The sequence below is a fragment of the Saccostrea echinata genome, unplaced genomic scaffold (assembly GCF_033153115.1).
Source record: "Saccostrea echinata isolate AGI-Se365-2 ecotype Australia unplaced genomic scaffold, CSIRO_AGI_Sech_v1 ptg000001l, whole genome shotgun sequence".
Taxonomy (NCBI): Eukaryota; Metazoa; Mollusca; class Bivalvia; order Ostreida; family Ostreidae; genus Saccostrea; species Saccostrea echinata.
Window position 1 is genome coordinate 30760934 of NW_026889750.1, and position 144179 is coordinate 30905112.

At 32.6% G+C, this 144179-nt stretch overlaps 5 protein-coding genes across 8 annotated transcripts; all 5 read right to left on the reverse strand.

Annotated features, from left to right (window-relative positions):
• Positions 1–281: 281 nt before the first annotated feature.
• On the reverse strand, positions 282–36258 carry LOC133189322 (condensin-2 complex subunit D3-L-like). Its single transcript, XM_061324717.1, has 48 exons — positions 36153–36258; positions 35359–35523; positions 34026–34111; positions 32575–32650; positions 32367–32444; positions 32151–32257; positions 31873–31959; positions 31395–31531; positions 30311–30359; positions 30093–30149; positions 29896–30011; positions 29608–29716; positions 29157–29243; positions 28828–28897; positions 26227–26314; positions 25703–25875; positions 24274–24414; positions 23905–24038; positions 23485–23600; positions 23265–23378; positions 23087–23161; positions 22894–22996; positions 21382–21481; positions 21205–21294; positions 20818–20894; positions 20591–20705; positions 20229–20396; positions 18399–18478; positions 18044–18158; positions 16672–16801; positions 16180–16288; positions 15956–16040; positions 15647–15751; positions 14967–15036; positions 14650–14734; positions 14466–14555; positions 14017–14127; positions 13810–13869; positions 13605–13689; positions 13317–13438; positions 12017–12156; positions 9237–9317; positions 3611–3782; positions 2708–2801; positions 1089–1199; positions 867–942; positions 718–754; positions 282–606 (listed from the first exon to the last, which is right to left on the reverse strand). Exons 1-48 carry the CDS (start codon positions 36214–36216, stop codon positions 415–417), a joined length of 4932 nt encoding a protein of 1643 aa, XP_061180701.1. The 5' UTR covers positions 36217–36258; the 3' UTR covers positions 282–414.
• A 5939-nt stretch (positions 36259–42197) lies between these two features.
• Positions 42198–78274, reverse strand: LOC133178092 (atrial natriuretic peptide receptor 2-like). The gene is made up of 18 exons (XM_061312856.1): positions 77678–78274; positions 70244–70408; positions 57579–57685; positions 50947–51082; positions 47618–47702; positions 47302–47404; positions 47018–47197; positions 46593–46769; positions 45903–46068; positions 44855–45004; positions 44533–44707; positions 44294–44434; positions 43986–44109; positions 43775–43843; positions 43505–43679; positions 42762–42860; positions 42494–42585; positions 42198–42373 (listed from the first exon to the last, which is right to left on the reverse strand). The coding sequence occupies exons 1-18, from the start codon at positions 77994–77996 to the stop codon at positions 42266–42268; spliced, it is 2571 nt and encodes an 856-aa protein (XP_061168840.1). The 5' UTR covers positions 77997–78274; the 3' UTR covers positions 42198–42265.
• A 13027-nt stretch (positions 78275–91301) lies between these two features.
• LOC133178102 (uncharacterized) lies at positions 91302–97453 on the reverse strand. Its single transcript, XM_061312865.1, has 8 exons — positions 97365–97453; positions 97208–97237; positions 96266–96367; positions 95547–95647; positions 95202–95307; positions 94880–95050; positions 91886–92046; positions 91302–91418 (listed from the first exon to the last, which is right to left on the reverse strand). Exons 1-8 carry the CDS (start codon positions 97429–97431, stop codon positions 91314–91316), a joined length of 843 nt encoding a protein of 280 aa, XP_061168849.1. The 5' UTR covers positions 97432–97453; the 3' UTR covers positions 91302–91313.
• Positions 97454–101123: 3670 nt separating this feature from the next.
• On the reverse strand, positions 101124–112467 carry LOC133178113 (uncharacterized). 2 transcript variants are annotated; one of them, XM_061312880.1, is made up of 9 exons: positions 112406–112467; positions 110445–110559; positions 110297–110326; positions 107871–107972; positions 107203–107303; positions 105769–105874; positions 105497–105646; positions 102936–103096; positions 101124–101323 (listed from the first exon to the last, which is right to left on the reverse strand). In XM_061312880.1, the coding sequence occupies exons 2-9, from the start codon at positions 110509–110511 to the stop codon at positions 101219–101221; spliced, it is 822 nt and encodes a 273-aa protein (XP_061168864.1). In that variant the 5' UTR covers positions 110512–110559; positions 112406–112467; the 3' UTR covers positions 101124–101218. The 2 variants fall into 2 exon arrangements, with proteins under 2 accessions (XP_061168864.1, XP_061168858.1); XM_061312874.1 differs by having other exon boundaries at positions 105476–105646.
• Positions 112468–116393: 3926 nt separating this feature from the next.
• On the reverse strand, positions 116394–129095 carry LOC133189332 (acyl-CoA-binding domain-containing protein 5-like). Of its 3 annotated transcripts, none has more exons than XM_061324739.1 (12): positions 128990–129095; positions 128736–128856; positions 128228–128300; positions 126416–126472; positions 125707–125869; positions 125474–125617; positions 124787–125088; positions 124465–124537; positions 123478–123701; positions 122306–122338; positions 118600–118703; positions 116394–116577 (listed from the first exon to the last, which is right to left on the reverse strand). In XM_061324739.1, exons 1-12 carry the CDS (start codon positions 129054–129056, stop codon positions 116559–116561), a joined length of 1380 nt encoding a protein of 459 aa, XP_061180723.1. In that variant the 5' UTR covers positions 129057–129095; the 3' UTR covers positions 116394–116558. The 3 variants fall into 3 exon arrangements, with proteins under 3 accessions (XP_061180723.1, XP_061180714.1, XP_061180708.1); XM_061324724.1 differs by having other exon boundaries at positions 116397–116577; positions 124132–124537; XM_061324730.1 differs by lacking the exon at positions 126416–126472 and having other exon boundaries at positions 116395–116577; positions 124132–124537.
• Between the last annotated feature and the right edge of the window lie 15084 nt (positions 129096–144179).

The window sequence follows — 144179 nt, forward strand, 5'->3', positions numbered from 1 at the left end:
AGCAAGCCAGAAAAATTAGGAGTAAAACAAATTTTGCATAAAAATGACTCGGAATCTTTTATAAACATGAAAAGATTCTTTCTTTCACCAAGTCAAAGGGGTATCTGCCAAAAAAACTGGAATTTTTTGGACCAAGTTTGCCCTATTGCCATAAATAAAATGAATGTTTTTCTTAATCTTTCATTTTTTACTTTGTGCACTAGAAAAGCAGAGGTCACGTCACTTTCTCAATAACCAGACTTTTCCAATGGAAACCAGGCAAAAAACATACAGACATGTACTACTGTTGAATTTATTTTATTTGAGCCTGTCAAATTAAAATATCATGATTTGTTTCAGAAACAGTGATACACATGATTAATACACTAACTTTAAGCAGTAATGAGTCTTGTTTACATTTCCTCAAGTCAATTCTCACTTTTTTCTCCCTCGTCTTGTTGATTTTCGTCTCCCTGCATCAGTTTTGCCGCTACTTTCTTTGTTAGCTTTCTGGTTTGATTTCTTGCTCAAAATAGATGATTCTTTCGAGGATTTAGTGCCCGACTCTGATAAAGAAACTAGATCATCCTCTTGCTGTGGTGAAGCATTTTTCTTTGGCACTGGAGCCTAGTTTCAGAAAAACAAGAGGCAAATGAGAAATACTGTATACCAAAAATTTAAAATAAAATCCATTGAAAACAGAAATTTATTCCTAAGAAAGTAAAATCAATTTCTTACAGGTGATGTCACATTCCACTTTTTTGGTTTTGGAAGCCTGAAAATACAATAACACTCTGAGATTTAAAATGACCTGTACAGCTATAGAAACACATAAAATATATTTTTTTTATTATGACTGTAAGTAGAAATACGGTATATAAACTTACGGCTTGTCAGGAGAAAACATATAGATGAAGTCCTTATTTGGGTTATCTCCCTTCCTTTTAATGCAAGTTGGAGGAGCTGCAATAAAATGTAGAATCTGATTAAAAAAGACAAGTATATACACCTTATACCATCACCTTCTTCAACATAGTACTTTTGTACATGAATGATATGCAAGGTTTTTTTGTTTTTTTTTTAATTTTTGACTACTACATAATGTGTACCTGAATTGGTATCAGCTGGATATACCCTGATGGGTATGGAGGAGGGGATTGGAGAGGGAGGAATCAGGGTCACATTTTGGTCAATGTGAAAAGTTATGTTGTCTAGCACACCTAAAATAGAAATAGTATATCAAAATAAATCCATTTCATGGAAGAAAATCACATTAACTGGGTATTCAAATTAAACAGCCAGGCTCCAGGATCATGAAACAGACTTGGACTTAAGTCAGATTTTCAATCACCTCTAAAATGTTTATTAATATTTGAATTTACCTCCAAATTTGCAGAAAACAACACTTTTGTAAAGTAATATTGAAAAATATTTTAATTTTGTCTACTTGACTTTTATAGAATTTTAGTTCAACATGAAGATTTTGACTTAAGCTTAAGATGTTTCCTGATCCCGGGGCCAGATTCTTTGCAACACATAGTGTGTTGATTTCAGAACAGGATTCCTGAAATTCAAATATCAGCAATATCATTTAGAGATCATACATTAATTCTAAATTTAAACTTTTTAAGCCAACTTTAAAATAATGTTTGTTTGCCCTCTCCCAACTCAGGATGGAAAATTTGGGTCGGTAGGTAGGTAAGAAATTTTTTTTTCTTAGAAATTTCAATTTCAATGCTAAATTTTTAAATTCTATTGTTCCGAATACTAATTAAAAAAATAATTGGTTTCTGGAAGTTAAAAAAAGTGTTGAGTCGGGCCCTTTTTAACCAGTCGGTTGGGAGAGGGCAACCAAACAATCTTTTAAGGATGGCCTTATATGTACACAAAGGACACAAAGAAATTTGACAGTGAACAGAAAAAAAATACAGAACTTTTCCACCAGAAGTGTTATTACATATATTGTAGGTTAAAGCAAATCTCATTTGCTAAGAGTAAGAACAGAAATCTACGGACAGAAAACTATATTGTGTGAATTATTCAAAGCAAAACGTTCTACATTCAAAGGTAGTAAAATTAGGAAAATAATCTGTTTTCGGTGGGTTTTTGGGAAGCTGAATGGTCAGTTTTTACTTGATGTACATGAAACTGAAATACAACTGCAATGAATATAGCCTTTCTAGACAGCAACATGTGCACACATGGGTTTCAAAAGTACAACTTAATTGATTTTTTTTTTCCTTCTGACACTAAACATAATTATCTCTCTACAGTAGATATTTTAATTCTGATAAATACCAAATTGAAAAACCACTAAAGTGTACATGTAGAATATATAAATGGAAAGCATTCTTTCTCATAATATAACACAAGTGCAGCTAATACAAGTACAGTTGAAATTTGTTATCTCTAACTTCTATATCGCAGATACCATGGATATGTTTAATTCAAATGATTTAAAAGTCTAAACAACTCTTTTTTTTTAGTACATGTATTTTAACATTGATATATTGATTCATGGGATTTCTAGATCCTAGGTTCCATTGAGTTTGAGATAACAAGGTTTGTCTGTATGTGTATAATCCGACTTACTCTCTGCTCCTGTAACAAATGAAATCAATGTGTCAAGATTTTCAAAAGAAACATATCTTTATATGTAAATGAAGATATTATTATATCAAGAAACACAAACCAAACTTATTTCAAGCTATCAGCTATGACATTTTACCTGTGGGAGTGCTGATGGCCCTGTTTGTGGATCTAGTAGCTCTGGGTGGAGTCGATACACTGTCTGAGGACCCTGATGGCAAATCTGCAGAGAACTGAAGAAAGAACAAAAAGATTTTAAATCAATGAAAACCAATATAATGAACCAAATTCTTTTTGCATGTCTTCTTGGTTATCATACACAGTATACCTTTTATTGGGGGGGGGGGATCTCTAAATATTCAAGAATTCTACTGACAAGAAAATGTGAAAGACTGATGGACAGATGGAGAAAACAATATGTATACATGTAACCCTTTTTTAAAATCATGGGATTAAAAATGTAAGTGAATAGTAAAAGTGAATAAGTGGAATTTTCACAGCCAAAACATCAAAAGTGACATTTTTCCTAATGAAAATATGAAACATTGGGGCAGAACTCAAGATTTTCCTTCCCTTCATGAACAGTGACTGTGTTATAAGAAAATACTTCCTCTGGATAGGTGAGTAGGTAAATATTCCATCCTGCCACTGATTAAAACTCAATATTTTTAAAATTGTTGTTAAAATCCATGTTAAAAATTTTCCATCCCACAATTCCTTAGCTATAATATAAAAATACAGGGGCACAAGGAAACCAAAGAAAATAAAATAAACAGAAAAATTCAATGTTCTGTAGCTGCAAAGCACATGTGAATTTAAAAAAAAAAAAAAAATCCTATTTCATGAATAAATTCCATTTTCAAGTACAAAACAATAAATATCCTCCATATACACTATGATATTTATCAACAGCATTATAATTCTACAGTGAAGTTTACATGTATTGAATACAGTATATCATACTTGTACAAGGTACAAAAAAATCCTATGTCAGAATTTACATAAGGTATTTACAGACAAGGTAGGGATATACATGTATTACCCTGACAGTCAAGGGTGGGGTTTCCTCCTCCCTCTCTGTTGATTTCTCCTCTGTAGCCAGACTGGATTTCCTCCTGTTTGACTGACCAGCTCCAGCTGGGCTGTTTTCTTTGGCTTTTAAGAAAGCCTTTCTGGCAGAGTTCAATATAGCCAGAGTAGACAATGACTGATCTCTGTAATGGTAGCAGTGATAAAAACAATCAAGAAATGCATGAAACTTATCCCATCTTTCACATGTACATATATGTCTGTAAATGATTTGAAATAATAAAGTTCAAAACATTCTTCAATAACAAATGATATCCTGCAAATAGGGCTGTCACGGTTACCCGAAATAACCGAAAACCACGGTCCAAGTTGTTCGGTTCAGTTTCCATTCCATTTTTCAATTCGGGTCTGGTTTATATATTAAAATCTGTTTTATACAAAAACTGGTGTCAAAATAAAAAGAATGATGGCAGTAATAGTATTTAATAAACATCAAAACTGAAATCTACTTCATTTCATCTGCCAAAACACGTTACAAAGGATTAAATAATTAGAATGGTCAGGCTGTAGCTAATAATTGGCCCAGTAGTCCTAAACACCGATCAAAGTGTTAACGTGGTTAAGCCTTGTTTTCAAGGTGAATTTAACGTTACAGTAATAAAATAAAGATTTTTCGAGTTAAATTCATGAAAGTAAGGTTTCAAATAGATGTAAATAACTGAACCCAAAAACCCGAAACCAAACCAAAAATTTACAGAACCGACCAAACCCGAAAAATTTTGGAACCATGAAAAACCTACCTGCAAAACAGCCCATAAATATTGTTTACATGTACCGGTATATATAAATCTGTCAATGAACTTCTACCAAGAATTATCAGTTTTTAGAATGAAGCCTCTTTGATGCTCCATTGCAGTCTGTCAATGAATTTTTTTAATTGACTATGGTTTAAAATGAAGCTTTTATGCTGCTAATTTTAACAAACCATCATGAATTCATGTTAATCTTGAATATCCCATCTAGGAAAGTACATGCATTATGCAAAATAATTAAAATTTAAACAAGGGGAAACCTGTCAATGTTACAGCAAACTGGGTTTTCTTTTGTGTGAACAGTAGTGGTATTTCTCACATAAACTAGAAAACTGACCAGTCAGCAAGGGCCCCGCCGAGGGGTAGAAATATAAGGGTGCAACTTACAGAATGAGAATTTTAATTGATTATAAAAAAAATTAAACAAGAGGCCCAAGGACCTTAACGGTCACCTGAGTATAATACAACAATTTAGAGAATCCATAGAGTATAAAATGAACTGAAAGGTGAACTTCTGTTGCCCAAAAGTAAGAAAAATAGGGTGATCAGGATCAACAAAATAATTAGTATAGTATTCATTAACAGTTCATACTCTTCCCCATTTATCATTCTCACCACACAGTATATTAACAAACTATCAGTGCTTCTATACTATTTTAATTCCTTGTTGAAATCTCTTACATTGGCCTCTCTTGGTCTTCGATGAACATTTAATAAGACAAGTTATTTTTGTCTCATTTTTATTTGTCTATTACTTACAAGTCTACCTGATCATTAAAACTATGAAATACTTTTTGTATTATACAATAAAATTCTTGCATAATTCTCCTATTCTATCAACCTTTCAAGTACATTATTTACAGTGATTAATTATCAAAAGTAAATGGCAAAGGGGAATAACTCCAAACTTTTACTCTTTTTGCCTCTGATATGCCCAGGTGCAGAGAAGATTCTTAAAGAAATAATGCATTTTTACTACAGATACACTATATTCACTATATTATCAATAGAGCACCCCCCTCCCCACCGAGAAACACCAGAGCCTCTCACCCTGGGACCAGAAGTTTGCTCATCATAAGTAATCACTTTGTTTATCTGCTTAACACTAAGGAGCAGACAGGATTATTTAATAGAATTAATGCATTTTCACTATATTATAAAGAGCCCAACCCTTACACCAGCACATCTGACCCAGGGGTCATGAAATTCACTACTCTGGAAGAAGCACTCTTGCTCATCATAACTATACACTTAGCTTCTTTGCTTTTTAACCAGAATATTTTCAAACATATTTTGCTTTTTCACTATATAATCAATAGAGCCCCCCTCCCTTTTCACCAAAACCCTTGACACTGGGGCCATGAAATTCACAATTTTGGAAATGGCATCCTTGCGTATCATAACAATGTACTTAGTTTGTTTAAATAATACCCAGGGGCAGAGAAGAAGATTTTCAAAGAAATAATTCACCTTCACTATAGGATCTATATAGCCCCACCCTAGCACCAGAACCCCTGTCCCTGGGGCCATGAATTTCACAATTTTGAAAGAGGCATCCTTGCTTATCATAACAATGTACTTAGTTTGTTTAAATAATACCCAGGAGCAGAGAAGAAGATTTTTAAAGCATTACCGGAAATGTATTTTCCATATATAATAAATAGAGCCCGGCCCTAATATATATATCAGAACCCCTGATCCAGGGGCCATGAAATTCACAATTTTGAAGAGGCATCCTTGCTTATCATAACTATGTATTTAATTTGTTTCAATAATACCCAGGAGTAGAGAAGAATATTTTCAAAGAAATTTTGCTTTTTCACTTTATAATCAATAGAGTCCCCCCCCCCCAACTTTTTCACCAGAACCCTTGACCCTGGGGTCATGAATTTCACAATTTTGGTAGAGTCACCCTTACTTATCATAACTATGTATTCAATTTGTTTCAACAATACCCAGGAGTAGAGAAGAAGATTTTCAAAGATAAATGCACTTTCACTATATGATCTATATAGCCCCGCCCTAGCACCAGAACCCCTGACCCTGGGGCCATGAATTTCACAATTTTGGTAGAGGGCTCAATGCTGATTACAATCATGCCAACAGTTTGACTGCTTCACGTCCAGGAGTAAAGAAGAAGATTTTTAAAGATTGCATTAATTTTGGTTGTTTTAGCCCCACCCCTCAGCCCTCGGGGGGGGGGGGGGGGGGGGGGGGGACCATGAAATTCACAAATTTTGTTCCCCTTCATTCAGAATTGACCTTAACTTCAAAACAAACTTTATTTGCAGACAGAGTTGTTAATTAATCTCAATTTGACAGAATCAGATAATGCTTTGGATTTTCTTCAAGAGGAACATTAATTAATCCCATGGGACTAGTTGCAGTTTTCATAGTTTCCAATAGGAACATTCTCAGCAGTTATCTCTCTTTGCCCTGGCATTCATTCTAATGTAAAGATAAGGAATCTACCCCACCATCCCAGCTCCAAACTGGATGACACAGAGAACCAAACTTAGCATCAAAATATGTCTTACTGCCTCTTCAACCAACATACCAAATTTGAACTTAATTGGTCAAGTACAAAAAAAGTTACTAGAAAACTAGAAAAAAAACAGAAAATTTGTGGACGGAAGAATGACAGACGGACAGACAGACAGACAGAGTGATTACTATAGGGCACCCACAAATCCTTGCGGGGCCCTAATCATAAATACTTTCTGTTCTGAAAACTGTAGGAGATGACATTCCATTTTGCATAAAATTGACGAAGTTCAACAACTTGTATTTTTCTCAAAAGTTATCAAAAACCAAGTATTATGCACATCTCTAATATACTGTATGTACAATTGATCTGTAAATAAAAATTTCCAATCTTGAAGACTGAAGCAGGAGATATGCGGACAAATGATGTACCCTTTTGGTAGCCGACCTCCCGAAGTTAACATTTCTAGTAATTGCTAAGACAAGAATACAGAGAGAAAAAGATAGAGAATATGGACACAGATGCAAGTCCTTCAAAAACAGTTACATGTAACACGTGACCTATACACCTTCGTTTAGCATCTTCATATATACTTGAATATCCCATGACAGTGTATGGAGTTGAGTGTTTATCTCCCTTTCACTGGAGCCCAGTGACAGTCATTCTTCCATTATATATGTACATGTATTTACCTGACAATTTATAAAGTTGTCACCTTCGCTAACATGTTGACCAGGGACCACCACTTTTTCATCCTTTATGTACAGTACATGTATAATTTACATGTACCTCATTAGATGTAATTCACCATGGGTCATTTATCTAGTACACTTACCTAAAATTAATGTCAACCAATATTGATTCTATAAAACAGAGCTCCAGATAATTTTTCACATCAAAGTGTATTTACTCCCTGATTTTCAAATCAATGCAGATTTTGTTTTTCAGCAATATAATCAAAAAGTATTTTGTTAATCTATTGCTCTTTTGACATCTAATGTGATTTTTAGCTTGTTATCAAAATAAGTGCGTTTAAAAGAGGAATGTAAGAAAAAAAAAAGACAGTTTCTGCATTTATCAATTAGGTTAATGAAATTTTAAAAATTTTGTCAGCTTTTAGCTGACAAAAATCAACTGAGAAACATTTCGCTTTTTTTCACCAGAAAGACCATACGGTAGGCAAAGTTACCACGGGCACACAGAAATCCATTTAAGATTTAGGCCTATATCAACCGTAGCAAGAATTACCGAGAAAAATATCCTTCCTTTGGCCAGATAAAATTAATCTTTAGATTCTCATCCATACATGCCCCTCTCAAAATATCCAGCCCCGTTGTTTTCCATTTTGTTTGTTTGTTTCTTTGTTTTTTAAATCAAAAAATTATATACTATGTTTTGCTATATAAATTGTTGGCATCGATCGAAGTACATGTAAAAGTTTTAGAGTTACTCCCCGTTTGCATTAAAAATTGTGTGGCGCTACTTATAGCACAGGATCATGTGGAAAGCAAAGAAGCAATTATTTTTATATAATTAATAAAGGTTGTCATCGGACTTTAGATGATGTTACTGCTACAGAAAATGGTAAATATACAAGAAATGTTTAATACAGTGATACAGGATAAATTAGATACCATGCGTGTTAGGCGCAATTTTGACAATATCGACGTGTATGCGTCAAGAACGAAAATTTGGATGTTATATGAACTTTGGAAATCTGTGATATTTTCAGACAAAGAACAAGTATTTAATATTCAAATCTTTCTCTCGAACTGGAATTTGGCCTAGGTTATTCCGAATACGCTTATAAATTAAAAACTTCAAACACTGAGCTGACCTTAGTTAAATCGTACTTATATCATTGAATCCGTCATAGGCAGTATTTTCGTAGAGTAATGCTTATTTATGATTGCTAATGCATAATTGTACGCCCTATTTTAATTTTTAATGCGTATTTTGAAAAATTCAATGCATATTTCTGCAAATACGCACCTTATCTGGAGCTCTGATAAAATGTATTTCAAAGATTTGCCTTCATAATGTATCCACATTTACAAAAGCATGAAATCCATGTAAAAATAAACATATGGCACTAGTATTCTTTGTATGGCAAACCATACACTTTGTGATTTTTAGACTCATTATATACAGTCAAACTTCATTCTCTCATGCTCAATGGGACAGAGAAAACCTGCAAGATATCTGAAGATTTGAGATACTGAGGTTAAAACACATAAAGAAAAGGTGGTTGGTACTTCTAACTCCCCTCAACTTATCCATGGTATTTGAGTTATCAAAATTTGAGATAACGAAGTTCAACTGTGCAAGAAAATTTCAGTCACCTTGCAAGGTCCTTTGATCTAACACTCATTGGCAAAGGTGCAGTCTTGTTCAATTGTGCAACGGGTGCTGGGGTACTTGGCCTAAATATAAGAAACCATAGTTTAAAAAGTATAAATTCCTTGAAAAATACATATGAATTTAAAACTATCCTGAAAGACATCTCATATTTACACATGAAGTTCACTACAAGAAATCAACCAGAAGTCTCTGTCGAGACTGTAGCTCTACTGGTTTGTACTAATAATTAAGGAAGAGAAAAGCAGCACTTGGATGTGAAACTTTGCAACAGCAATAAATAGAATAATGATACTTGATTTTGTTTCTTTTTGTGGCAAGATTGCAATCAGACTAAAACTGTAGGAGGAGTAGCCTTTTAAAAGAATTCAACAGAAATTTCATTTTTGGTTACCATGGCAACATCATTAATCAAACAAGAGGTCCATGGGCCACATCGCTCACCTGAGTAACTTTGGCCATGCTGTTCTTTACCAGATTTCCCCCACTGTAATACCTATTGTGGCCCCGCCCTACCCCCCGGGGGTCATGATTTGAACAATTTAGATTCTACACTACCCCAGGATGCTTCCAAATAAGTTACAGCTTTTCTGGTCCAGTGGTTCTTGAAAAGAAATTTTTAAAGATTTTTCTTATATATTTCAGTGTAAAACTTGGATTCCCTATTGTGTTCTTCCCTACTCCCGGGGTCATGATTTGAACAATGGATGCTTCCACTTTAAGTTTCAGCTTTTCTGGCCCAGTGGTTCTTGAGAAGAAGATTTTAAAAGATTTTTCCTATATATTTCAATGTAAAACTTCCCTATTGTGGCCCCGCCCTACCCCCGGGGGTCATGATTTTTACAATTTAGAATCTACACTACCCCAAGATGCTTCCATATAAGTTTCAGCTTTTCTGGTCCAGTGGTTCTTATTTATTTCAATGTATAACTTGGATTCCCTATTGTGGCCCCGCCCTACCCCGAGGGTCATGATTTGAACAAATTAGATTCTACACTACCCCAGGATGCTTCCATATAAGTTTCAGTTTTTCTGGTCCAGTGGTTCTTCAGAAGAAGATTTTTTAAAAGATTTTTCCTATATTCTTCAATATAAAACTTGGATTCCCTATTGTGGCCCCACCCTACCCCTGGGGGTCATGATTTGAACAATTTAGAATCTATACTACCCCAGGATGCTTCCATATAAGTTTCAGTTTTTCTGGCCCAGTGGTTCTTCAGAAGATTTTTCAAGATTTTTCTTATACATTTCAATGAAAAACTTGGGATTCCCTATTGTGGCCCCGCCCTCCCCCGAGGGTCATGATTTGAATTATTTAGATTCTACACTACCCCAGGATGCTTCCATATAAGTTTCAGTTTTTCTGGCCCAGTGGTTCTTCAGAAGAAGATTTTTCAAGATTTTTCTTATATATTTCAATGTAAAACTTGGATTCCCTATTGTGGCCCCGCCCTACCCCCGGGGGTCATGATTTTTATAATTTAGAATCTACACTATCCCAGGATGCTTCCACATAAGTTTCAGCTTTTCTGGCCCAGTGGTTCTTGAGAAAAAGTTTTTTTAAATGACCCCACCATATTTTTGTCTTTTCTTGATTATCTCCCCTTGTAAGGGGACTTGGCCCTTTATTTTAACAATTTATACTCCCCTGCACCCAAGGATACTTTGTATCAAGTTTGGTTAAAATTGGCCCTGTGGTTCTTGAGAAGAAGTTGAAAATGTGAAAAGTTTACAGATGAACGGACAGACGGACGGACGGACAACGGGTGATCAGAAAAGCTCAGGTGAGCTAAAAACAATTAAGACATTTATGTATCTCAGTATAGTCTACTTGCATGCCAGTAGAAAGAAATGTAGGAAGAGTAGCATTTTGAAAGTATTTCACAGAAATTTCTATTTTTAGTAACAGTGGCAACACTGTTCATCAAAATCAAAAACCCATAAACAGAATTATGTATCTTAGTGTAGTCTACTTGTGTGCAAAATAATATTTTAATCGAACCAAAACTGTAGGAGGAGTAGCGTTTGGAAAGTATTTCACAAAAATTTCCATTTTTTGTAACCATGGCAACACCGTTCATCAAAATCAAAAACCGATATACAGAATTATGTATCTGAGTGTAGTCTACTTGTGTGCATAGTTATACTGAAATCAGAAAAAAACTGTAGGAGTAGCATTTTGAAAATATTTTACAGAAATTTATATTTTTAGTAACCATGGCAACACCGTTCATCAAAATCAAAAGCTGATAAACAGAATTATGTATCTTAGAGCAGTCTACTTGCGTGCCAAGTTATATTGAAATCAGACCAAAACTGTAGGAGGAGTAGCATTTTGAAAGTATTTCACAGAATGTTCTATTTTTAGTAACCATGGCAACACCGTTCATCGAGATCAAAAACTGATATACAGAATTATGTATCTTAGTGTAGTCTACTTGTGTGCCGAGTTATATTGAAATCAGACCAAAACTGTAGGAAGAGTAGCATTTTGAAAAATTGTTTACAGACAGCCTTACTATGGCATAAGCTCTTCTGGTCTCTGACCAGTAGAGCTAAAAAGCGTGAAATCACTTTATTGTTTTCATGGTATGAAGAGACACAAGAACTCAGGTCCTCTGCTAAATGTAAAATTTCAAATATAAAACAACTCAAGGTTTCTTCAACTATGAAATCAAATCCTCATGAACCAATATATTTCCCTCAAACCATGAAAATTTTACCCCAGGAAAATTTGTGACTTTACAGTACATGTGTCACATACCCTGTAGAACCTTGTCTCTGACCCAGGGGACTGTTGGCTGGTGATCCAGGATGCCCAGGAGGTCGAGATAAGGGGGTGATCTGGGGAGATCTAGCCAGTGGTCCTGCCACCACTGTTCTTGGGCTAGATCCTGGTGTTCCCTAATAATCAGAGAAAAAAATAAATTGATATTTGCATGTAGTAAATTAATAACTGATGAAATAAATGAAGCAAATTGTTCATATAAGGCATGACTGTATACATGTCAAATACTGTAGCACCTCAATAATTCAGACACCAATTATGTATGTAATGTACCTCTTTCAATTTGCTTTCCAAAGATTATTTTCTCTTAATCATCAATATATATATAAAGCTTTCAAAAAAAAAACCAAACAAACAAACAAAAAACCAAACATGATAACCAAAATAATCAGAAATCTGATTTTGTTTGTGATGAATCAATCCTGCTTAAGAAAACACATTGTAAACATGAAAACTAGAAATATGTCCATAGGACATGAATGCCCCGCTGGGGGTATATTAGTAATGCAACATTTTAACACAAATTGAGAAAAGTGAGGTCAAGGTCAAAGGAAAGATCAAGGTGAAAAAATATATTGATGCAGTTGAATAGCTTACATTAGTATGTATCAGCATATGAAGTTTGACACTTATTTAAGAAAAGTGGGGTCAAGGTCAAAGGAAAGGTCAAGGTAAAAAAAATATTGATGTAGTTGAATAGCTCTCATCAGTATGTATCAGCATGTGAAGTTTGACACTAATTTAAGAAAAGTGAGGTCAAGGTCAAAGGAAAGGTCAAGGTCAAAAAATGTTGATGCAGTTGAATAGCTCTCATCAGTATGTATCAGCATATGAAGTTTGATAACACTATCTTGAATGGTATCTTTAAAACTGAGCTAAACAGTAATTTAAGAAAAGTGAGGTCAAGGTCAAAGGAAAGGTCAAGGTAAAAAAATGTTGATGCAGTTGCATAGCCCTCATCAGTATGTATCAGCATATGAAGTTTGATAAAAATATCTTGGATAGTTTCTTTGAAACTGAGCTTTGAACAGAGCTAAACGCAAAGTGTGACGGAAAGACAGACGGAAGGACGGAAGACGGACATGACAAACACTATATGCCCCAGCCATATTCATGGCGGGGCATAAAAATACATGCATATGTTTATTCACATGTATTCCAATTATTTACATAGGATTTTAAGATACTACTACATTACTTAAATCAGCTAGCCTACAGACATGCTTGATATTGATGCATAATGCAATAAAGGCTCTGGACTACTTTGTATTATTACCTGAAGACTCTGTACTGTGTTCTGTTGATCTTGCTGTCTCTTTATCTCCTCTTGTTCTTCCTCAAACTTCCTCAGATCAAATTCTATCTCCTTTGCTAATTGTCTATCAGCTGACAAGATATCTATTTCCAAAAAAAAAAAAGAAAAAAAAAAGAAAAGAAATTCAAGAACAACTGTAAAAGCTATTCTTGCTTCTGTTGCACAAACTAAGATAAACATTAACAGAGGAATTTTTAAATCATTTAGAACAAGAGAAAGACATGCATATGGGTAGATGTAGTACCTAACCTTTAACCTCTGTCTTGTAGTCCTGCATGAGTTCTCTTAGATAACACATCAAGTCCTTCAGAACAGGTGACCTGTGCTTCTCCAGCTGAATATACAAGAATGTTAACCTTGTCAGATTTAAATTATACTCCTGTCATTATCCTAATCTTCATATCAATTACAGATAAAATCAAAAATGCACATTAGAAATGAATTTCGTTCTTACCATGTGCTTCAGTGATACAACAATAGGCACAATATTTTCTATAACATTCTTTTTCACAACCTGTAAAATAAAACATTTATGAAAAGACACCTCATCTTGGACAGAAGTACATATACATGACATGTAGTACCAATACTTTAAATTCTTGTAAACAATATTCCTTTAAAATAAACATATACATGTAATTACAGGCAAAAGTCTGCTTACCTGTGAAATGAGTGTTTTCTTGGCTGTTGCTATGACAATGGCTGCCATTTCCTGTTCATCTCCACCAGCATCTTCCTGTGGCTTTGTCTTCAAAGAGGACAGCTTTATTTCCTGTAGCAATAGTAGGCATATGTATGCATTATACATGTACACATATGTTAGTTCAGGGTTTTGATTGATTAATTGTTCTTATTGCAACATACATGTATGTAATAGGCAAATTATAAACAAAAAGTAATGATTCAAATGTTTTGGTATCTACATCTACTTGGAAATATGAAGTCCCTAGAATAATGCATTTAAAAATTATCTCCCAGAAATCATTGAGACACCCTCTTGTCCACCAGTCCATTATCAGTAAAACATAATACCCCATAATTTTGCAAGCAAGGTATAAATACTACAAGATATACAATAAATTACAAATCCAAGTTACAATGCCTACCTACCTTACAACTTAGAATAGCAAGAGCATCCTTGAGAAGAGCTGAACTTGCATTGTCCAGTGGTATTAAATTGTCAACCACTCCTCCCAAGATCTGAATATTAAAAAAGTTATCATTTGGGTCCATAAAAAAGAAATTTATTTTCATGAACCAGTCTGTTATTTTCTGTTGCCATTGTTATCTTTACCTCAGTACAAATCTTTGCAGTCATGTGAAATCTCTGTTCATCTGTCATGTGCTCCAGCATAAAGCAGTACAGCTTCAACCTGTCTCTAAATGAAAGGCAGGGCAAATGTACTGATAGGGAAATAAACTGAATGCTCACTCAAGCATTAACATGTATTTATGATTGATTTCAATTCAAAGTTGTTGATAAAGTCACAAGCATGTAATATTGCTTCACATTTCTTTTGTAATTTTAACAAGGTCACATCTTAGTTCAATATCTCAATATTATCCTTGCATACAGGTATATGTAAAAAAAAAAAAATAAATTGCTGGTACTTCTCTTTAGCCGTTCCATGTAATGAAAACATTTTCTTTTCTCTTTCATTCTGTGCAAATTTATTATAGGCTGGAAAAATACAGATAATCATCAGTGAACATACAAATTGATTATACATGTATGTAATTCATGTAAGAACATGTATAACATGCAAGAACAAATTGCAGAGAAACATTGAATCATACATCTACATTTACATGTACATGTATAAAATACAGGTGACTCAAGAAAACTCAAAGTTCAAGGAACCACTGAAAAAAAGAGAGAGATCGAAAGTTCGAGAGATCAGGAATCCAAAAGTTGCCCCTCCCCCTCCATGTTTATCTGTATCCAATGGTTTTCTATATCATAACTGCCTACATTTTTGATTGATTTGAAATATTTTTCTACAAATACACATAATGTAAAAGATTTTCATAACGGGACCTGGAAAATACTTTGAGAAAATTTGAAAATCAAGAGAGCAAGGTTCCAGAAACCAAGAACAAATTTGAAGAAATTTGCTAATTTTATTATGGTAAAAAAATCAGGGCCAGTGCCTGATTAAGAACATCAAGCCACTCTGAGTCAACTGTTGCAGTGACTCAGTGACTCTATGAAACATACAAATTTAAATATACATGTACATACCATATGTTCAAGTAGAACAAAATGATTACACAATAGACATGAAAATTACCTGAGTGGCCCTCATAGGCATTGAAGTGGAAGATACACTCCATGAAATGGTTAGAAAACATAGCTGGTTTTCTTTGTAACAGGACATGAATGAGGCAATACTCAGCTTAAGAAAAAGATATACATGTATATGTATGAATAAGTATGATTAGAATATATATTACCTATTTAAAGAACCCATTAAGTATGATAATCACCAATATTACCTTGCTCTTGTTTTTAAAAACTTGCAATCATTCAGAACTCAATTTGGCAAAAATGTTAATATTCTAAGCTAGATTTCATTTTCAACCTTTAAACAATTATTTACCAAATTCTGCTATTTCCTTCTTCTCATCCAGGAGAGTTGTTATAAATCGAAAGAACAGAGCTCCTTTCCATTTTAGGAAGTCCTCCTGTATGTATATGTAGAAACATCTTGTCATGTTACTTAATTTTTTTTTGTTTCTTTCACTTTTCCTTATTTCAATTGATTAATTAAATTAATTAATTAATTGATGATTGTTAAACATCAAATGATGCCTTTACACTTACCTGCAGAAGCCTTGTGATCAGGATTAGGGTTTGTTTACGGACAAGCGGCGCCTCATCCTTTAAACATGCAGCAATGGAAGGCATATACTGTTCTACTGTAGTAGTGTACCTAAAATATGAAACACATACAAAACTGAAGAAATTCTTTGTATAATAGCTACAGTTTAGCCTAAGTATCTGAAACTTGTATCTTGTATTGAAAAAAATCACTTGACTTTGAGATATTGCAGATAATTTTAGCAACTGTGCAACTTTCTGAATATCTGACATTTATACATGTAGTTTGACTTATCAGAGTTCTTTTGTCACTTACTATATATATATACACTGTAGGAAAAAAAAACAGTCATTACCACTGACTCACATGTACATGTTCTTTGACATAACCATAGTATCCAACATATTAATGTTCAAGTTAGCTATATCAAAGTTCAGCTGCTGTCTATTCAAAACACAAATCATTGCACAAGTGAAATAGAAATGATATCAAACCTAACACACAGGTCACAGAGAATGATGACTATGTTATTTCTGATGGTAGGATCTGGAGAAATCTCTAGCTCTCGAGCCAAGGCAGCCACACACTTCTTAGCTAGCTCTGCATTCTGTAGGCACAACTTGCCTTCAATGTAAATGTGGTATAATCTGAGAATGTATGATCAATTGTGAATAAACAAGATGTGTTTGTGAAACACTATGCCCCCGTATGGTAGCTTATGTCGAAGGTTAAAGTTTCTCAAATGCAAGGCAAAATCCAGGCCAAAAGATAAAAAATGTTGATACCCAAAGAAAGATCTTGTCTCGAGGAAAACACCTGTGAAATTTGAAAGACCTAGATACAACTGTTCAAAAGTTATGGTGAAGGTTAAAGTTTTTAAAATAAAAGTCAAGGTCAAGGTCAAAGTGGTTGGTATCCAAAGGAAGACCTAGTCACAAGGATTACATATGTGAAGTATGAAAGCCCTAGCACCAACCATTCAAAAGTTATGGCCAAGGTTAAAGTTTTTCAAAAGTAGGTCAAACTCCTAGGTCAAGGTCAAAGGGTCAAAGTGGTTGGTATCCAAAGGAAGGTCTTGTCACAAGGATTACATATGTGAAGTATGAAAGCCCTAGCATAAACCATTCAAAAGTTATGGCTAAGGTTAAAGTTTTTCAAAAGTAGGTCAAACTCCTAGGTCAAGGTCAAAAGGTCAAAGTCGTTGGTATTCAAAGGAAGGTCTTGTCACAAGGATTACATATGTAAAGTATGAAAGCCCGAGCTCCAACCATTCAAAAGTTATGGCCAAGGTTAAAGTTTTTCAAAAGTAGGTCAAACTCCTAGGTCAAGGTCAAAAGGGTCAAAGTGGTTGATATCCAGAGGAAGGTCTTGTCACAAGGAATACACATGTGAAGTTTGAAACCCTGGGCACCAACTGTTCAAAAGTTATGGCCAAGGTTAAAGTTTTTCAAAAGTAGGTCAAAGTCCAAGGTCAAGGTCAAAAGGTCAAAGTGGTTGGTATCCAAAAGAAGGCCTTGTCACAAAGAATACACATGTGAAGTTTGAAACCCCAAGCTCCAACTGTTCAGAAGTTATGGCCAAGGTTAAAGTCTCATAAAATTTTGCAAAAGTGGGTCAAACTCCAAGGTCAAGGTCAAAAGGTCAAATATGATGGTACCCAAAGAAAGGTCTTGTCACAAGGAATACACATGTGAAATATGAAAGTCATAGCTCCAACCAATCAAAAGTTATGGGCAAGGTTAAAGTTGACAACAGACAGACAGACAAACAAACAGACAAACAGACAGACAGGACAAAAACAATATACCCCCGGGATCTTTCGATCCGGGGGCATAAAAATTATCATTCATATCGATGAAGACTTACCTAATGCAATGAAGGCAAAGGCTCTGATCCTATTGGACATTTTTGATCCTCGGAACTGTGTTAATTGAGTGAACTGTGTAAACTGAGTTTGTTGGGAAGATCCAGAAATCTGAGCCTAATAAAACAAACACTGTTCACTTTATGTATTTGCCGCATTCAATATACAAGTAGTTACAGTGCACCATCACTAGCTTAAAATACAGCCATCACTAGAAATTTCACTGGTATTAACTTACAAGCTCTAGATATTTAAAATTTAAGAAATTTATTAAGTGTGAACAAAGATCAAAAATGGCAAAATTATCCCCCCCCCCCCAAAAGTAAACATTTTTCTATTATATGTATTTTGTTTTACCCCAGCACTCTGAGTGGATTCCCCACTATGGTTTCCATGAGAACTGTTGTGAGATGACCCACTGACATTTTCATGTGGCACTAAAAGTAAAGAAAAAAGGTGCAAAAATGTGTACTGTATTTTAAAGCATGATTTGTGTAATCAGAAACACACATATACATGTAGTTACTGTCACATGCATTATTAAAACCCCAATTTTACATTAACTCTCCTAAATATACTTACATCAAGACCTGTGCTTTACCACGTGTTCTACTAGAAATAATAGTTACTGATTTGATTGACAGGCAAGCTACCTGTGCTACCTGATGCTATGAGATTGGAAATTTTGATATCAATTATCTGACCAAGCTCTTTCATGTGCAGCTAGATTTGTTAGCTTGAAATAAACACTGATACAGAGAAAAATAAATTCATTGTAATTGGGAAAATTTACCCCCCCCCCCCCACCAAAAAGAATAAATTTACAAGAAGAGGCCCAGGGGCCACATCACTCACCTGAGTAATTTTGCTAGGAAAAGACAGAAAATTAATCATTTCAGTATTAAAAAGTATAAATATGACCAATCACAGTTTTGCTGTTCTCGAGAATAAGATTTTTAAAGATTTTTCCTATGTAAAACTTTAAACCCCAATTGTGGCCCCACCCTACCCCCGGGGGTCATGATTTGACCAAACTTGAATCTACACTACCTGAGGATGCTTTAATATAAATATGACCAATCACGGCTTTGCTGTTCTTGAGAAGATTTTTAAAGATTTTTCTTCTGTATTCCTAGGTAAAACTTTGATCCCCCATTGTGGCCCCACCCTACCCCCGGGGGTCATGATTTGAACAAATTTGAATCTACTCTACCTCACAATGATTCCACATAAGTTTCGTATTTTCAAGCACAGTGGTTCTTGAGAAGAAGATTTTTAAATGATGCCATTAATTTTTCATAGAATCTTAATTATCTCCCCCTGGAAGAAGGCATGGCCCTTCATTTAAACTTAAATCCCCTTTATCCAAGAATACTTTGTGGCAAGTTTGGTTGAAATTGGTGCAGTGGTTCTTGAGAAGAAGATGAAAATGTGAAAAGTTTATGACGACAACAACGACAACGAGGACGACGACAGACAACGGACAAATTTTGATCAGAAAAGCTCACTTGAGCCTTTGGCTCAGGTGAGCTAATAACAAAAAACAATAAAATAATTGAGAGAAAATAACTTAGCTTTGACAGTATGGACTTTTTCTTATTAAAGTTATAATCCTATTAACTTCTTTTTTAAAAACCCACTGTAGTACAGAAACGTAAATTCTTTGGAAAACAGTGGATTGAGATTTATTTTTGAACTTGTACATTTTTTTTCTGATATTTAAGTACTTACTATAGCAAAATAGAGAACAATTTTAAAGCAAAATCAGACCATTCATAGGGAAATTAAAAAAAAAGACAGGCAGACAGTTTAAGTCGGCCAGTCGACATTTAAGAATTGGGCTTTTGTAAATGTTGGCCGAAAGTGAAAATGAAACTATGGATTAGTGAAGGATATTGGTCTACTTAGAATTATTTACATGTAATTTTTAAAAATTATCAGTGTTCCTAGGAATTAATGTGACTGCTCCGCATCGCCCGATACCAGTGTCAGCCGATCATGTTTTACAGTCGACAATATGAGAAAAATATGGTTGCCCGACCATTGGTTTAAATGTGACCTAAGTATAAGACCACACCCTCTACTCAGGTAACTTTAATAAAAAAAAGCTGGGTCTTTAAATAATAATTAAAAAACAAAATTCAACAAGATTCATACATTTTAAAATAAAAAAATTATAAATGCTACCTTGAGAGGGTAGGACAGTCTGTGAGGGAGCCATTGTGATACAGGGGGCTGCCACCATACTCTGTACAATCAGGTATATCCGTTTTGGGGTCCTGGCAGGGCACAGCTGGGCAATTTCTCCCAATGTGAAAAGGTGACGTATTACCAGATCTTCATTTATCACACCACCTAGATGGAAAAAGAGAAAATGTCTTACAAAACAAAGGTAATTTATTGACAATAATAATACAAAATCATTGAAAGTTTTGACTATGATCTTTCCATGTACTTTGATGTGTTGATCAAGAACTGAAAAATCAAAAACAAAAAACAAAACCAAACAAAAACAATTGTTCCTTGTTGAAATATGACTTGTTAAATACCATCTTGTTGAAGGATGACTTTGGACAGGTACTTGTCAGATGAGGTCAACAGGTCAGTGCACCAAGCCTCCCTTTCACTGGCCAATCCCAGAGCTTCAGCCTTAGCTTCACATAACTTCAAAACAAAATAAGTCAAATCAGCTAAGCTTGAAGTAAGAAGCTAACTTAAATCAAAGTAATTGAAGTCCGTAGACTTCAACTGAAGAAACTCATGTGGACTCTGTTACCTTGGATAGAGTATTAATGGTTGTGGATATCAGTTCTGGCGGGGAATCAAACTTCTTAAGTTTGTCTTTCAGATTCTCTGCAAAACAGAAGTTTAGAAAACATTTTGTAATTTATTTTTTTAGATGGCCTGTACAGTAATTAAGAAACAAAATGAACAACTAACATTTCCTTATGGAAATAAAATTGTTTTTCTAATAAAAGTATAATTATTGAAGGCTCCACAGTAACATAGCTTTTTTATTTTAGTGCAGTAAAGAAAGTAAAAAAATTAGAATTAAAATGAACAAAAACAAAGGTATTTACGTGACAGAATATATTTTTTGTTTCATCTGAACAATAATTCCTACATTAAATCATGATGATAGTTGTATAAAACATGAAATTACCAATTAACAGGTCTCTTTGATCTGCAGGAATGTGTTTGGCACAGCATCCCATCACTGTCAACACCCTCTGTAGTGTGTAGTACTCTGTTTCTGAAATACAGAAAGAATTTCCTAAAAATTTTCATGTCCCAGGGTAGAATAGACATCTGAGAAAATCCTAATCTGAACTGTTTGTACCATTTGTACTGCCAGCATGCTTTTCCCAGTATTTCACAATGAATCCGTGGCTGAATTTTTGCACAGCTGGAGCCAGTTCAGCTAGCAACATCCAGGCAGCCTGAAACACAGAACAATCAGCAGTATATACCATACTCCTAAAGTCCAACATAAGATTTGAAGAACATAATGTTTTGATAACACCATGACTTGTTTATCTTGTATCTAATTTAATTGCATTTAGTACCAATACCAAATCTGGCATTTTGTTTGTAAAATCAAGTTGGAACAGTTTTACGCACATTTTATAGTGTAAATCCAGACCCTAAAAAAGGCATGGTAATCCAATAATCAAAAGGGCACTTTACGCCGCGACAAGTTTTCATGATGGCACTTTTTTAACGTCTTCGAAATTATAAATATTTCATGTTTATGTACTTAAATTATTATTTAACACTGAAATCTTTAGTTATACGAGTATCTAAAAGAAAAATTTATAAATCTGTCAGCTTAATTCATTTAATACACAATGACAGGGCAATTATTGCCAAAATTTAAATTCAAATTTTTTAATCAAGAAATTAGTATGGTTATCAAGGTTATGCTTAAAAAGTAATAGGTGTGAATCTTTTTGTCACTTGCTCAAGAATTATTTTAGTTTGGGGTATGAATTTTTTCCCTTGCTTTAATATTGTTATTTGTGTATGAGGTAAATAACAGAACAAAATTGCAAAGGGGGGGGGGGGTACTTGGATAATAAATGTAGAGGGCATTCTCTTTATTTTGAAAGTAATCTACCAACAAAATCAAGTGAAAACTGATCATACCAAAAAATTAAACTTGAAATAATATATAAATTGGATAAAAAAAAATTTTCTGGCTTAGAAACATTGAGCCTCGGGTTGTCACCTCAAAAAGTTAGAACACAGAATCATTGAACATGTTGAAAGAAATTAACTTCATATTTTGTTGTTTCCTAGCCCATTTCACACATAATATTCAGTTGTTTTTTTTTGGTACATTGTAAGTTGACTTAATTCATCAGCAGTTTTATTTTTCACATTTCTTCATCATCTCTGTTTTTTCTACTTTCAATTAAAAAAAAAAACGATCCAGATTTAAAATGTGTTACATTTTAATTTACAAATTAATCTATCTTTGACATTGGGCTAATTCTTGCATAATCAATGCAATCAAATGATATTTTCTCGTGTTATCTAGCTCTTATACCCAGACAGCCTGAGGCATGTTACCTGGCCAGGTGGCTGTGTGCGTTCAAACGAGAAGTGATTTCCTGTCCTGAATTCACAGCTTTGCGTGCATTAAATAAACAAAGGGGCTAATCATCATGCACTGAATAAACAAAGCCGCTAGTCGATCTTGCCTCTGCTAGGCATATCTATTTATTTTTGCTAAAAAAAAAGGGCATGGAGCTGGAAAAAAGGGCATGGCGCCGAGAGAAAAGGGCATGGCGCGGCGCCATGCTAGTTTGCTTTAGATTTAACACTATTTTACATGCAAATTTACACAAACCTGATTATTTTTAGACTCAACATGAGACTCTAAAGATGTGATGAGGTTTGATTTGATCTTCCCCACACGAGCCCAGTGTCTACACGCCTTTTGTAGGTATCGCCTGTAAAGTTACAAGTATTATTATGTCTTAAATCTACATACATGTATATAAACAATGACATACAATTACAATGATTTTTTTTTACCATACCTTAAATCACAGCTTTCAAACTGGGTCATGATTTCTAGAATGTTCCAAACAAGGTCATGGCCCTCATCTTTTGATCTGAAAACCAGTGTTCAAATTTACTTAAATTTAAAACTTCTGATATTTTTAATAAATGGAAGTTTACTCAAACATGTACAATTTCTCATACTGCATCACCAACCTGTTGAAAGGAACAATATTGTTAAGGAGGATTTCTTCCAATGTCTCCATACATTTCTCCTGGAGTGTTGTCTCTCGGTCAATGACGAGGGGAAGAACGCCATCCAACCAACACCTAAAAAAAATATCTATACATATACTGACGGCCAATCATGTACCAAATCCAGAAGAAAAGTTAGAAATTCAGCTAAATTTTATATCCTGATAAAGATGTGACTAACTTTTGTAGAGGTTTCTCTGTAGGCATGGAGAACAAAAGGTCAGTTAGACTCTGCATGGCCTGCTTACGGACAGACAGAGCAGGGTCACGGCATCTCTCTACCAATACATCTAGGTCCTACAATATACATGCAATACACATTACATATACTGTACATGTATATAAAACCTGCTTACAATGAATTGACGCTAACAACAAGTGATTTTTATTCCCCATGGCTTTAAAATATATTGTAAACTTAACAGATATAACGAATTATGTTTATAACGATGCCAAATTGTCCGTCCCTTGCACTTCATTATAAGCATGTTTTACTGTACATATTTATGTACAAATAAATTCAATAAAGGATTTTTTTCTTTTTTAAAATTTTTTCCCTTAAAATAAGTTAAACATCTACAAAGCAAGAAATTCCATTAACCTGTCTTCTGTAATCCGGAGCCTCAAACTTGATCACACATTCCAGAGCTTGTAAGGCAGCCTTTCTCACGTTAACCTTCTCATCTCGAGCTCGACGTCTCAACATAGAGAGTACTCCCTGCTCATCAGGCAGATCTGCAAAATATATTGTTCTCTGTCATTTTTTGGGACCACAAAGATCATGAAGATGCTAAAATATGTATCAGTGTCCATAATAGTTACAAGGACATTCTTTCATATAAATTAAGAATACATTTTACTTTAACAACTTTATACATGTATTTATACATTCCACTTTGATTACAGATATTTTAATTTTATGCTTACATTTTCCAAAAATATAATTGCAGTTTAATTACATAATACTCACTGGGGTTAAAGGGTGTTAAGACCACTTGATGGAAGGGAGTCTTTGGGGGAACCCTTGGGGCAGTATTGACTGGGGTTTCATCATTCTCCAGGGGCTGTGCATTTTCTGATGTTTTATCTGTGCTGGCTTCACTCACAGTCACTAAAACAGATAATTTATGCCTCTTAGACTGTACTTTACTTACAAATGTCTATGTGGATGGTTCATCAGGTGCATATGTACAGTGTACATAATGTACAATAATATCAGGGTTCGAAATTCACTATATACAACTCACAAAATGCGAGTTAGAATATCCAAATTGTGAGGTAAAAATTTGACTGCTTGCAAAAAATTGCAAGTTGATTTTTGACATTGTAACTTTACCCGGGAAAAAAATTTCTGTCCCTTCCCAATGCTAGCCTACAGTTTTGTTAGCTACTGTTTACATTTCCGCCATTTTTAAATACCAGCATGGTGAATCAGAATGCAAAAATTACCAAGTTTTGAAAATGACAGATAGAGGACGGTGCTGATGTTAAAATCAAAAAGCACCAGCATTGAAATTCATGTGCTTTGAAAAAAACAGTTGAGAACGATCAAACACCCTTTCCGAGTTGTCGTACGTTCTTTTCTCGAAATGTATGTGCCAATGGTAGAGGGTGGAGAATGACATGTTTGTTGAACTCTTTTGTAAAGTTGTTAGCAGTTGAACTTTGTTACTCCACAATATGAAGGCAGTTAAGTAGGCTAAATTCCACACTTTTGCAATTAAATTATTTACTTATATGTTTATGGCTGTCAATCAAGATCAACTGGAAAAAGAACAAGCATTGAAACTGGACCATTATATTATCAAATTACATAATAATTACAGAACACAGTGCATTTGATTCAAATCAATACTTTGAATAAAACACAGTGAGACTGCAGTTGAACATGTATTTTGTGCGTTTTACAGTAGTATAAAATTTCTCTTTAAGAACCTGCATTTAATGGCATTTTATTTTAAAATTGTGAGTAGTCTTGTGAAATTGCGAGTTCATTTTTTTGGTACTCGCACTTTGCGAGTTGTATATTTAGGAAGTTTCTATCCCAAATATTCGGTTCATAAATTTTATATGAGGTAAATGTATATAATTTTTTTCAAAAAATTACATTATGCAAGGTACATTGTGGAAAAAATATATGCCTAGTTCAGATTTGAAATGTAGAAATATAATGCATGTGTCCTTGTTCTCAAAATACATTTCAAAAAGATCTTTATACATGTGCATATATCTTATACGTATATTTAAATTGATGAAAAATGTTGTAAACATTTTAGTCTGTTTAAATTTTATCCATATAATATACTGTATGTACTACTGAAAACACTGGTGGCAAAATACTAGCGGTGGATATAACATCCAATCAGTTTTAACTCTTTCATTTTCTAGCCAATACCTACTTTCAACCATAGACTGTGCCCTGTTCCCCATCTCAGGGGTGGGAATCAGATGTGGAGCATGAGCTGGTCTGGGGCCCACGACAGGGGTAACTATCTCCTTCAGTGTGTTTTTTATGCCTATGTCTGCAGTGGTAAAACACTGAGAGAAGGCTGAAATGGCTCGTGCTCTTACACTACAAGGTGTTAAATTATCCATTCAGAATCTAATTTGTTTGTGAAATTACATATAGCTGTAAAGATGCCTGTAAAATCTATTTACATTGTACATGCAGTTTCAAACATATGGTAATTCAAGAAAACAATTTCTAAGTATTAAATGTGTAAAAAAAAAAAAAAAAAAAAAAAAAAAAAAAAAAATTGCAGAAATTTTCTAAATCATAGTGTCCAGTCCATATTTCATTGTCTTTAAAATGTCATATACATGTAAATGACAAGCATGCAATACACCTCTAATAAAATGGGTAAGCAAGTTTGTGAAAAAAAGTGTCTTATCAAAACACATATTTATTCATTATGTAACCTACGTTGGGGCAGCATCTGAGCACCTGTCCAATAAAATTCCAAGCAGGGAAGTGTGCTTCATATAGGAGGCAGTCTCTGGTGGCATGTTACCTAAAAGATCAGAGACATTAAGAAAAACAAATCTCTTTACTAAAATACTTAATGATACGACTATTTAATTTTAGAATACTGTAAACCAACTATTATTTACGTCATCTTTTATTCCATCTTCGCTAGCCAAGGGTTTCTGATACGCTACTCTCCTCATAAGCCCTTGGCATACTGTGTTAAAAAAAGTTGGGATATTTTTCTCAAGTTGTGATTGGAGTTGATCGACACCATTCGACCAATCAGCAATTGTTTTTTGTAAATGACGATATTTGCGTTCGGGATATATCTTGACTCTTTAATATCGGGAATAAAAAACGCAAGTAAACAATGATCCGTAAGATAACATGCCGTTATATGGTGTCATCCAATACCTTAAGCTACGTGCAAAATATGTGCTTAAGAATCTATACTGAAGATGTAGATTTGCATTTTAACATGTTTAAATAACAAATTAACGTAACTCAATACCTTCTTGTTAATTATTCTTTAAAATCATTATTTTTTTAAATACGGTTTTTATTTCTGTCGATGACGCAATCTGTGCGTACCTGGAAAGAATCGTGATCACGTGACGAAAACAATCCCGTCTTTTGTCAGCACCGTATGCCAAGGGTTTCTGAGGAGAGTAGCGTATCAGAAACCCTTGGCTAGCGAAGATGCTTTTATTCACGATTTGTCACTTTGAAATCAATAATTTTTACGACTGAGGAATTATTCTAAACAAATACAAAGCAAGATACTGTAAACCAACTTTTATTTGCATGCGAGAAATATTCACGAGTTTCGCGATCTACCCTAACTCGCGAATATTAATTGCCACGAACCAATTAATTTGCTTTGTATTTGTAGATAATGTTTCCTGAGTCGCGAAAGTTAATTGTCACAGATTGATTTCAAACTGACATTTTATGAATAAAAGATGACGAGAATAATAGTTGGTGTACAGTAAATGGTTCATGGCTATTAATATTCGCAAGTTAAAATAGATCGCGAAACTCACGAATATTTCTCGCATACGAATAAAAGTTGGTTTACAGTATGCATTTACATGTACTTTAATGCACCTATTTACCCAAATTGTTGTTTCTCATAATTTCAGAAAAACATTTGTCAGTCAGATTTCAGCTCAGGTGAGCTAAAAATGAAAGCCATAACAGCTATCTTTAAAGTGACAGTACGGCGCATCTCATCAAAAAACTGACTAGATAAAATTTTCCCACAAGATTTGGAATTTTTTTACTACTCATAAATGTATAAACTTTCAGAAAATTACAACTTTTACAATTAAATAATTTGGATTATTTCATTAAAATTAATAGTTATTTATGGGACGTAAATATATACATCGCAACGTGTTCGGGGTTCCACATTCCATGCTATGCACGTATGCTTAGTTTTCATAAACAAAACAGCATGGTTAGAGAGGGAATCCCGGTAGGCCTACTACATTGACAAAGTCGACCAAAAAGAAAAAGAAACTGAAAATAGAACTTGAAAAAGCAACTTTCCTGACTAAAATTTAGTTTGGGGATTAATAAAATCGCTGGAAAAGGAAGAAACGGGAACTCGGCGACACTCACGCAGGGCTCTCGAAGGTTCTATTCGACAGGTTTGTTGATACTTGTTATCATTTCTCATTTTTCCGTCGCTTTCAAAGAAAAAAAATAGTGTAAACTCAACATAAAAAATACATCTTTGACTTATAAACATTGTTGCCATTTGAAATGCTAATTTTTTTTTAACTGTGCAGAAAAATATTTAGTTTGACATTTGCCGCGATAACGTATGATTAGTTGGTTCTTCCTTTCTCGGACCCCAATACACAAAACGTAAACATTTGTACTTTTAATTCTGTTAAATTCGCCTGAATGCAGACTAAAATCTTTACGATTATTATTTTAGATTATTTTATCAGAAAGTTATGATAATTTGTGTTTTTGAAAATTGCTTTCACCTAATATTCATTATAACTGTAAACTGTTTTAGAATTCACGTGGTACAAATAAACAGATCTAAAATTGCTCCAGTTCGTATGACCCTTGATTTTCCGGCAGATTCGAAATATGTTAATTTTGTTTGAGTAGAGAATATTTCTGTTTCTCAAACTGCTTACATCAACTTTATACCTTATTTCTTAATGACATATTGCGTAAATTTGGATGAAAAAGCACACATTTTGCAGCCGTACTGTCTCTTTAAGCAATGACAGAACCATGAATAATCTGCCATTACCAAGCCTTTCAAATGTGAGCTGGACAAAAATTGTTTAAGTGCATAGACACTAAAAATGTTAGTGTTTGAATTTTATTGGAAAAACAGACAAGGAAAGTAATACATGTATGTTTTCTGATTGAAACAGAAATATTGCTATTGCCATATTTTTGTAAAATCAATTCATAAAGCATATTTCTAATTATGAACCCATACAGAAACTGTAAAAGTAAACAGGTTTAGTTAAACGAAGAATACTTTAAATAGAAATAGTAAACAATTACATGTATTCAAGCATTTACCATCTACTTCCCTTTCTGGTGAGTTCAGTAATAAAGAAACAACCTCCAGGGTGAATGCTCTATTATTCATCTGCAAAAAGTTGTACAGTTTTGTAGATTGATTCATTTATTATCCAAACTTTTCATCAATTTCAGTATAAATGCAAACACAAACAAATCTGAGGCAGTTTCAACTTTTAAGTAAGAATTTTCAAAGAAAATATGTTATTCAAGCTAGTTAAAATTGTTAAAGAGGCATATGGGGCAATTCTTAATTGCATAGCCCCACATGTCTCATTTAGAATTTCATGTGAAAATTTCATTAATGCTGCAGATACATTTATGCATACCTTTGCATGCTTAGAGAGCCGGTAAAACCATTCTACCATTTTACCATATGGGTCACTGGGCATCTCTTGAAGGATACTAACCACTGCCTGCAAACACATGTAGATAAATATGTAGGTATTGAACAGTAATGATGTCTTTCTGGCATATGACTATCAAAGACAGCTTTTGAAACTGTATCAAATTAAATTCATGTATATTCATGGTGATGCAATTGAATTCAACAGATAGTAGTCACTGTGACTTCCACTATTCATGTTGATATTGAATCAGTATAAGTATATATGTATATGTACTACATATAGCATCCTGCAGGTTCTTCTTTGAATGCAATGTTAAGTAAGAATAAGATTGCAGCTCTGTCACTTATAATTCACATGATCTTATTTTTATTTCATCTGTACACTTTTTTTTTTTTAACAAGTATGTGTATATATTAAAACAAGTACTTACTTGAGCCACTTTTGTGCGATACTCTGCTCGGTCTGTTACTTTGGTACACAGATGTTGTAGAAGTGTTCTTATGCTGGACAGGGAGCGAGCCTCACACTTCATTAGATATCTACAGGTAAATCATATCAAAATATTAACATTTTTATATGTTCTCCAAAGTCTCCTTTCTCCCTTCATATTTATGCCATACTTAACACACAAAAAAAGAATTTGACTAAAATCACACAAAAGATACAAGAACAAAAGGATCATATTTACAAAAACTAGACTAAAGATAAGGCCACTGACATGATAAAGTTTATAGCTTGATCTCTTGCCATCAGTACTGGTCTTGGGATAGTCTGAGCTGCCACTCGGTTGTCCCCCATCAACATCAACAAGTTAGGGAGAAGACACTTACAAATCTAAAAGCAACAATGAATGAAAATTCATTTTCAGAGAAATATCGTGTTTAACAGAAAATTATGAAAAGAATGCTTACTTACTGCATTGATAACTGTATTCACATGGCCATGTAGAGGCAGACTAAGAAGTTGTAATCCCTAAAATGTGAATTCAAAACCATCAGCTTTTAAAGCAAAAGACTTTATAATCTAGTTGACTGATTTAATCTGCTTTCAGAAATAAAGTTTCTATATTCTTACAGGTACAAAAGAATTAGCTTTGACACTTTAGTCCAAAATCACATGTACATTATAGTTACCTTATAAGCAAGCCCTGCAGTTGGCATATTTTTTAAATGTCTTTTCTCACTACAAAAATTGTTTTAATTAGTTAAAAAAAAAAAATATCAGTAAATACTAAAGGCCATCTTTAAAAAAAATGTTTGCTTGCCCTCTCCCGACTCAGGATAAAGAAATTGGGTAGGTGGGTAGGGATAATTTTTTTTAAACTCAAAAATACTTGCAAATATGAAGTTAAGATACAGTCAAACCTTGTTATCTCAAACTTGATGGGACCGAAAAAAACTTCAAGATATCCAAAGCTTCGAGATATAGAGGGTAAAATACTTAAAGAATAAGTGGTTGGTTCTTCCAATTCACTTTGACATATCCATGGTATTTGAGATAACGGTGTTCGAGATACTGGGACATCGGCTAATTTTTATAATCGATCATCGGTTGGAATCGGTTACTGCTTCCGATGCAATTTACCAATTATAATCGGATGACATAGTTTTGTATACAGAAAGCAAGTTTTTACAAATATTTCATATTATTTCTTTAACATGAATATATAAAATATACAATATATTGTTTTCTTTGTTGTTTTGCTTCTTTTACACTTTCTATATCTGCACTTTTTGGTTCTTAATCACCTCTGCTTTGTGCTAGTTGGCTAATATCAGGTGCAGATGCCATTTCCTTTCACTACGAAGAAATGAATTTTAAACCAGGAATGGATAATTCCAGAATGCATTTTATAAGAAGTATGTTTCCGATGATCGATTATGAAAAATAATAATCGATCATTGGAATCGGTAGTATTTTTTCGTCGACATTCAATGTTTTCTGATTATCAGTACAACACTACCTGGAGCTTGAAAAGTTTTGAGACGGGGCGTTTTCAGTCAGTCGGTCGGGAGAGGGCAAACAATTTTTTAAAGATGGCCTAATGCAGACATATTTACCTGTACTCTAGTAATAATATGCATTTGCTGAACAAATATGAAACAGTCATTACTCCTTACTGATCCATTTGATGTCATTTCTTTATCAACTCCAACTAGTCTGACATAATGTACAGAAGAATTATTTGATGAGCACACAATTAAAATATCCACTAACCTACTGGCAAAACTCTGAAAATTTCCATCAAAGACTTCTGCCCCTTGTCTAGTCAAGGCAGAGAGCACCTGTACCGTGTGGTAGGTAGAGGATTCTGACTGTCGAAGGGAGGTATCCATCAGCAGACTCACCAAATCCTGTCAAGGCATTAACAACTATCATATACTATACAATAACACGCACCTGTTTGTAAGATTTTAAATGTAGATAATAGAATTTTGAAAACCCTGTTGAATTAGTGTTTAAGAAACGAAAAAGAAGTGCAAATGAGTAAAGAACAAGAGACTTCCAAAGAAGGCAGAGAATTTTTCTTTAAGTTAACAGCAAGGAAAAGCATCAGTTAAGTTTTCAAATACAGAACATACATGTATATACCTACATATTTTAAAAATAAAATCTGTGACTAGTGTGGGTCTAAATACATGTATATATGCTTTACGTGTACATGTACCTGTATGACTGACAGATGAATACATACCTGTAGGACTGACAGATACAATTTGTTTAGTTTATTCATTTCTTGAGGAGACAGGTTTTCTTCATCATCACTGTCATCCTGGAATTCCTGTTTATTTAAAAGCAAAATAAATATAATTTTTGTTCTTACTGTAAAAGTGCATACAAGTTTACTTAGCATGTATAAACTGTCATAAAGGTTTTTGCGACATTTTTTTTTAAAAAAAAAATTGTTCTAAAATTGACGTTTTGTGTGTTACAATCCAAATACATGTAATTTGAACACTGTTTGGCATGTACCTCTATACTGCCAGCAGAGTCTCTAGACCTCCGTGTTTTGTTTGCTTTGTTTTTCTTCCTCTTCTGACTGCAAGCAGGTGATACACTTTTCTTTCTTTTCCCCGTCCCTAAGTGTGAAAGGTACTCTGCTCTTGCAATGACTTGTTAATAATTACAGTATCTAATTTTGATGAAAATGAATTGTTTAAGAGTAAAATTAAAATACGTGTGTAGTACCTTGTGTCTTCAATTGTTTTAAAATATCCACACATTTCTCAAACAAAACTGGGTGGAATATTTTGAATGCTGTACTTCCTACAAAGATAGGAAATCAGAAGGAAATTACAAGAGGAAAAAGAAACTGCAGAGGAAAAAGAAACTGGTAACTGTGTATCATGTAAGACAATTAAATGGTGAGAAAATCTTATTGTTTAAAATTTCAAACCTGGAATTGTCAGCAGCTTAAAATAATTGCATGACGACAGTAAAGCAGCCTCTCTTTGTTGAATACTTGATCCTTTCTACAAATTGAACAGGAATACAGATTAATACCAAGTTCACATTAAATGTAACAATATTTCATCTTTGGATGATATTTGTCATTTCAACCAATCTTCTTAGCATATGGCAAACTGCAATTTAATACACAATCCATATAAATTAAGATCATCAATATCTTAAGACCGCGGAACATTAACTGGCAAAATTGGAAATATGCAGCTTACGTCATTTCCATATGTCGCAGTCAAACACTTGAGGATATACAATGAAATGGGCGGGTACAATTTGACACAGACGTCTGCGAAAACATTGGATTGAAATTGCAATTCGAAATTCATTTTCAATCCACCTGAGCTATTTTTCGCAAAGTTATAATTGTATGATCGAAACGACAAATACGCAATTTCAGTTCCCAAATACGTATAGTTTGAAATTATTGTATAACAATTTTGAGGACACACAAAAGTTGGGACGGCCATTTGATTTTAGAAGGGGGGGGGGGGGGGAGCTTGCAATTTTTGTCCAATCAGATTATTTATGGCTATGCCTCACATAAAAGAATTTATTTATTATTTGTAGGATGACAAAAGACATTATTTATTTTCTTCTTCACTGAAAAAAATTGAAATTCAATTTCAATCCACCTGAACTGTTTCCAAGCCTTAAGCGTGAATTATGATCCAAAAGACAAATAAATTCAATTCCCAAATACATGTTTCTGAAATTCATATTTATATGAGTTTTTTAGCCTATAATTTTAAGGGCACGTCAAAGTCATAGAAGACAGAGAATATTTTTTTCAGGGGACGGCCATTTGATTCTAGAAGGGGGGGGGGGGGGCTGTCAAAAATTGTCGAGTCAGATCATGCCTTCACATGAAGAATATATTTATTTCTAGGATGACAAGAGATTTTATTTTTTAGTTTTTTGTTCTCTGAAAAATGTTTGACAAACAAAAACAGGGAGGGGATGTCCAAACTAGAAGAAAACTTTCTTATTCCTTTCCAAGATCGTTCAGCCTCCTTCACCCCCCACCCCCTCCCCGACCCCACATACACATACCAAACAGAAATCAAATATTTGTCTCTTTATATTTCTTTAAAAACATGGGATAGAAATTCTGATTTATATATATTTCAACTTATTTGTCTTCTAGGTCAATCAGTAACACCGTGCGTTCTAGCGTAGCTGAGATGGATTGAAAATAAATTTCAAACTAGAATTTCAATCCAATGTTTTCTCGGACATCCGTGTCGAATTGTACCCGCCCATTTCATTGTCTATCATTAAATGTTTTGACTGTAACAGATGGAAATGACGTAAGATGCATATTTCCAATTTTGCCAGTTAATGTTCCGCGGTCTTAAACATAATGCTGAAAGTAATATACTTTACCTTAGTTCCATTTTCCACTAAATATGCCAAGAGTGCTATCAAGTTTTTATGAGAAAAGTCATTCTCCACTAATACCATCCAGAAACCTTAAAGTAAATATCATTAACAGTGTAAGAGAAGTTCAATGTATCAAGATCAGGTTTCGACACTCGTTAAAATTTGGACTCGCCATTTGGGCAACCTTGGTACTGATTTCAGGTTGCCCGAATGAATTTCAGGTCGCCCAAACAAAATATCAAATAAAACAAAAATGTGCAATTGTTTAAAATTTGTTAAGATAACAGAAGTTGTGCTTTTGTATTACAAAATGTAAACCAGGCATTTTTGGAATGCCAAAAGCTGTCTTCCAGTATTTTATCAAACAAAGAAAACAGCCAATAAATATTAATAAGCAGAATCAGAATCCTAGTTTGGCTTTAAAAAATTATGTTTGTTTCATGTAATATTCCCAATAAATCAAGGGTTGGTAGGTTGGGGATTTTTTTTTGTGCTAATGTACAATCTCACCTCACATATTGACACAAAATAAATTTTCTAGTTTAAAACATTCCATTCATTTTCACATACCATAAAGGCCTAAATAAATGGGGTCAAACATCCCTGGACTGAATTATCCAGGTGTGAAGTTTACAGTGGACACCCAACATGGCTGTCTAGCAGCAGAAAACGATCATCAGAAAGTTGTGGAGGAAATGCTAGATGTTACAATAATGATCATTATTCTTTATGGTGATTGTTGATAGGTTGACATATTTTATATCTCAAATAAAACTTAATTTAACACTTTTGGTAAAAATTACATCAGCTGATTGATCAAACACAGATTTGGCAGAAAGAAAAATCCACGCAGCTGCTATTTAAATGGGTCGGTCGGGTTTCAGGAAACAATGTTTTCAAGGCCTTATAAAGATTAAACAACATTATTGAATATTCCCAACTCGTCCCAGGTCGTCATTTGGGCGAGCCAGACTGAAAATCAGGTCGTCCAAAATCATTCTGGGATGGAAATGACGAGGTGACGAGCATGAATGTCGAACCCTGCAAGATGGTTATTATTTGTTGCTTGTACATCTTTGTACTTTATGAATGTCACACATTTATTAAATACAGCAAAGTATCAGGGACAAAAAATTTTGAAATATTACAAAGGTTATTCCTTTTAGCTGATAAGTTCATTAAACAATTTAAAACTACAAGGAGTGAAAATCACTTCACTGTAAGCACATTTTTTTTAATAAAAGTATGATTACTATGACCATGTTATTCTGTTTACATATGCGTCTACAATATTTCAAAGAAAATCAGTGGATATGTTGTATAAACAAGCTTTTACCTTCCCCTTCTTGTCCTTCTTTATTGTCAATCCAATCATCCATGACAGACAAAAGGGGATACAGGTTTTGTACATGGTATTCATTCTCCAAGATATCAGACTCCACTAAAGGTTCCAATCCAGGAAATTCTGCAAAGTCATTGTCCCAGCATGATTTTACCCACTCTGTAAAACAAAGAAGAAGCACAAATGTCACTCAACTTCACCAAGTTCACTCCCTTTATTGATGGAAATAGCTTGTTAGATAGTACCTAATGTGCTGATTTATTAATACATGTACTTGATGTACTGATCCAATGGAAATGTCTAGGTAATATTCTTTATCTGTAATCCTTAGAAAGACCAATAAGTATATTTTATACTTCAAATTTCAAATCATATGTATACATAAACACAGGGCTAGAAATAATTTTTTTCGCTGGTCATGGTCTATCAACTTAACTTTATACTTGTGACCAGAGTATTGAGTTGGTGAGAGAGCCCAAATACTCAATCGACGCTGTGTGGAAAGGTTGCTATGTACAGCTAATGTATGGGATGCAGTTATATTGAGAAGGTAGCGGATCAAAAATTCTAGTTTTAATTTATTAGATTTTGCTTTCATAAACATAATGCATACCTACTACACCAAGACATAACTGCTTATTTCATACACCACTGACCATTTCACTACTAACATGATTAATGGAAAGTTGATGGATTCTCTATGAAACAAGAAAATAATTCTGGTGTCCGTGATATTAAGACTTTTAACCATTCCTCAACCACATCAGACAAAAACACAATTGTAATACCTTCTCCTAAACTTTGCAGGGAAAATGCCGACAGAGCTTCTATTGTTTTTGTAAGACTCGCCATCACCCAGATCTCCGATCAAAATTCAAAATATACAGCGACAACCTGAATCAGTTTTCAATTTCCCCGCGCCATTCCTTCACTTCCGGTTTTGGTCAATTTATTATGTCGTTCGCCAATAAAGTCGACGGAATCCAGTCAAACCATTCTCTATCCAGAGTTGCCGTTCCCGCTACGCTCCCACATGGTAGCGTAGCGGTAGACAAATCTAGATAGAGAATGCAGTCAAACTTTATTCTGATATCGATTTTTTTTGAGAGAACTCTTGATATAAACTTGCAAAACAAAGTGGTACGTATAGATATGATTCTACATCAAGAAACGAAAGATAAATACTTACAATATACTGGTGTGATTGATGATGAAATTCATTTCCTTTTCAATGTAAATTTTATTCTAAATATTCTAATTCTAAGCTAAGAAACACCAACCTCAGAAATATTTATATTTGTAATATAATCAAAAAAAAAAAAAAAAAAAAAAAAAAAAAAAATATATATATATATATATATATATATATATATATATATATATATATATATATATATATATATATATATATATATATATATATATATATATATATATATATATATATATATATATATATTAATCTGGACAATGAAAGATACATGTTACATGTACAAGTATATCTAAACCTGCAGTGATATTTTAAAATAAGTCTTAAAAATTGATGTGAAATTTATTAAAGACTGTTTTGACCTTGACTTTAAAGTTTACCTACTTCTCAAAAAAAAAAAAAAAATAATAATAATAATTATAATATTGCTTATATAACTTTTAAATGAGAGAAGATAGGGCGTTCATCTTTGACAAGTGCATTACCTGCGACAAAAGTTTCCGAATGTGCAATTATATTTGAACCTTTCACCTTGAAGTTTGTCCTGATGTTCAAAAGTTTTATCAATGTTGCCGACTTTTGAAGGAGAAAAGAAAGGGCATTCATATTTTTGACATGTGCATTCCTGTGAGAAGATTTCTAACTGTACTTTGATTTTTTTTAACTACATATGACCTTCACCTTGAAGTTCGACCTAATTTTCAAAAAAAAAGAAAAAGAAAATTAACAATGCTGATAACTTTTGAATGAGAGGATAGGGCATTTATATTTGACACATGCATGACCTGTTTCAAGACCTTTCCAAAGGATCTCTTGACCTTGACCTTAAAGTTTAACCTACAGGACCTTCTTTAAAAAAAATGTTTGGTGCCCTCTCCTGACCGACTGGCTGAAAAAGGCCCTACTCAAAACTTTTTTAACCTCCAGAAATCAATTTTTTAATGCATTCCGGAAAATATATTTTGAAAATTCAGGATTGACGTTGAAATTTTCCAGAAAAAAAATTCCCCACCTACCTACCTACCCAAATTTTTTTCATCCTGGGTCGGGAGAGGGCAAGCAAACATTATTTTAAAGTCAGCCCAGTCTTTTTCCATTTTTTTTTTTACATTGGTAATAACTTTTGAATGAGAGAAGATAGGGTTTTCATGTTTTACATGTACATTACTTACGACAACACCTTTCATTAAGGTATATCACATCACTTTATTACCTTGACCTAGAAGTTTAGCCTACTTATAAAAAAATAACTTTGACCATAACTTTTACTCCAGAAGAGACAGGGCTTTCATATTTTTTCACATGTTTTCATTGCTTGTGATAAGACCTTTCGGATTGTATTATGATATTTGACCTCTTGATCTTGAAGTTTGATGCAGTTTTGAGAATTTTTAATCTTTGCATTATTTTTATTAATTCAATAATTTATAGCTTTTTTATATGATAGACTGACAAGACAGGTCAGACAAACAAGAAAGTTACAAGATGCCATAAATAATTGCATCATAGCCACCAAGACACCAAAAGCGGAGGACCACAGATCTTTGAATTTACTTGATTCATCAATTTAATTCAGCAACTCTCGGATCGATAGACTAAAGCCAAAATGATCTAAACAATTTCCCCATGCTGTGACTTCCATTTGGATTTTTTTCACAGATAAAAATGATGGAGAAACACCATTCGACAGGAAGGAAATGATCAAAATACTGCTACTAAAATATTAAAACTTCAGGCATTAATTAAGAGATCTATTAAATCAGCGGCCTTACAATCATTGCGCGTACTGTAGTTTAGAAATGTTTCGTAGACATGAATTCATTTTCCATGAAATCTCTGTCATTACTCTACATCGTCGTTTTCTGACTTCATCATGAACGTTAATATAAAACATGTAGTGATTATTATCATATAGAAAGATTTTGTTGATAATCCAATGTTAATCTTTTATTTATTTATCTATTAAATTTATTTATTTGATTGATTGATTTATTGATTGATCATCAATTTATTTATTTATTTTTGGAAACAAAATCTATTAATAAAATAAATTTTACTCGTTGGGTATAAATATTATATATATATATATATATATATATATATATATATATATATATATATATATATATATATATATATATATATATATATATATATATATATATATATATATATATATATATATATAATATAACTTTTTATCCTTTTTCTCCTGATATAAACTTTTTTGAGCAAATGAGATCCTATCAAATTATGAACCAAGCAGTATATGAAACGTATGGAGATAACGAACAGAATTCAAGCTCAAAAGACCATTAAACAATACAAATTTTGGAGCAGAGCAAACACGGACCTCTAAAACATCAGAGGTGGGTCAGGTGCCATGGAGGAGTGAGCATCCCCTGCCGACCGGTCAAACCCGCCGTGTGCTCCTTGTCATGATCGGGAAATAACGGAAAAATCCGTCGACAATTCAGTGTGTAAATAATGGCCTAACAATTAGTATGAAAAACGTCAGTCAGCATTTGACTTAATGATAAATTGTATTTGCTGACAAGGTCATTGTATCGACCATAAAACTTACGAAATGACGACTTTAAACAAGACTGCTGATATTCTTGTTTCATCAACTTGTTTGTCAATAACTTACCTCGTTTTAGAAATTGTTCATACTTAGAGCATGCTCTTGCGTATCGCATCAACTGAGAGATATAAACCCCGTATGCAGGTGATGAAGGTATATTGCTGCATAAGTAAGGGAAGTTGACGATTGAAAAGTTAAAGTCAACACGTTTATCATAAAGCTTGGTTGTTAGATTACCATTACCATTTTCTGGTAAAATATCCAAATATGAAACAGATGTGTCAGACTCTTTGGTATCTTTTTTTTCAAGCTTACCTGGATATATCATATCGACATAAGAATGGAAATAAACATTGTTAATTGACAATCCGTCGTCGACATATCTAAATGTCGAGTTGAAGGCCACAACAAGTGTTTTCTTTTCATGTTTTGAACAAATTCTGCTTCATATGAATACAAATATAAGTCTGCTAATAACGGGGCGCGATTGGTACCCATGGGAATTCCAATAGAATATTGCAAGACCTGGTCTCCAAAAACCACATAAATATTGTCAATCAGAAACTCAGTCATCTTTTAAATATCAACTTCAGAGTACTTGTGTGTACAATCAGAATGTTTTTTAACAAAATAATTTTGTAAATAACCAATTACAAGGTAAGTAAAGAAAGAGTGCACTTTAGTACGTCATTTGGAACCTTTTCGGCTACCCATTTTAAGCTTTACATTTACAATATATCGCTTAATTAATCTATGATTATTGTGCAAGTATATTCTTTAGATATTTATTCCTTGAATTTTTTGTCATACATATTTCTATAATTACAGACAATGTCATTGAAAAGAACATGTAGAAGCCTTAAATTCCGGAAATTTGAACGGGACCACTTTCGTATTTAAGGTATCCGCAAATAGGCGGAGACATTTAAATCGCATGGATATGGAATGTAAACATTAGCACATATGATTTTTTTTTTCGCACTGCGAATTTAAATGGAGAAGAGAGAGATTGTGTAGTTTCATGGTGCACAAATAATAAGTGATTCTAGTGTTTAGGGATGGGGAAGATGTTTCGCCCTGCAGACCATTATACAGAGGCGACATGAGCCTGTACATGTACTTACTAATCACACTGTCAATACCAGAATTCTTTCAAAACACCCCTAATGAAAAAATACAAAGTAAAATAAGAGACATATAATCTTCAAACCCTATTAAAATTTGCTCAAAAATCTTCCATAGTACGATAGATACTGTCACAATAGAAACACAATGAAATGTTCAATGAAAGCCTTAGCGTATCGAACAGTGGAATGTCACGTGAGTAAAGTGATTATAATATCAATCATTGACACTCGGTGAACTGTTAATTTAGTGGTTAATTCGACCGTAGTTTGGAGACTTTTTCAAAAAATTAGATATGAGCCGCAATTTGTCCAACATTGTCCTTTGGATATGTTGAAGTTTAAATTAAAATACACATTCTGTGCAAATGAGAACAATGGACATTTGCGGCTCGATGTAAACAATGTCGTTGAAAACTGGTATGCATATGAATAACAATAGAAATGTGACAAAACTGTTAGACCCCCGTCTCAAAAGCTAGTGTCGCTCGGCATTATTTAATACTTTCATGTAATATAATATACCAAAACCTGCTCTTAAGACATTGTTTAATACCTATAAAACATAAAGTTTATAAACCTTGGAATTTTATTTTGCGCAAAACACCGGGACCCAACTCTCATAGCATCTGATTTACACTATTTCTCGAATAAGTTGTTGCACAGTACTCCTGAAGTTTCTCCTTCACTACTGTTAATATCTTAGTGAGGAGTAAAGAAAGAGGCTTGGTAGAACATTTAATTACTGGAACCCGATATGTATCTTTTTTAGGATTTTTATGAAATTTCGGAATCCAATATAGATATGGTAATTCAAATTCATGTTGGTTGTTGGGAATATTAAAAACATTCAAAACTGACATATGATTTTGAAGAATTTCCTCCTTAGAAAGGGAGCTCTGGCTATAAGTTGGATTACCACTTGTATATTCTGCGCTTATAATCTTCCAAACCTTGAATGTTGTCAGCTTGAAGCAAGTTTTATTTGTATACATTAACAGAATTAAACTTTATGCTTCCATTCCCTTTGATCTTGTTTGAATAACATTGAATAGGTTCAAAACTCAGCCTTAGATCAGCAGTACCCCTAGGAGCTCAAAAGCTTTTTCCATTCCAGTGTATGTGAATTTCCCTCTACCAGTAATCCACGTGACCGCGTTAAAATGTCCATAAATCAAAAAAAGACAACATTTCGTAAGCTACTATCTCTCCAAATGCCAAATCTCCATGTTATCGACTCCAAAAGTTGTAGACAAAGGAACTATACAGGTATTTGAAAACCTTGGTTCTTCGATTCAGTTACTTATTTGTATTCTCCGTTAATTCAAACGCTTGTAATACTACCGTATACTGTTTTCAAAACTTTTTTGATGTGAAACGTTAGTCACAGAATTGGTTTGAATCCGGAAATTCAATTTAGAGCAACAGAATTCACCATGTAAGGTGTATTGATAGAATCGTGCTACATGTGATTTCATTTGTTACCTTAGTCGGAAAGTGTTTTCTAAGTTATATTATAAATCAAAAATCAGTGTTATAAACTAAACTTTTACAAATATTGAAATTTCGAATCAAGAAACTAGATTTACTGATTTCAAAATGCATATAAAACTGTAATTAAAACAAAACATTGAGAATTTATTTCATAAATGTTGTTTTAAATAACATACAAATAAGCTTTTTAAGCAATATTAATTATCAAAATGTTTTTTCTTCAATTCACTCAACATAGATACCGGTCTATGGTAACTTAAGTAACATTGTGATATTTGGAGTTCCTGAAAATGTTGTGAAAAAGCACTTAGTTCCAATTGACTCGATCTCGTAAAAAAACACAAGCAAGTCAATATGGGTAAACAAAGCAAGGTTTCAGAATGTTGAACGTTTTTGCACTAAACTTATAATTTTTGTCTGTATTAAATTTTGGCATTGACATATTCGTTGTCTCCCAATTCCATTTTAAAATTGGCATAACTTTATTGGTTATTTGAATTCATGGTCTTCTAAGGAGGCCGCTAAATCTAGAGAAGGTAGTTGCTTTGTAAAACCGTCCTTTCCTGTCAGGAAATAAGTTGGCACTGTTCCTATGCCCTAAAATAAAATAAAAAAGAAATATAAATTTTACTTCGAAGTCGCTGATCAGAATGTTGGACTAAACTCTTCTGATCTAATTTTTTCCTTTACAGAAAAGTTTGCGGAAACATGAGAGACCTTCATTGTAATTTCACCACGATAAGCTAGATGAAATCCTCCAAGTTTCTCCAAGATATCCCGACAGGGTTGACTTACATGGATGCGAAGAGCTGAAAATCAAATAACTTCAAAGACTACATTTTTTTTATATACACTTTTATTATAAGTTAAGGATTGTCATAGCATACGGTTAAGTGTAGGTATATGCTATAAAATTATAATCTTGAATCCTTGAGAAATGGTATGTCTGAATTTATGAATGTATGTATAGTGTTAAATATCTCACCTAATCCAGAGGACTCCATCCTGGCCGCGTGGTTGACTGTGTCCCCAAACAAACAATATCTCGGCATCTTAAGACCCACAACTCCCGCACACACCGGACCTGAAAAAGATAGATCGATGTAATATATATTTAAGCTCACGTGTTGTAGTCAACGTATTTAATAAAGAGAAGTGCTTTACTATACATACTGACCACAGCACTTATTTCGGTAAATAATATAATACAATGGGTTAAAAATTTTTTTTACCGAATCAAGTGCCTGTGATACTGACGCTACTACACTTTTATTGGTACAATTGTGAAGATTGTACTGCACTTTTATATCTTATAAATGCATCATATCAATGTGTAATAATTTTTTTAACCCATAGTATAATATTATTATTATACTATGTGTTAAAAAAAATTAAGATACCGAAACAAGTTCCTGTGCCTATCTCCTATAAGTCGATCTTATCCTACCATTTCAATGTGTCTCAATATTCTTACCGTTGTGTATCCCTATATTAATTACTGCTATTCATCCCTATCCTTAGTCCGAAATATCTGACGTTTTCCAGGCGTTCTTAAGGATTTTGTCATTTGACGTGCCGTTTTTCTGGCATGTCAAATATAAAAATCGTTAAAACAGCCCCTTAAACGTCAGATATTTCGGACTTTCCTATCCTATCCCCTAGGTCTCTAATCCTTGCCATGTTAATGTGTTTCTATATCCTTACCACTGTGTATCCCTATATCCTTACCACTGTGTATCCCTATTCTAAGTTGAAGCTGTCTTCCTGGGCGATGGCGTATCTCGAACGTCGTCACACAACTCAGAAGGTCCAAGGCCATAGTGGCTATCTCACTGGCATGACGTAAGCCGTTCTTAACAGGAAGTCCGCTTACCACCATGTACGCGTCACCAATTGTTTCTACCTGAATTGAAAATAAATATATGTATTTCAATCAACAATATTTTTAATTTACCTCATTTCACAAAGGGTCGCTTGAATGGATTTGTAAAATCATACCTTGTATACATCAAAATTTTCAATAATGGTGTCAAAACAGGTGTACAAGTCGTTTAAGAAATTCACAATCTAAAAAGAAAGGTAAAGACTAACTGTTTAACATAAAAATAGAAATTACGAAACATATCGTCTTAGAATATTGCAACTATACCGATTTTTATGACAAAATTTCAAAACATATATCCTTTTAATGTAAATACTAGACTAGTACCTCTATCGCAGTGCTCTCTGAGGCCAGTTTTGTAAACTGCACTATATCACTAAAGAAGATGGTGACACACTCAACACTCTCTGGATGGATTGGTTTTCCGTATTTTAAATCTTGAGCTATACTTCTGTAACCAATTTGTACAATTTGTACAATTTCTTGGAAAATATAAATGATGATCTATACAGTGCACCTTTTACTCAGTAAAGAAATTATTGTTTCTATGTTTGAGGATTAGTTGACACTTAATCTGACAGAAAATTAATTTAATGTATTGAAAAATAAATGGAATAAAATAAACATATTCCTACGATGGAAGCATGCGATGTAGGAGTTCATCTGTCTTTTTTTGTTCTTCCTCTAACTGGCGCGTGCGCTCTCCCACCAACTCTTCTAAATGATCGGCATACTTCTCCATCATATGCATCATCTGGTCTACTAAATTGGTTTTTCTTAAAATAAAAAAGGGAAAAGATTCGTCTATTTTTTTTTTTAAATTCGAATAAAATTTAGCGTTAAGTTTATATAAAAGATTTGAAATAGAACTAACCTTCCGTTGTTTGTCTGTTTTAAGACAGATAAAATTGTTGTAAAATTTGGGCGAAACATTGGAATTTCCTCCCAACACATCCTCATTAATTCCACGATTTTACGATCAGCTGCATTGACTGGAACTTTAGGTCTAAAAGGGGGCGATTCTATCATCCGCACCCTCTGTACAATCTCTATTATAAAATAATTCTACTATTTATAATGTACTATTCATATATTTTCATATCTTTCAAACAATGATATTGGATAAGTAAAGGTTGCTTTGATTGTATCTTCTACAGAAGAGCTTTATTTTACTTGCCAGATTAGACAAAACCTACCGTATGGCTCTAGTGTCTCGTTTTCGTAAGGTATGCAACGCAAGATAATTTCTTGTAGAATAATAGCAAACGCAAAGACATCCCCTTTTTGCGTTCCTTTAGGTGGTATGGACACCTGACGGAGTAGCTCTGGGGCAACCCAAAGTAATTCTGAAGAACCAAATATTAATATAAAAATTAGAATGTGTTCATATTTATCTGACCATATTTATATATTAGCAGAATAAAGAAGATGGGTGAACAAGGCGGGCGAAGTGCTTATAGTGCGACAAACATGAAGTGAAAAATAAAATCTCAATTATATAAAAATTTTCTTTGATATTTCATCTAGCATTAAAGTATATTTTATGCTAAATCTCTACAATTTACAAAAATCTCACAAAGACTGAAATTATTTGCCTACGAAATACCATACACACAATGAAGAGGACAAAAAGGATCATTTTCTCACACTTTAACAAAATTTTTCGATATGAGTGGGTCTTCGCTCCATTTTTTTGAAAGTTGATCCTAAAAGTTTGCATAAAAATATACATTTTTTGGTTTACAAAAACATGGAGAAAAGACCCACTATACCTTAAAAGTACACTTTTATGACAAAGCATTCGCATCTTTCCGAGAAATACTTGAAGTCCATTAAGTCAAGGGTCATATCACAAACATGATTTAAATGCCACTATTCGTCAGGAGCTGCGTGGCGTAGTGGTTAGCGTGTTAGTCTCAGAACAATACGATACTCCGGATTTTTATTGATAGGGGTTCGAATCCCACGAATACCATTTTATTTTTTTTAATAAAAGAATAATTTTTTCCGAGATCTTTTTTCTCAGGAAAGTTTTGTTAATCATAATTTCATAAATTTCAATAATGAGAACTTTATTTTAAATACTTAATTCACAAATTGAATATGATTTTATCAATATCTGAAGCTATAGGCATTCTGCACGCCTTGTTCACCCATCTTCTTAAGACTTTCAAGTAAATAATATAATAATTAGGGAAATAATTGAAATAATTAGGGAAAAGTTGTATAAACTATAATCCTTACTAAAATTTTCTGAATTTTTTGCATTATCACAGGTTTTCGCGCCATCACAGAAATTTGGCATCGGTAAATCTCCCACTTTACACATCCATCGAGAGTCAACATAGACATTACTAGACCGAAGTTTACCATGGGACTCCAGTACTGAATCATGAATGTACGCCATACCCTGTAAATCACAAGTGTTGAAAGATACGATATTTTATGATCACAATCGTCAATATTTCATAACAATATATGCAGTGGCATAACAAACCATTTATTCTTATTTGACACTAAAATTAAATGATAAATTTTTCATTTCCAAAAAGAAATTTGTGTTCTTTATACCATGTACATTGTAACAAACAAATACATGTAAAAATCGACGTCGACAGTTTTGGACAAAATCCCCTCATACGAGTCCTTTTTGGCACATATGTACAATGGACATGCGCCTAAGTTATATGGGGTAATGAATAGGGTATATAAGCAAGTCTATGTATAAGTTAAGTTCCCTTAATCGTCACAAAATGACCCTTAGATTAGCTAAACTAAAACGCTTTTTATATTTTCTTCGCTTAGAAAGTGAACAAATTTCGATATATTTGCTTTAGACTGTTAGACTTGTATATTATAAACTTGACTGTATTTTTTAAAGCTTTTTCATCTCTATTTGGAATCAAAAAAAGAATTCGTAAAGTAAGGAAGTACCTTTGCAATGTCCGAAGCAAAGGAAAGTTTAAAAATCCAATCCAGCTTTATGTTGGTATTAGACAGAACATCTAGTAAGCTTCCCTTGTTATAGTAAGTACTAACAATATATATATTCATAGGATCCACGCAAGCTCCAATCAAAGTAAAAACATTGTTGTGTTTTAACCCTCGGATCTGAAATTGTCAAAAATAATGCAAAAAATAAATCTTTCAAATTCTAATAAATTAATACTTTCGCCAAATATGAACATCAAGCTCTAGAAAATCTCAAGGTTGTGTACTTTCGTCTTTGAGATTAATTCTTGATGTCAGATCTTTATCTTATCTAATGAGGACTTCTTTGTAACTGAAAACTCGCTAAGAATCTACGATTATGAAACAACCTAAAGAAATCAGATTTCAAATTAATTTTTTGAAGATACCTGATTAATTTCTTGGATTACAGACGTTGTAATGGCCACAAAAGCTTTGTTGACGAATTTAATGGCTACCATGGAGCCTTGGTAGTTCGCGGTTTTAGTAAATATCTGGAGGGTGGCAGACATTTCCGTTTTGCCGCTTATTGATCGGGATCTGCTTCTTGTATCGTTCAGAAAAGAAGACTGAAATAAAAGTCATGAGCATTTTACTTAACAATGAGCATTATCAGAATATGTGCAACACTATAAACCTGGATATGGTATGGTGGAAATAAAGTGTTGTTTACCTTGCTACACACACTATGGAATACTTTGCCAGAGCTTGTGTCTAAATCAGAAAATGATATCTTCCATTGCATGTTTTCCATTTCCTCTTTCAGTAATCTCTTTCTACAACATATTAAGACGGAGATTTTAACAAAAGGTACCTGAGGTATCGAAACTCCTTTGAGGAAACCTCAAAGTGTAATAAGAAATTCACGAAAATTTACAAATGTTATGGTAATGAAAGTGTATGTTGCAAAACGGACAATTAATGACTTAAACCTTTAGAATTTACTTAAAAATTCTTCATACATGTAATTGTGAAAAAATGATAATTACTTGCGCATATGGAAGAATATAACAACAAATGTTACAAAGAGCAGCACGACCAGGGCAGCCATGGCAGATACGGAGGCAATAAGATCTGTAACAGGAGGTGATAGAAACCGAGAATTAATTAAAAAAAATAAAAATTTCATTGGAGTTAAAGTTGGTATCAGAAAATACAAACTGAGAGAGAGAAAGGGAAAGACAGAGATCTTACATGTGTTAGACTGGACTTTTACACAGAATTCGCCGTTCCACCCACAATTAGGTCTCCCCAGAGGCTGAATTGTAGTACCCCCGGGCCAGTGAATGGTTCCATTCGTAAAAAATCTTGTTGTTGTGCTATTAAAATTCTGTTATTAATTTTCTGAAGGAATATCATAAGTCTATGCAATACGTTTATCGTGTTTGATAAAAGCATACATTTAAAATAAAAAAATAACCAATTAATGGCCATTGACAAACTTATCTATTGTTGCTGTGTAAACTATGTAACATTAAAAGCAAACACTTTGTTCTTTGAAAGAAGATGGGCGAACAAGACGAGCTCAATGCCTACAGTGCGACAAAAATGAATGTGAAAACTTAAATCTCAATTACAACAAAATTTTCTTTGTTATTTCATCTAACATTAAAGTATACTTTATGTAAAATCTCTACAATCTGCAAAAATCTCCCAAAGATTGAATTTATTTGCCTATAAATAGCATGCACACACAAAAGAGCTAGGGCAAAAAGGATCGATCATTTTCTCATACTATAACACAATTTTTTGATATGAGTTGGTCTTCGCTCCTTTTTTTTCTTTTATCATTAAAGTTTGCGTAAAGTTTTGGTTAACAAAAACGTGGAGCAAAGACCCACTATACCTTAAAAATACACTTTTATGACACAACATATGCATTTTTTCCGAGAAAAACTTGAAGTCCATTTAGTCAAAGGTCATATCACAAGAATGATTTAAATGCCAATATTTTTCAGGAATTGTTTAGCGTACTGGTTAGCATGCTAGTCTCAGAGGAAAATGATACTTAGAATTCTTACTGCTAGGATCCGAATCACACGAGTACCAGATTATTATTTTTTTTATTAACAGAATAATTTTGGCCGAGAAAATTTTCCTCAGAAAAGTTTTGTTTATCATAATTTCATAAATTTCAATAATGAGAAATACACTCTAAATAATAAATTCACAAATTGAACATCATTTTTATATATCTGAAGCTATAGGTATTCTACACGTTCACCAATCTCCTGTTGTCTTTTCAATATACATTTTAAATTAAAATGGCTTATCGTTTGTTTCCACAGTTTTGAATGTTGTGCATGGCTCCCTGAGTCTTCCTGAGAAAAAAAATTGTGAATAGTCTACCAACGTTAAGAAGGGTAAAAGCAATTTCAGTACAGGAGAGCTAGCAGTGTCAATGCTATCTAGATATACATAAAAAATTGGTCTAAATATCTATATATATATATTTTTTTTTTAAAGGGGGGGATTACCTCGGTATACACAAAAAAGATAGACATATTATTATTGATATAAAATCAACAGATCCACCCATTAAAACTTTACTTCATCTATTTGATCATATGATCAAACCTATACCTACCTATGGGTCAGAAATATGGGGTGTATTGTCAACATCAATGCAAAGAAAAGATAAATGCCTATATGAAACATTTAAAGATTGGGAGATTGAAAATCTTCATATGAAATTTTGTAAATTTATCATTGGATCAGGGAAAAAAAGTACCAATATTGCAGTTCTATCAGAGCTGGGTAGACAACCAATTTTTTATTCTATTATTATAGCAATTATCTCTTACTGGCATAGACTTGAGAACATGAAAGAGAATTCTTTGTTATACAATGCATACAAAGAAAGTATGATCTTGGACAGTTGTAATATAAATAGTTGGTTTTCAAATGTAACACATCTACGTAAGAAAATGGGCATACTTTGGTCTAAATGTAAATCAATGAAACTAATAACTTTAAAGAAACAACTGAAAAAAATTATTAGAAAGGATTTCCTTCAATACTGGTTTATAAAAAGAGAAGAGGGCTGTCTGTCGGATAAACTTACAACATATTTCTTTGTAAAAAGAAGTTTTGAAATTGAAAAGTATTTATTTTTAAAAAATTTTGAACAAAGAAAAATTATATGTAAATTTAGAATAAGTGCACATATCTCAGAATTGAAAGTGGAAGATATGAAAAAAATGTAAACACAGAAGGACAGCAAACCACCCTTGCAAGAAATGAAAGGATTTGTAGAATGTGCGACATGAATTGTGTGGAAGATGAGATTCACTCACTGATTGAATGTCCATTATATAAACATGATGGACATGAATTTTTTGAGAATATTGCTAAAAATAATAAAAAATTTTATTGTTTAACGAATAAAGAAAAAATTTTGTGGATTATGTCTAATGAGAATGATATATTGCTTATCAAGTTGGGTAATTTTCTAATCAATATTTTTAAAATAAGAAATAGTGAATTATATAATGTTAAAAAGAACCAAATAAATGCAAAAGAGTAATAATATTAAATTATTAATACTCTAGGACAAATATACATGTTACAAATCTTTGTACGTTTGCTAATTTTATATATATATATATATATATATATATATATATATATATATATATATATATATATATATATATATATATATATATATATATATATATATATATATATATATATATATATATATATATTAAAGCATTTATTATTGGTAATCCCCATCTGCTATAATCATCATCATCTTCTTTAGTTAGTTTCTTTTCTTATCTCTTAATATCGACATGTTGTTACTATCAATTTTGAATTTCTTCTTGTGTATATAATTCTTTACTTGTATGCCCTGAGGGGCCCCAAATTGGGATCAATAAATCTTATCTTATCTTAATAAATCTTATCTTATTATTACCTATCAAATGACGCAATTTCAGTGAAGTCTTCATGGAAGATGCTGAATAGTGAAAAAGTCGTTTTTCTCGTACCATTCTCATCGGTTGTAAAACTTCCATATGGTGCTAGAATTTAGAAAGGAAATTATTTTACCCCTGTCTTTCTTGAGCTTTAGATTGAGACAAAGATTAAAATATCAGTGAACGTTGATTTACATATCACATTATTTCATGCATTTTAATGAAAATATTTATTCTTATTAATTCCACAAAGAATAAGAAATCGAGATGAAAAATATATTTCAGTTGTATCAAATAAATAATTTTAAAGTAGTAAATGTTTTAGCAACTGCAACTAAATACTAAATAATATCCATTGAATCTTACAATTTTAATCTATTAAAAAACCAACATACTTGTTAAGGTCACGTTTTGCATATTTTGTACTATAATCGACACGTTTTTCGAAGAATATCCATCTGCCAAAGCCTTGTCCAAAGCCTTAGCATACAAATATAAAGCGTCCGATAGAAGATGTAGTCCGATTCCATTCTAAATAATTCAATGAGAAATAAAAATCAATGAAAAGAGGAAAAATACACCAAAACAGCATAATGCTAATGAACGTGCATTGTTGGCATATATCTAAAATCTTATTTTCTTTTTCTAACAATTACTAGTATACCGTATACCAAGCAAGCCAATGCATAATAAGGAATAAAATAATGCTTTTTTTTTTAATTACGTGAAATTGATTTGAACATAGAATGTTTTCTGCAAAGCATGAAGCAAACGAAAGAAAATATGTACACATGTATTTCTTGAAATGAAATATACTTCAAACCAGACCAAAAAAAGCCAGATATTGTCACAAAATCGCCTTGCCCTGAAAAAAGATGCATTCTTAGGGAAAAAAAAAGAATAATGCAAGCTTTTTCGTGGTACTTTAAAAACAAATTGAACTAGATGCTGCCACAAGACAGTAATACCCGCATTTAAGTGTTTGCCTCTAAATGTGCACTAGCTCCCTTGTACCTGAACTTGGCTAGCGAAGAAGCCACAAACTTTATTCTAAAATTTACATAAAATTTGAATATATTCAATCATGTATTAAATTGAGCATAAAATACACCTTAGTTGAGCATATGAACATGGGGCTCTTTTGTTTCAAATAATAAATTCATCTCCAGTTTGATTTTAATAAAGATTAAAATTAATAATCAAGTAAATTCTGATTGTAAAAGAAGTTACAGGAAAAATGTTTTAAAGTAAATAAAGCAAAGGGGAAAAAGACAAATTAACCCAACTTGGAACTTGAAAATGTCATTTTTCGACCCCTTGGTGAAAATGAAAATTCTGAAACATTGTACTTCTACAGGACACATCCAGTTATTTTGCAAAAGAAGAAATGGTTACTGCAGAATTATATGAGCAGTTCTAGGAACCAGGTTTTTGTAAAGTGAACAGTTGCTTTTGACCCCATTCGGCGCCAAAGATGAAAATAAAAATTCTTAAACCTTATTGCACATTTACAGGAAACGAGCAATTATCTTCCAAAAGATGATTTGTCTACTGCGTAAAATGTTCTGAGAACCAGGTTTTTTGTAAAACAAAAAATTATTGACCCCCATTTCGCTCCCAGGGTGAAAATGAAAATTCTTTAAAAAAAAAAAAAACTTTATTGGACATTTTCAGGACACCAGCAATCACCTTCCAAAACATAAGATGGCTACTGCGTGAAATGTATGAGGAGTTCTGGGAACCTAGGCGCATGAAACATTTTAAGGTTAAGTCAAAAATGTATATTGCGCTGAAATGATTTAGAAATGTAGGAGTCCAAAATGAAAATGCTTCTTCACTTTGCATCAATAAACTGCTGTTGCATGCAAATTAAGTTTTGATTCACAAGTAATAAATATTTTATGGCCTACTGAAATTTTGACTTAAGTCTAAGTCTGTTCCCAGGGCCAAGTTTTTATAAAATGAAAAATTATCGTTTTTTTACCCCCATATGGCCTCCAGAGTGAAAATCAAATTTCCGAAACCTTATTGCACATCTCAGAATACAAAATAATCACCATCCAAAAGATGGCTACTAAATAAAATGTAAGAGGAGTTCTGCGAACCAGGGTTTCTTCGTAGTAAAAAGCGTATATTTTCAACTCCAATTTGACCCCAAGGGTGAAAACGAGAATTCCGAAACCATTACGTACATCTACAGGACACCAGTGATCATCTTCCAAAAATTGATTTGGCTACTGCACAAATTGTTAGAGAGGTTCTCGAACCAGGTTTTGTTGAAGAAAAAACGTCGTTTGACTCCTAGGGTGAAAATGAAAATCCGGATGCCTTATTGCACATCTACAGGACATCAGTAATCATCCATAAAAAGATGATTTGACTACTGTCTAAAATGTAAGAAGAGTTTTGGGAACCGAAGTTTTGTAGAAATATCTTTTTCAAACCCTACGTGCCCCCCCCGATTGAAGACCAAATGATATCACCAATCACCTTCCAAAAGATTATTAGACTACTGCCTAAAATATTCTTAGAAATAGGATTTTGTAGAGAAAACATCATTTTGCTAAAAATAAAAGAGAATTTTGAAGAATAAGAAAGTGTGACAGACAGACGGACAAGGGTAGCAATTTACCCGAAATAAATTGCAGGTATAAATACTTAATCGCTCCTGTATATATATATATATATATAAATATATATATATATATATATATATATATATATATATATATATATATATATATATATATATATATATATATATATATATATATATATATATAATCTACAACTACAAACAAGGGGAAGACACACATTTAAATTTAGGAATTACACTTCAGCTCAAACATGCTTTTGTGAACTACATGTAATTTAATTTAGTTTTTGGAATTTTTGTCCAATCCCTTAGACATGTATATATTATTATCAATTAAATTTGTTCAAAACAAAAGATTTTGGAAGTACATCTAAATATATTGCTATTAAACAAATGTGCAACAAAATTTATAATGAATTTTCCAATAGCATAATAGATTTTATATTCATGATTGATAATTTACTTTCTAGTACTTAGTTGATCCCCTTTTTGGAAAATAACATCCTTAGTGCGATTAGGCATATTATGAACTAAATTTTCTCCGAATTTTGTTCTCGGAATTGAGCAGTGTTCTCGCGAGAGTGTTTTGCACTTATCTTTAATTGATAAATTGTCGGCATGCTTTAGTAAGGTCAGGTCTTCCATAACTGACACTAAATATATTTATTTGCTTTGAATCAGAACTGTTCTGATGGCAACGGAAGCATAGAAACTACATTCGTCTGAGAAATCTCTTGTGCTTTTTTAAATTAGAACATGCTGCTAAATACGAGGGGTTGTCAAAAAGTTCGTGAACTGTTGCAATAAATTTAATATTATGTAGTCTGTACTTACAAAATTTATAAGAAATATAAAACAACTAAAGTTTAAGAAATGTTGAAAATTTTAGCTTGATACGTTGATAATTTGCCAAATTATTCTGAAATAAAAAAAGACATTATATGATCACCCGGCACTGTCGCCATTTAGTTTCATGACGTGCGACAACGTCATTGTTTCTCAATGTTCACTCTCTCTAGCTCATACACGTAACTTGATGAGATTATCTGCAGTTAAGTAATGACTTAAGCCCGCACTGTTTATATGACTTTACAATGTCATGAACAGCTGCTTTCAATGCTTATAATATTGTAAATGGATATATACATAGGGAAACATCCTCACTTGGTTATGCCAGAATACGAAGCTTGTCGGAGTTCAATTTCTACCAAACATGATCAAAGTCACTTTTCGACATGACTGACTTTTGACACCCTGACTACAAATCAACATAAACTGTGCATCTTTCATCTCTTTGAATCTTTTTGGGCATTAAAAAAACAAGTACTCTGGATGCGTTTTATTTTTGTGTAGCCCTTTTAAACATTCCCTAGGTCTAGACAGGTTTTCCAGGTGCTAAACTTTATAGAATGCTGGAAAAAGACCCACCCACCCCTTTTTTGACGTCATTTCCAAGCCCTTATTTTTTTGTACACTCCATATGAAATTTACGATAAAATTTCAAAGAATTTACAGAATGGGGTAAAAAATTGCAAATTTTACGGAACAATTGTGACTTACCACATGCCTGAAACAACGGGATATTTTTTATGACAAATGCTCATATCAAAAGAGTTTTTCTCAGTTACACTCAGGTAGAAAAAACGTCATATTTGAGGTTGCGCCGCCTGGACATACCATTGCTTACAAAAACTTTAACAATTCATTAAAAAATAAATCTTTCGATTTATGGTTTATTCTTTGGATAGAAAAGATGATGCTTACTAAATGTGTTAAAATTCATTGATGTGCCTAAAGCGGTTTTAATTTTATGGCGCTAGTCCAGGAACTTTTTGATAACCCCTCGTAATACATACCAATCGTTTTCTGGGAAATACTAAACAAGCACATTTGGTACGAACATCTTTCAATATTTTCTGATGAGTATGTGAGTGTTTCTCAAAAACAATTCGTTATTTATTTCCAAAATGTGCATTTCATTAGTTCACAAAAAGCAGGTTTAAAACGTTTTTTGAGTAGTATACTATATAGTACATGGTACGAAACAATATATATTCAAAGGATAATACACTGTACATGAATATTTGTTTTATCACTGATAAATCACTGATTTACTCCTTTTATTCAACTTATATTCTCTCACTAATAACTCCGTACGGATGATAACATGCAACATGACATTGTTAAGTAAAACAATATAAACTTTACATTAAAGTGCAACCATACACGATAACATGCTTTACAGCTCTAACAGCAGGTGCGTGAATTTGTTGTTAGTACAATGGTCAGCCACACACTATCACTTACTGGGTCTGAGAAATTTGTCTACAGAAACAGGAAACCACCAAAATAGAATCTTACATCATAGAAATGGCTCATGGTATGTTTAAAACTTAAAAGCTGATTTTTTTTTTTTTGTTTGAAAATTTTAAATTCTTTTCAAAATGAAAAAAGTCTTATTCTTTGTAACAACGGTCATTGAAACCATGCATACGGCTTCGTTTATACATACATTTTTATCGTATCGAAATTTCAAATCAGAGATATTTTTTGTATCTTTGTATATTTCTTTTTATCCCATGTTTACCCCTTTATCCCGTGGATATGACTCATTGGATAAATTTTTCATAATCCACAGTTGTGACGTCACAATGGTTTTTGTGTTAGCGCGATGAAGTAAAATAAAGTGGAGTCCTATATAAAACAGTGTAAAACATTGGTTGTGAAGTATTAAACATGGGATAAAAGAATCTCCCATGATTTGTAGTTGGATATGACTTTTATCCAACTCGATGTGTGTTTTTATCCCCTCGCCAAGGTTCGGGGATAAAAAACACACAACTCGTTGGATAAAAATCATATCCAACTACAAATCATGGGAGATCCTATATTTATTATTAGTTATATACAAAAACAGTGTATATAAAATGCCTAAACATCGTCTACATTTCTTTAATCCTTTGTAGTAAATGCATAAAATGTTATATCTAAAGTAGAATATCTATAAGTATTTCATATTTATATATTTACTATGGCAAGTCAAACGTTGCAATATTCGGTCTTTTCCATTTGTATTGTATAATTTTTATTTGTATTCTATAATTTTCATTTGTTTTGTATATTTTTCAATTTGTATTATATAGCTTTTATTTGTATTCTATACATGTAGTTTTTCTTTTGTATTGTTTAATTTTTCATTTGTATTGTATAATTTTATTTGTATTCTATTATTTTCAATTTGTATTCTATAATATTCCATTTGAATTGTATAATTTTATATTTGTATTCTATATTTTCCCATTTGTATTGTCAAAAGGTCATTTGCATTGAATGGTTTTTTATTTTTACTGTATTATTTCTTATTATTTTGTATTGTTAAATTTCTTATTTATATTGTTAATTTCTTATTTGTATTGGATAATTTTTCATTTTTATTGTATCCGAGGATTGTTTATTTATGAAAATACAGAATACAAATAAAATATTATGCAAATACAAATGATTTTTTTTACAATACAGATGGAAAATATAGAATAAAAAATATTGTACAATCCAAATAGAAAATTATAGATGTAAATGGAAAATTATGCAATACAAATGAAAATATAATATAATACAAATGGAAAATTATACAATGCAAACGGAAAATTATACAATACAAATGGAAAAGATCGAATATTGCAATGTTTGACATGCCATACTTTACATGCACTGAGTATTCTTTCTGAAACAGTAAGAACCAGTTTTTCAGGACTATATGTATGAAAGATGTCTTTAGATAGGGCTCTTTTCATCAGGAAATATACACGACGTACAAATCAATAATACAATATTTTACGTTCTTAAACCTACTTTGTTCGATTATTTACCTAATGTTAAACAAGAAATATACATAATGAAATATAACTTTTCTGTATAGGTTACCGTGGCTGTTTAGGCCTGTACACACGGTAAGATTTGTATTATAATATCTATTATGATAAAAAATATTATCGAATGTAATACAAACGTATTATAATACCTGTACTATAATAAAATGTATTATTATAATACTTGTAACACAATACAAAAGTATTATAATACCTGTACTAGAATACAAAAGTATTATAATACCTGTACTAGAATACAAAAGTATTATAATACCTGTGATATAAAACAAAAGTATTATAATGCCTGTACTATAATACAAAAATATTATAATACCTGCATTATAATACAAATCCTCCCAAGTGTACCGGCCTTTACAGTCACCAGATTTTCTAGCGTAAGTTGCTTTCAAAATATTGAATCAATGAAATATAATCCTCTATTAGACAGAAAGCATCATAATCAATAAACGTAATGAGAGAGAGAGAGAGAGAGAGAGAGAGAGAGAGAGAGAGAGAGAGAGAAGAAATAATATTGTAATTTGTTTTCAGATTTTTGTCTTACTTTCGGATGTACTAAATCTGTTGAGTTCGATTCAGAAGAGTTCTCGTGGTCTGCATGTGCTAGGTAGTTCACTAACGACTCTATATCAAAAGCAAAGTCCAAGATTCCTGAGGTAAAAAAGGCATTTGTTCAATAAGTAGTTATCTCACGAAACAAAAAAATTGAACAGAAAAAAAAATCAGAATCAAGAATTAAAAAACAAAAAGAAATAGCAAAAAATAGTATACTAGCATATACAATCTCTAACAATCTTATCCACTAAATCTCACTTTCTATCATCATTACATTTGCCCGTTTTTATTATGCTCATAGTATAATTTGAAAAAAAAAGTATACAGCTGTTTGATTTTATTTACCAGGATTAGATATCATCTGTTAACATATTGAATAAATAAACTTTTATTGCATTTATGTCATAAATCATAAGACATAATCATAATTCTTACTTATACTAATCAACATTGCTATGGAATTAAAAAAAAGTGATTCATCTCATAAAGAAAGCAATTTTCGTTGGCTGATACTAAGACAAAATGTTTTCTGAGATCTTTTTGTTTAACATTTAATTTTTGCCAAGTTTTGTGTACTCTCAAAAGAGAATGGAGAGCAATAATACAGGTATCTTTTAGTACTTGAACCTAAACAAAACCGATATCTATGGAATAAATATCTCAAACACAATAAAAAAAATTAACAGGATGAAATATATTCAGAAACACATTTGAATGTCACTTAGTCTCTCGGCGTTCGAAAAAGATCCTTGAATCTTTCTTTACAATGAGTAAAATTTTGTTTTGACTGACCGAGACATAAACATAGAAAGAACCTCAGTACCAAAGCAGCATGACAAGATGTCAAAGTCCTTAACAAGACAAAATTAGCCACATATTCTTCCACTTGAATAGGTAAAAGTTTTAAGTTGTTTTATACAAGAACAGGTTGTTCCTTTTAATCATTCCGTTTCATTAGATAAGTGGTCAATATAAGGAACTACGCATGAAAGAAAAATAATGCCATAAGAAGTATTTTTATCCTCCTCTTACATTAATATAAAAATCTTTAAAAACACATTTAAGGTTAATCCAGGGTAGCTCTAAGTGGTACCAAAATGACGAAGGATTTTGTAAAAAAGCTTCAAAGGACCACATCTTCCCCTGTGTAATTGAATCTTTTAGAGATAATTATTAAATATAAAATACATGTAAGTCTTAAAGAACCTTCATTATATAGTTATTAAACATCAGACGGAAAATTTTTTATAAAAGACATATAGTGGCATATTGTTATCCACTAAATGATTAAAGAACATTTTTTAAGTATCATTTAAATTTTGAAATGGAATTCTGAAATTTCATTCAGAACGATTTAAAAATGTACTTGCATAAATAATTTTTTTTCGGCAATATTTTGAAAGAAAGAGATTTAACCATTAAATAAAATCGATCCACTTAAACTTTGAAATATCAATTTGTTAAGAATATTTCTTTCAAGTGACATACAGGGTTCGAATACTTTCAAAATTTTTTAAAAGAACACCATCTTAATTTTTAAACGCACAATCGTGAAATCGCCTTAAGGCTCTTAATACTTTAATACTTAGAGTTCTTTGCAAAAATTTCTTTGTTCATGACGTGTTGATGCTTTCCATGTCAGAAAGTTTCAAATATACAGTATAACGTCACAAAGGAAGTAACCGAGTTCGCTTCTCTTCCACGCTTAAGGTCAAGATCTAGTAAATGAAAAGAGCCTACAGATTTCTCAAACTTGAGAAAAAATTCCTTTTATGATGCTTTATAACTATAGCTCGGTCAAATAAGGCGTATCGGGGCATAATTAGTAGGAAAACAATACGAAAAATCATTTTGTAAACCGTCATTTTCAATGAAAAATTAAGAAAGCCAGTCATGAATACGGGAGTTTTTTTTTCATATCAGACAAAGGAAATGTATTCAGATTACCTAAAGTCTCTCAGAAAACGGTAATTTGTATGTTCTTAGCCTCTTCTTTAAAATAATGTATAATTGAATATAGGTATCGGGATTACTTTTCACATGATTTCAAATTGAATGCCATGAAAATACTTTATTTTCTTCATAATTCTATTTGAGCTGTAAAGTACGGGAAAAGGAAAGTTTAAATTGTTTATGACGTCATAATGGATCTAGCACCAAAAAAGACAGTCTAAAGTCATTTACTAGATCTTGACCATAAGTCGTTGAAAAGCAACATATACTCTGGCAAATCTACTGACTACAAAAACACGTTTTTTAAAAGATACCCAAATATATAATTATTACAGTTTACTGACTGAATATTGGGCATATGCCTACCAGAGGTCTTTGCACGGTGAAGCTGACCGAGTTTCCGAGACACAGAGTTTGATATGTTTTTATTACATATTCTTAGCAGGAATGCATTTTTTCCGATTATTTCTACATTCTGGTAATAAATATCGACACTAGCAACTGTCAGTTCAACGGATAATATTTAAATTTCCAATAAATTTACCTTATGTTTCTTTACAAAATAGAAAACAGTTCATTTTTCTCATGAACTACCATGAATGAGCATGAATATCTTAATTGTTGCGTCATAATACCGTACTTGACGTCAAAACTATAGTGCAAACTGTTTTGCTTTCAAAATGACAGTTGAATGGCATAATTTGTGGCAACACAGCAGAAAAATAATGTAAATATAAGAAATGAATTTAATTTTTGAAAACTCATGAGGTACATGAACTACTACGTTTCACGCCGGCATATTTATCATGAAGCGCGTTAGCGGCGTGAACATAGGGGCTTGTAAATAAAATATATTTTAAAAATGAATTTTTAAAATTTTGAATCTTCTTTAAATACACTTAAAAGTTGTTAAAATAGAGATTCTGACACTTTCAGTCAAGATAAACCACGTTTAAAAAAAACCGTACCACACCTATATATACATAAACCCTACAAGGGACGAAAGCCCTCGTCTTGGAAAAAAAAACCCCAACCCACTTCAGCGCCTATTTCTGGACTCTGAAGCATTAATTTATTTCGTTGCCATAGTTCTGTCCCCTACAGTGATGATTTTCCTAAATGTTGATGCGTTTGTCAGTCGTCAACACGCTTTAATCAACAGAAAACGGATACAATTTCTTCGATTTGGGGCTCATTTTTCTAAATCGACCTGGGGAGAACGGAAGTTACATGGTTGCATGGTAACGACGCAAGGGCGATAATCGTGGTGTAACATATAGCGCGCTTGTATAGCAAGTGTCCTGTAAATTATGTAACAAATTAGTTATACATTAAATGGAATGAGTCTTCCCGGTACCGCCTTAGCCTCTGGAAACCAAACTTTAGCCAGTATTTATCATTTTCACTGTCGAAGCTGGAGGTCCTTGGGTGTTACCATTCTCTTTCGATTACCCTCTGAGTTTTCCCTATACATTGATTGGGATTTTGTAAACTTCCGTTCTCCTTCTAAATTTTACATTTAACAATCCGGAAGACAAGCCCCTATGGGCGTGAAAAGTCGTAGTTCATGTCCTCATGAATCTTCAAAATTTAAATTTATTTCTTAATTGTACATGTATCTGATCAATGTTTGTTTTGTTTGTTTGTTTATTGTTTAACGTACCCCTCGAGAATTTTTCACTCATATGGAGACGCCACCACTTGCCGGTGGAGAGCTGCAAATTTTGACCTATGCTCGGCACTCATGGCCATTGAGCAGTGAGGGATCTTTTTCGTGCCAGCACCTACTGCGACACGGGACCTCGGTTTATAGGGTCTCATCCGAAAGACCGGTCTCCACGTCCCACAGTGGGATTCGAACTCGCAACGTAAGGATCAACTCCTTACTCCGCGACTCTAGAGCGAACGCTCTAACCACTGCGCCACCCGGGCGACTATCTGATCAACGTCATTCAGAACAACAAGACTGGAAAATATATTGTGACGTCAGAAACACTAAAGGAGTCTACCGGCATTCGGTATGGCTCTGTGAATGCCTGGGCATCTTTATACATGAACATTCTATTGTGAAGTATATCAAAATGTATGATAAAAGGCATTCAAAATATTATAACAAGTACCATTTAATCTGTGTGTAGGATAACATTTGTTTTTTTTTTTTGTTTGTTTGTATGTTGTTTAACGTCCCTCTCGAGAATTTTTCACTCATATGGAGACGCCACCACTTGCCGGTGGAGAGCTGCAAATTTTGTCCTATACTCGGCACTTACGGCCATTGAGCAATGAGGGATCTTTTTCGTGCCAGCACCTACTGCGACACGGGACCTCGGTTTATACGGTCTCATCCGAAGGACCGGTCTCCACGTCCCGCAGTTGGATTCGAACCCGCGACGTAAGGATCAACTCCTTACTTCGCGACTCTAGAGCAGACGCTCTACCCACTGCGCCACGCGGGCGACAATAACATTTGTCTTTTTTTTAAAATCGTACATTCTATTATCAATTAACAATAGTTATTTCCGTTCATGTATGTCGACACGATATATCCCAGTGAGCTTGAAATAAAAGGTACCATAGAGTCTAGTACATTTGTTTCATATTTGGATATTTTACTAGAACAAGAGGCCCAAGGGTCTTAACGGTCACCTGAGTATAATGTAACGATCCATAGATTAAAACAAAATAGGCTGATAAATAAAGCTATGTTGCACAAAAAAAAAATCAGGGATCAGCAAATATTAATTTAGTATTCAAAAATAAATCTTAAAGTTGATCTATTTAATTGCTTGTATAATTCCCCCATTTGTCACCATCTTCATGCGGACTACACAAAACAATAGTTCTAGAGCACAATGAGTCAAAACATTTAATCCCCCCTCGCATCGACCTTTCTTGATCTTTAAAGATTATGCATTGTACAAAGATATGGTATTTTTGTCCCATTTTAATTTATCTATTATTTAAAAATTCACCTGACCATTAAAAACTATATGAAAGTACTTTTGTAATAAATATTAGATTTCTTGTATAACTCTGTTATTCAAATTATTTTGCGAACCTTGATGCACAATACTACCCTAACAAAAAAATTAGTTAACTATAGTTTACTAATAGTTTACTATAGTTAACTATAGTAAATCAAAGTGTCAAAGTTATCACTATAGTAAATCAAAGTTTTCAAAGTGATCACTATAGTGTCAAAGTTATCACTATAGTAAATCAAAGTTTTTAAAGTTTTCACCATAGTAAATCAAAGTTTTCACAATAGTAAATCAAAGTTTTCATAGTGATCACTATAGTAAATCAAAGTTTTCATAGTTATCACTTTAGTAAATCAAAGTGTCAAAGTTATCACTATAGTAAATCAAAGTGGCAAAGTTATCACTATAGTAAATCAAAGTTTTCATAGTGTCAAAGTTATCACTATAGTTAACTATAGTTAACTATAGTAAACTATAGTTAACTATAGTATTTTTTTGTTAGGGTAATGCCGGTAAACATGGGAAAGACGATCTTTTAAAAGCTAGTAGTTGAATGAAGTTTTTAATTCAAAATGTTCAAGCTACTAAGCTATCTATATAAGTTCTTCCTACTTATTTAAAATTCTAGTACCATCGAATTTAGTTTCTATATATAAGGATATATGTATAAAAGAGAAATTCGGATCTTGGTTACGCCAAAGAATACATAAATACGATGTGCAGATTTTAGAGCGAGGTTTGCTAATGATTGGCATATTCTAATTCGAAAAGGACGAATTGTTTGAAGAGCAAGTTGTCTTTGAATCGAACACTAGCATTCTCGCGCATGAGTAGCCTGACGTAAGCCCTTGGCATCCGGTTTAACCCCACTTATATATTTTCTGCGTGGACCTCGGGGTCCACGCAAAAAATAACTCAACTTTAATTTGTTATGAATTCTAGAAAAGAATGCATATCGGTATGGACTGTTTCACTGCCAGTATGTATTTCCAGTTTGTATTGCTGTTCACATATTAAGCGTGGGAGAAAAGTGAACTCGGTTACTTCCTTTGATTTGTTAACAATGTGAAGACGTAATTAAACTTTTCGTCATGGAAAGCGTCTGCATGTCACGGAAAGTGAAGTCCTTGTGCTAATATACAAAGAACTCTATCGTTGTCCTCAATTGCAACTATCATACACATTTTCATTTAAAGCAAAAATCTTGATTTTATCTTTAGGTCTGTGGTTGTCCTCATTGCTACAATATGTACAATTAACGAAGCTTTCAAATCTATATCTAAATATCTTCCTTTTTAAAAATTATATAAATATATGGATGTGCTATAGTGGGTGTGGTAGTGATGGTACACTCAGGTGACTATTTGCTAATTTTCGTCAGTCGTCGTGCGTCGTATGTCTTGCGTTAGTATTTGAACATTTTAAGCTTCTTCTCTGGACCGCTGATTTAATTACAACCAATTTTGATATATAGCATCTATGGGAAGGGAAACATTAGTTGTTACTTTAATATTAAATGCTCTGGATCTGACGGGTGTGGCCAAAACTATCTAAATTAATGTAATCTTTAAAAATCTTCTTTACCCCTGGACATCAAGCACTTAAACTGTTAGTATGATTATAGTAAGCATTGAGCCCTTTATAAAAATGTGAAGTGCATGACCCCAGGGTCAGCGGTTCTAGTGTGAGGATGGAGCTTAATTAATCATATAGTAAAATGCATAAAATCTTTAACAATCTCTCCCCCCCCCTCCGTTTATTTAACAGACAAACATAGTGCATGGATATGATGAGCAAGAGTGCAAATTATTCCCATTTGTTATTCACTTACAATAATTAATTGTAATACTATGAATAATGTAATTGATAGGTAAATCAAGAAAAAAATATACAAGAATATATTGTACTTTGTCATTTTAAATTGTGGGGATCTATGTCTTGCTTGTTCGTGGGGACGAAATATAATAGGTTATTCGTTTATGCGGTATATTCAAGACTAAATATATTTACAAAATTAACGTTCTTGGGGATGTTAATTCGTGGGTAAACGTGACCCAGGAAATCGACGTACATTAGTCCACTACCAACAATGACGATTCCACAGTAATATAAAAGATGCTTTTGTTGTTTTTAATGAGTAGGTAGACTCGTAAATAGTGTATGAATGAAAATGACAAAAATACCTTTTACATGGATATTCAAAATTTAGTAGACCTTTGTCATAACCTTTTTTATATAACTTGATATCATAGCCATATTTGACAGACATATCATAACAACAAATCCAAATTATTTGAGTAAAACAAATTTAAACATTTCATGATATACATCAAAATTATCACAAATTCATGTTCGCAAAAATGCGGTCATGTAACACGGTCAAAATTGAGTAATAAATAAAGCTTTCACGAAAATTTAAGCGCTCAAATTCAGTATTGCATTATAACTTTCCATGCCAAATTGTTAATTAATACATTGATTCGTTAAAAAATACTTTTTGAAGGCAGGTAGTCCTATTTGAAAAAAGCAAAGAGGATGACGTCGAAGGACGTTTTGTTTTGCACTCAAGAAACCTCATAAAACAAACTTTGAAAATGCTGGAGGAACCACGAAATATATTAAAAATGACAAGTGCATTTGTATGTAAATGATAAAGAGGTTTTGAAGTGATAAAGACTATAAAAAAGTAGGATGGACGTCTGCAAGGGAACAGATTATAGTTAAACTTTGGTCAAAAGAGTTAGTAACTTCGTGGAAAGTGATTTGCACTTCACTGTTACGGAACTACGCTGTAAAGAATTTGAAAACTGACAAACTAAAATATGCTACTCGAACAATTGTTTGCAATCTAAGTGTCTAGTGTTATGGAGACATTTTAATGAGTAGATGAGGCACTACAGACCGTGTTAGAAATGACAAGGGAGAGTAATTTTGAGTAACATTTTCAATGTTGTTTTGCCGTTACAGTAATTCTAAGGATGACGTTTACTCAGATGACAAACAATTCCACTGAAAAGAATGAAAAATCACATATTGTACAAAGTAGAGCTATGATAGTAGAGTTATATATTATTCACTTTCAAATAACTAGGTCAATGACCTACTTTTCATGTTAGTGGCCCCTGGGTATTTCTTGGAAAATACATCATTTTTTTACACTATATATTTTCATTACTAACAAAATATAACAAGTAAAAAAAACTCATGGACAATAGAATATAGTATAAATGGAATAGATTCACTAAATATAAGTAAACAATTAGACTTTGAACAATAAACCTCTTCCTTACATCAGTTCGATTATCCTCTATCAGTTTTCTATTTTTTACAATTACAAAAATCTTATTGTTAAAAACTCTAAACTATTTATATCATCAGTTTTCTTTTGTTGCCTTTATTATGCCCGCTATTAAAATTATACGAATGCTTTTTGTTTATATTTTTGAAATTCTTCATTGCACGCCATTCTTTCATTTGAAATACTTCATGAGCTTAAACACAGATAAAATTTGTAAAATTGTGCTAAAACAAAGAGAATCTTTACTTTATAAATAATATTGCAAGAAAAAAAATATGATTTAAAAAAGAAATAAAAATTAAATTTAGTCAGAATTTTCTCTACATTGCCATGAACTTTTTTTGTACTTGCATATTTTCTTCAGATAATAAAGTTAAAATTTTAATTTTTTATATTGATGTTGAATTAAAACATGGTTATTTTGTTTATTTAGATCAATTTGAATTAACATATTCATTGTGCTTTATAGCATTCCATTTCTATCGACTAAACCCTGAGTAAACGTCACCCTAAGAAGTGCTCCGTGGTGACAAGATTAATGTTGTTTTTACATTTGAAAATATGCTGATCTTAAATCTTTTAAAAATCATATGATAAAGAGCAAGATTGTCTACGTATTTTTTGAATGACCCTCTATTTGTACATTAGATATCAATCTGATTGTACTCTGAAATTGACATTAAAAAGATGCTCAAGTTTCTGATTGACAATATCTATGTGGTTTTTGGAGACCAGGTCTTCCAACAATCTATTGGAATTTTCCAATTGCGCCCCGTTATTAGCAGACCTATTTTTTGTATTCCAATGAAGCAGAATTCGTTCATAATCTTTTACGTGAAAAGAAGAAAACACTGCTGTGGCCTTCAACTCGACATTTAGATATTTGGACGACGTATTGTCAATTAACGATGGTTATTTCCATTCTTATGTCGGCACGATATATCCCGGTGAGCTTGAAATAAAAGATACCACAAAGTTTGACACATCTGTTTCATATTTAGATATTTTATTAGAAAAAGACGTTAATGGTAATCTAACAACAAAGCTTTATGATAAACGTGATGACTTTAACTTTTCAACCGTCAACTTCCCTTACTTATGCAGCAATATACCCTTATCACCTGCATGCGGGGTCTATATCTCTCAGTTGATTCGATACATAAGAGCATGCTCTACGTATGAACAATTTCTAAAACGAGATAAATTATTGACAAACAAGTTGATGAAACAAGAATATCAGCAGTCTCATTTAAAGTCACCATTTCGTAAGTTCTATGGTCGATACAATTACCTTGTCAGCAAATACAATCTTTCATTAAGTCAAATGCTGATGACTTATTTTCATACTAATTGTTAGGTCATTTTTTACACACTGAATTGTCGACGGATTTTCCTGTTATTTCCCGATCATGACAAGGGGCACAAGGCGGGTGTTACCGGTCGGCAGGGGATGCTCACTCCTCCATGGCACCTGATCCCACCTCTGATGTCTTAGAGGTCCGTGTTTGCTCTGCTCCTATTTTGTAATTTTTAATGGACTTTTGAGCTCAAATACTATTCGTTATCTCCACATATTTCATTAAAAAACCAAGAGAAGCAAATGGAACAGGGATTGTACTGTGTTTACAATGTGTATAATGTGTTTTATTGAAACATACTATTGTGATCTTAGTTTGGTGATAGTTAGTTATAGTACATACAGACAAGTAAATAGATCTGCTCCTTGAGTTGTTGCTGATTATCAGTTATATTATTCTTCTTATTCCTGACAGTCCTAAGTCACTTGTTTTTGAGCAACATTGCATTTATATCTCTCAGATTAATTTGTTTTATTATAAGTATCAAATTGCCATTGTATGTATCCTCTACAGAGTTGTATTATACTCAGGTGAACTTAAAAGCCCTTGGGCCTCTTCTAATTATATATATATATATATATATATATATATATATATATATGTATATATATATATATATATATATATATATATATATATATATATATATATATATATATATATATATATATATAAAATTCATTTGGAATGTACAGGATTTTAACACTTGGTAAATCTGTTTCCAATTTTTTAAAAAAAAAAAAAAATCCATCTAAATTGATTTAAGCTGAAACTGATCTTTCATGTATTTTATGAGAGACGCAAATGGGGTCTGACAATTTCTTAGAGATATGAAGAATTGATTATAAATAACACTGAATAGGATTTGAATTGAAAGAGACTCATGGCCATGCAAATTCTAATCATGTTAGTAGTAAGACGATTGCAAAATCAGTGAAATACATTTAGCTTTGTCACGGAAGGAGACGATGTTTATCCTGATGATTTGAGTGAGGGGAGGTACTTAGCATTGTTGTTTTTATTTGACAAATTTGAACTATTTTGCTTTAAACTCATCTCTCTGAGCTGAAAGCCTTTTGTTGTCATTTTATTTAACATATCGGAGTTCGTCAACCACTGTAATTTGTAACTGTCTGGTATGTTTCCACTGAAAATTTGAACTGTCCTAATGGGACTATAATATTCCCCTGGGTAACAAAAGAAAAGGCATAGTTTTAAATAGCTATAAAAGGAAATATGCCATAAAAATTAAACTAAAATTCCTGAGGTCTGAGACTTGTTGATATATAATCGGTCGAAGGTTGTAGAATCTGTAACGTTCCTCTGCTTCAAAGTTATGGCAAGACTTTTTATGCACTTCTGAAGCCTATGACCCTAACCAACATTTATTTCTGAAATATAAGCTTCTAATTATTCTCCATTTAAAAACTGTGCCTAGAAAAAAAACGTAATTGACCTTATCCACATGGACTTTTATCAGGGTCAATACACTCTACTGATCACTTTCTACTTTTGTCAAGTATAATTAAGTTTCTAAAATTTTCCATGTTTAAAAGAAATGGCTAGAAGAGAATTATGCTGTTCTTATTTTTGAAACCAACAAAAGTAATCAATGTACCTTGATCTGAAATTGCAAATATTAACCTTAATATTTAAAAACCCTATAGAACGTAATCTAATTAATATATCTCAGATATCTAGTGTTAAAAACACAAATTATTATTTTGTTTCAGTCTAATAACCTTCTTCATGATAGGATACTGTAAATTGCACTTGTGCAAAGTTTTGTGTAACAAGTTTGAAATCATTCCGTATCCTTAGGAGAAAAAAAAAACTACATTAAATTTTATTTCTTTTTTTTAAGAAAATAGGCATTTTGTTGAAAAATGTAATTGTTCATGAATCTATATTAAAATGTTGATGTCAGATATCGATCGACGACGTTTTATCAATTAACAAATGAATTCATGAATTCATGTTTCGTCTCGATATATCACGAATAAGAAACATCTAAAAGACAAACGTTTAGTGTTCTAAGTTTCACATTAAAATGTATAAACCGAAATATTTTTCTACAATCAGAAGGTATTAGGGATAACATATTGATTATTTATAAATATATTCTAGTGAATAAGGTATTCTTTCAAGCTTTAAGTAACAATCGTCCAGCGCTTTGTTAAACAAAGACTTCTCTACAACCATTGAAAAAGTGATTACACTCGTGTAGATGGAATTTAAAATCACGAAATAAACATTATAACATCAAGCTTTTAACATTTGTCGTCTCCGGGAGGTTAATTGTAAACTGCATGGAACAACTTTTCCGGAATCTATATTGACATAAAAAAAACTTGATATCATAAAAAATGCAAACGCCTACTTGAGTTTCATCATAATCGATCAATACATTTGAAAATAAAACAAAGTGTACCTTTCATATTTTGAAAAGTCTATGTTTTGCACTATAATGATACATTACATTATATTTATATCTTAAAAGTGTATATATTGCTTTATAAAGATACATTAACTTATGAACCACTGAAATTAAAGACAGTAAAAAGGCTGTTCTATATTTAAAAAGATAGACTTTGAAGTTTAAAAAAACGTACTGAACACGACCTTTCAGAAAGAAGGAAGATTTTTTGTTTAGTGATTGATTGTTTGTTCCTTTAAAAAATTAAAAAAATAAACTCATGTCAATTTCTTTATTATTTGTTAAACTTCTAATACTTTTCCAAGAAAATAAAAATTGAAACAATTACGATGTCGCTTTTGAAGGGCTGTAATCTAATTTTGTTATTTTATCTATCCTACTGCTTTTTATCGTTAAAAACTTTTTAGGATACAACAGTAAAAGAATATTAATATTTTACCACATTGTTCAATTGTATCAGAGAATTTCAAATATTTGACGTATATTCAAGTGCTATTCAAATGCTGCGATAGGTTCTAAAGTTCTGGCAATATCTGATCATGAATAAAAAGAAGTAATAAACAATAAATTACTCATGATCCTAAAATCCATTCAAATGCTTTGATTGTAAAATAGCCCGCTACTTACCATCGGTAACATTATGGGGACATTTCTTCTCATCGAATTCAGACTCATCAAAGGCCAAACCAAAGTCGATGGTCAGAAATGCATACTCTCCGTTGAGTAGACCTATTTCAGCTGCAGCACACATGATACCCATGACGTCGCGGGGGTAAGCGTATATCAGGAACACTAAAGAAAATAAGGCATGGTAAAAAAATAAATAAATCCACTCTACGCATGTATGAACTGGACAGAAAATTATTTTTTTTAATTCTAGTACATTGTAACTTGTCTTTTTTGTGAGCCTTATAAGAACTCTCTCTTTAGATTTTCCTTTGTTTTAGCTTTAATAGAAGCAAAGTAAAGAATTTCAATGCTGAGAAGAAGATTGTCTCTGGAAGGATAATGCATTTAATTGTTTATTAGCGAAACACTTTTTTAAATACAATGAAGATAATAAATCTATATTAAAAATATTTTGAATGGAACTTTTTGAATGAGCATTACGAAAATCAGAGAGAGAGAGAGAAAAAAAAAGAAAGAGAGAGAGACTACCCCTTGTTGTTTTAGATTCCCTTTCGAGGTGATGAGTAAGGTACACCGGGTCGTTGTAAACTGTTAATATGTTCACATCAAAACCTTGTCCTTCAAGTTCTACCTGTGTATATATATGTAAGTTAATAGAGAAAAATATATTCTGTACACATAAATATTGGTTTATTCTTTTTGTATATAAACTTTTTGAAGATATAATGATCTGAGATTACAAGAAAGTGAGAGATCTGATTCGGATACAAATTTTGATTGATTTTTATGGTCCTCTGTCTTTATCAGATATGCAAATGAAAAAAAGGTGAAGATAACGAACAGTGATCGATCTCTAAAACATACAAACAATACAAATCTGTTCACAGGGCATAAAACCTGGAAATTCCAGTGTTGGATCAGGCACTAGTAGGTGTGCAACCCCTGTTTACGGGTCACACCCGCCTTGAGCCCCATGTATTGATCAGGTAGGCGGAGTCAAATTGAGTATAAAATAAAGGCCTTACAATTGGTATGAAAAGTATCAAAATACGACCCAATGGTAAGTTGTGTTTCCTAGCTAGGTCATTATAACAACCATAGAAGTTACGAAATGCTGTCTTCTAAATGAGGATGTTAAAATTCCTGTCACATCAACTTCTTTTTCAGTTCTTTATTTGTTAGTATTTGCCTCTGTTTAAAAATTGATCGTACTCATAGCGCGCTCTTGAGTGTCGAATAAATTGAATGACATAACACCATATGCAGGTGATAGTGAAATATTACATTATTCATAAATAAGAAGAGTTGACGATGGAAAAGCACGTTTGAAATACAGTTTAATTTTTTAGTTGGCCCTGAAATAGCGTCTGTAAAACATCCAAATATGAATCAGATGTGGCAGCCTTTGTGGTGTCCTATTTCGAGTTCACTGGAATATATAGAGTCGGATGCAAGTAACTTGTTAATTAATTATAGTTTATTTATCTGAATGTCGAATTGACGGCCACACCAAGTGTTTTTTTGTTTCTTCTTTTGTAGAAGTTTTTGAATAAATTCTGCTTCATAGGAATAAAAAAAACCCAGGTCGGTTAATAAAGGAGAACAATTAGGGCCATCGATATTTTAACAGATTGTTGGAAGACCTGGTCTCCAACAAAACAACATTCCTTTAGTTTCATCCTCATAGTACCTATGAGTACAATCAGAGTAATTTTTTACAAAGTAATTTTGAAAGATATGAAAATTTCCAAGTTCCATTTTTAATGCAGAAGCAGTTGTTTATGATACCCAAAAAGCCTTGTTTTTAAATATATCTGAAAGAATAGTTGTATAAAGTGTAGAAAAGTCATATTTTAATGTTACTGGCTTAAGAAAAATTTTCAAAAAATATTTTCTAAAAGCCCTTTTAGAGTTTTTTTGAATTTACACCCATTCTCGAATATACTACCGAACAGAACGACTGAATTTGAAGTTTTTCCTTTACAATAGTGTAAATTTTGGTGACAAGTAAAGAGAGGCTTGGTAGAGCAGTTGCTGGACAATGTTGGCAATGCATCTTTGTAAGGAATTTTATGAAGTTTAGGAATCAGGTATAGATAGAGTAGATCAAACTCAAATTTGTTGACTTGAATGTTAAATATTTGGAATATAATTGATTGGATAATTTTATTCGTGCAGCTATAGATTGTAATGTTGTCCTAGAGTGCTCATGAAAGTGAATGCCATTAGAAATTGGTTAAATATAATTTCCCAGAAAAATTTAAGAGCCATTCTCTGTAATGACTTGAACTTTTATGTAGGAGCTGTGGCAGAATTTCTTCAAACTCTCTATGAAAAAAGTCTTTGATACCGTAAACTCAAATCAGGCAAAAATTGGTTGCTACGTGTTATGGTTACCATAGCAACATGTCCTGAAGTTTGAAAAATGGCATTTTTCAACATGTTCAGAGTCCCACAGTTAGCGTTTGCAGCAAAACAAAGAAGTGGTAATGACTGTTTCTGAAAGTTGAAGGCCTGATGTCTTAAATGCATGATAAACATGTTTGGTAAATCAACTATTACATACGTTACTATGGAAACAAAGTATTCAAAAGTAATAATTTTGTTCCTTTAATTTTGTAAAATCATACACTTAAGAATGAAAACATCTATAGGTTGAAATGCAAGCAAATAATAGACAAAAGATCCTTGTAACATATACCAAGGACGAAATATGATATTTCTCATAGGTTGGCAATGATTGCCATGGTTTTAATACCACGATTACTATCTTAGTGTTTTAATCTTATCCTATCTTTTTAAAAAGCATATTTCTATACAACTGATAATCAATTTTTAAAGGCGTTGGTGTAACCCTAATTTTCACATTTCAAAAAACTCAAATTCAATTCTTTAAATAGAGCGTTGCTATGGAAATTAGCCGAAAAAATATGCATAAAAATCTGAAAAATATTCTATTTCCTTGTATACGTACCCTTGTATGTAGATTCCTGAAACTTTTATGATTGACATTTATGAACAACCAACCTGACTTTCAATTTTGACTACCAACCAATCTCTAACTGGATGCAAAAAGCTGACACATAGGGTCTAATATTGATATAAAATTAACAAAATCGAACATTTCCCTTCTTGGTAACCATAGCAAAAGTGTTGTATTTTATCAATATATAATATTCAACTTTAGTTCTACCAGATAAGTACTATTCAAGGTGAGTCAAATAATATGTTTCTTGATTAAAAGGTAAGTAAATTCCTGAGACAGCAAATAAATATCACTTTAAACAACTGGTACGTTGTTTCCATGGTTACACTTGCAAAGAGACAGTTAATCCAATATTTTCTTATGTTGTCGGTGTTGCAAGGTCCTAAGGATGTTTATGTGCCAGTCATGAATTTTATTGTTTTTCCTCAAGAAAGTAGCATTAACCCAATCTTAGCAACAGATTTTGCATGGTTACACTGTGTTACCATGGCAACCATGAAAGTTATTTTTAGAATAATATTGCCAATACCTAATTACTTAAGGTAAAATATTTTTATTGATTTTCTTAGGTTGTTGATTGAGTTTGATCATGTAACACCTATCATTAGTGAATATTGAGTGTATTCCAAATGTACTCATGATTACCACTTACTTAGAGATAAATTCTAAATAGTTTCTTTATAGCATAAGTGGCAACAAGGTGTCATGTTGTTGTGAGAATGGTTTGTTTGTTTTTCTAAGTTTTTATTAAGCCTTAATAAAGATTCAAAGTAGCTGAAAATCTCAATTTTTCCAACTTTTCTGGCTGTTACCATGGCAACCAAGACACATAGCAACGAAATTTTATTTGATATATGTTTCTGGTGTCAAGTTGTAATAATGGGCAAAGTTTCATCAAAATCGGTGACAATGCGTGGCAAAGATGTTTAAGTGATTACAGAGAATCGCTATTAAATGCTTGTTTGCTTGTAATATTTTACCTAGATAATTCAAACAAACAGTTACAAAGAATTAAAAGTCGTACAAGGGGCCATTTTTGTTTGTCATGTTAACAAATGTTAACAAATTGTTGTTCAATTCACTTTTGATGGAAATATATATCATAGAAGTGACTAATTGCTGAATCCTTTGGATATTTAGGCGTTGGCCTAATCACTTGTCAAAAAGTAGCTTTTATACCCCTGTAATGGGCAATTCGAGGGCATATAGCGTCTGGTTTGTGTTTGTTTTAAACTTTAACATTGGCCATAACATTTAAACGTTTATGCTGTGGCTTTCATATTTCACATGTGTATTTTTTGTGTCAAGACCTTTCTTTGGGTATCAACAATTTTACTCATGACTTTTTCTTTGAGTTTTTCACTTCCTAATTGTAGGTAAATGTCTGTTTTATTGTACTCATATTTTCTAAGTTTTTCTCAGTTATGACGAGAGGCAATTCACAAGAAATATATGAGATAAATAAAAGACACAATGTATTTGTAAAAATTGTTTCTCCTTCCCTACCTGCACATACAAGCAACGAACGTTCAACCCTTGTACATAGTTTACAGAGATGGTAACTGCAATATATAGTTCTTAGATTTAGGTTATTTATAAAGCCTAAAAGACTATTGGTTGTCCTTGTAACAAAATCAGTTCAAAATTGTTCGTTTCGAAACATGTTTGATATAGTGATGTTATATTTTTTGCTTTAAAGCAACATTTATCTAAAACAACAATTTTTATAGGAAGGTCCTTGTTTTCTGGCAGCAAGAGCAAGTCTAGTTTTCTGTTTTCTTTTTATTTCAACGTTTCGAGCCTAAATTTGGGGAACGAAAAGAAGATAAGATTTCAAATTGAATATCCCATCCTTTGAAATCTAAGAGAGTGTAACAGACTAAAGATATCGGGAGACTGCTTGTTTTCTTTGTTGAAGCCAACTGTACATACATGATCACTGAGTCTAACAATTGTGCAACAAGGAACTGTTTAAAGAACAAACATATTGGCAATTCTAATTTCATACATGTATATTATTTCCGATTCGTACTCGTAAATGCCAACCAATTATCAAAATAATGATTCTAGAGTCATAAAAGACATAGATCAATTTAAAAGCGGATAGACACGTGTTACTTTTCTTTGGAAAGCAATTAGGAAAATTTTGAAGAGAAGAAGACGGGTTCTGATTGGGAAAAGAAAAAATAAATCAGATACAAAGTTACGGCGTGTTCTAAGATCTGTGTATTATAGAAAAATTCTGAGCAAGCAAGTGTACTTTTCCTTCTAATATGAAGGTACAATGATTATGAAAATTACATTTACAACCTTAGATCTCATGGGAAAAGGAGAAATCAGGAGAAGAAAAATTAGGTTTGGCCATCTAGTAAGCACTAGCAATATATGGAGGCAAAGGAATGTGGGATTATAGGATATTGTTTACAGGAAGAAAAAGAGTAGTTTTTATAGAAAGTGTGGTCATTCAGTAAGTATCATTAATCGTGCAAAAGGTCAGACGTGGCGTCACATGTGACTATTTGAATTATTTTCGAAAATGCAAATATTCTTGAAATCTTTGTTTACTAATATACATGTACTCCCGTAGTGCACTCACCTAAACATACGCTTCGAAGTGATAATTTTTTGAAGAAAATATTTTTTACGATCTTGTAACCATACTTTTTAAACTAATTATTCCGACAAAACACGCAAATGGACAATATCACAATATTTATGCAATTTTCTAGGAAATTTTATGGAGATTAAAACCGTTTGTGACTTTTCATTTCTACATTGATGAGCCTAGTTATTTCATTCATATACTGTCAAGAACACGTAAGAAAACTGTTACATTTATATGTTCCGCTGTTTCCCTCCATATCTTCTCGGCTCCTTCAGCAATGATGACGCGGTTCCAACCAAAATGCCTGATTGTGTCTTCAATGAATTTCTCCATCTCCAAATACGGTGTAGAAACTCTAGCAAAGGTAGGGTACAGCGTTTTATCTGACAGTTTTCTTTCTGCACAACCAAAACTGATCATTGGAAGATTCCATTTTTTCGCCAAATGGCCAGCAGCTTCACACACGTCGTCACAAACAGGACCTGATTGAGGAAAATGGACAAGCCAATTGAAAGCTTGCGTGATTATTTTTATGAAAATTGGAGAAAAGTTTATATTATCATCTAGCACGAGTTATAACAAGGAGTAAGAATATTAGATTGAAAGGTTTTTTTTGTAAAATGTACATCACAAAGGAAAATGCATCAAATTTGATTTGAGATATATTTTCAAGACTTAAAAAATTATAGAATTAGCGATTTTTCCCTCAAATAGAACGATGTTTCAGTACTGAATTTAATTTGGCGTTGTACTTTTCACTCCAGCAAAATTGGTAGAATTTTGAAGAATTCATTATTCATGTTTAAATTTGAGGTGTTTATTTTGTTCATTAATTAGAAAACTTTCACGGGTTTAATCCCCTAAATCATCTTTTATTATTGATATCCCTTGTATCACTTAAATTTTCTTCATTCTGGTGATATTTCATAAGGTTATGAAATTAAAAATTATCCTGTATCCAAAATCTAAATACACCTGTGAATACTTATCTATCAAAAGCTATCAATTGTTCTAAAATGTTTTTCTGCAGTATTAAGAATAGTGCGTTAACCTTTCTCCAAGCCCATAGCATGATCATTACGCCACTTTTACAAGCATTTTTTCTCGTGCTATGTCCTCATTGTTTTTCCTGTTTCAGAAATTGCTTAGGTAGAAAGCTGACTAAAAATTGCCCATAACCATGGCTGTTAAACAAATTTCTAGCAATATCAAGATTCCCTCTTATTTGTATTGTCTTTTCCCGTGCTTTTTTCCTGTCAGCTTGTCAAATACCAGGTGATAATCTCAATTATTCTCCACTCACAAGTTTCCAAAAGAGCAAAGAGAACAGTGGAAAGGATGAATAAGAACATGTGTTTTAGGTATGATTGTTGACATTTCGAATATTAACAGATGCGTGTATTACAACAATGTTTGTGTTAGAAAAGAACAGACGGGTATTGATTATTCATATTCATTAAAAGTAAACACTTTTATCCACTCACTGCATGCTGTGAATATATAAAATATTATATGTATGATATAGAGTTTTCTTCATTTAAATATTACTATTTTGAATGAAAATCAAAAACTGTTTTCATCTGTTTTTATACTCATGAATTCCAACATTCGTATATAGGTAATGAAGATAAAATGTTTCAATTGCCATTCGAATTATTTCTTCTTAGAAGTAAAATATCATATATAAATCAAAGCCTTTGACTCTATACAGTGCTCTAGTCTATACAGTGAATATCATTACATTTTCGTTTAATTTTATATACTGAAATTTTTCTAACAATCAGTGTTTTTTAACATGAAAGCGGAAAATGAAAAAAAAAGCAACATGCATTGACATTACCTATAAAAGCATCGATATCTCGTCCACCACCCGACTCGAAGTCCATGATAGACACCAATTCGTAAAGACCTTGTCCAATGTCACAGTGGGTATCTTTGAATTTCCATATAAAATTCACACCAAGTCTCTGAATTTCAGGGAATTTGGAATCACTTTGGATCAGAAGAAATGTATCCTCAATTACATGGAATATTTCGTCTCCAAACACTTTAGGGCCTTTGAGTGGTGCTAGTATCCCAATTGTAATATTCAAGGTAGAGGAAACGGTCTTAATCATATGAGGTACGAAAAGCACTGCACATAGTTTAATGAAAATCATGTTAAGGTGGTTTTGTGTTAAAAATTACGTTGTGGTTTTCCATCGATGATCCGAAGAGCAAGGTCGAACAGACATCGAATGTTAAGTGCCGTATATATAAGGTCGGAAGTTAATACATCATTAACAATGCACCAATAAAAATTAAGTAACCATTCTTTCGATAGCCACAACGTTTATATGTAGCTTCAATATCAGCATCCAATAATGGCAGGCCTAGCGCAAAAGTGGCTTTTGATCAGCTTCCGTAAAGCATCATACAAGTTTGCTTGTCAGGAACTGAGAAATATGTAGCAAAGCAGCGCTGTCACGCTCGCGCATAAACAACCATCACCAATCGTCATGGTAATATCATTTCTACCTAAAGAATACAGCAATTCATCAAATTGCTTAAAATCATCTATACAATTTTTATTGATTAGAGTTATGTTTCTTGGAAAAATAATAATTGAGTCGCAGATATGAAAACTTATGCAACGCTTTCACATCCTTAATGAACATTTTCTGATATTTTTGTAGTCTCTTCGATAAATTCCATTATTTCTTAATACCTTATATTTAAGGGATTACCAATATCCGGTAGTGTGGCTTCATACAGCTAATAGAGCAAATTTCTAACTTAAAAACCAGGATGAGGGATAAAGAACAGTTTTATATACTTATAAATTTCCAGTTTATCTAATGAGGTGGAAATGTTAGCTTGTATCGACAGAATCTAACTGTTCGATTTGTTATTTTGTGTGAAATCGAAAACTCAGTGTCGTTCATCATCAGAATGAGATTTAAATTTCCTTGCTCAACCTAATTCCTTCCTCCAGAGATCTATAAAGAAATTGAACATATTTCAATTTATTTCATTGTTTACTAAAAAAAAAATTAATTTCTTTTTAAACCCTAAACTGATTTAGGTAACATTTTAAAAATGTTTAAAAAAAACATTAATACAATAATAATAAACTGAAAAGTCGTGCAAGGATGAACATATATTACTAAATAGAGACGGGATAACGTTATTTCTATATAATGACGGTCAAAATCAAATAAGAGGATATTTTCATCAACTGGAAATAAGCAACATGGCCTCCGGTTAATGTTCTGATTCCAGATTTACACCTGTATATAGATTAACAGGTATCCAATGCATGTAATTAAACATAATTTCCATTTTTCTGCCTTTCATCGATAATATTGACTTTTCACAACACCATTGCCTACTTGTATGTCATTTGCTCTTTGTATTACCTTATTACCTTGTAATACTTTAAGAGCAAAATAGTCAATGGGAAAGATGAACTGTTAGGAAATCGCATCGACATATTGGGTTATAGTGAAGGAAAACTGAAGTATTGTCATGCTCTAAATTTTGAATTTACCAGGTGGGAGTAAATACAAAATTTAGAACTAAATTTTGTAATTACTCCAACCCGGTAAATTCAAAATTTAGAACATGACAGTATTTATAATGTCTTTTGCATGCACTCTGCAAAAATAATGGCAGGGAAATATACAATTTTTGCAGAATTCTGCAGTTAGAGAATTTCTCTTTGAGTACCCTTGAAGGTATTATTGCGAATACAAGGTTACTTTTGCAAATACAACCCTATTGATTTAAAGTATGTTCTCTAGCAAAGGTTCCCTGTTGAAGAAACTCCCAACTCCTCGGGAGGAAGATTGGAAGATTTGGTATTTTCCCTGGATAATTTGCAATATGGCAAAATTTCCCCCAACTGAAGAAATGATAATATTTCAAATCTTCTCCCTAGAATTGATTGCTATGTAGCAAATTTTCTGCTCTTTATCAAAAAATAATTCCACCGAAAAGCTTGCGATACAGTGGACCATCTTTCAATTATGATTATATCCGGATTATAATTATTCCGTTTTTAAAATGTTTTAAAATGAAATTCAATATCTTTGACAACTATAATTATCTTTGATTCTACTGAACATGTTCTGATCATTTAATTTGTAAACAAAATAAGGCACTAAGCCTTTTAAATATGACACAGCACCGAATTGTAAGATATCTGAGACGCATTTTGATTGACAACTATAACATTAAGATTTCAGACTGCTAGAAATACCAAATAAAATGTTTTGTGAAAAATGAAGATGGAATTCAAGTATTAAAAAATTAATCAAATCGTGGGGTAAACCAATAATGGCTATGTTCTTAAATAATAAAATTAGAATCGATACGTAGAAAAAACTTTGACGGCATATTTCTGCCCCCTATATGCAAGATAAATTAAGTTAACATGCAACATAATTGGGTACATACCTCTAATTATTTTTAGAATGGGTAGGGGAAGAAAGTAGTGCAGAAAAAATTACAAGTTCCGTAATTTGCAGACCTGAATAACAAAAAACTGTGATAATGTATTAAACTGAGCCTCATAATTGTTGTTAAGGAGTATGTTCCCTTGCAAAAAAACTTGGCAGTTGTAATTTATATTGGATTCCGAAACTTCATAAAAATCCTTACAGACAAAGATACATAGCGGGTTCCAGTAAATGTTCTACCAAGCCTCTTTCTTTACTCCTCACTAAGATATTAACAGTAGTGAAGGAGAAACTTCAAGAGTACTGTGCAATAATATATTCAGGAAGTGGTGTAAATCAGATGTGGATACTAAAAGATTCCAAGGAAGTTTTGGAACATTTGAAATCACAAAATTTTACCAAAATCAACAACATAAAAACTTACGACTTATCAACTTAATATACAACTATTCCCCACGATAAATTAAAGTCCAGACTTTCTGACATCGTTGACAGCTGCTTTTTGAATAAAAATGGAACTCGTAAATTTACTTACCTTGTCATTGGTCATTTGCAAAGTTACTTTGTTAAAAACAATCTGATTGTACATACAAGTACTCTGAAGTTGACATTAAAAAGATGCTCGAGTTTCTGATTCACAATATCTATGTGGTTTTTGGAGACCGGGTCTTGCAATATTCTATTGGAATTCCCATGAGTACCAATTGCGCCCCGTTATTAGTAGACCTATTTTTCTATTCATTTGAAGCAGAATTTGCTCAAAATCTTTTACGTGAAAAGAAGATAACACTTGTTGTGGTCTTCATCTCGACATTTAGGTATATGGACGGCGTATTGTCAATTAACAATGGCTATTTCAATTATTATGTCGACACGACATATCCCGGTGAGCTACCACACATCTGTTTCATATTTGGATATTTTATTAGAAAAAGACGTTAATGGTAGTCTAACAACAAAGCTTTATGATAAACGTGATGACTTTAACTTTTCAATCGTCAACTTCCCTTACTTATGCAGCAATATGCCTTCATCACCTGCATACAGGGTCTACATCTCTGAGTTCATTCGATACGCAAGAGCATGCTGTACGTATGAACGATTTCTAAAACGAGGTAAGTTATTGACAAACAAGTTGATGAAACAGCAGTCTCCTTTAAAGTCATCATTTCGTAAGTTCTATGGTCGATAAAATGACCTTGTCAGGAAATACAATCTTTCATTTAGTCAAATGCTGACTGACTTTTTTCATACTAATTGTTATTTTATTTCCGTTATTTCCCGATCATGACAAGGAGCACATGGCAGGTGTGACTGGTTGGCAGGGGATGCTCACTCCTCCATGGCACCTGATCCCACCTCTGATGTTTTAGATGTCCTTGTTTGCTCTGCTCCTATTTTGTAATGTTTAGTGGACTTTTGAGCTCGAATACTGTCTCGAATATCTCCACATATTTCATCAAGAAGATCAGCAGAATTATTTTTTGTATTATAACACCAGCGAGAAGTCTTGAATTCCCCTACTTCCACTTTCATTTTCAGAGGTTAACGCAGACAGATGCATTTTGCTGGAAAGCGAATCTGACATGCCACCTCGAGATTTTAATCAAGGAAAGACAACTTGATGTGCTGTGATTTTAGGGGTCAATCACTTCTGAACGAAAATTAGGGACATTGCTATGTGAAGATACGTTAACATTGTCACCTATGGGAAAACAATTAGTGGACTGTACCCAATTATGTAGACATGCCACTTATCAATGTCACCATGCAAGATAATTACGTTGACATGCAAGTTACCAATCATTTTAGAGAATCTAATTTTAATATTGGTAAACTTACTTACTAACGCCATTATATGACATCATACAAGAAAGATACAACTGGATTATGTTGACATGCGAGATAATTATGTAGACATGCAACTTATTTATGTCAACATGCAAGATAATTATGTAGACATTGTTACGATACTCTAATATTAGTAATAGATATTGCGTCAGCTGATGTTGTTATTTTTGTTATGTGTGACGTCACTCGTTACCTTTTGTGTGATTTCCGGAAGCCGAGGAACACCAGCACGCGATCCTCTGCGAGACAGGAGATTCAAGAGACTTTAGACATCCGGCACAGGAATGGTGGATGTTTTCATACTTCATAATTCGACTTGGGCTTGGGCTAACCGGGGAAGTATTGCCGTGCCCATAGCGAGTGATGTTCGCGGAGATGGAGGACTTCCTTTTTGATTAACAGCTGAGTAAATTCTGTCCGCGAATTGTTTATTTTGTCAATTTGTGTGTAACTGTAATTGTGTGTGCTTATTTATTATTGATTATTTGTTTTTACTATTAAAAATTGTTAAAGTTTTAATTCGTTTTGACTGGTGTGTCATCGGGAGCCAAAAATAGGTTCGTGTATTCGGCACACGTTACAACATGCAATTTATTAATGTCAACATGCAAGATAATTATGTTTAACATGCGATTAATTAAGTCAACAGCAAGATATATATGTTTACATGCAACTTATTAGCTTGCATGTTGACATAAATATCTTGATTGTTAAAACATAACTCGCATGTTAACATAAATAAGTCGCATGTTAACATAAAGAAGTTGCATGTTAACATAAATAATTTGCATGTTGACACAAATAAGTTGCATGTTAACATAATTATCTTGCATGCTGACATAAATAAGTCGCATGTCTACATAATTTTGTTGGATGTAAACATAAACAAGTTATGTTAACATAAAGAAGTTGCATGTTAACATAAATAATTTGCATGTTGACATAAATATCTTGCATGTTTACATAATTATCTTGCATGTTAACTAGGGATGTCAACGAATATTCGAACATTCGATAATTCATTTCGATGAGTTGATATTCGAATATAAATTTAAGATTCGAATATTCGGTGTTTTACAGATTTCATAAAAAGAAGTACTGTGATTAATAAATTTTGATTAAATGAAAACCTTCTTGGAATGTCTAAAAGACGTTAAGAGTATACTTATCAAAATATATTCAATTGATCATTGAATGATTATCTGATAGAATTCATCAGTAATTACATTTAATATCGTAAAGGGCTTAATTTCAGAATAAATGTGTATATTACTTGAGTATCTCGGATTGTACATAATTCTGAGTTTTATATTCATTATCGGTAAATTAATTAATTGCCTAGGAAAAATGTCCATGGAAATATTTTTGTTTATATTTTAAAAATATTCTTTCAAATATTATAATCATATCTCTTATTACAGGCTGATAATTGTAATTAATTACACGTATTGAAATCGAAACAGTATATATACGACTATCCTGCTTTTGGTAAGAAGACTAGTTCCTCAGTTGGAACTACTATAATTTATTAAATTATTAAATTTGTTAAAATCATATTTTTCTACATTTAAATCAATTATTTATTTCAAACATTGACAAATATCAAATGGAATTCCTTATTGTACACCTGCACACAATTTTACTTCCAGTATAAGAATACCTACGCTAAACCTTTCATGAAAGTAGGATGATGCATATTTAAAATACATCAGATTTATTTATTTTATCGAATATTGAATATATTCGAATACTTTCATCGAATATTCGAATATGAATTATTGACATAATTGACATCCCTGATGTTAACATAAATAAGCCGCATGTTTGATGTATACTGGCGTTAGTAAGTAAGTTTACCAACATTAAAATTAGATTCTCAAAAAAGATTGGTAACTTGCATGTCAACTGATTATTTTGCATGTTGAAATAATTATCTTGCATGTTGACATACTTTTCTCGCATGTTAATTAAGCATTGAATTCTTATTTTTGGATGTCTTCGGTCCCATAACACAACTGGCTGTGCCGACAAATTGAATACCGTGCGTTAGCGCGGTATGATAATTTGTCAGCACGGCCAGGTGTGTTATAGGACCGACGACATCCAAAAATAAGAATTCAATACTTATATTTACATTCTCCAATTTTTTTCTCTTCATAATAGTTTATTTCATTAATCTTTATTATGAATTTAGCGCCTTTCAGAACTGGTGTGCTTAATAGACGTAAGAGCCGTTTGTGATGTTGGAAAGTTAAATAACGCAAATGAACATTACGAGAAAAAAAATGACAAATTAATTTTAAACGCACAATTGTTGTGTTTTACCTTAATTTAACAGGGTAGTTGTTTTTTATTTAATTGAGTCAAAACAATATATATTTTGGTGTTCCTAGATATTGAAAATGCATATAGTTCCTACAGTGTATTCTACCGCGCCGTGACAAGGTTTCGCGTGTGTTATATAGATTTGAACGTCGTAGATTTCCAATGGATTTCATAAAGAAAATTAAACTGAATGTAAATATCATAATTTATCTTCCATGTAGGGGGCAGAAATAAGCCACCATAAAAAAACAGCTATGGGGAATGGTAAGTTCTATTTACCGATAATATACGATTATTTTGCGTGATACAAAAAGGAGTAAGTCGTTAAAATATGCTGCATGGTCATATCCCTATACAGTAACAGAACTGGTTGTATATGCTGCTTAATTTTACGTGATCCTTTTTCTCCAAAAAGAAACAAGGCCGTAAATATACGATGAGCGATTTTTATAGGCATCAGTGTGTTAATGTCAGCTCCTGGGTACGTATTTATTTTCTGAAAAGGTATCAATGCACGTATGACGTAAATAGGAGAACCTTTTGTTATAAAAATATAAATTTGAGAATTAACAACAAAAAATATGAATTAAAATTTCTATTAAAGAAATGTGCAGTTGTAAAGCAATGTTAAGATTTGTAAAAAGAACGATTTATCTTCTTGAATCATCAATGCTCTACAAATTATAAATTATAAAATTATAATATCATCAAAGTGTATTGCAAATAATTGTACACGCAATTTATAAAGAAAGTCTATATTAATTGTATCCGCAATTCTAAAGAAAGTGTGAATATTTTGTAGTTATTCTGGTCTGTCAGTTCATCTGCCATACTATCTTCTTCCTCGGACTCCTCTTACATTTTAGCAGTAGTCAGTTCATCTTTTGCATTTGATTAAGGTGTCCTGTAGATGTGCAATATCGTTTTGGACTTTTCATTTTTACCTAGGGGCTTATAGGGGGTTAAAAATGACGTTTTTCTTAAAAAAAGAAAGAAAAGAAAAAAGAAAATACTTTACATTATAGCTAAATAAGCTTTTGGAATATGAATACATGAATCCTGTAAAAATGCAATAAGGTTACCGAGTTCTCATTTTCACCCTAGGACATAATCGGGGATTGACAAATATCTTTTTTCCTACAAAAAGCTTGTTTCCAGAAATCTTGTTACATTTTCACACAATAGCCAAATTATGTTTTGGGAAATAATTTGTGGTGTCCTGCATATGTACATAATGATTTTGGATTTACATTTTCACCATAAGTACCAAATGAAGGTCGAAAAACGATTTTTTTTCCTTTACAAACAATAACCATCCTCTTACACTTTATTTTATGCAGTAGCCAAATCAACTTCTGGCATGGCCGTAGGAATCGGGGGGAGGGGTGGGGGGCGTGCTCCCCCAATAATTTTGCCGATATATAGAATACTATAGAAAGCATAGATACAATATGCTCGTGCCCCCTCAATAAAAACGTCTGATGACCTTTTTTTGCTTGTCAAGGAATTTTTGGTAATTGATAGTGCCCCCTCAACTGAAAATGTATGGTTGTGCCCCCCCCCCCCCTGAAATTTCTTCCTATGGGCATGTCTGGGACATGGTGTCCTGTATGTATGCAATAAGGTAAGAGAGAGAGAATTAGTTCTTTAATGTTTGTTGTTTGTTCATGGGTGTTCTGTTTTAACTCTGCCTTGTATATTGTGTATTTCAATTAATATTTTGTGATAGAGAGGGTATTGTGTATTATACAGATACTCTGAAAAAAAATAATTTCAATAACATAAATACACTGTACTTCATAGATTGAATAAAAACTACTGCATAGTTTAATAAAGTTCCTCAGGACTGTAGGTTTCTAAAGCTCATTTTTAAGACCAAAAATTCAGAGGACAGTGGTCACTCAATATCAAAAACTGGACAATGTCTACTGTTAAATTGTTGATCATGTCAACATAGGCAGTACCAGAAGACAATTAAATCAGCTTTACGTACATGTGATAATACAGGAAGTACATGAAGCTTCACTCAACAATGAGATCTAAAATTACCACAAGTTAGTCAGCACATAGAAAATTTAACGGATTCCATCGCTAGAATGTGAAACATGGTTCTAATCATCGATCCAGGAGAAGTTAATGATCTCAACAGACCACTTAAAGACATGCATAGTGTAGTTAGACTCTCTTTGAGTTGAAAACCTTTTAACTGGATGTTAAGGAAATGTATTAACTAATTTGATACATTTATATCACATTTGATTTTCAAAACATGCTTGCTATGTTTTAATCGAATTTTCGAATTTTAAGCAAATGAATGTAAAAAAAAATTAAAAATAAACAAAAAAAATAAATAAATAAAATAATAATAATAATAATAATAATAATAAAAGAGGGAAATAAAGAAGTTTAGATTAATTTAATTCAATTATATTTAAATTTAAGGTATATAAAGTTAAAAAAAAATCAGGCAAATGTTTTACGTTTGCTTTGATATAGCTTTACAGCATTTTTAGTACATGACGGAAATCATTTTACTGTAATGTCAAATAACATTTATGATTACTTTGAGAAAAAATACAATTCTATTTTTAAAAAAATCAACTCTGTTTACGATAATTTATTCATGAAAAGCTAAAGTTTACAATCCAGAAGTATTTGCTAGCGGTAAACTATTGTAAAACTTATCAGCAGATAGAGTGAGAAGAGGGGGAGATTTATTAAAGATTTTTATTGGAAAACAAGCTAAATATATGTCTTAATGAAATATATGGAGAAAACGAACTGTATTCAAGCTCAAAAGTCCATTAAACATTACAAAATAGGAGCAGAACAAACACGGACCTCCAGAACTTCAGATGTGGGATCAGGTGCCATGGAGGAGTCAAGATTTTCACAGAAATCATCTTATAAATATATCCTGCTTGAAACAAATCATCGATTGATGAGTGGTTTCAACTTTCCGATATGCAAAAGCAATTTCGATTAATCACTATTGAATGCTTGGAGTGTTTTAAAAGCATAAAATATATATTTACTAGATATCTAAGAACGAATATAATGTCCTGTTTGCTGCCAAGTCAAAATATTGTCAATTGTATAAGATTCTCTTTCATATTAAGGTGCTTATGATTGCCTAATTATTTGACTCGGTCAATTCAGTTTAAAAACCTTTCATTATGACGAAAAATATCTGTACAAGCATACAGAAATGAAATATTCGCGTCAAAGGCCATAATTCCGAAAAGTAGGCTTAAAAGTGACCACACAACCATATTTATGTGTTATCAATTAACCTCATGCCCAAATTCAGCTCCTGCATAAGCAACCTAATTTTGCATCGGAGAGAATTCGCTGGTTTTTTGAAATGTTTAATTTGGATTATTGACCGATCAGAATACCTCTATTTGGCATTCTTCGAAGTTTAAATCTGCAAAAGATGCTGTTTGGAACTTGTTTAACTGATTTTTACCAGTTTTTATTTGGGTATAAATCATTACAGTAGATTCCCTCTTCGCTTTCTTTTATCTAAACATGTAATTGCTTACTTAATCTTAGAACTGTGTGAAGATTATTTGCACACATGCTTAGTTCCCTCTCAGTTTTTATCCTTAGTTTATGTTTGTTCTGAACACATTTTATTGTTTAATAATCAATTGACAAATCATTTCAAATTAACAAATAATAACATAAATAATATATAACACATAATAAGATGTTCTATAACTACATGTATTAAACCTAGAGGATTCAGGCATGTATTTTTATGAACCTTGACAAAGATGCCATTCCTTAAGGTTAAGTTTTCATAGCCCCAAATTAACAGGTGTAAAATAAATGTCTAACTTCATACAACCCCTATTTGTATAACGTACTTGCTGTTGTCACCTTTGTAAGCCTGTATTTAATTCAAAGCAAGGGCTCTGACATTACATATCTCCAATGACAATTGCATTTCTTTCATCATCAACTTATAACTCATATAATCATAAAACAAAGACCAGAAATGAAGTCATGTTTACAGAGGAAACAAAGTCCATGTACATTGAGTTAAATAGTACTCGAAATTACAGAATGAAAGAACATTGGATTGAAGGACATGGATAAGACTAAAATAACCAATATACATCAATGAATCATGTTATTCACTCCTTATCTAAATTGTGCTAAATGTTGCCCTGAAAGATAATGGTGCTATGTAATTTTTGAATCTTCTTGTAAACACGACCTGAATACCAGAAACTGTAAATAAAGATTTCTCTCTCTTAAAAAATAGCCTGTTTAAATCATATAAGAATAAGCTTTTATCTGATTAAATCACACATGTGTAGTCAGTGTAAAGTAGTAATGAAACAGTTGATATTTGTAAAAGCATTCTCTAAGAAGCTTACAAATGCAAGAGATGATATATTTTTTTTTACTTTTTTTTTTATTGAAGGTCCAGCAAGCTCCTTCCCCGATATTGTACGTTAAAAAATAACCCATTCCCTTCTTCCTATTTATATTGAATGATAGGAGAATGTGGCCTTTGATAACATGAAACATGAAAGGCATCTGCAATTATGTTTATAAGTCTCTCGAAAATGTCTGTAGATATGAGATATTTGATAACAATGGTATATATTATATTTATCTATATAAATTTTATATGCTGCATACATTGATTTTTTTCTTCATCTATGGTAAATGATTCTTGTCCAGATTGATCTGTTATGAATTTCACATTGCTGAAATTGGGGTGAAAACTTATCTGAAAGCATTTCTGGGGACTTTTCTATTTTGCTATATCCATCGAACTACCATTAGAATTCATTAGTAATTGTTCGTACAAGTCCATTTCTTTATTACTAAAAGAAAATATTAACAGCAGAGGAGAAACTTCAAAGCTACTATGTTACAACAGATTTGAGATGCGGGGTAAATCAAATATGATTGCTAAGGTATTTTTTATGGAAATTACCAAGGAATTTTTTCCGGAGAATTGGAAATCACAAAACCTTTTGTTTTTTAAACAAGCTTAATGAAAAAATACGACTTCATCACACTCTATACAATGATTCCGCATGACTATTTTGAAAAAAAGTATTATTTTAGATATCATAGATAACTGCTTCTTCGATAAAAAGAACACTCTTGTGAATACGTTCTATTTCCACTATGGAAGAGTTATACTTCTTAGTGCGCTCTTTTGCGAAAAAGTCGGAAAATGTACAAATCTCGCGGGATTTCTCGGACAAACGTAATATAAACATGTAAACAATATGTTGAATGTCGCTGAACAATTCCTAAGAAAATGCAAATGAAATATTTTATTGTTGTGGACTTTATATACATCAAGAGTAGGAATGACAACGATATCAATCTATATCTATTGTTGATCGTATATGTATCTATTTATCATATGGTACATCTAAATACAATATACATGCCTCGGAAATGTCGTATTTTTATTAATGGATGATAAATTTAGGGTTCTCGCTCTCTTACATATGTCTTTTAGTTCTTCTATTCTTTAATTGGAATGACAAATACATTTAACATTTAAAATTGGATTGAGATTGGCATGTTTTGTATTATTCGCAACGCCATGATGTCCCAGTAAGACGACCAAACGCGCCTCTAATTTTAAAGAGTTCACTAATGGAAATAAAACGTATTGCCACCCAAAAAATTATTTTGTTAACAATCATTCTGATTCTTCGCACAAGTACATGTATTCAGCAGCAGATATGAACAAGCATCAAGTCTTCCAATGACCTGTTACACTTCCAATGTAAATTGTGTCCCTTTATAGCCAACCTGATTTTGAATTCTTATATGAAGCAGAATGTTTTCAAAACCTTCTACATGAAAACAAGTCCCTTTGTGTTGAATTTTAGTTCAGAATAAAGCAAGAATTAAGACACAGATTTTTTTTCAAAACCATCTACTTGAGAAAATAATATCATGCTCTAAATTTTGATTTAACGTTTTATCAATTAACAATATTCATTTTCATTCAAACTTTGATACTTGTATATCCCACTGAACTCTAAATAAAAGAACATCACAGAGTCTGACACATCTGTTTATATTCGGATATTTTGCTTATATGATGGCAAAATTACTTTATGATAAACGGGATGACATCAACATTCCCTCCTCAGTTTCATTGATGTAGCAACACACCATTATGACCTATATAATTATGCTTTTTCACTTCGCAAGAACATGTTTTGCTTACGATCAATTCTTAAACCAAAGCAGAATTCTAAAAAGTAAACTGATGTTATTAGGGTAATAACGATCTATATTACATTCACTTCTGTGGTTGTTACTATGACATTTTTTGCAAATACAACCTGTTGTTAAGTCGAATGTTAAATGATGTTTTTCATACAAATTGTTGTTCCATTGTTTTCATCCTGATTTGTCTAAATACGGATTTCTCCGTTTAACCAATAAGGACAATGGGTTCACTGCTAATTTGACCAATGAAAGGGAATGCTTAATCCTTCATTGCACCTGATTCCACCTTCGGTGTTTCCAGGTCTATGATGCCCAGCTTATTGTACCGGTTTTTGTTGCTTGATCACAGTTTTGTTATCTTTACATTTTATTGTACATTACAGTATCCGATTTGTTTTCGTCACACTTCGTTATACATTATATACAGTATATTCGATTCAAGGCTAACAATAGCTTATGAAATTTCACTCGCATGAACTTTTTTTTTTGAAGACAAAGGTTCAGTGGACAGATAAATGCAAAATAGATAAATAAATTTGTATTTTATAACTTCATTTCAATTTGAAAGAGACATAAGGCAATGAGCTTTGAAATCAATTTGTTTATATGTTATATAATTCTCGAACTAAAACACATTTAGTTGCATAGCAAATCTGTCTGTGGACTTCCGTTCAGGTAAATGTGTAGTGTCGAAAGTGTTCCTATGCTACGTAGGCAGTTTGGCACAACTTTCATGAATGCCTGGAATTGATATAAACAGCAATTATGAATATCTAAATCATAATGAATATCTAAATCATACTCCTGGAAAGTATTTTTATACAGAAAATTAAATAAAAAATACATAGAAATTCGTCATTTGGTTCTTCGTCAACAATGAACATGAAATATTGATGGATTTAATGCTTTTCCCGTTATTCAGAAGTGTTGATGCTCTAAAATAAATAATGGACTTCTTTGTTATTTTTGTTACACACAGAAAGTTACTTTTTGAATTGTAAAGATCTGTTGAAACCAAAAAATACGCTTTAGCACATTAAATACAAACACATCTTCACTTGAAGTCAATCATAAAAAAATAGGACATGAATCATTCAAGTGCTACCCGGTAGTCCTACAGAAGAAGTTGAAAGGCTAAATGAAAAATTAATGTCTTTTATAAAATGTTCTTTGGAAATGAAAAAAAATAATATAACAATCATGCTCACCCCAAATGATGATTGTGTAGGATGTTCGTATCTAGGTGAGGACAGACCTGCACTAAAAGCCCATCCAAATGCATTTAGGACTCCTCCATTGTAGAGAAGGAAGACGGGGAAAAATCGATCACAGGACATATCAGCAGTAGTATCAAACCAATAATGGACACCTACAAAGTAAAGACTAATGTATTAGCAGTAATGTCAAACCAGTAATAAACACCTACGAATTAAAGAAATGTATCAGCAGTAATGTCAAACCAAAAATAAACACCTTCAAAGTAAAGAACAATTTATCAGCAGTAATGTCAAACCAATAATAAACACCTACAAAGTAAAGAACAATGTATCAGCAGTAATGTCAAACTAAAAAATGAACACCTTCAAAGTAAAGAACAATGTATCAGCAGTAATGTCAAACCAATAATAAACACCTACAAAGTAAAGAACAATGTATCAGCAGTAAGGTCAAACTAAGAAAAAAAGAACACCTTCAAAGTAAAGAACAATTTATCAGCAGTAATGTCAAACCAATAATAAACACCTACAAAGTAAAGAACAATGTATTAGCAGTAGGGTCAAACTAAAAAAAAAATGAACACCTTCAAAGTAAAGAACAATTTATCAGCAGTAATGTCAAACCAATAATAAACACCTACAAAGTAAAGAACAATGTATCAGCAGTAATGTCAAACTAAAAAAAAATGAAGACCTTCAAAGTAAAGAACAATTTATCAGCAGTAATGTCAAACCAATAATAAACACCTACAAAGTAAAGAACAATGTATCAGCAGTAATGTCAAACTAAAAAAAAATGAACACCTTCAAAGTAAAGAACAATTTATCAGCAGTAATGTCAAACCAATAATAAACACCTACAAAGTAAAGAACAATGTATTAGCAGTAGGGTCAAACTAAAAAAAAAATGAACACCTTCAAAGTAAAGAACAATTTATCAGCAGTAATGTCAAACCAATAATAAACACCTACAAAGTAAAGAACAATGTATCAGCAGTAATGTCAAACTAAAAAAAAATGAACACCTTCAAAGTAAAGAACAATTTATCAGCAGTAATGTCAAACCAATAATAAACACCTACAAAGTAAAGAACAATGTATCAGCAGTAATGTCAAACTAAAAAAAAATGAACACCTTCAAAGTAAAGAACAATTTATCAGCAGTAATGTCAAACCAATAATAAACACCTACAAAGTAAAGAACAATGTATCAGCAGTAATGTCAAACTAAAAAAAATGAACACCTTCAAAGTAAAGAACAATTTATCAGCAGTAATGTCAAACCAATAATAAACACCTTCAAAGTAAAGAACAATGTATTAGCAGTAATGTCAAACTAAAGAATGAACACCTTCAAAGTAAAGAACAATTTATCAGCAGTAATGTCAAACCAATAATAAACACCTACAAAGTAAAGAACAATGTATCAGCAGTAATGTCAAACTAAAATAAACACCTATAAAGTAAAGAACAATGTATTAGCAGTAATGTCAAACTAAAATAAACACCTTCAAAGAAAAGAACAATTTATCAGCAGTAAGGTCAAACCAATAATAAACACCTTCAAAGTAAAGAACAATGTATCAGCAGTAATGTCAAACTAAAATAAACACCTATAAAGTAAAGAACAATGTATTAGCAGTAAGGTCAAACTAAAAAAAATGAACACCTTCAAAGTAAAGAACAATTTATCAGCAGTAATGTCAAACCAATAATAAACACCTACAAAGTAAAGAACAATGTATTAGCAGTAGAGTCAAACTAAAAAAAAATGAACACCTTCAAAGTAAAGAACAATTTATCAGCAGTAGGGTCAAACCAATAATGAACGCCTAAAAAGTAAAGAACAATGTATTAGCAGTAGGGTCAAACCATTAATAAATACCTACGAAGTAAAAAATGTATTAGCAGTAATGTCAAACCAATGGTAAACACCTGCGAAGTACAGAATGAACACCTACAAAGTAAAGAACAATCTATCAGCAGTAATGTCAAACCAATAATAACACCTGCGAAGTAAAGAACAATGTATTAGCAGTAAGGTCAAACCAATAATGAACGCCTAAAAAGTAAAGAATGAACACCTACAAAGTAAAGAACAATGTATCCGCAGTGATGTCACGAAAAACGAAACCTACAAAGTCAATGACGCGTTTTCAAAGTGCAAAGAACAATGACACCGTTAAAGTGATGTATGGCGCCACATTATCTACCATCCAAGCTTACATTTTTACTGACTTAATATCTTTTCCTTTGGTAATACTTAAAGATTGACGATGGTGTAAAGAGACAGAAACTATAAATATTTGTTGACAAAAAATAATTTGTTCCGATGTATAATACAATTAGATACCGTTTATAATTAGTTATTTTAGCAGCGTATTTTTTTTTACTCTTCAAAGTGGAAATTTGAATACTTGCGCATTTTTGTGATTTAAGTTAATGGCTTCATTGAGGAGATTTTGCAATTCCATTTTCAAATTTGGCAAAGGAATTTCTTTGCCTCTTAATTATGAAGCTCTACGTCTTTTTAACCATACTTTTGTATATTTCACGTTGGAGACAAAACCTAGATATCAGTGGACCTTTTCACGAAATATCTTAAGACGACGAAAAATGTTTCCTATTCTCCACAAAGTATCTAAGCAATTGTGTGTCACAAAAAATCTATTTCTTTTTCATTTTCATATATTGTGAATAATCCTTTAGAAAATAATAATATATTATCAAACAAGAAAGTACAGAGTTGTCTAATTTTAATCTTAGTCGTAAGATTTTTTTGTGAAAATGGACTACTTGTAAACACAGTCTTTGGAATTTCATATCATCCGGAGTTTAGCTTTTAGTCTTCAGATATTTGTCATAATTGACGTTGTGTGTATATGTATCGTTTTTTGATGTAGATATTAAAATATTGCTATTTAATTGCTCACAAATTATTTAAAAAACATAATATCTAATAATAAGTTAAACAACAAAAAATACCCATGGCGGGGAAGCAGTGGCCTTTAACCCACAATGTAGATCCAATGTCGGATTCCTGATGGGGTATTTTGATAGAGGCCATAGGGTCAGTACTGTTCTGTATATAGAGATCTGTTCCAGTGCCCTGATGGCTAAACTGAGCAGCAGTGCGTCCATGTGTGCATATCGAATCTGAAAACAAATATAATACAATTCATTTTGCGGGAGATAGAAAGTTTCTATAAAAATGTCATAAAATGCCAAACATCATTCTGTATAATTCATGTTCAAAATAGTGCAATGCAACGGAAGATATTCAAAGTTTGAAATATTGGATATATACTTGGTGACACAAAGTAGGCTGTAATGTAGTGTTTGTCGCCGTCTTTGACCATTGGATGATTCTGAAGATTTGATGCCGGATATCCATTGCTTAGTCCTGTCGGTACCTATTAATGTAATTTTTTTTCAAAGAGTATCTATATACACAGCAAGGAAGTAAAAATAATATTGTAACAAAATATAATGGAAACAAATTAAGATATTGAAAATACTTGGTCACCTCAAAATAGCAATTGCTAATAATGTTTTCCTTTTAACAAATTGAATAGATTTTCAGAAAAAAAAATCTTTTCAGAGTCACGTATTTCAATGAAAGTGTTTTTAGAAAATAATGTATATACAGTACCCCAGCCTGAATGCCAGCGATGTAGCCGTTAACGTCATATATCAGGATGACAGCAGCGTCATTATTTTTCATGTATCTCTTTCCAAGGAAGTTAGGATGGCCTAAAGCAATATATATATATATATATATATATATATATATATATATATATATATATATATATATATATATATATATATATATATATATATATATATATATATATATATATATGGTTTTATGCTTTGCATTATGACATTATGATAATTTATCGGTGAATCAAATTAGTTTGAAAGATTTTTTTTCATGAAAAAGAATGGTAATTTCTAATTTATGATTATTCAATTATAATCAGCATGATATAAAAGTGTCATCATAGGAACATACATTCAGTAACTGATGTACACTCACAGGTGATGACAGGAAGATTTCAAAGTTATAACATAATGTGATCTCATCAACAGATATTCATCTACTCACCACATCCAGATATCATCAGATATAAAGCCTTAATTCATATCGATATTACAGATATCTCTACTCACCACATCCAGATATCATCAGATATAAAGCCTTAATTCATATCGATATTACAGATATCTCTACTCACCACATCCAGATATCATCAGATATAAAGCCTTAATTCATATCGATATTACAGATATCTCTACTCACCACATCAAGATATCATCAGATATAAAGCCTTAATTCATATCAATATTACAGATATCTCTACTCACCACATCCAGATATCATTGTGAAGCCTTGCTGTTTAGCGTCAACCTCCGTTCTCGGCATGTTGGCAAAGTTGTTACTATTTAGAGGGTTTAGGCCCCAAGTCACTGAAAGAGGCGAATAAAAACTATACATACATATGTTTTCTCTAACATTTTTACATTTATACGTACGTCTTCTTGTTTTATTATCTTTCGGGATACTATAGAATAAATCGAATAAATTGAATGATTTCTTGGTATGGATGTGAAAACATATTTTTCTTCCAAAATGTGATTTTCAATTAATATAGACAACCTGAGTCTATCCGTGATGTAAGAGAAAGGCAAAGTTCTGTAAAGAAAATCAAATCAAACAGACTATAATTCAACGTATATTCCTCTATTTGGATATACCTGATCCCTCATATTGCTATAAAAAATCCCAGTGGACCTTTTCACAAAATATCTTACGAATAAGACAAACAATCTAATTCTCAAACAAGCACATAAGATAAAATCCGTAACAAAAAAATCTTGTATTTCTGTTACAATAGCTTATATTGTGAATAATCGTTTTAGAGAAAAATGGATATCTTTATAAAGCTACAAACAGAGGGAAAAAGAGAAAGGGTTGTGCAATTTTTATCTTAGTCGTAAGATTCTTCTTAAAAAAAAGTATACTGAATTTCCTATGTATCTTGAGATTGTGTTTTTTCCCCAATGCTTTGTATTTTGAGACAGTTTTTGACACGAGGTGTAAGGGGTGTGTTTCAGTGGCTTGTAACCGTTTATCGTATCATTTACATATATGTAGAGGTCAAAGATTTCCACGATGCCAACCGTTACTGTAAATAGACTTCCAGCGTAGATAACCACTTTTACATTATGTACTTGTATTATTTAATAGTATTTTTAAATGCTACAAACTGAACTTCGATTTAAGCAGAAAACTAACCACTCACTTACCTTTCAATCCATCCCAGGGATGAGACTTTGCTGAAAAATTCAAAATCCAATTTTTAGTGCGTCTCTGATTTAGAGATAAATGTCAAGATTTGAAATATTGCAACAAACTATAAAATCTTCTGAAATCTTGAGAAAAAAATAAGTGTAAGACACTTACAGCCGAATAGGAATCCATTGCTTACACCAACAAGCACAACCAAATTGAGATACGTTGTCACAGCCATATTGATGGGTCAAGTAAGTCGAATGTAGATCTAGCTAATATATATAGCATTGAAGTATCATACATTGTTTTACTGCTTGGTGCTTCAAGATTCCCTATGATAAGAGGAAAAGTGCGGGCAAACATTGGAACATTCGATGATTCGGTAGAAGTGTCTAAAACTATGCTTTTCATCATCAGCACAGTGTCAGAGTCCTCGATAGTTTAAATAACGGCATTTGATAGTAAGCCCAATCACTGGATTCAGGTACTAGCCTTAAAATTAGACCCATTACCCCCTCAATTACATCATTTTAATTTCATTCTGTTGTAATGGGATAATACAACTCTATGTACAATGTCAATGTAACATATACAAAGATGTTTGATAAGGTTTTACGATTTGTATATTTAATTGCAAGTTGAAAGATTAAATGGGCTGGGGTTGGGGTTCAAGGATCAAGAGACACATTAATTCAAAAATTTATTTATGCCATCCCGTTAAAATAAGCAAAGTTTATAAAAACTCATGTCCTTTCCATAGTGAAGTAACTTAAATTTTCCTTGAAAAATTGTACAATTTATTTTTTTCCCTCCAATTTCTGTAAACTCCGGATAGAGTGGTAGAAGAAATTCTGGTTCAATAAGCTCTCTAACTGTAACTATTTTGCCCCCCTCATACTAAGAAATCCTTTGCATTCCTTTTTTGCCATGAAAATTTTAACGAAAATCATTACATTGTTGAAATAATGCGTTATTTTTAAATCAGCTTAAATAAATCAGTGGTTTATTAAACGGCGTTGACCTTACTAGGGAAAATATCGACAATCGAAAACCCAAGGAAATGTATTTACAAACATTCCATTTGAAATAACCATTGGGAATTAAAGAAATATTACCGTCTTTAAATTCTGGGTTTTCGTTGCTGTAATTCCGATATTTGGAATTAGCACTAATGATGTGCTAGCTTACTAAAAAGCAATAAATAGTCACTGAAGTATACCTAGAGGATTATTAAGAGATGGACTTCTTAGGAATAATTAACACATGTCGATCGTTACGATGAAAAGCTTTTAATTCAAATTAAAACGAATCGATAATAAAATCAAAAATATATATACATATTTATTACATTAAAATCAGTCTTATACAACTACACTGTTCAAAAATGAAACGCATGATAGGAATAAATACGTCGAATAATCAGTCATTCTACGATAAAAGGACCAATTCAGGGTATAAAACAGGAAAAAAATAATTGTTTCAGATAGCAAAATGAACATTATAATTCTCTATAGGACATATCAGTGAACTTGAAAAAAAAAAGAATTGTCCACAAATCTGGTATCGTTAGCTTTTTACAACAATTCCAATATACCATTGATTTTAAGGTAATGTTACGAAAGTTAATGCTTGATCAAGTCTTATTATTTTTTTAAAATTAAGCTGAATTAAACCAATTTTTTCGTTTCGGATGTTCAGTATAGAACGCTAAAGTATGATTCATGTATTTTCGCATAATTCAGATATTAAGTTAAAGTTTCGGGAAAAATATCGATACGGAAGTTAATCGTTACGGAAGTTAATTTCCAGCAATAAAAGTTAAAATTCTCGGCAATTGTTAAAATCAACGTTTGTTTTATGATGTTAAACAAAAGTATGAAGCATGTCGCTCCAAAATAATAATTTTTTGATACATTTAATGCAAAAATTTTCCTGAATAACCAATACGGAAGTTAAATTTTTAAGAGAGACTACTGTTTTTGTCTAATTCATTTTGTTATGTCGAAAATGTAATGGTCTAATATAGCTGACTCGCAACTAGATTCGATAATACTAGGTTCCGTGGTTACTTTCAGATAAGTTTCAGTTCTTTTTGAAATCTGCATTCTTTACGTAAAATTTAAAACAAAATCGTTACGGAAGTTTATTGATTTTCAGCGACATGCTATGATTTCGCATGAAAGAAGAAACATGTATTTCTTTGAAAGAAGTGGTTTGATTTCTTTTTATATAGGAAAAGAAACTTTTTAAAACATTCATTGCAATCTGTTCGGAACGTTTATACGGCTGAAATTTTCATCCTGAAATTTGTAAATGAATGAAGCGACAATAAGATTTGCACTGGAATACGTTTTTCAACACTTACATTGTGTTCATATCAAAACTGTAACTGCATATATATCGGTAAATATTTACAAAACCATGTGTGCATGTTAAGTCTAAGAGTTGAAAACGATCTTTAAATTTATAGCTAAAATATTACAACGGTAAATTTGTAAGCGACATAAAAAAAATCCTTAATGTTTTGTAGAATGACTGTAATATAATACAATAGTTTTGTCAGACCTTTTTTTGATAAACATAATTCATTCGTGTAAAAATTCATTTATTTTTAATAATAGTTCAATTAAGTCCTCAGGTGACCTTAAAATGTTTGACTGAAATATAAAATATGCAACGCATTATAAAAAAATACTCAAACCCCATAATTCACTCCGTTAATAGTACTTTATATTAAACGTGTTTCCAAGAATAGCACATCATACAGAACAAGATTGATTTCTTTTGTCAACTTATCAGAGCCCATCTTCCAGGAAGTCATGTAATATGAGGATTTTGAATAAAAATTGAGCACACAGGAGTCTATTTTTCTTCGTTACACATTTATTTAGAAACATCTTATATTGACATGTATTTACGCTAGAAACGAGTGATACACACTAAGATAGTTTAATCTGATACACTGTATATATATTTTTAGCTCACCTGAACTGTAATCTGAAGTGAGATGACCACTCGTTATCCGGCGTCCATCTGCCCCGCTATGTGTCTCACCAACCATCTGTATACGTAAAATTTACGCATGTTTACTTCTCTAGAACCACTGGACAAATTTCGATCTAACTTGGCCAAAACACCCCTGATAAGGGAGATTCAAAATTGTTTAAAAAGGGCCATGCTCTTTCCCAAGGAGAAACAACCAAAAAAGGCAAAAACAGAATGGGATCATTTAAAAATCTTCTACTCAAGAACCATTGGGTCAGAAAACTTAGTGAAAGGTTCCTGGCAAGGTGTAGATACTAAATCATTCAAATCATGGCCCTGTGTAAGATTGGGCCAAATTATGAAAATTCAAATTCCAAAATCTTTGGGACATCATCGATCTACCTCCTGAATGAAAATGAAAATTTTGAAACCTTATTATTGTACATCTGCAGGACACCACCATGCAATTATATTCCGAACCATGGTCTGATTGAGTGATTGTTGTTTTACGTCCCATTCGAGAATTTTTCACTCATTTAGAGACGTCACCATATACCGATAAAAAGCTTCAAATTTAGACATTTACTCGGTACTCATGGCCATTGAGCAGTGAGGGTTCTTTCTTGTGCCAAGTTGACTAATAATCATATTCCGAAAGAAAATTTGGCATAAGCTCTTGATCAACAGGACACAGCAGATTTTGTAGGGCAAAAGTAGGGCAAAAGTCGATTTTAATCCCTTATTTGGACCCAGGATTAAAAGGAAAAGTCTGAATTCTTCTTGCACATATGCAAGATGGTTTGTCTACTGAATTGACTGTAAGAGAATTTAAGTTTGAGGAAAAAGATGATGTGGCAGATGGACCGACAGGAATAACAACAATATACTCTAATTTTCCTTAGAAATTTGTGTATAAAACAGTTGGTAAATGAAAGAAAGAAATAGTCTGTAATTGTATTTCTTTTATTTGAAAGTTGAGGTAAAAATCTTTGGTTTTTTAACTGAAACAAAATATGATGTGGAAAACACGAGAGAAATACTTAATCGCAGAGTAAGTCAGTCTGTGGACGTCCATTAAGGTAAATATGAAGTGTTGAAAGTGTCCCTGCTTTGTCAAGACAACTAGGTATAATTTTCATAAATGCCTGAAATGAGAGAAATGAGAAGAAAAACAATCAATGCGTGACTTTAGATTCATTTATAGCTGTAGTTGCTTTCCTGTCTCCTTTCAATAAATAAAGAATAATACTGATGCATGATTATTAATTTCACAATTAATTATTAATTGTTTTATTTATCAAAAAAGTGAAAATTATAGTCCCTGAAACACTTCCGAAGAATTTTCAATTTCATAAATTTCAATGTTTATGCAAAAAGGCTAGACAATTCCTTTGTAAAGTTTGCATTTGGTTTACGTGCCTTTATGCAAGAAGACGTTAATGGATGTTTGAAAACGGTGTACGACTCAATTTCTTTTAATTTATGTGCGCTACAATTCGGAAGCATGCCAGTTTTGAATGTTCCTTTTTAATGAAGTATGAAGATAACGAACAGTTATCAAGCTCAAAAGTCAATTGTTGGAACAAACAAAAAAATTGGGAGTAGAGCAAACATGGACCTCTAAAAACATCAGAGGTGGGACCAGGTGTCATAGGGGAGTAAGCATCTCCTATCAACCGGTCACCCCGATGTGTGCTCTTTGTCATGATGGGGCAACCGGAAAAGTCCATAGACAATTCAGTGTGAAATAAATGGCATAACAATTTGAATGAAAGAAAAAAAAACCAACTCAACATTCGACTTAACTATATAGATTGTATTTGCTAATAAGTCCATTGTTTGCCAAATGTTGACTTTAAACGGGACTGTTGATATCATTGTATCATCAACTTATTTGTCAGTAGCTGTGAAGTCATCACGTTTATCATAAATTTTGTTGTTTGATTGCCATTAATGTTTTGCTAGTAAAATATCCAAATATGAAACAGATGTATCAGACTCTGTGGTGTCTTTTATTTCGAGTTCAAAGGGATATATCGAATCAACATAAGAAAGAAAATGAACATTGGTAATATATAGATAAAGTCTATATATCTAAATGTCAAATTAAAGGCTACAGCAAGAGACTTTTTTCATGTAGAAGTTTTTGAATAAATTCATATGAATACAAAAATAGTTCTGCTTATAACGGGGCGCAATAAGTACCCATAGAAATTCCAACATATTGTTGGAAGACTTGATCTCTAAAGCTACATAGAAATTGTCAATCAGAAACTTAAGCATTTTAACTGTGTGTACAATCAGTTTTTTTTTTTCTGCAGATGACCAGTGACAAGGTATTTAAATTTACTAGTTCCATTTTTATTGAAAAAGCAGCTGTCTATATGATGTCAAAAAATCTACACTTTAATTTACACATCACTCTGCTTTAAGAATTTGAAATTAAACATTTATGAAAAACCATTTTCAAAAACTGTAATTTGTTTAAATATGTCCAAATCAATGAGAAAGCCGTTCATGGCCAGTAATATCATCAATGATGTGAAACAATGCTTCTGGTGAAATGTTTATCATTACTTCACTCCATTCCTTACCCCTTTTTGAATGGAGCGGTTCGAAAATCTGTATGCCAACAGATTTTGACTTTTAAAGGAAATCCATTTTGTCACATTTTTTAAAAAGATTTTTTAAATTAAAAATACACGAATTTCGATTGCAAAACTGTAAATATTTTAAAATCAATGCTAGTATCCTTACTTTAAATGATGAGTGGGAAGGGTGTTCGTATCTTGGTGACGAAAGTTCTGCCTTAAAAACCCAACCAAATGCATTTAAGACTCCTCCATTATATAAAAGAAACATGGGGAAAAGTTGCTCACATGACATGTCAACGGTAGTATCATACCAATAATGAACACCTACGACATAAAAGCAAAATAATCCTAATGAAAATGGTATAATAATAAATTAAATTACTTTAATTTGTGATTTATTTTGCTAAAAAGTTAGAATAATAAGTAACAAGAATTCAATACAATAAATTGATTATCTTTAGTACAAGTACAATTAAGTTTATATAGGGTTTGTGTCGCATGGCAAAATATTTTAACACATGCAAATGTGAATGATCATGTTTCTAATGGCACGTCAACGTTGATATTCCATCTTTTCCATTTGTATAGTATAATTTTCCATTTATATTCTTTAATGTTCCATTTGTATTGTATAATGTTTATTTGTATTGTATAATTTTCCATTTGTATTGTATAATTTTTATTTGTATTGTATAATTTTCCTTTGTATTGTATAATTTTTATTTGTATTGTATAATTTTCCATTTGTATTGTATAATTTTACAATACAAATGGAAAAGTATACAATACAAATGGAAAATTATACAATACAAATCAGAAATTATTAGGGATGTCAACGAGTGCCCGGTTAACCGGGTACTCGATCGAACGTCCGAGTATCGAATACTAAAAATGGTACTCGGTTACTCGGATGTGTATTTTTTCTTATTTCAAAGTACATCTTTTTATCAAAAACTTAACAAAAAATAACTCAAATATGCATACGGGTAATTAGCGTTTCGTCATCTACACATGAAAACACCCGTTATCGCCTATGGCTGTGTATATACAGTAATTAGTAACCAATCACCTGGTACGCAGCTGTTCTTACCTATTGTGGTCCTTAATTTTTGATAGCTTCAATGATTGTTTTTTTTTTTCAGTGAACATCGTTTAATTTGGTCTATCATCTTCAAATCATTTTAAAATTATTTAGCTAATATACGGCAGCGAAATTGGACGTGCATAAAAATGCCGTTACCCACTTCAAAATAAGTAAAGATTCCGAAAAAAAAATTTTAAAGTCAGTTTCCATGGTATGTTTAGTGTATAAGGGGGAAACAACCAACATATGAAAAAATATTAGACTAGCGATCCAACGATATCCGTACCTTCTCTTTCGCTACTAGTCTAATAATCACAAACCTGCGTAACAGATTGTCCTCCTTTTGCGGTGATGAAATAGATCCTAAACAAGAACTGTAAACCATTTGTAAATTGTGTCTTTTGTATTTATTTAGAACCAAAAATCATTTCCGTTGGACTCCATGTTTATTATATACATTCATAAATTGTGATAAAAACAGCTTTGGTCAATCGAAACTTCTCGGGCCTTTCCGACAAGCGGAAAATAACCTTGAATGTGTTACGTAGGCGTCCATTACAACCCCCCCCCCCCTTTTCATAAACTTTGCAATAAATGTAAGGAGACCTATTATCTGTAGAGTTTGGAGCTTAACTTTATTGAATGTAGAAATATCACCTAAAATATACTACAGGAGTGACCTTTAACTCTGTCTTTCCAATGCTTTAATAAATAGGAAGCGACTCCATCTTTTATAAATTTTTAACATCCGGTGATGTTACATTCGAGGTTGTTTTTCCGACCTCTGACGGAAAGACCCGAGATGATGCGATTGCTTTGGGGTTTAACAAATTAACAATTAAAAAATTAACAAACTTGTATTAATTTACATTTTTATCGAGTACCCGGGCACTCGACTGGAAAAACGTCAGAGTAACCGATTATCAAAAATTGACCAATTTGACATCCCTAGAAATTATACAATACAAATGGAAAATTATAAAATACAAATTGAAAATTATACAATACAGATGGAATATTATGAAATACAAATAAAAATACAATACAAATGAAAAAATAAAGAATACAAATGGAAAATTTTACAATACAAATGGAAAATTATACAATGCAAATGGAAAAGATCGAATATTGTAACGTTTGACATGCCATAACTTCTGAAGCATCGATGAACTTATCATGAGAGCTATACTACACTCTAGGTGAAAATAAAGAATCTTTCAAACAAACAAATATCTAATAATGTATAAATGTTTCTGGTTGCCAGTAATTTTTCTGTTAATTTTCTATCAGTTTTTTGTTCTCACTTTATCAGATCTGATATTGATGGACTATTGCTGCACAACATAAATCTTATGAACTTAAGCATCTGATTACACATGTTATGTTTGGAAGTTTGCAATGTTGAAAATTAATTAAAATGCTGGTCAAAGAGATTTATTTAGCAAACAGAATAGTACAATACAAATTCTACTATTCTATAATGGAAAAAATATTTAAAAAAAAAATTAATGTAAACAATATTTATATAAGTCTTATTGATATTAATTAGAAGTTTTTAAAGTTTTTCTATAACATGTAATACAAACAAGCAATGCATTCTTCAGAAAATAACTGTTTACCCATAGATGGGAAGCAGCGACCTTTGACCCATTTTGTCGATCCAATGTCGGATTCCTGATGGGGAATTTTGATAGACTCCATAGGGTTAGTACTATTCTGTATATACAGATCGGTCCCTGTACCCTGAGTGCTAACCTCACCAGGGGTGCGCCCACGTGCACATATCAAATCTGTATGGAAAATATATATTTGAAAGCAATTTTTTCAAAATACTTTAAGATTATAATCTATAGATTATTTTACTCTAATACGTAACTATTTTTAGAAATAATTATCAGAATTAAATTTATACCTGGTGACACAAAGTAAGCTGTAATGTAATGGTTGTCAAAATCTCTCACAAATGGATGTTTCTGGAGCACTAATGAAGGATATCCATTGCTCAATGTTGTAGGTATCTGTTAATTCAAAAGTCAAGTTGTCTTCATTAAATTAGATTGTTCGAACTCTTTCAAAGATTTTGCCAATAACCATATGAATGCGAAGTAAATTTTTTGTATATTTCGTATAAAAATGAAAAATATATGATAGAGATTATAATCCTCATTGTCTTTCATGCAAGGTTTTGTGATTTCGGAACTCCACACAAACCCTTGACATAAGTCGTTATTTAAAAGTTTGGCAAGAAAGTTACTATTTCATTTGTTCCTGGTCTAGGACTGGAACCAATCAGAAAACAGCTTTTATTGTAGGTAAGTTTTGTACATTGTAAGCAAATATGACTCGTCTTTAAAACTGAAAGTGTCAATATTGTAGGATTTGTGACTAGTTACTTTAAATAAAACATCAGGGATTAATTTTTTGAAGATCGTCCTCCTTACAATCACAAAAGATATGCTCTGGAGTTGGGCAATTTGATAACAGCGGATTTGAAAAATATATTCTCATTGGTAAGTTTGTAATTACCCATTACGTCATGTGTAATCACAAGCCCAACTTTTAAATAACGACTTATGTCAAGTGTTTGTGTGGAGTTCCGAAATCACAAAACCTTGACATTGTGAGGATGAGAGATTATGGGCATATTAATTATGCTAAGATAGAGTATTTATATAAAATGCAAAACATCAGTCAAATTCAAGTTTTAAATAATAAGAATAATAGTAATATAATTAAAGATATAATTAGACTTGTTAAATGAAATATGATTTTATCTTCTTTAGTTATTCATTCTAAATTAATAAAATGTTTACAGATACCTTACTTACATGTTGCTAAATTTAATGACGCAAGTTTTCTATGACAATACTGTTTGTGTCACATATTTCAATGACAGCTTTCATTAAAAGCATTGAATTGTAATTTTTATTTTTTACATTCATTGCGTCATTACACGGCTCAGTGAGCTGCACAACTGTTCTGAGAAATTGAATAATATGCGGGTTAGGAAAATTAGTCTGCACAGACGATCTTGGAAGAACATGATTGACGTCATTTTTAAAAAAAAAATAAAACTTCGCTTCTTTTAATAATTTATGTCAGTTTTAATTAATGCAAGCCATACTTGTATTGTAAAATGAGGGAATTGCCGTCCAACCTTAAAGTCAATTTTGCTTTTCGCTTATGATGTACTACATTCAACGTTTCTTGGCGTCATGATAAAAAATCATCGCTTTAATTTTTTGTCCTCCTCGTCTGACCGTGTTATAATATACAGAAGTTTCAATATACTTTTTAAGAAAAATAAACATCGAATGTTGATAGATGGCCTTGAAAGCATACGTACCCCTGCTTGGATACCAGCAATGTAGCCGTTGACGTCATAAATTAGGATGACTGCAGGGTCATTGTCTTTCATGTATCTCTTTCCAAGAAAATTGTCATGTTCTAAAAGTGAATTACAAAATTAATGTATTTAAAAATATCATTACTTCTTCAATTCGGAAATACTAAAGTATGAAGTGGTTAGATAATTCAGATTATGATTAAGAAATTTTCATAATCTAGATTGTCTTTCTAGTACATGTGTCTATCTACTTTCATTTAGCTAAATGTTTTCTTTTATATAACACTATTAAAGGCAACGCGTATCTATATCCATATAAACACGGGTTCCTCGCGTCATAAACGTTCGACGTAATTTCTCAGTGACGTCATAAAGGGTCGAGGCGCAATCAGTGGATCAAACATGTGCCGTTGGGTTTGAAAAAAAAAACCGTTTCACGTGTTAAATATTATAATCAGGCAAATATAAAATATGAATAAATCACAAATGTAAATATAAGCAATAAGGTATCATTTTAAAACATCTATCGGGCTATAAATACGGGTTGGTACGAGATCAAATTTACCATAAAGCCCTTCGGGCTTTATGGAATTTGATCTCGTGACCAACCCGTATTTATAGCCCGATAGATGTTTAAAAATGACACCTTATTTCTTAAATATACTTACCACATCCTGATATTATTGTAAAGCCTTTCTGTTCAGCCTCGGCCTCTGTTCTGGGCATATCGGCAAAGTTGTTACTACTGAAAGGGTTTACACCCCAAGTCACTGAAAATTGCAAAGTTGTTGCTCGTCATTTAAAGGTTTATATATTTATATACCCCAAGTCTCTGAAAATTGCAGCAAAATTGTCACGATTAAAGAGTGTTGAAAATTGCGATTTTTTTTTTACTAATAATATTAAAGGGGTAGTATCCTAAGTCACTGAAAGTTGTATGCTTTTGGTTTTGAATAAAATGGTTTTTTTTCTACTTGTGGTATGTAAAACTAGCTTGGGCACTTAATACGAGATATATTTCAAAACCATTGAACAAAGCAGTAAATGGCGTACAGGCCCATATCAAAGGTTTTAAAAGTAGGGGCCAACTTCTCCAAAAAAAAAAAAATAATAATAATAAAAAAATAAAAAACGAACTAAACTGTCCAAAATTGAAAACCCTTAGGGGGGGTTACAAGCGGTTGAGGACAATCACCCCCCCCTCCCACCACCATCTCCGATATAGACTCCAGAGCCATTTTGACTTTTTTTTCTCATAAATTATCTTTCAATGTCATAATCATGATATTATCTATACTATCAATTTGAAAAATTACCTAAAACAAATACTTTATAAAAAATTCCACACATGTGCACTCTATGCATATATACAATATGACATTGAAAGATAATTACGGCCTGAAGCACCTGTGAAATATGCCAGCGTCTGTATATCAAATGCTCGAAAACGCCATCATACCGAATTGTACTGAAAATTATATTGAATTATACTTCCGGAAAAAAAGTATAATGTAACTGTGACATGAAGGGAATAACTTAAAGACCCAATTTTTTTACCGTACGGTTACCTGAGGAGGGGGAGTGGTCTAGGTAGTATTGGTGTTATTTACCTGGAGAGCCCCAATACCCAAGATGTCAAAAATTCCTATACACGCTGCATTACACAGGAAGTCCGGCTTTTGGTAATCAGGATCAACATTACGCGTTTTGTGCATAATTTTGAGTAAAATTATTTAAAATAAATTATGTACTAAAATATAAAATTTGTATACTTAGCGTTTTCGTCGATATCTTTTGAAGAAAAAAAATTAAAAAGAAATATCTTTTTAAAAATCGTAAAATAAAAAAAAAACGAGTGAAAACTACAAAGCAATCGTATCAATATTTTAATCGCCAATAAAAGAAATTATTATAAAATATTAAGTGTGAATATCGAAATAAAAAGATTCCACTTATTGTGTGGACATTTATCAGGATCGGAATATTATTTACTTTTCTGGCGAACAACGGTGTACAAATATTCGACATTACCGAGGGTCCGTGTTCTTATGCCCTGTTTACAGATTTGGATATAAAAAGAATCTTTCGTACGTAATTCATAGCGTTAGATACAAGATACTTTATCTATATTAGTATAAATATCTTTTCTTATTTAATCCATTATATTCTGTTGTTATAATTTTCAAATGGTGGGGGAGGGGTCGATTGTTTTCAATGACGGCGAATTGATCGAGTTTCTGTCGACAAGGGCATTACGTACATTCTTAAAATCAAGGCACAGGTTGAATAAAGGGCTCGGAAGAATTATCGGTCTGTGCTGCTACAGAAACTTCTCTCTTCGTATCTCAGTTATTGAAGGAAGAGAGGGCTTGAATATCCCTAATTTTTCTTCGAAAAGTTCTACAGTTATCTTGGACGTTTTATCTCTAACAAGTACAGAACAGCAGTGGAGATTGAATAAAAAAAATTACGATGTCATCATTTAATTATCTACTCTCAATTATTTTTTAAAAATAAAATTATCAACCAATATAACAGCGACATGAATTTTTTTAACCAGAGTGTATACCAAGCGACCTATCACGCGGTACATGAAAGCGTTTGACGCGTGACCAGGTAATTGTTTTCAAAACATGCAAACTCAGATTATCAGGTAGCCCACGTAGCTGGCCCGTCAATCAAATCAGAAGCTATTCAAAAAATCATCTGAATATGTGTTTATTCTAAACGTCCACATGATATGACATCACCTCGCCATTTCTTACCTGTCGATGTATTTCTTAGCTTGTTTTTTTTTAATGATTGACAGGCGGTATACTATTGATCTTGAATTAGGTAGATTTTGGGGGCCTTAACATAAAATTGGGTGTTTAAATACTAGTAAATCATCATATGATTACATAGTTTTTAAGAGGAGAATTTTGATCTTTTGGTCATAAAAGCATATCGATAGTATTATTTTGCATATGTGTATTTTTTCAAGTGCAAGAATTAGGGTCAAATTCGATTGATTGGGTACTTAAATATAAATATAACGAATTGACTTTCTAATACCATTACGTCGAAGAGTATGATTAGTTCCGATATCATTTACCTTTCAAACCGTCCCAAGGATGCAGCTTTGCTGAAATGTACAATTTACAAAAGTGTTATCCAAATATTCAAAAATAATTAATTTATTCAAATATTGAAACTGACTTTAAAAGTAACATGAAACTCAACACATTTATGAAAGAACTTACATCCAAAAAGAAATCCATTGCAGGCTCCAACAAGTACGACGAGACGGGAATACATGGACGAAGCCATGAAAAGGTGGTGGAAGTATAATGAGGACAAACGTCTTTATATGCAGCTCTGTTTCAATAGTGAACGTTATTTCAATAGTGGTTACAAGCTGTGTTTGGTTTTGAAATGCTTTCTCAACCACTATTGAAATAATTATTTCAATAGTGGTCGTTATTTCAATAGTGGTTGCAACACAGCTCTGTATAAATTGTGTGTAAAATTTCATTGCAGCTGCTTTTTGGACTTTGAAATGGCAATTTTGCATACAAACAGGATTAATTTATCATTTAGAGAACATACGATCTTGTGAAAACTAGATATGACTTTGTGATGCAGAGGTCCCGGTTACTTTTCCCGGTCCAGCAATACATTTTTTTATATCATTGTCATTATTATTAACAAAATGTACCACCACACAATCCCAAGTACATGTAGATTAGAATTTGATCAAATTAGGGCCCCGGGGGTAGGCGGAGGGAAATGGAAGATCAAAGTTTTCTATCTATGGGGGGTACACAAAATGAAATTATACAATCTTCTTTCGAAGAACAGCAGGCCCATGCATGATAAGTCATATCAATATTGATTGCGCCCATGACAAAAAGGTCATTATGACAGTTTTTCTAGATGAAAGAAATAACGTCATAAAGATGTGACGCCGGTAACGGAGAGACGGTGAGCGTCGACGAAGATTTTTTTTTAAATCCACGTGTTTAATGTTTTGACACGTCTAGTTTTTCATTTATATAAATTATTTAATTTGTTTCAGGATCTTTGTGTCCACTGGTTTTAAATAAAATTTTATTCGAGATCGGTTTCTTTACTAGCTATATGTTTTTGATCTTCATGTACATGTATATTCAATTTCCTAGAAGCTTATGACAAGGTGATTTTCTGACTAATGAATATGGAGGAACGAATGTGATTTTGATATGTATAGAGCAGTCTGAGGTTACATGCTGGACAGGAACATATTTCTAAAATATTGCAGGGGGAATTAATTATTTTCCTCTATAAGATCCGCTCCGCTTTTCTCAACTCTTGGTGTAAACTTCTGTTGTAAAATGTTTTATACGTCTAATTTGGTTTAAAAATGAAACTCAACACACGTTTTTCCTATGGAAAAGTATTTATTCCAATTTTTCACAAATCCAGCGAAGAATACACGTGTAAGAATGAAAGACGGAACATTGTATGGAAGCATCCTCGGATAATGTACATTCAGCTATGTTTAAATCAAGGTCCTCGGGGGTAGGGCTTCAATATAGGATCGATCGAGAAAGCAAGGCCAACTAAATCATATTAATATGAAAACATTCCTAAGATGTGTGGATTTATTTTTTTCTTCAAATCTTGAATTTTAGGTAAGAAAATATTTATCATCAGATTTTACATAACGCCAATGCTCAGGGGAAAAAATTGAAAATTCTTTTTACAGAACAGCAAAACCATGTATAATAGGTCATATTGAAGCATCTGCATTACCACATTGATTCAAAGTCTGTTAACGCATTGAGGCTATGTAGAGGTCAAAATATGGGGAGGACCAAACATTTTTATGGGAATAACAATCTTCCTTTATACAGGGCCAAGGTGACTCAGATGAACATTGTGACCCATGGACCTCTTGTTGTTTACCAGTAATTGAAAGGAAATATTCAAATACATGTATTCATGAAAATCGTTCGATACGTAAAATACTAGAAAACCACTGTTTTTTAAAAATCATATGTTCAATATCTTTGTTCGTATAAGAAACAGATTGTGCACAGTGTAATGAATCATCCAACAATTTTTTTTTAATATAAAATAATCATACCTGATTTTTTTTTACACAGAAATAAATTACCGTTTTTACTACAATGCCAAACAAACTAGAGAATTGATCTAAAGAAGTTTCCATACATGTACTTACCTCTGTCTTATTTCCTTGCCTTGACTATAAATTCATGTATTCCAACCTCAATATTAAAACGTAACGTAATTTGGTTATGACGTCATTAGTTTACATTTTTAAAAGGGGAGATAATCTAGATAAATTACATCCGTGTACATTACGTCCAGTGAACCCTAACTCCGTCACCATGGCTTTTTTTCAAGTTTAGTTTTCTCCCTTCATCTTAAACGTGTAAACATAGAAAATTAGTTTTGAAGATTTAAAATAGTATTAAAATGTATTTTAGGAAAAGTATCAACAACAGAAAAAATAACGTTAATATAACGTATTTTATATGTAATAACGTCACGCTACGTAATCTCGAACGTGTAGCGTATTAGGGCAAGTTGAGACGAAAAATAAAACATTTTTGCTGTATTCAATATGGTATGTCATATTAATCCTTTAGCAAAGACCTTCATAAATATGACTGACAAGTAAAAATGGGCATATTGACGCACATGTCGGAGGTATCGATGGAATAGCGCATAAAGGAAAAAGCACTTACTGATTTCACATAAAATATGATAGATACAATAGATCACGTGTAATTGTTATTTATTTTTGACGCATTCTTGAACTTGACTGTAATAATTTCTCGGCATTTGATTGTAGATTTTCAGCATGTAAAAAATGATGTCACAATCGCATTCGTTTACAAACAGCGCGTTTTCCAAAAGTGAAGGAGTAAGGGTAGTGACGGAGTTAGGGGGTTTGGCGATACACACTTTTGGTGCAAAATCGCCAACAATCGCTAAGCTATGACGTCTCAACCAACCGCTCAACCATGACTTCACGATTATATCCCGCTGTGTTACAAAAAGACAGAGGTAAGAGGGAAATCACTGGCGAGACAGGATTTTTTTTAACCCCCCTCCCCGTGAAAATATATAAAAAAAAAAATCCTGTCCCACTCGTGAAATCAATTCCATATCCAAGTACAAAACACTGAATATCCTCTATATTAAATAAGATAATACTACTGACCAGTTCATTTTAGAAAGAACAGTATCAACCTTAAGGTCATACACAACGTACCTCACAGCAAACATTACAACTTACCTTCCCTGGTGATAATTTTCAAGATATTCTGAATTTTAAATCAAAGTACCATCTGATGTTCTTAGATTTAAAAAAAATCAGCATACGTTACTAGAGATTTTGAATAGAAATCAAATGATGAAAAGCTTGGGTTTTTCAAAGAAAATTTTCGAACATACAGTTTTAGCTGGTATTTTCTCAAAATTTGTTTTAGAAGAGATGTGTACAGCATCATTAGACATAATTAAAGTTACACAAAAGCCCTTCATTTATTGGAACTCTTTCAATTACTAGTATACAAGGAATGAGGGAAAAAGTTGAAAACTACGTTGCACATGTTCTCCAGAATATGACTTTATAATCTGATTGATCAAGTAAATGGTTAATTATACAAGGATTATGACCTAAGTAAGATTAATATTGATTAAAGAGCACAGGAATTGCTAATGGACAGATTTCAATCATTACATGGGTGGTTAGGGAATACCCAAAATATTAATGCGGCTTGATTTTTTTTTAAGTTCGCCTGTTTTCCAATATATCCGACATTAGTGTTAATGATGTGCTAAAGCATATTTACAAAGCAATTAATACTTATCCATATAAGTATTACTGGTAGATATACACTTACTGCTCATAATGCAATGAAGCCTTCTGCGATCGCTAAAATCCTTCTGTCTTCCATTTGGAAATTTGTTTGTTTTTTTTTTGTTTTGTTTTTTTCAAACCCATTTTACCACTGCTTACATTAGAATGTGAATACCCTATCTTTGTACTATTTAAAAATGTGCAACCAAAGCAGTACTGTAGTCTTCATTTCAAACATATGCATGCGCTCCCCTTAATTATTTTTTTAGCCATATCGGAATTTATAGAACAGTGGTTCTTTTTTTTTAAATTTACTACTGTCATGGGTAGCGCAAAGAAACAACACCAGAAGATAAAGTGTGAGTCCTTTCCTACAATCAGATTATTCTCATGAAAGTTTTGACGGTTGACGGATTAAAATTTTCCAAAAAAATGTCCTCCTCTGCTCAATGCCGACAAATGTTTCACGAAAATTAAAACTAATGTTCGCGTAAATTCACCCAAGCGCATCACCTCTGCAATATTTAGTATACAAATATAAAAAATACGGATAAACAGCTACATCTATACTTATAAATTAATAAATTTTGCAAATAAACTCCGAAACGGGTGCATCAGAGTTCTTAATTACTCTGCTAACAATACACTGTATACAAGATGATGTCCGTAAACTATATTTAGATTTCACTCCCATAGTATCGTACATTAAATTAAAAGTCTACTTTCATTTTCTATAAACAGCCATGAAATAGGAAAAAAGTGAGTACGGTGGCGTTTCCGGTTGGCGGATCTAAGTTACTGGCAATTTTTAATGAAACTGACAACAAGCAATCGTTTATTTATTTCAAAAAACGTCATCACTGAATTATTCAATCAAAACTTGATTTAAATGATATAAAAGAAATATGTTGTAATAACCGATTAAAAAGGGAAATGTACAAATTATTTTCGTCATTCACCGATCTTTATATTGACGGAAGCTTCTAGAACATCATATAGCATCGAGCCCGATGTTAAAAAGAGAAAAAAACCCGAGGAGATTACAGCTGCATGAACATAAAAAAGCTTTTGTGTGAATAATCATTGAAATAATGGTAAATAATTGATAACACTATAAGTTGTGAATATATTTATATATCGAAAGACTATTACATATTTATAGTAGGTTTTCCTAATAAATTTATCAGTAACCGAGAACATCGTGGCAACGAACCCGAAGTACAATTTGTACTTCGTAATAAACTTGCTTACACGAAAAGGGAAAATTAATGAATAAGGTATTGTTCAAATACAATTAAAGCTGTAAAATTTTGTGCTTTAATCAATACATTTCAGTTTTTTTTTTTTTTTTTTTTTGTATCAAATACTCGGCCTATTCATAGAGCATTAAAAGCTTTTTTTCACTGGTACTTGGGTCTTGGTTTATAAATATGTATGTACCTTATTGATATGTAAAAAAAAAAGAAGTAAAGTACATATTTATCAACCAAGACCCAAGTACCTGTGAATCCCCCCCCCCCAAAAAAAATCAATTTATCAGTAAAATGTGCATATTCGCTTATTTCGCTGCTTTTATCCGCGACGGAAATGAAATAAGAGCATCTGAAGTGCAATATCCATAACATAGTATTACAGGTTTCAAAATAAATGTCAATTAATGAAATTGTTATTTTTCAAGCTTTTAGAAAAAAGGGGGGTGGGGTGGAGACAATTACATCTACTTCATGCGGGATTTTGAACAAAGTATTTCTTCCTGCTAGAAGCCTGTAGGCTGTCAGTAGAAACTACAATATATTTTCTGTCGGTAGTGGTATAAATTCAATTCCCCGCGCTTGCGCGGGATTTCATCTAGTGTACAGTATAAATTTAGTTATCCGTTGCCAACTTGGTGTGTGGATGAACTCACAAATATATCCATGTATCTTCGTTAGCTAAGGGTCTCTTCTTTCTAGATAAGTGTTGCGGATCAGAAACAAGCAATAACACACATCTTCGTCTACAGATGAAATACAGAACTTACAGGGGTTCTTGTAGAAGTTTGTACTTGTAGGAGTTCGTACTTGTTGCCATACTTGCTAACAAGCAGAGAGAGTTTCAAGCCCCAAGATAAGAAATGGTGTAGAAGTCAAATATTCCAAAGTAATAATGTTACACAATAAGTCACTGTGGTTCCATGCTTTTGAATTTAAACATGTAATAGGAAAAATGTCTTCTTTGGCAAAATTAGAGCAAACCATGTGGATCTGTACAATACTTCAATGAAAGTATTAATCCATCTTAGAGAGCTCTTACAATGGAAAAAGAAAGAGGCATGGACGTGTTTTCGAGGTGTAAAAAGCGAAAGACAATTATGTTAGATTTTACATTTTAATATAATGCCAAGTTTAACATAAAATGACATAAAACACTGTCTCATATCAGGAATTAATCAGTTTTAAAACACAAAATAACATAACGTTTAAATAATGAAAAATCACAGATAATTGATTGGAGCTTCAGAAAATCATTGTGGTCTGTGTTTCCTGAAAATAAAGAAAATTCTATGAATAATAAGAGGCATCAATATGATAGCATACTCTTACAATGTGGCTTAAATGCATATCTTGAGACATGATAACTTTCACAATATATTTCCAACATTTACTTCTGCATTAAGAATTACAAATTTGATACTTTTATTTAAGGCCCTAGGTGATGTGATACTGTAGATTCCTTATTTTACGCGACTACTTAATATCGCGAAATGGCCCTAGGGCGTCAAATCGCGAGAACAATAATTCGCGAATGGGTGATTTTTCTAGAGATTTTACATACATTAAAGTACCATAAAAATAAAAGCTAGTTATTTTATTTCGCGAGCGGTGCTTCTCGCGTAATTACGCGATAATTAATTCCTCGTGTATATTTAGGAATCTACAGTAACCTGAGTACTTCTTAAGTAAGTTCACTTAATATTTATTTCAAAAGCAGAGGATGGTAAAACAAAACATCTTTAAATTTTTGGAGTCACTCAATCAGAAGTCAAGATCAAAAGTGCAAGATTACAGATGTTTGTCTGAATGATTTCAGAGGAACAACCCTCTTATAAGAGAGATAACTTTCCAAGTATATAATCCTAAAATGTCTGAAGGTTTGTCTTACTAGCGTTTAGTACTGGAGACTATTACAAAGTCAATTCATAAGATACAAACATTGACTACTATTTTCTTTTTTCAACATTTTTGATAGTTATTAATAAAATTTGACCTAAAACAATTGCACCCCGTTTTTTAACTGTTACAATATAATAAATTAAGATATTTCTATCTCTTCATAAAGAATTTAATACTACACAGTAATTTTATCATATACCATTTATAGAATTTGCATTATTAGACACTAAATATATTTTTTCCTAGAAAAAGTATTTTAAAGATAATTCTTGCTGATGGATGCATTTTTTTACATGCACATTTATTGATGTGATATTCTGACTTAAAAAGCAGTGTTTCATTATTTTTTCAATTATGAATTTAAAGGGGCCTTGACACATTTGCATTGACGTTTTGTTTACAATTTCAATTTTTATTTCTATTCATTGAATAACTCTAGTTTAATGAATTGAACTTTCATGAAAATTCTTGAAATTCAATAGCAAGGACATTTTTCATCACGTCAATCATCTGTCTGCATTATATGTAATATAGGCACGACCTGTAGTTGTCAATGTTTACGTTTTACAGGGCAAGTTCAATTTGTTTATGCTGCACACATAACTGAGCATAAACTGACAATACTGGTGAATTGGTTTTGCTTTCTCACATTTCTACTCCAAATTTTCTGGATCATAGTTTTAATAGTTTTCATTTATACGCAACAAGTTTTCCACTTTTCTTAAATATTGTGGATAATATTTACCTCGTGAAAGTACAAGAATGTGTGTAAATCAAATGCTACCGGAAATTCATAGTTTTAATAATTTCCAGATGAAAGAAGTTGCTAATGAAATCTGTATCCATTCTAAATATTATTGTTAAAAATGAAAATCTGAAAATATTGGGAGTTTTCTTTTTTTCTTTTTTTATCTTGGGGGTGGGGGTAATTTAGAGCAGAGGGTTATTTAAATAAAAAAATAAAGGTCAAAAAAAGATCAAGATTTTAGATATGCAAGTACTTATTATTATTTGATGTGATAGCTCAAGTTTGTCCTAACATAATGGCTTCATGTTAGTGGAATTTATATATGATCATTAAAGAAACATCTGTCAACTTAGGGCTCATTCAGAGGTCAAGGTCAGCATGTCAAGATTATTGTTTAAAGTTCACTGCAAGTTCTGTATGACTGTCTGTTTAACTTTGAAATTAATTAATAAAAAACAAAACTTTTTATTCCTCTCTACATCTGCTTAAGAAACTAACTCACAGTGTCTGAGGAACTTGTGTTGCCACTCCTAACACTAATCTTGACATTTGTGACAGAGACCCAAAAGATAAAATGCTTCATAAAGTAGAAAACAAGAGGGGATTTCATAATGGTAAATGACTGAAAGATTTCTGGATCTTACCTCCTATGAAATAACTTAAGTAGTATCCAGTGTACAACAAGAGGCCAGACTAGAAGCGCAAACAGAGATCTTCTGTTAAAATCAAAAGGCCACCACTGGGATGTCTAGAGGGAAAAAATCAGTTAACGCAATCAATGAAAATATCAGATCATGTAAATAACAAGTTTAAAAACTTCTCTGCGAAATGAAGTGGGTCCGTCACGTGATCAAATCCTGTGAAGGCTGAAGGCCTTCTCAGAAGATTAGATCACGTACCGACCCACTTCATTTCCCAGTGAAGTTTTTAAACTTGTTATTTATTACTTATATAAACATTTGAGAAGGACAATCGAATATAATCGAATATAAATATTGCACTAACTGTTCGTCGTAGATTTTGACAAATTACGCAAGGTGTAATTCGGCTTGAAAAGCAGTTAAACTTCAAATTCATCTGGCAAAGGATTCTGTTTTGAAGGGAATATTCTGTGAAAGGCTACTTGTGATCAATTATCGTGAGCATATTGGTGTCTGGGAATTTTTGTATTGGTGAGAACCCATGTTCGATGTTAAAAAAAAAACACACAAGAAACATGTCCGATGTTTGATAATAAAAAGTTGGAGGAATTTCGGTCGGAAAGGGATGGATGGAGACACTTGTCCGGACCAGTTAACTTGGAATCAAGTTTAAAATTTGATCAGAAACATAAAATCTACGATTTCAATAAGGCATATTTATTATGATGTTGACACGGAGACACAGGCGATAGCTTACATTGTTAAGACAACGATCTCGATGATGGAGGTGTGCCTACCATGCCTACCGAACTTCCGAAGTGGTGTTTGTCAGCTGTTTGTGGCGTGATTGCATTACATTGATATTTTCCAACAGATTTTCAAATTTATTGTGAGTAAAGTTTAATGAAAAAAAAAAAAAAGCATTCAGAGGTCTACAAGAAAAATAAGGGTAAACGTTGAGACTATGCAGCTCAGACATGAAATTTATAACACACAGTTTTCTATTCTCTATGTAAAATTGATCAAGAACTGTATTAATTACTCGTTTATATTGTAAATAAAATGATTATTATTTTATTTGGGTATTTTGTACATTTTTATGCATGAAAAACATGCTATATTGCTAAGTAGAGTAAGTCTTTTTATGTAGATATTACTGCGCTGTGTGATTAGGTCACGTAATGACCTATGACCTTCGAAAAACTTCATACAGGTATGAAGATATTTGCTCTCTGTATGTTTATATAATAGAGAGATACCACAAATGTATATATTTTTCATATACATGTATAACAAGTCGTCATATACATAACAAGAGGCCCATGGGCCTTGAATCGCTCTTCTGATAAACTGTGCAACCTATCACTTCTATTTGAACCCTCGAAGTATCCTGTATATTTAGATAAACCCTTGAAATTCCAATTCACACTCTGAGAACCCAAGATGATTCTAAGCCAATTAGTACCTGAGAGTTGGTCATGGTGACCCACTTATCACTTCTCATTGTCTGAGGACCCATCAACTAAGTTTGATGATTCTAAGCCAATTAATACCTAAAATATTTTTTAAAATTATAACCATAAAATTTTATAAGTAGGTCAAAGTGACCTACTTTTCAATTGTTGTACTCCAAGGACCCAAGATGCATCAATTGACAAAGTTTGATGATTTTAAGCCAATTAGTACCTGAAATATTTAATTAAAGCCATAAATTTTCAAAAGTAGGTCACGGTGACCTACTTTTCAGTTGCTGTACCCCGAGGACCAAAGATACATCGACTGACAAAGTTTGATGATTCTAAGCCAATAAGTACCCAAAATATTTAATTAAAGCCATAAATTTTCAAAAGTAGGTCACAGTGACCTACTTTTCAGTCAATCTACTCCGAGGACCAAAGATGCATCAACTGACAAATTTTGACGATTCTAAGCCAAATAATTCCTGAAAATATTAAATACAGCCATAAAATTTCAAAAGTAGGTCACCGTGACCTACTTTTCAGTTGTCGTTCTCCAAGGACCCAAGATGCATCAACTGACAAAGTTTGATGATTCTAAGCCAAAAAGTACCCAAAATATTTAATTAAAGCCATAAATTTTTAAAAGTAGGTCACCGTGACTTACTTTTCAGTTGTTGTACTCCGAGGACCCAAGACGCATCAACTGACAAAGTTTAATGATTCTAAGCCAATTAGTACCCGAAATATTTAATTAAAGCCATAAATTTTCAAAAGTAGGTCACCATGACCTACTTTTCAGTTGTTGCACTCCGAGGACCCAAGACACATGAACTGACAAAGTTTTATGATTCTAAGCCAATTAGTACCCGAAATATTTAATTAAAGCCATAAATTTTTGCAAGTAGGTCACGGTGACCTACTTTTTAGTCGACCTACTCCGAAGACCCAAAAGTCATCAACTGACAAAGTTTGATGATTCAAAGCCAATTAGTACCCCATATATTTAATTAAAGCCATAAATTTTCAAAAGTAGGTCACTGTGACCTACTTTTTAGTCGACCTACTCCGAAGACCCAAGATGCATCAACTGACAAAGTTTGATGATTCTAAGCCAATTAGTACCTGAAATATTTAATTATAGTCATATAAATTGAAAAGTAGGTCACGATGACCTACTTTTCAGTTGACCTTTTTTGAGGACCCAAGATGCATCAACTTACAAAGTTTTATGATCATAAAACGAAAAATGTCCAAATTATGCTTCTAAAACGCTTTGAAATCGAATGCCTGCAAAGTTCAAAAAGTAGGTCACTGTGACCTACTTTTTAATAAATATGTTTTATGGCCCCAAGATGCATCATCTTACAAGATTTAATGATTCTAAACCTCTCGGTATACGAATTAATGACCCTACTTTGTAGTTGACGTACTTCGAGGACCTAAGATACATAAACTGACAAAGTTTGATGATCATAGGCCTTAAATTGTTCAAAATATGCCTCTAAATCATTTTGAAAAAGAATGGCCGCAAAATTTAAAAAGTAGGTCACCATGACCTACTTTTGAGTCAACAATATGAGGTCCTTAGATGCATCAACTGACAAGATTTGATGATCCTAGTCCTTATAGTAAGCAAAATATCAACATTTTAATAAAATGTAATTTTTGGTCAACTTTGAAGTGACCTTGAGACCACGCCCTTTGCCCCAGGGTAAATCCCTGTGCAAATTTTAATCTACAACATATCCTCATCCTTTTGAGTAAGTTTGGTGATAATCTGCCCAGTGGTTCTTGAGAAGAAGATTTTTTAGCAACCAGTACTTTTGTTTCTATTTTCCTAATTATCTCCCCTTGTTAAAGGGTCACAACCCCAGTTTTAGTATAAAAGGGAGCCCTTGGGCCAAGGATACCTTGTGACAAATTTGACAATAATTGGCCAAGGGGTTCTTGAGTTATGGCCCATATTCTAAAAAGTTTACGCACACCGCACGCCGCACACCACACAAATGGCCATAGCATTAGCTCTTTGAGCCTTTGGCTCAGAAGAGCTAAAAATTGAAAAAGGATTCAAGTGTTAAAATTTGTGCCCCTCTAGATACATATGTATATGTATATGTGTGTGTATATATATATATATATATATATATATATATATATATATATATATTATTTTGCATGGCACATTGTTATTTTTGAAGAAGAGTGTATAGTATGATAATGTTGGTGGAGAAATAGGAACAAATACTTACCTTTTTGTCTTTATTCTGACTTTCATTTCTACCCTAAAACCACCAAGTGTTAAATACAAGTTATGAGATCATACAACAAACAGCCTTGTAATAGCAATCGAGAAGGAAGTGCAGAAGGTATGATTTCTTTTGATTTTTGATTATGTGACATTAAAATTGAAAGAAACTGCAAATGACAGATGAATACATAATTTTGTAAAGGCAGAGACTAGAAAGGGTGTTCATATTCAAATGGATACAAGGGTTTTAAGGTAAGAAACTGACAGTTACACAAGGTTCTGTAAGCACAAAAGCACTTGAGGGACACACATGAAAATGAACCTTAATTTTTTTTTCCTAAAAAAGTTTGTGATATCAGAGGATTTGAGACATCAAGGGTAAAATACTCAAAGAATAATTCAAGTGTGAGGGACTTCCAAATCACTTTGACGTATCCATGGTATTTGACATATCTGTTTGAGTTACCAGAGTTCAACTGAGACCCTTGATGTAGAAATAAAAAGAAATATTTTTGGGTAAAAATCCTACATTTCTACTGATATTTTGGTTCAAGAAGAATTTTGATCTTGTCAAACTAGATTCTACACTATAAAATGATAATTATTAATCTGTCAAATTAAAGCCAGATTGAGTTTCACCAAAAATATTGAATAATTTTTTTTCAAAAAATATTTTTGTCTGAAACATTGAAAATCTTTGGAAGTATCATTTTGGCCCACATACCATGGCCTGAGACAAACTTGAATCTATATTTTTAACTAGGACAAGCTACAGATCAGTTGTTCTACAGATGATATGCAAAGAGGAGTTTTTTTTTAAAGAAAAAAATATTCTTTTTTCCTGTCCTAATCCTGGGCTGGGGGTGGGGGTGGGGGATTGGTTTAAACAAACATGTATTACATTTGTGTTCAGAGAAGCATTAGAAGATGCACTCTATTTATTACTACCCCTTGTATTTAGAAAGGTGGTCCCTCATATGTGCAAAAACTAATTAATTCCCACTTTCTTTAAATATTATGTTTAGTTTGGGTGAATTCCTGGCAGTGAGAAAGAAGTGAAAAATGTTCATTTTTTAGAATTACATGTACAAACACCGATGAATAAAATGTTTGATTGAGGGTTTTGTTCTGACTAGCTTACATAATTTAATTCTTGTAAATCTTTCACTGTACCTGATCCCTTTGAGCTCGCTCTAGGTTGTTGACTCTCTCCATTACATTATTCATATCTTGTTGTAAACGGACAAGAGCTAATGCCATTTGAGCCTCTATGCTCCCTGAGGAGGCCCCATCAGGAAATCCCTCGTTATCCCTTCCTCCTCCTCCACCCATCCCATGATAACCCTGAGATCCTGAAGAACCACCCTGCTGGTTTTGTCTAGCTCCCATTTCTCTTCCTGCAAGAAATGAAGTGAGTAAACAAATTGGAAAGATATTTCTGCACTTGGCTCACTGTTATGAACTATTGTATTAAACGTTTAAGTGCAACTTTGTTCTACAGATTATATACCCGGTACATATTATACAATGAACCTTGGATATTTCAAACTATAGTGAGACTAAAATTTTTGCAATATTCAATTGTTCAAAATAGTCAATTTTCGAAAGTTATAATTTGGTAAGGACTGCTGACACAATTTGATATACTAGTAATATATCAATGTTCAAGATTCAAACAATCTACATGTATTGACTTTTTTGAGAAATTTTGGAAAGCAAAGGAAATATTTGCAGTTTGAATCATTGTAGAGGAAAAGGTGTCTGAAAGCACAGGAACTGTGAAAGAAAGCATGTTCAAAAACTACTGGCATTGTTTTTACAACCTACCTCCAACATTCTGTACTCTCACTGGTCGACCTTCATCTTGAGAATAACCTCCTGGAGGAGACATATCCCCGCCTCCCACCACACGGACATCTTTGTCATAGTCCTGCAGATATGATGAATTAAAATTGATATCCCGCCTACCAGCAGAGTGATCTTCATCCTTACTACTGCTATTATAGGAGAGGTTCATTGTATCCTGTCCTGGTGCATGGACTAGAAGACTGTCTGTCATACCTCGACCACTGTTACCAAAGCCTAAAAGCCGACCTTTGGTGGGAGTGAAGGGAAGGGAGGAAAAATTGTGCTCATGAGATCCAAATGGAATGTGATTACCTATGTTTCCTCCAGACTTTAAAGGTGTAGAGTTTGCCATTGTTGGATTGATTCCTACAGCATCTGTTTCATCCTAAAGTTATTCAAAATAAATCAAAATTATGTCTGTTTTATACACATTACCTACTGTCAATTTTTTTTCACAAAGTTTAAGTCTAGAAGTCAAAGAAAAATTCAGTATCTCTAATTCTGTCCTTTTACTACTGTTTTTCTTAATGCTGCAGGCCACAGGTCCATTCAGAACAATGCTATATAGTGAAATTAGATTTAATGTTTGTGGTCTATGACAAAACCATCAACTAAAGCTATCTTTAGCCCTAACCTGTGATGGCTGGTCTGAGGTATCACAGAATTCTTCCTCACTCTCCGTCTCACTTGTCAGATGGTCCCCAGACACTGGGTGTCTGTTCCTGTGGGTCCTGCGGTCTCTGGATGGAGATTGGTGTCTGACTTGGTTATCTTGGTTCCCAGGAGGTTTATTTCCCCTCTGTGGATGAGCTTCTACTGTCAGCCTACTCTCAGTGATATGTATATGGTCTCCATTCATGGTGACTAGGTCCCTTTTCTCTTCAAGTACCTTTGTGCTGACTGCAATGGGTTGTTCACTAACATCCGTGGAATTATCTAGTGAAGAATAATGTATGCAATAAAAGCTCTGGTAGATTACTCAGAGTATGCGTCTTTATAATTTTCATATATATATTACATGTACAACATAAATTTTTGTAAATTATCTCAATTCATTGGTTATGACAATAATATTGTATTTATTGTTTGTATAACAAGGAGAGGATTTATTAAGTTGAAAGATCTTGTGTCCAGTCCTTTTGTATGTATTATACAACAAAATATGTTCAAATCAAACATAATAAAAGTTTCAAGAACCTGATAAAAAATCAAACACAACTGACAATGCCATTTAATTGAACACTGATTTTGCCTTTGTCTGTCAGTCACTAACATAATAAACTGCTTCAATTTTCCATTTTTTTTCCCAGTTAAGGATTACCATTTTCATCCTCTTCCTCCTCATCCAAACCATTTTGTAAAACTTCCTCTGATTGGTTAAGAATGTTGTTTATATCCTCACTTTTCTTTAAAACAGTGTCTACCATTTGTGAATGGTCAAATATTTCCAGTGGGGTTTTACCCTCTAGCAATAAAAAGAAATTTCAAAAGATGACTAAAAAACAACCAACAATGAAATGAAGCAAATCCGCTGAGTAAAATTAATTAAGTAACCTGTTGATTCGTTGTCAGATGGAATGCCATTTTCTTCCTGAGGTTGGTGGTTTTCTGCTGGTGGTTTGGGAACTGGGGAGTCCTCATCCACTATCTCATAAAAACTGCCCAATTTTTCCATAAAGTCTCGAACCTCCTCATTCTGGGGCATAGCCTCAACAATCTGTTGGCAAATGTTACTGATCATTACCACAAATAAGTCTTACAAATACATTACAGGGAATTATACAAAAAAAGAGAACATTTTAACTAATTAACAGGTAATTTGTTAAAATAAGAAAAAAATAAAATAAAAAAAGGAACTGTGCATGCTTATGGAAAAGATTTTAAGGATAAATGCTATATTTGTTAGTAAATAATGCAAACAATTATACATGTATTGTTTATGAAAGAGAAATATATCCATACACACATCTGTAACATTATGCTAAAAATTAATTTTGAATTTGTACCTAAAATTACATGCATACAAATGTTCTTGTTTAAAGATCATATTCCAGGACTATGTATTAGTAGAACTCTAGTAATTTTTTAATGGGTTTCTATTGAAATATATCTACCAAGTCTAAGTTGAATTTTATCATGATCCTGTAGTTGGCAAATAAGAAAGAAATAAAGTGGAAAGTTGCAATGAATGTGAGTAGGAAAAACTTTATCTGGTACACTTTGAACCCACACTACAGGCAGAATGAGTGAAGAAAACTCCTACCCTGGGGTCCCCCTGTTCTTTCATTGCCAACCCCTTCTCAGTGAAATGTTTGATAGTCTGAAAGAGTTAAAAATCACCTCACTTCTGTGTCTGATTATCCACAACACTGAGATATATTAAGAACTTACGATTGCTTCATCATTGAATCACAAAGGTATACATACATGTAAAACAAAGTTTAAAAAGCTTTGAATTGGCTGCACAGATATACTACACAATCAATTACTAGTACTCCAGTACATGACAGACATGTGCTGTATCAGTAGCACTGTATATGTACTAATTTAACACACATTTATCAGCTAGTATACTCTTTGAAATGACATAAAAATAAATACTACTCATATATAGATAAATATCCTTCTTTCATGTATGTGTCCTACTCTTACCCCTATCATGGCCCATCTTGCCACAGAGGCCATGACAAGAATAACATTGAATTTTCACTACATGCAGCTGCTTGCATATTAATGTAGCTAATTGTGGTCCTGGTGTTCTTGGGGAGAAGAAAACTGTTTAAAGACTGTTCCTTAACATTCCAACATGACTCTATAGTCCCATGCTAGCGCTAGCCTGGGTAGCTACAATTTTCACGAACTGAAATTTAATCTACAAGCAGTTGCTTGAATATTAATTTGACAAACTGTACGCCTGCTGTTCTTGAGGAAAAAATTTTTCTCTCTATATTCCTATTAACAAATTTGACCCCCTAATGTGGGCCATGACATAAAAAAATATACCAGTAGAAATTTATTACATTTTTAACAGAGAAGTACTATAATTTATCCACTAAATAAAGTTATATTTTTGAAATTGACATTTTTTGAAGTGAAAAAATCACAAGTGAGTATAAAGAAAATACTTATTCATTGTAAGATACCAAGAGTAAATAAATCATCCTGACACAAACTAATGCCAGAATTTCTCCAAACTGTTGTACAATTTTCAATCTCACAATTGCTTATCATTGTGAAACAGGATTTTTTTTTTTTAATATTAATTTTCACTTGTGCTTTGCACTCATGAATATATCAACAACAAAAAATCCTATCCCACTTGTGAAATAAATTCCATATCCAATTACAAAACATTGAACATCCTCTGTATATACTCTACAAGGAAGCTTTCATAAAAAAAATTGTCTTCACTCTCATTAGTTCTTGAGAAGAATTTAAAAAAAAAAAAAAAAAGATTTGCAATCCTATTTTAACCATCTATCAATCATCTCCTTTTAAAAAGGGTATTGCCCTTCATTAAATTAAACAAAAGATTTACAAAAAAATACTTTGGCTAAATTTGGCTAAAATTGGCCCAATGTCTCTGGAGAAAAAAAAGCAATAAAGTAAACAGAAGGAAGACAGCTCTGAGGAGGGCAAAATTTAATCAGAAGAGCTCACTTCAGCCCCTTTACCATCAGTGAGTAAAAAATTCAAACATCAACAAACAAAAATATATTAAAACATGTAAAAAAAAGTCATTTCATTCATGAATATAAGAGAACTGCAGGAAAAAAATGAAGTATAAAACAAAAGTATGTATGAATTCACATAAAATTTTATTCATTATCAAAAACTGATTAATTTTTACTTATTCAGTTTATATAACATAGATGATCAACATAGCTTTTACAAATCATCATTCAATATTTAAACAAAAAATATATTTATTAAAAAAAACAAACATTTTTTTTAACCAAAAAGAAAAAGAGATATCTGATACTGTAATTAAAAAGGTATTTATCATTTTCAGGATCTTCTGACGGATTCTTTCCACCCTGATGCTAATGGACAAAGTTTAATAATATGTTTGTACCTTTTTTAGTTCTTCTACATATTTTACCATTGCTTCTTCTCTAGGCATATCTCCTAGTTTTGTCCATGCATCCCTTAAAAGACAAATAAAATGCATTCACTTTAAATTTTCCTTGATAATACCGCTTCATACAAGTTTATAATACATGTATATTTATCTTGTTGAAAATAAAATACCCTTTCTCTTTTCTCATTATAAAAAAAATCACCTACAACATGCTTTTATAACTTGATTTTTTACTGCACAATAGGAATCATGATACAGAGACTAAAATTCTTTAAATCATATATAAAAAGTGCATGTAAAATATGATATTATTGTGATATTTTGCAGAAAAATAATGATATATGAATATATCACAATAAGAAAAATTTAGCAATACACATCCATACTTTTTCATTCTAATTTTTTTTTCAACACATTAGCATTTTGCTCCTTTCAATAATCATGATGATGCTCAAAAAAAGGGATTGGATTTATACGAAGACAGATACAGAGATACACATACCATTTCTTTTTGTTGACAATGTCCCAAGTCCATGGTTTTGGTCTTGTACATTTTCCTTCAGTTGCTTGTTTGTAATAACTGTAAAAGCTCAACATCATATCATACGATGGCTGAAAAGGACCTATAACCACAAAACAAATTGTCAAAATGTTATCGAACACTTAGTAAATCGGATTGGTATACCATAATTACTTAAAGTTTTTTTTTAAATGCATTAATAATTGACAAGTTGTTTTATATTTGCAAATAATCACCATCTTTGGGTAAACTGTGTATAACTTTTACAGCAGCGTCAAATTTCTCCTTTTCTGTATTCGCCATTTTGAACAACACGGGGTCATGTGACTTCCAATGCACATTTTCCGAACCCGATCATTTTGGAGTTCAAACATAGGTACCTCATCTTCACTGATGACAAAAATTGTAAATCTCTTAAGTAAAAACAGAATGGGATCATGTAAATCTTTATCCCAACGACAGAAATCTTGCATGTTAATAATCACACGAAAAAAAATGTGCTTTTATATCTTATATAGGTTTATTATTATTATTATAAAAAAAAAAAAATAACTGCAGTGATCTCACGGGGTGCTATGGAATTCCATATACGACAGCCAACTGCTTACTGCCAACTGCTCACTGCTTACTGCCAACTGCCACTGCGCACAGATGATATTGCCTGTTTTATTATCTTTAATATCTTTAATACGCATGCTTAATTGAAAAAAAACCCTATGATAGATTACAATAATAACGAAAATTGGCGGATTCAGGAATTTTTAAACAGTGATGGCAAGGAAGGAATAAATAGGAGGAAAGAGTAATCTCTCTTAAACACAATGCATCTAATTCCCACATTTCCTTGCAGGCAAATAATTCAATAGATTTTTTGACGGGGGGGGGGGGGGTATTAATAAAGGCTTACCGTATATACGTCAGAAAAAATTGGGGGGCTTTTAGTAGGATCTTGGGTTATATTTGTTGATATATGCATTTATACTTATAAAAAATCATAAAGGCCTTTTACTTTACTATATGTAAAAAGCATTTTCAGGGTAGAGGGGGCGCACAACCCAACATAATTCCCTTGACAATTAATAAAAAAAAAGTCACAGACGTCTTTATTGAAGGTAGAACTACTGTATGTAGTATATGTTGGAAATTTAGTGGTTACGCCCCCCCCCCCCCACCACCACCACCGGTACCATGACTGTTTTTACAGACCTAACAGATCTAACATTAGCCATTAAAATGATTTACATAAGACACATATAAAAATTCCCACACATAGGTACTTTTCCTAGGGTAAAAAGAAACACCGAAAGATATTACTAGATATTTTAAACTAGGCAAAAGTTATTTGTTATTATAACTTTCAGTAATATTTCTAGTATAAATACATATACCAACAAATGTTACTCAAGACTACGAAAGCCCATTGAGCTCATATATATTTTTCGCATTATAACGCGAAACTTTCGCGAATAAACTCGAAACTTTTGCGAATAAACGCGTAACTTTCCCTGTAAAACAGAGACATTTGCATAAGTTTCCATTTTCTTTTACTTTAATGATCTAGTTTATTCGTTACAATGAAAAACAAAAGACTATTTTGAACTTGGATTATCACAAGCTGAAATTTTATGTTTTTCACGCCATTGAATATGTCTTTTCTCTTTCTAAATCTTTTTTGTCTTTCTCAACGCTGTTCAAACATTTCCAAAGTCTCTGCGAGTTTTTCCAAATTGAAACTTTCGGGAAAATGACCCCACTTTTCGGTGTAACGACGAAAAGTGACCCCCGGCCGTAGAATGTTGAATAGGGGGTCAAATTTGTACGTAGAAAAATGATCCTGGGTCAATATTCCACGACAAGTAGGGTCATTTTTCGACCATAGAAGACCCTTCCAGGCCGGTAATTCTACGACTCCTCTCACGTTGAAAAATGACCCCCATAGAAATCTGACCCCCCTACTTTTTTCACAATATTATTTAATAAAACCTGTTAAAAACCTTTAGAAATGAGATATGATACGCGTTAATTTTCCCCCGAGAAAATTTCAACATATATGTGGACGGGTGAGAAAAGAAAAAATATTTTGTTTTCTGGAGGTAAAAAAAAATAGAGTCGGGCCATTTTAGCCAGTTGGTCGGGAGAAGGTTAACAAACATTTTTTTTTAAAGATGGCCTTGGCTTGTATCCAAATCATGCACTGAGTTTATAGAATTTCTAACATGTTTTCTACCTCCTTCCCCAGTCCTTTTCATAATTTAAGGAGGAATGCCACACCAAACTTTTATTTAATAGATCTTTAAGACATCCCTTTTAAACTCTGGTTGCAGACTGAAAGACTGATATTAGCTCTTAATTATTTAAAACGATTTTTTGAGTATTTATTCTGAGAAAATGAAAAAAATGTTTTATTTGCAAAGATGTTTATTAAAATAAAAAATCAAATTTGTTGTAAATCGGAAAACTCTTACACTCACGTGCACAACCTTTTTTAGACCCCAATTAGAATATGCTTCGATCCTTGGTATGGGTGTAATATGGGCGAAAGCGAAAAATTAGCTCTTAATTCTATTAGCATTTTCATTTTAATTTCTTTTCAAACTATGATTGTCTAGAATATTCATTGTAGCTGTGACTTGTATTTTGAATATATTATCCATAGGTTTCGAAAATATTCGCAAATACTGTGTTGTATTTTCATAAATAATTTATTAGTAGAAAATTTAAAAAATTTAAAATGTCCAGCTTGCTTTTGTTTACATATTTTATTAGATATTCATTTTCTGCATCTATTAATAGCAAATTTCAAACTATAAAACATCTTATTTGCAAATAAAATCTTCTTTTTTTCATTTTCTATGAAAAATTGAGAAAAAAATCTTATAAAAATAATTGAGAGCTAATATCAGCCTTTTAATGCTGAAACCATAGTTTAAAGGGGATGTCTTAAAGATCTATGAAAAAAATAAATTGGTGTGGCATTCCTTCATAAATTCTTCCTTCAGACTTAGAATTAAATGCTTACTTCAAGTGTTTTACAATTTATAAACTTTATCTCTATAATGTTATGTACAGTACATGTAGATTGAGGAGGGTTCCAATGCGCGACAGAGACAACTTTGGTACAATTTTTTAAGCCCGCAATTTGCTTGATTTTTTTTTTTTGATTGAATGGCTCTATTACTTAATTAAGTGAATGATTTTAATTTTCCCAGAGGCTTTGCTAGGACTTGTAATAAGGTGAACATTTACTCAAATTACGTTGATAGCCCAACGGTTAATCATTTAACACTGTCCATTCAAAACCGTTTAGTACATGTAGAAATCTATGGTTAGCAGAGTAGAACCATGCAACAAGTAAAGGTTATACATAGTTTTATTAAGAGTACGTATTTGAACAAATACCAAACGAACGTTTATATGCAATAAGAAAATATGAAATGCCAGGTAATCCCTAGAACAACGAGTGAGTCATGATGCAAGTGCATTTTGGTTAACATTGAAAGCAGCGACACGATGTCTGAACAAGATAAAAATTATGAAAATATAGTAAACTGAAAACTTACAAGGGAAAAGGATAGTGAATGTCAAACCCTTATTACATACTAGATCAAATAAAGGATATTTATAAACCTCTTCTCTGCATGTGAATAATTTAGGACATTAGCCACACAGCTATTTTTCATAACGGTACAACAAATAATATCCAACTTAGATTTTAAGCTGACACATGTTCCTTGCATGTTAGTAAGCATATAAATATTGTTTTCCAAGCATATAAAATTATAAACATATAAAATTATAAAAACATGTAACGCAATGAACAAATTGCGAACAGGGAAGCAGTATTTTCTGTTGTTTGAAGTTATCGCCCTTATAATTTTAAATTACATTCATTTCTTTGCAAAAATAAACAAATTTGCCAAATCCAATTTAAAGTAAAAAGATCAAGAATAAACATTTTATAATTTCTTTTCTACTAACAGTAAGAATTTTGTCTTTATTCTGGAATAAGTATTTTTTCCATTAATTTTACTGTAAATAACTTTGAAACATCTATGTATTATGCATATGCAATTTTTTTTCACAAGGTCTAATCATAAATGACTCAGACTGTCAAAGAATAAAAACAAAGAGAGAGGGAGATAGTGGGGAGATAGTGGGGAGAGAGAGTGGGGGAGCAAGGGAGTGGAGAGAGAGATAGTGGGGGAGCAAGAGAGTGGGGAGAGAGAGGGAAGAGAGAGTGGGGGTGAGAGGGTGGGGAGGAGAGGGTGGGGAGAGAGAGCGAGAGTGGGGGGGGGGAGGGGAAGGGGGAGTGGTGGGGGAGAGAGTAGGTGGGAGAGAGAGAGAGTTAGGAGGGGAGAGGACGGGGAGGGAAGTGAGAGGTGTGGGGAAGGAGTGGGGAGAGAGAGGGAGAAGGATAGAAGATGATATTACCGTGTATAGACTTGTGTAAAACACCTCTTTCTTTGTAAAAAGCCTTATATTGTGAAGGCTTTGTTGACACTAGCAAACAACAAAAGACAATGGTAAAGGTTTTGAGCTAATCATGTTTTTGAGGCATATTGATTCAGTCCTGTGTGATATTTTTAAGATTTATATATTTCACATATTTAATCTTCCCTATATTTTTATGAGAAGAAGTTTAAGACTTCATTCATAGAAATTAAAGATAATTATGAGATCAAATTTTCTTAACAATCGCTATTTTTAAAACTAATTGGGAAGAGTTTTAAAACGTTAATCTTTCTAATAACTTATGAAGAAGAAAGAAGACTTTATTTTGATTTTTTGCACATTTAGATAATTAAAACTGTGGAAACTGAAAATTTTTAAATTATTATTATTAAGGTATTCCATCCCTAATAGCAAAAGATTCAATGAAATTGAATACATATCAGATGTGTAGGTGTTGAATAATTAGTATATTTATACATGTACATAATTTCCATTTATTACTATAAGCATGGAAGAGTGGGATCTGTCCTAATTTATGATCTTGAATTTTGGTAAGAGGTATCTGTTTTTAATTAATAAAAAAAATTAATCCTAAAAACTTATCTGTTAAAAATACCGTTTTCAATTGTCATTCTATTTCTAATGTTTAATGTATCTTTCTACCACAATATTCATTGATATAATTATTTGAATTTTTAAAAAATTTCTCGTCCCCATAGACTTCAAAGCAATTTTTGTTAATTAATTACTGCTTAGTAAATTACATTTTTGAAACTTTCTCTCGCTAAATCCTTTTGTACTATAAAATGCTTTAAATAAATATCGAAGTATTATGTACATGATGAACATTTAAAGGTGCTTGGACACAGATTTGAAGTTAGTATTTACTCAAATTTTCTGTATAATTTCATGACTTATATGTTACTGCTCTAGAGTCGCGGTGTAAGGAGTTGATCCTTACGTCGCAGATTCGAATCCCACTGTGGGACGTGGAGACCGGTCCTTCGGATGAGACCGTATAAACCGAGGTCCCGTGTTGCAGTAGGTGCTGGCACGAAAAAGATCCCTCACTGCTCAATGGCCTTAAGTGCCGAGTATAGGACAAAATTTGCAGCTCTCCACCGGCAAGTGGTGGCGTCTCCATATGAGTGAAAAATTCTCGAGAGGAACGTTAAACAACATACAAACAAACAAACTTATATGTTGCTATAGCATTTCATAAGAAAATTTGATAATCTTATTTTATCTGGAAGTTATTGAAACTTCGAATTTCTGGACGCGCTGGATAGACACATCCTTGCACTTTCACAAATTTTAACTTTATCCTTATTACTTTAGAAAAGTAGCAATTTTGTTGTTTATTTATGAAAAATATCAAAACTATAATGGAGAAATTTCAGAGTAGAAATGTAGAAAGCAAAATCCTCTCACCAGTATTGTCTGTCCGTGCTCAGTGGTGTGTGCAGAGTTTAACAATTGAACACACCCGGTGAAACGTAAACATTAATAACAACAGAGCTCGTGCCCTGTTTACAAAAACAGTTTACGTTTCACTGGTGTATTCAATTTGTTAAACTCTGAACACAACTACACAACACTGAGCACGGGCTGACAATACTTAAGTGAGTGGGTTTTGCTTTTCGCAATTTTTACTCGAATTTTCTGGATTATATATGTAATATTATTCATTAATACACAACAAAATTGCTACTTTTCTTAAGTATCAAGGATAAAGTTAAAAATTGTGAAAGTGCAAGGATGTGTTAATCAAACGCCTCACGAAATTCGTAGTTTCAGTAATTTCCAGATTAAATAAGTTTTTAATTTTATTTTTGTGTGATATGCTATGGCAACATATAAATTGTGATATTATACAGAAAATTTGAGAAAATATAAACTTCAAATCTGTGTCTAAGCACCTTTAAGGATAGAGAATTTGGTCCTATTAGGGATGGAAAACCTTAAATGTGATAAAAGAAAACAAAGAAAGCGCATATTCTTGTTCTAATAGTCAAAGAACATCATTATAGCCTTGTGATGTTTTCCTTTAAATGGGATAAAACACCTTGTATTATTTATGTAAAATATAGTAATACCTTTTAATTTTGTTATTTAAACTTCAAAGCTTTTAGAAATGAACACTTCATATATATAATAAGACTTTGTGTGATTTTAATGACCCCTATGTATTTGTTTAACAAAAAATTTCTTTACAAAACCATATTTTATTGAAAAATGACAGGGTCATTATTCTACGGTGTCATTTTTCTACAATCCACACGGAGAAAAATGACCCAAAGGCCATAATTTCTACGAAAACGTGGGTCATTTTTCTACGTAGAATATTGACCGGGGGGGGGGGGGTCAAATTTCTACATAGAAAAATGATCCCCGGTCTACGGAGGTCACTTTTCGTCGTTACACCGGCGTCATTTTTAACACTCTCTATAGACTTTGAAATATGATTAAAATATCAGAAAATTGACAACAATGAGGTAAATTGTATATTTTACGGAACAATTGTGTCACATCACATGAGTAACCCAATGTGAAATTTATAATATGACAAATATTCGTATCAAATGATTCATCTCCGATGGACTCACTTTTGAAATACATGTACAACATCATATTTTAAGGTTGCGCGACGTGGTCATACCATTACTTACGAAAACATTGACAATTTATTCAAAGATATATGATATTCAATGTTTTGTAGATGAATATGGAATTTATTTCACTCGTGGGACAGGATTTTTTGATATTTTCACGAGTGCGAAGCACGAGTGAAAACTATCAAAAAATCCTGTCTCACGAGTGAAATAAATTCCATATTCATATACAAACATCGAATTTTCTGTTTATTACATTTTCTTTGATTTTCCCTTCGCCTCAGTCTTACAGTAGAACAGTAAACAGTCTTTCAGTAAAACAATATCATAGGCTGTGACGTCACAGTTAAGCGGTTGGTACGTCATAGGTAAGCAATTGAGAGATAGAAAAAAATTGTAAACATGGATTTTTATCAACATATTTGAAGAAACTTTGGCAGTTTTAGTCTCTTTCAGGATGGTTCATTTACTTTATCGTATGACAGGCAAGGTAGTTTTTTTTTTTTAAAAAACACTCTTCGTGAAGGGAAGGAAAATCGAGAGTTTTGCCGCACTTCTGATATTCTCACACTGTGAGAATACCATTTTGATACTCTTTCACACTGTGTCAGAATATCACTTTTATTCAATAAATAAATTACAGTATTTCACTATTGAAAATGTAATATATATATAAATCTTTGCTGTATACCTTAAGCAGTTTTGCAGTTTTAATTTATAGCCCTAGTCTTTTTAAAAAACCCTCGTTTATATAAATTATGGAGGAAAATCAAGAAAAGTAAACCCCTCCTCCCCAATAAATTTGTGATTAACAGTATCCTTTTATAATTATTCTTTAAAAACCATCATATGGCACGTTAAGCTTATGAAATGATACATTGTTCCCTCACTTTTAAGCCAGATTTCTAAAGTGTATAATTTATTTAGAATGATGGATTTCTTTATTATTGGTAAAGTTGTAATAAACTTAATGATAAAAAACAGCCTTGAAAAAGAAAGCGACGAGTGGAGATCTTCCGAAAAAAAAAAATCAGTCTAAAGAATTTCTTGGATTCAACAAGTGAAAAACAAGAAAATCTTAAAAGGAATATATTCATTTTATTAATTAGTAGGGTTTTAAGGTTAAATGCAAATTCAACACTAATCTATCCATTTTTGGCATCAATTCTCTTTTAGATCTTCTGAAGAAATGTCATTTATAAATTCATAGAAGTCCCCGTCTGCGTTCATGTTTCTTATCTGTCAGTCAAGATCACAGGTACCTGAGTAACATGACTATATATGTATACTTTTGCGTTATAACGCGAAAGTTTCGCGTTTATTTGCGAAAGTTACGCGTGTATTCGCAAAGTTTCGCGTTATAACGCGAAAAATATTTTTTAACCTGCGAAAATGTGCTCAATGGGCTTTCGTACAAGACCCTTTTAAAAGTTTGTTCTTTTGTCGTATGTGTAAATCCGCCCCCCCCCCCCCCTTACCCGCGTCAAAAAAGCTACCAAATTATTTGCCTGCAACGAAATTCAGAAATTAAATGTTTTATTTTTAAGAGGATATACTCCTTTTTCCGATTTACTCCTTCCTCGCCTTTACAGTTTAGAAATTCCTAAATCCGCCAAATTTAGTTATTATTGTAAGAACTATGCACACTAACTCTCGATTTAATTCAATATAAATGGCAATTTGGACATTAAAACTTGTTTGAATGCAAAGAAAAGTTCATTAGTATTAAGTACTAATTTTAAAAACCAGTGACAAAAAGTTAATTGCTCTTTTTTACAACTCCTTTCATAAGGGGGTAGAAAATTTTATCAATTGAAATCAGGCTGAAAAGATCACCATTTTCAAATTCTTATGAAAATGAAAATGGATAAATGGATAAATCTCACCGTATGTTTTAACTTATGTAAAATTCAACATATGAGATTGATAAAGTGATAAAGTACATTTTTTATTTGTTATCTCATTTGAAAGTGGTAATGAAATGACTATATTTTCCTGTTTTTAATCTTTCTTTGGAATGAATAAAAACTGAAAAAAAGAATTTGTTGTTTCGCGGGGGAAGATGTTTTGAAAATAAATTTCCATTTTCCGTTAATTTCTATAGTGAAATATTTTCTCAAATTAAAGATTTATATCTCTTTGTTTTCCCAAATAAGTTATGTTTTACATACATGGATCTAGGGGGTGGGGGGGGGGGGGTCGGTGGGAGGGGGGTCTGGACTACCCCCTGGAATTTGTAGAGTTATTTAGTGTAATACTATATACTAAACCAACTAAAAGTGACCTTGGAACCTCCCCCCCCTAAAAAACGCGGATCCGTGTTAAGTTGATCTGAAAAGTCATAGATATGAAGCATACGATGTCACCCCCCCCCCCACCCCCGCCGAAATAGGTTTTTCACGTTTAGGAAAGGAGTTTACGTTTTTGTTTTTGTTTTTTTCTTGTGAAGAAAGGACAAGGTATGGTAACAGCCGACTTTGGCTCCTTATTTGATGTAAAAATCAAAACACAGTTAAAATTGTGATAATTTGCAGTTGAGAACTTAAAATGCTGTTTGTTTTATAATCAGTAATAATTTTGATTCAAAGAGTCAGGGAGGCCACAAGAGGGTGTCAAAGTTGGACATTTTTCCGAATTTTCTCAATTCTGATGGAATTTTGTCAAAGTAGATATACTTTTCACTTTGAGAAACATAGAGCACAAGCTTGTCTATTTGAGATTTTTATACACAAGAAGCATCTAATACTAGTGCATGAAATATATAAATCTGGTAGATAAGCAAGCTTGTGCTCTGTGTTTTCTGAAATAAAATGTGCTATAAAATTGATGAAAATTTGCATAAAAATGAGAAAATTCGGAAATTGACATATTTTGTGACCTTCCTATGACCTTTGTGTACCCCATAACTTAGAATCAATATTCATTTTGTAAGAGGGATGACAACAGGTTAGTAATGATGGCCTGTTGCATCGCTCCTGGAAACACCAGAAATCAGGGGCCAAAAAGGGGTCTTAGCCTATCTTGTCCTTTCTGGGTTGGATTTTTTTTACTGGGGTGAACCCCTCCTGTAAAAAAATTCCTGGATCCGCGCCTGGTTTTATGAAAATTCACATAAATATCAATATAAATATGAAAATTTATTCAAATATGTGTAACAGTCGGCAGTAAGCAGTTGGCAGTAAGCAGTGAGCAGTTGGCAGTAAGCAGTTGGCTGTCGTATATGGAATTCCATATTATATATAGGTTTATTATTATTATTTGAAAAAAAAAATTAAAAAAAAAAACTGCAGTGATTTCACGGGGTGCTATGGAATTCCATATACGACAGCCAACTGCGTACTGCCAACTGCTTACTGCCAACTGCCACTGCTTATAGATGATATTGTTAATTTCATTATTTTTTTCTTTGGTATAATTGACACTTGCGTATCTAAAACTTTTCATTCTGGAGAAAAAACACATATACGCTTAGAAACAGTTTATATGCTCATACGCAAAGGACAAGATAGGGTAAGACCCGTTTTTGGCCCCTGGTTTGGGGGGTCTTTTAGAGTGATGCAACAGTTTATCAATAAAAACCTGTTGTCATTCCTGCCACAAAATGAGTATTGGTTTTAAGTTATGCGATACACAGAGGTCACAGGAAGGTAAGAAAATATGTCGATTTCCGAGTTTTCTCATTTTTATGCAAATTTTCATCGATTTTTCAGCAAATTTTGTTTCAGAAAACATAGGGCACAAGCTTGCCTATCTACCAAATTTATGTATTTCATACACTAGTATCAGATGCATCTCATATATAAAAATCTCAGATAGGCAAGCTTGTGCTCTATATTTCCTGAAGTGAAAAGTATCTCAAATTGGACGAAATTCCACCAGAATTGAGGAAATTCGGGAAAATGTCTTACTTCTGCACCCTCTTGTGGCCTCCATGTAAGCTTTACACAAAATTAGTGCTGGTTTTAAAACAAGCATCATTTTAAGTTTCTTACTAAACTATCACAATTTTAACTGTGTTCTGATTTTTACATCAAATGAGGGGCCAGATTCGGCCGTTACCATACCTTGTCCTTTATTAATTTGTTTTGTTTTGTCCATTTTCAAGAGCATGAACAGAATACATGAATTATTCGTGCCTCATTTGATTCAATGATGGACGACTTTTAATTAGTTTGTATAATGTATTACATGCTCGACTCAAAAAATCTTTATTGATACATATAAATAAGAAATAATGTATCATTTTCAAACATTCATCGGGATATAAATACGGATTGCAGGCGCGGATTCAGGATATTTTCAGGCGCGGGAGGTGTGTGTGTGTGTAGGTGGGGTGGGGATGTTCCATTTCAACTCTAACAAATGCCAGACTCAAAAATTTTCTAAGATAAGGATCAGATAAATACATCCATGTAGCTATAAATTTGTATTTTTCTTGAATGTGTAACCGAGTATTCGGGTACTCAATCGGAAAGGCAGGCGAGTAACCAGTTACTAAAAATTGATCGATTTGACAATCCTTATAGTCTATATAAAAGGTTTGTTTTCAGTTATTTTTGAGATCTTTCTAAATTGGATACTTTGTAAATATTTTTATAAAAATATACATGTACGTACATGTATATGAAAAACAAGTCAAACAGTTCCTGTGGCAACGGGAGAGGGGTGAGTGTCCTCCTTAAGCACCTGTGTTTTAATGATAACACCAACTCGATCAATCCCGTTCATTACCAAGACTGAAATTAGATTTTATGATTATTATTTGTATCTTAGTAATCAAAAATGTTAAATATATAAATCGTTATGATAAAAAACGGAACTGTTTGTGCCTCATCTTACCACAGTATGCTAGAAAGGTCCTATACTTTCCAGGAAAACTAGTCAGAACAATACTAGTTACTGCACATTTAAGAATAATTTAATTCTTTAACACAATACATTCCTTCTTGAATGAAGATGATATAGTAATGGTATAGTAATGAAATTCAGTTACTACCTCATCCTTCAACTTGTGTATTGGGAACAAGATATTATACAGGCCCATAAGAAGCAATTTTAAACAGTTTAGAGAAGTAGTGTAAATCAGATGTGGATACTTAAAAACTCAAAGGAACTTTTAGAAAGTTTAAAATTACAAAGTTTTACCAAAATTAATAACATAAAAACGTACGACTTTTCCACACTTTATACAACCATTCTCCACGATAAATTAAATGTTAGTTTACTTATGTATAACATGGCAAGAGAAGTAACTCTAGTTTATGCTTAACTTATCTCCCCCTAAGGGAGCTCTTCATCTTGTAAAGTTAGTTTGAGTGTATGATGCTGAATAAAGCAAATGTCTAACAATGGTAGCAGAGCGTGGTTGAAAGAAAATTTTGGATACTAAGTGCCAAAAACAGTGTAAGCAAGTGTGTGACTTTTTATAGCAAATTCAAAGTTTGGTGCATGTGGAAAAAAAAAGTGTGATTCTAGCGAACAGAGATAATGTCAACAAAAATCAACCCCCCTTCTTAAAACCCTAAAATCAAAAGTTTTGAGCTCTACAAGCAAGAACTCTTAGCATGGAAAGAAGTCACAGAGTTAGATGAAAAGAAACAAGGTGTTGCTATTGCTCTGTCTCTTCCTGAAAATGATGAGTCCCAGATACGAGAAAAAGTATTTGATCAGCTGAAATTGGAGGATCTCAAAAAAGACACAGGTTTGAAAACATTGATAAAATTTTTGGACAAGCATTTAGCCAAAGATGACTTGGCAGACAGCTTAGAAAAATTTGAAGATTTTGAAGATTTTAAAAGATCTGATGGACAGTCTATCAATGAATACATATCCATTTTTGATGCAAAATACAGAAAAATTGAAAAGAAAAATATGAAGTTACCCCCAGAGATTTTGGCATTCAAATTACTCAGAAGGTCATTGATAAGGAAAGAAGAAAGGATGATTGTCTTGACAGGAATGAATTTTGAGAACAAAGAAACTTTATATGAAGAAGCTAAGAAATCCCTTAAAAAATTCAAAGGTGAAACGTGTGAAGGAAATGCCCCTACCAAACCAGTATCCATTAAACTTGAACCAGCATTCCTTGCTGAAAATGAAGAAGCGCTGATGGCAGCTGGATACACTAGAATGAGGAGCAGTAAATTTTATCGAGGAGGGGGAAGGAATGAGCAGATGAGAGGAAGAGGATTTCAGAGTGGTCAGAGTAGAGACTCTCATCGAGGTCAGTACCGCGGACAATCACGAGTAGGCAGCTCAGCAATTAAAAAGAGTATGAATCCATCAGGACCAGATGGGAATGTGTTGACATGCAAATCTTGTGGGTCATTCAGACATATGGTGGCCGCATGTCCTCATAGCTGGGAAAATATGGCTAACGTCAATACATGTTCAGCTGAAGAAGAATTTGTACTATTTACAGGTTACCAACCAAAGGAAATAGGACACTTGGGGATGGATGCTAGGAACTGTGCAGTCCTAGACAGTGCCTGCAGCAGTACAGTGTGTGGTAGTACATGGATCAACACATACATTGATTCACTGGATGATTTGGACAAAAATAAAATTAGGAAAACAGAGGGCAGAAGAATTTTTAAGTTTGGAGGAGGAACTCGTCTTAAATCCGAAGGAGAATTTGCGATTCCAGCTCGTATAGCAGGGAAAGATGTGACGATAAATACTGATGTTGTTAATTCAGACATTCCATTACTGTTGTCAAGAACAGCTATGAAAACTGCTGGCGTAAAGCTGAACTTAGAGGATGACACAGCAGAGATTCTAGGAAAAACTATGAACCTTAATGTGACCTCTTCTGGACATTATTGTATTCCCATAGACAAAGCAGAAATGATACCTGTTGAGGAAGTCTGCTCAGTTAGGATTGATGAGGTGGATCCAAAAAAGAGACACTCAACTCTTCTGAAACTGCACCGACAATTTGCCCACCCACCAAAGAAACGACTTGTATCCCTCTTAAAAGATGCAGGTGCTTGGCGTGAGAGCTTTGAAGAGGACATTGAAAAAATAGAGCAGAGGTGTGATGTGTGCAAGACTTATGCCAGAACCCCATCACGACCTGTTGTGTCATTTCCAATGGCGTCTCATTTTAATGAGAAGGTAGCTATGGACCTAAAGTACTGGAGAGGGAAGTGGATATTACACATGATTGACATGTGGTCCAGATACACTGTGTCAGTTTTTATCCAAAGGAAAAAGACAACTGATGTTATTGATAAAATCATGTCTCATTGGATAGGAATATTTGGTGTCATGGGCGCAATTATGACAGACAATGGAGGGGAGTTTAAGTCGGAAGAAATTCGAGAAGTGGCATCCATTTTGAATGTCAAAGTGTGTACTTCTGCAGGCGAAAGTCCATTTCAAAACGGCTTGTGTGAAAGAGTGCATTCTGTAACCGACATGATGCTCACAAAATTGGAACAAGACTATAAAGATGTAAGTGAAGAGAGCTTGTTGTGCTGGGCAAACATGGCTAGGAATGTATTGCAGATGTGGAACGGCTTTAGTAGCCACCAGCTTGTGTTTGGATGGAACCCCCAACTTCCGAACATCATGACGGACAAACTTCCAGCACTTGAGGGTCGTACACCGAGTGAGACATTTGCTAAACACCTCAATTTATTGCACAGCACTAGACGAGCTTACATAGAGGCAGAAGCTGATGAGAGAATCAGAAGGGCATTGTTATATAAAGTGAGAGCAGCTGAAGAATCCTATGAGAATGGTGATCAGGTGTATTACAAGCGTGAGGGTAAAGATAGATGGCTTGGACCTGGGAGAGTTGTTTTTCAAGATGGCAAAGTTGTTTTTGTTCGTCATGGTGGAGTTTTTGTGCGAGTGTCACCTAACAGGTTACAGAAAATTACAGATACTGAAACTATGAGTACCGATGAAGAGAAAACACATCAAGGAGTAACAAGTGAAGTGGGACTTAAGAATAGTGCAGTCACTGAATACCTGTCAGAGAGGAAAATAGACCAAAACTCACACCAACCCCCCAAACCTGCACTGAAAGCAAATGACAGTATTCAGTACAAGATGGGATTGGAGGATGATAATTGGATAAAAGCAACAATTCTTAGCAGAGCTGGCAAAGCTTCTGGAACCAACAGGGATTGGTATAATGTAAAAGATTCTGAGAGTGAAGAAGAAAAAAGCATAGACCTAGGTAGGCTTCCTTGGAAAATAATCAACCAAAATGATGAGAGTGTTAATTCTGCAACATGTGAAAATACAAGCTGTGACAATATATCTCTAGCAAAACAGAATGAATTAGAGAAACTAAAAAACTTCGACACATACACTGAAGTTCTGGATGAAGGACAACATAGACTATCTGCAA

Bases quoted from the DNA above. Each gene is read 5' to 3' on its own strand.
- LOC133189322 (XM_061324717.1), bottom strand. From the start codon at position 36,216: ATGGCGAGTCTTACAAAAACAATAGAAGCTCTGTCGGCATTTTCCCTG. The intron at 14,556-14,649 runs GTAAAGATAACA...TTTAATATTCAG, and splicing joins CTGCAAAGATTTGTACTGAG to ATCTTGGGAGGAGTGGTTGA. The intron at 607-717 runs GTAAGAAATTGA...TTCTGAAACTAG, and splicing joins AGTGGAATGTGACATCACCT to GCTCCAGTGCCAAAGAAAAA.
- LOC133178092 (XM_061312856.1), bottom strand. From the start codon at position 77,996: ATGATTTTCATTAAACTATGTGCAGTGCTTTTCGTACCTCATATGATT. The intron at 57,686-70,243 runs GTAAGTAGCGGG...TTTTTACCTCAG, and splicing joins TCCCCATAATGTTACCGATG to GAATCTTGGACTTTGCTTTT. The intron at 47,405-47,617 runs GTAATTATCATT...AATATGTTGTAG, and splicing joins ATATTCTTCCATATGCGCAA to AAAGAGATTACTGAAAGAGG.
- LOC133178102 (XM_061312865.1), bottom strand. From the start codon at position 97,431: ATGGCTGTGACAACGTATCTCAATTTGGTTGTGCTTGTTGGTGTAAGC. The intron at 96,368-97,207 runs GTAAGTGAGTGG...CGCCTCTTTCAG, and splicing joins TCCCTGGGATGGATTGAAAG to TGACTTGGGGCCTAAACCCT. The intron at 92,047-94,879 runs GTATTTTTTGTT...TTTACTTTGTAG, and splicing joins CCACTGCTTCCCCGCCATGG to GTGTCCATTATTGGTTTGAT.
- LOC133178113 (XM_061312874.1), bottom strand. From the start codon at position 110,511: ATGGCTTCGTCCATGTATTCCCGTCTCGTCGTACTTGTTGGAGCCTGC. The intron at 107,973-110,296 runs GTAAATGATATC...TGCAATTTTCAG, and splicing joins TCCTTGGGACGGTTTGAAAG to TGACTTGGGGTGTAAACCCT. The intron at 105,647-105,768 runs GTATAAATTTAA...TTTTCCATACAG, and splicing joins AGCTTACTTTGTGTCACCAG to ATTTGATATGTGCACGTGGG.
- LOC133189332 (XM_061324724.1), bottom strand. From the start codon at position 129,056: ATGGCGAATACAGAAAAGGAGAAATTTGACGCTGCTGTAAAAGTTATA. The intron at 128,301-128,735 runs GTATGTGTATCT...TTGTCTTTTAAG, and splicing joins ATTGTCAACAAAAAGAAATG to GGATGCATGGACAAAACTAG. The intron at 125,870-126,415 runs GTAGGAGTTTTC...ATTTGCCAACAG, and splicing joins AAGAACAGGGGGACCCCAGG to ATTGTTGAGGCTATGCCCCA.